Consider the following 139,622-nt stretch of genomic DNA (forward strand, 5'->3'; position numbering starts at 1 on the left):
CAGCAGGTGGTGGTTAATGTGGTGGAGTGTGGCAGCAGGTGGTGGTTATTGTGGTGGAGTATGGCAGCAGGTGGTGGAGTGGGGTAGCAGGTGGTGGTGGTGGTGGAGTGTGGCAGCAGGTTGTGGTTATGGTAGTGGAGTGTGGGAGCAGGTGGTGGTGGTGGTGGAGTGTGGCAGCAGGTGGTGGTTATGGTGGTGGAGTGTGGCAGCAGGTGGTGGTTATGGTGGTGGAGTTTGGCAGCAGGTGGTGGTTATGGTGGTGGAGTGTGGCAGCAGGTGGTGGTTATGGTGGTGGAGTGTGGCAGCAGGTGGTGGTTATGGTGGTGGAGTGTGGCAGCAGGTGGTGGTTATGGTGGTGGAGTGTGGCACCAGGTGGTGGTTATCGTGGTGGAGTGTGGCAGCAGGTGGTGGTTATGGTGGTGGAGTGTGGAAGCAGGTGGTCGTTATGGTGGTGGAGTGTGGCAGAAGGTGGTGGTTATGGTGATGGAGTGTGGCAGCAGGTGGTGTTTATGGTGGTGGAGAGTGGCAGCAGGTGGTGGTTATGGTGGTGGAGTGTGGCAGCAGGTGGTGGTTATGGTGGTGGAGTGTGGCAGCAGGTGGTGGTGGTGGTGGAGTGTGTCAGCAGATGGTGGTTATGGTTGTGGAGTGCGGCAGCAGGTGGTGGTTTTGGTGGTGGAGTGTTGCAGCAGGTGGTGGTTATGGTGGTGGAGTGAGGCAGCAGGTGGTGGTTATGGTGGTGGAGTGTGGCAGCAGGTGGTGGTTATGGTGGTGGAGTGAGGCAGCAGGTGGTGGTTATGGTGGTGGAGTGTGGCAGCAGGTGGTGGTTATGGTGGTGGAGTGTGGCAGAAGGTGTTGGTTATGGTGATGGAGTGTGGCAGCAGGTGGAGGTTATGGTGGTTGAGTGTGGCAGCAGGTGGTGGATATGGTGGTTGAGTGTGGCAGCAGATGGTGGTTATTGTTGTGGAGTGCGGCAGCAGGTGGTGGTTATGGTGGTGGAGTGAGGCAGCAGGTGGTGGTTTTGGTGGTGGAGTGTGGCAGCAGGTGGTGGTTATGGTGGTGGAGTGTGGCAGCAGGTGGTGGTTATGGTGGTGGAGTGTGGCAGCAGGTGGTGGTTATGGTGGTGGAGTGTGGCACCAGGTGGTGGTTATCGTGGTGGAGTGTGGCAGCAGGTGGTGGTTATGGTGGTGGAGTGTGGAAGCAGGTGGTCGTTATGGTGGTGGAGTGTGGCAGAAGGTGGTGGTTATGGTGATGGAGTGTGGCAGCAGGTGGTGTTTATGGTGGTGGAGAGTGGCAGCAGGTGGTGGTTATGGTGGTGGAGTGTGGCAGCAGGTGGTGGTTATGGTGGTGGAGTGTGGCAGCAGGTGGTGGTGGTGGTGGAGTGTGTCAGCAGATGGTGGTTATGGTTGTGGAGTGCGGCAGCAGGTGGTGGTTTTGGTGGTGGAGTGTTGCAGCAGGTGGTGGTTATGGTGGTGGAGTGAGGCAGCAGGTGGTGGTTATGGTGGTGGAGTGTGGCAGCAGGTGGTGGTTATGGTGGTGGAGTGAGGCAGCAGGTGGTGGTTATGGTGGTGGAGTGTGGCAGCAGGTGGTGGTTATGGTGGTGGAGTGTGGCAGAAGGTGTTGGTTATGGTGATGGAGTGTGGCAGCAGGTGGAGGTTATGGTGGTTGAGTGTGGCAGCAGGTGGTGGATATGGTGGTTGAGTGTGGCAGCAGATGGTGGTTATTGTTGTGGAGTGCGGCAGCAGGTGGTGGTTATGGTGGTGGAGTGAGGCAGCAGGTGGTGGTTTTGGTGGTGGAGTGTGGCAGCAGGTGGTGGTTATGGTGGTGGATTGTGGCAGCAGGTGGTGGTTATGGTGGTGGAGTGAGGCAGCAGGTGGTGGTTTTGGTGGTGGAGTGTGGCAGCAGGTGATAGTTTCGGTGGTGGAGTGTGGCAGCAGGTAGTGGTTATGGTGATGGAGTGTGGCAGCAGGTGGTGGAGATGGAGTGTGTCAGCAGGTGGTGGTTATGGTGGTTGAGTGTGGCAGCAGATGCTGGTTATGGTTGTGGAGTGCGGCAGCAGGTGGTGGTTATGGTGGTGGAGTGAGGAAGCAGATGGTGGTTATGGTGGTGGAGTGTGGCAGCAGGTGGTGGATATGGTGGAGTGTAGCAGCAGGTGGTGGTTACAGTGGTGGAGTGTGGCAGCAGGTGGTGATTATGGTGGTGGAGTGTGGCAGCAGGTGGTGGTTACAGTGGTGGAGTGTGGCAGCAGGTGGTGATTATGGTGGTGGAGTATGGCAGCAGGTGGTGGTTAATGTGGTGGAGTGTGGCAGCAGGTGGTGGTTATTGTGGTGGAGTATGGCAGCAGGTGGTGGAGTGGGGTAGCAGGTGGTGGTGGTGGTGGAGTGTGGCAGCAGGTGGTGGTTAAGGAAATGGAGTGTGGCAGCAGGTGGTGGTTATGGTGGTGGAGTGTGGCAGCAGGTGGTGGTTAAGGAAATGGAGTGTGGCAGCAGGTGGTGGTTATGGTAGTGGAGTGTGGGAGCAGGTGGTGGTGGTGGTGGTGGAGTGTGGCAGCAGGTGATGGTTATGGTGGTGGAGTTTGGCAGCCGGTGGTTGTTATGGTGGTGGAGTGTGGCAGCAGGTGGTGGTTATGGTGGTGGAGTGTGGCAGCAGGTGGTGGTTAATGTGGTGGAGTGTGGCAGCAGGTGGTGGTTATTGTGGTGGAGTATGGCAGCAGGTGGTGGAGTGGGGTAGCAGGTGGTGGTGGTGGTGGAGTGTGGCAGCAGGTGGTGGTTAAGGAAATGGAGTGTGGCAGCAGGTGGTGGTTATGGTGGTGGAGTGTGGCAGCAGGTGGTGGTTAAGGAAATGGAGTGTGGCAGCAGGTGGTGGTTATGGTAGTGGAGTGTGGGAGCAGGTGGTGGTGGTGGTGGAGTGTGGCAGCAGGTGATGGTTATGGTGGTGGAGTTTGGCAGCAGGTGGTGGTTATGGTGATGGAGTGTGTCAGCAGGTGGTGGTTATGGTGGTGGAGTGTGGCAGCAGGTCGTGGAGGTGGTGGTGGTGGAGTGTGGCAGCAGGTGGTGGTTATGGTGGTGGAGTGTAGCGGCAGGTGGTGGTTATGGTGGTGAAGTGTGGCAGCAGGTCGTGGAGGTGGTGGTGGTGGAGTGTGGCAGCAGGTGGTGGTTATGGTGGTGAAGTGTGGCAGCAGGTGGTGGTTATGGTGGTGGAGTGTGGCACCAGGTGGTGGTTATCGTGGTGGAGTGTGGCAGCATGTGGTGGTTATGGTGGTGGACTGTGGCAGCAGGTGGTGGTTATGGTGATGGAGTGTGGCAGCAGGTGGTGGTTATGGTGGTGGAGTGTGGCGGCAGGTGGTGGTTATGGTGGTGGAGTGTGGCAGCAGGTCGTGGAGGTGGTGGTGGTGGAGTGTGGCAGCAGGTGGTGGTTATGGTGGTGGAGTTTAGCGGCAGGTAGTGGTTATGGTGGTGAAGTGTGGCAGCAGGTGGTGGTTAAGGAAATGGAGTGTGGCAGCAGGTGGTGGTTATTGTGGTGGAGTGTGGCAGAAGGTGGTGGTTATGGTAATGGAGTGTGGCAGCAGATGGAGGTTATGGTGGTTGAGTGTGGCAGCAGATGGTGGTTATGGTGGTGGAGTGTGGCAGCAGGTGGTGCCGGAAGTTGAGTCGAGGTCGAGGGAGGGGGTAGACGTACCGTGCGCGCTCCGTTAAAATCGTGACATTAACAGGGATTCGTAGGACTACTGCCGTGGATTACTGATTACAGACATAACAAAGTGCATAATGACCGCTGGAAAATTGAAAATAGTCATTAACAATAGAACTTTGTGTTAAATAGAGAATAAACGGGAGACCACGTGTGAGCCAGTGAACGAGGCTTTGTGTACATGCGTGTATTAGGAAAAAAAAAAACGAAACAAAAAAAATAGTGAACGGTGATTCGTGGAACAGTGATGTGGAACGGGTATCACAACAACATATAAGTTGGAAGTGAATATTATAAATATAGAACACTAGAAATATAGAATAGTGGCAAGAGGCGGCATCAGTGGTTATAAATCGGGTAACTGGAAACTGGTGACATCAACCTGGGCCACAAGAGGTCACCTGTACTGACCGGGGGACCAGCCTCGCTACCTACGCTAAGTACCTGCCATAAAGTTTGAACAAAATAACATACATAATATTACAAATATACGATATACATATAATATTATAATATTAAACATATAAATATATATACATATATATTGTTACAAATATACAATATACATATAATATTATAAATATATAGATATATACAACAAAACAAGGCAATATGGGAGTAAATAAACAAATTTGTGGCCACTGTAACAACTTCTTAAAGACGAAGGTAACGGGAATTGAATGTTATATCTGTAAGACTAGATTCCATTCGGCTTGTACAGGAGTGAGTAACACTACGGCACTGAGAGATGGCCACTTGCTCTGGGTGTGTAAAAATGACCTGCCAGCTTGGAATATCCTAAAAAACCTTCTAGATAACATGACGCATGAACGGAAAACATCATTCATTGGAAGCCTACCAGCCATCCAGAAGGAGTGGGAAAGGAACAACAATTCTAATATACAAGGGGCGGAGGCTATAGTCAGGGATGAAACTGAGGCTGAAACTCAGGAAGTTGCAAACTCTGACTCAGTAGGCCTGGATGTAGATGACATTAAACTAGAAAGTGTACCTGACAGCTCGATAGGTACAGACACCACGACGGTTCTCGATAGAGCAATTCAGAACAGAAGGACAGACTTATGCAAATTTTATGCAAAGGGCATATGCAGACATAGATATGCTGGTAATAAGAAAGGATTAGAATGCAGTTACCAACATCCCAAAAAATGTTTAAATATGCTTAGGAAAGGTGGGTGTCGATTTGGATCAATATGTAGGTTTTTCCATCCTGACATGTGCCAAACCTCACTGGAGGACAGAAAATGCTATGACCTTAGCTGCCCACACTTTCACGTGAAAGGCACGGAACGCTACATAAAGAGTGGCAAGCAGGATAATGAATTTGGAGGAAACTCTATAAATTTTTTATACCAGACCGGCAGAGAATTCAAAAGGAGCAACATGGAGAGTGTATGGAACTGGATGACAGATCCACTGGCATTCCAGAATTACAGATACAATTACCCACCGAAAGGGAACTACAACTACGACAGAAAACTGCCCTACAACAATCAGTACTGGTCAGAACAAACTCATTATGTCCACGATTAATGGACGTGCCGAAAAAGTCTCCCATTCAAACTATCACTAATAGAGTAACCTCATTCATCTTTGCCAACATACAAGGACTGAAAACAAGAACAAACAACAAAGTACAGTTCATAAATGGCCTCCTCACGGAGTCAAATGCAGTATTTGGAGCTTTCACAGAAACCCATGCAGGGGAATTGTTGGACAGTGAGATCTGGATTCCAGGATATAACCTATACAGGTGTGATAGGAAAATTAGGTCACATGGAGGAGTGGGTCTGTATATTAGGGAAGACCTTGTATGCTCGGAGCTCCTAAACGTTACAAATGAGGTGGTAGAGGTACTGGGATTAAAAATAGAGAAAATAAATTTAGTAATTATACTAATATACAAACCGCCAGATGCAACGGCTGAGGAATTCACAGAACAGATAAGCAAAATAGAGAATAGCCTTGATAATTTGGAGAACCCGATACCTGATATTATTTTCCTAGGTGACTTCAACTTGCCTAGTCTCAGGTGGAAAATAGCAAACAATAATATTATACCAGGAAATCTATCAGGACCTAACCAACCACAGATTAGAGAACTACTTAGATTCTGTGACAAATTTTCACTCAATCAGCAGATATCGGAGCCAACGAGAAATGAAAATATTCTAGATCTGGTCTTTACGAACAATGAAGACATTATCAGAGACATTACGATATCAGATACCACATACTCAGATCACAAACTCATTGAAGTGCAAACGACCATCAATACTCAGAATAGACCTAAAACGTTGATAAAGCGAGAGGGGCTATTCAGTAAATTCAATTTTAATAATAAAAGGATAGACTGGGAGATAATAAACAGGGAACTTACAAACATTCCATGGGGAACTGTTCTAAATAATACAAGTCCTACAGAAGGAATAGAAAAACTTACTTCAGAAGCGTATCAAGTCTGTCTGAAACATGTTCCTTTGAGGAAAGCCAGAAAGAGATCTAACGTAGAAAGAGAACGCAGACGACACTATAAACGCAGGAAAAAAATAACGGAACTGCTTATGCAGACACGAATTTCCCGTCAAAGAAGGAATAATTTAAATAGGGAGATTGAAGAAATCGAGCGGAAATTGAAACACTCATATGAAACTGAAGAAAGGCAGTTAAAACAGAAAGCAATTCAGGAAATAAAGAAAAATCCAAAATATTTCTTCTCATATGCGAAATCAAAAGCAAAAACCACTGCCAGTATTGGACCTATTCGTACAAGTGAAGGTTCATACACGGAGGATGACAAAGAAATTAGTGAAATCCTAAAAAAGCAGTATGAGGACATGTTTAGCACTCCAATAAACAACATGAAGGTGGAAGATCCAGACATTTTCTTTATGCGGGATATTCAAACCCCGGTAAATATAACTGATATAAACACGAGCGCACTAAATTTTGAAAAAGAAATTGAAAACATGCCCATGCACTCGGCCCCAGGTCCAGACTCATGGAATTCAATATTTATAAAGAAATGCAAAGTGCCGGTAGCACAGGCACTCAGTATAGTGTGGAGGAAGAGCTTGGACACGGGGGAGATACCAGATGCACTTAAAGTAGCAGACATAGCCCCTCTACACAAGGGAGGGAGCAAAGCATTGGCAAAAAATTATAGACCAGTTGCACTAACATCGCACATCATAAAAGTATTTGAGAGAGTGATTAGGAGTCAGGTCACCAATTTCATGGAGACCAATGACCTTCATAACCCAGGCCAACATGGATTTCGAGCGGGAAGATTGTGCCTCTCACAGCTACTTGAGCACTACGACAAAGTCACTGAGGCATTAGAAGAGAAACAGAATGCTGATGTGATATACACGGACTTCGCAAAGGCCTTCGATAAATGTGACCATGGCGTGATAGCACACAAAATGAAGTCAATGGGAATAACCGGTAAAGTAGGACGCTGGATACTCAGTTTTCTGTCAAACAGGACTCAGCGAGTAACTGTCAACCATATAAAATCTAGTCCAAGTGCAGTGAAAAGCTCTGTACCTCAGGGTACAGTCCTTGCACCACTGCTTTTCCTTATTCTCATATCAGATATAGACAAAAATACAAGTCACAGCTTCGTATCATCCTTTGCAGATGACACAAAAATCAGTATGAAAATTACCTCGGCTGAGGACATTGAAAAACTTCAAGCTGATATTAATAAAGTTTTCGACTGGGCATCAGAAAATAACATGATGTTTAACAGTGATAAATTCCAGGTACTCAGGTACGGTAAAAATGAGGACCTTAAACATAATACAGAGTACAAAACACAATCAAATGTACCCATAGTAGGAAAACAGCATGTAAAGGATTTGGGAATAATAATGTCGGACGACCTAACGTTTAAGGAGCATAACCAAGCAAATATTGCGACAGCCAGAAAAATGATAGGATGGATTACGAGAACTTTCAAATCCAGGGATCCCATCACAATGGTTGTACTCTTCAAGGCACTTGTGTTGTCCCGTCTTGAGTACTGCTCAGTACTCACTTCCCCCTTCAAAGCAGGAGAGATTGCTGAAATAGAGGGAATACAGAGAACATATACGGCACGCATAGACGCAATAAAGCACCTAAATTATTGGGATCGTCTCAAAGCCCTCCAAATGTACTCACTAGAAAGAAGACGAGAGAGATATCAAATAATATACACCTGGAAGATACTGGAGGGCCAAGTACCAAATCTACACAGTAAAATAACAACGTACTGGAGTGAACGACATGGAAGAAAATGTAGAATAGAACCAATGAAGAGCAGAGGTGCCATAGGCACAATCAGAGAACACTGTATAAACATCAGAGGTCCGCGGTTGTTCAACGTCCTCCCAGCAAGCATAAGAAATATTGCCGGAACAACCGTGGACATTTTCAAGAGGAAACTAGATTTATTCCTCCAAGGAGTGCCGGACCAACCGGGCTGTGGTGGGTATGTGGGCCTGCGGGCCGCTCCAAGCAACAGCCTGGTGGACCAAACTCTCACAAGTCGAGCCTGGCCTCGGGCCGGGCTTGGGGAGTAGAAGAACTCCCAGAACCCCATCAACCAGGTATCAACCAGGTGGTTATGGTGGTGGAGTGTGGCAGCAGGTGGTGGTTATGGTGGTGGAGTGTGGCAGCAGGTGGTGGTTATCATGGTGGAGTGCGGCAGCAGGTGGTGGTTATGATGGTGGAGTGGGGCAGCAGGTGGTGGTGGTGGAGTGTGGAAGCAGGTGGTGGTTATGGTGGTGGAGTGTGGCCGCAGGTGGTGGTTATGTTGCTGGAGTGTGGAAGCAGGTGTTAGTTTTGGTGGTGGTGGTTATGGTGGTGGAGTGTGGCAGCAGGTGGTGGTTATGGTGGTAGAGTGTGGCCGCAGGTGGTGGTTATGGTGGTGGAGTGTGGCAGCAGGTGGTGGTTATGGTGGTGGAGTGTGGCAGCAGGTGGTGGTTATGGTGGTTGAGTGAGGCAGCAGGTGGTGGTTATGGTGGTGGAGTGGCAGCAGGTGGTGGTGGTGGAGTGTGGCCGCAGGTGGTGGTTATGGTGGTGGAGTGTGGCAGCAGGTGGTGGTTATGGTGATGGAGTGTGTCAGCTGGTGGTGGTTATGGTGGTGGAGTGAGGCAGCAGGTGGTAGTTTTGGTGGTGGAGTGTGGCAGCAGGTGGTGGTTATGGTGGTAGAGTGTGGCCGCAGGTGGTGTTTATGGTGGTGGAGTGTGGCAGCAGGTGGTGGTAGTGGTGGTGGTAGAGTGTGGCAGCAGGTGGTGGTTATGGTAGTGGAGTGTGGCAGCAGGTTTAGGTTTTTGTGGTTGAGTGTGGCAGCAGATGGTGGTTATGGTTGTAGAGTGCAGCAGCAGGTGGTGGTTATGGTGGTGGAGTGTGGCAGCAGGTGGTGGTTTTGGTGGTGGAGTGTGGCAGCAGGTGGTGGTTATGGTGATGGAGTGTGGCTGCAGGTGGAGGTTATTGTGGTTGAGTGTGGCAGCAGATGGTGGTTATGGTTGTAGAGTGCAGCAGCAGGTGGTGGTTATGGTGGTGGAGTGTGGCAGCAGGTGGTGGTTTTGGTGGTGGAGTGTGGCAGCAGGTGGTGGTTATGGTGGTGGAGTGTGGCAGCTGGTGGTGGTTTTGGTGGTGGAGTGTGGCAGCAGGTGTTGGTTATGGTGGTGGAGTGTGGCAGCAGGTGGTGGTTATGGTGGTGGAGTGTGGCTGCAAGTGGTGGCTATGGTGGTGGAGTGTGGCAGCAGGTGGTGGTTATGGTGGTGGAGTGTGGCAGCTGGTGGTGGTTTTGGTGGTGGAATGTGGCAGCAGGTGGTGATTATCATGGTGGAGTGTGGCAGCAGGTGGTGGTTATGGTGGTGGAGTGCGGCAGCAGATGGTGGTTATGGTGGTGGAGTGTGGCTGCAGGTCGTGGTTATGGTGATGGAGTGTGGCAGCAGGTGGTGATTATGGTGGTGGAATGTGGCAGCAGGTGGTGATTATCATGGTGGAGTGTGGCAGCAGGTGGTGGTTATGGTGATGGAGTGTGGCAGCAGGTGGTGGAGATGGAGTGTCAGCAGGTGGTGGTTATGGTGGTGGAGTGTGGCAGCAGGTGGTAGTTTTGTTGGTGGAGTGTGGCAGCAGGTGGTGGTTATGGTGGTTGAGTGTGGCAGCAGATAGTGGTTATGGTGGAGGAGTGTCGCAGCAGGTGGTGTTTATAGTGGTGGAGTGTGGCAGCAGGTGGTGGTTATGGTGGTGGAGTGTGGCAGCAGGTGGTGGTTATGGTGGTGGAGTGTGGCAGCAGTTGGTGGTTATGGTGGTTGAGTGAGGCAGCAGGTGGTGGTTATGGTGGTGGAGTGCGGCAGCAGGTGGTGGTTATGGTGGTGGTGTGAGGCAGCAGGTGGTGGTTACAGTGGTGGAGTGTGGCAGCAGGTGGTGATTATGGTGGTGGAGTGTGGCAGCAGGTGGTGGTTAATGTGGTGGAGTGTTACAGCAGGTGGTGGCTATTGTGGTGGAGTATGGCAGCAGGTGGTGGTGTGGGGTAGCAGGTGGTGGTGGTGGTGGAGTGTGGCAGCAGGTTGTGGTTATGGTAGTGGAGTGTGGGAGCAGGTGGTGGTGATGGTGGTGGTGGAGTGTGGCAGCAGGTGGTGGTGGTAGAGTGTGGCAGCAGGTGGTGGTTATGGTGGTGGAGTTTGGCAGCATGTGGTGGTGGTGGAGTGTGGCAGCAGGTGGTGGTGTTGGAGTGTGGCAGCAGGTGGTGTTGGTGGTGGTGGAGTGTGGCAGCAGGTGGTGGTTATGGTGGTGGAGTGTGGCAGCAGGTGGTGGTTATGGTGGTGGAGTGTGGCAGCAGATGGTGGTTATGGTGGTGGAGTGCGGCAGCAGGTGGTGGTTATGGTGGTGGTGTGAGGCAGCAGGTGGTGGTTTTGGTGGTGGAGTGTGGCAGCAGATGGTGGTTATGGTGGTGGAGTGCGGCAGCAGGTGGTGGTTATGGTGGTGGTGTGAGGCAGCAGGTGGTGGTTACAGTGGTGGAGTGTGGCAGCAGGTGGTGATTATGGTGGTGGAGTGTGGCAGCAGGTGGTGGTTAATGTGGTGGAGTGTGGCAGCAGGTGGTGGTTATTGTGGTGGAGTATGGCAGCAGGTGGTGGAGTGGGGTAGCAGGTGGTGGTGGTGGTGGAGTGTGGCAGCAGGTTGTGGTTATGGTAGTGGAGTGCGGGAGCAGGTGGTGGTGGTGGTGGTGGTGGAGTGTGGCAGCAGGTGGTGGTGGTAGAGTGTGGCAGCAGGTGGTGGTTATGGTGGTGGAGTTTGGCAGCATGTGGTGGTGGTGTTGGAGTGTGGCAGCAGGTGGTGTTGGTGGTGGTGGAGTGTGGCAGCAGGTGGTGGTTATGGTGGTGGAGTGTGGCAGCAGGTGGTGGTTATGGTGGTGGAGTGTGGCAGCAGGTGGTGGTTATGGTGGTGGAGTGTGGCAGCAGGTGGTGGTTATGGTGGTGGAGTGTGGCAACAGGTGGTGGTTATCGTGGTGGAGTGTGGAAGCATGTGGTGGTTATGGTGGTGGAGTGTGGCAGCAGGTGGTGGTTATGGTGGTGGAGTGTGGCTGCAAGTGGTGGCTATGGTGGTGGAGTGTGGCAGCAGGTGGTGGTTATGGTGGTGGAGTGGCAGCAGGTGGTGGTGGTGGAGTGTGGCCGCAGGTGGTGGTTATGGTGGTGGAGTGTGGCAGCAGGTGGTGGTTATGGTGATGGAGTGTGGCAGCAGGTGGTGGTTATGGTTGTGGTGGTGGAATGTGGCAGCAGGTGGTGGTTATGGTGTTGGAGTGTGGCAGCAGGTGGTGGTTATGGTTGTGGTGGAGGAATGTGGCAGCAGGTGGTGGTTATGGTGATGGAGTGTGGCAGCAGGTGGTGGAGGTGGTGTTGGAGTGTGGCAGCAGGTGGTGGGTATGGTGGTGGAGTGTGGTAGTAGGTGGTGGAGTGTGGCCGCAGATGGTGGTTATGGTGGTGGAGTGTGGCAGCAGGTGGTGGTTATGGTTGTGGTGGTGGAATGTGGCAGCAGGTGGTGGTTACGGTGGAGTGTGGCAGCAGGTGGTGGTTATGGTGGTGGAGTGTGGCAGCAGGTGGTGGTTATGGTGGAGTGTGGCAGCAGGTGGTGGTTATGGTGGTGGAGTGTGGCAGCAGGTGGTGGTTATGGTGGTGGACCACCTCCACCACATAGAAATAAACCACATAGAAATAAACTGGGAAGAACAGCTAGGAAATGCAAACCTGAACCAGTGCCTGGAAAAAATAAGCTCAGTAGCACTAGAAATATGTTCAAACCGCATACCCCTAAGAAAAAAGAGAAAGAGATGCAGATTGGAACGGGAACGTCGTTCCTTATATAGGCGAAGAAAACGAATCGCGGAACAACTTGAGAGTCGCACCCTATCTCAAGAACGGCGAAGAAGGTTAGGTAGAGAAATAGAAACAATTGAACTCAAGCTACAAGAATTATACAATACCCAGGAGAGGCAAAGAGAGCAAAAGGCCATCAGTGAAATAGAGAGAAATCCGAAATATTTTTTCTCCTATGCAAAATCAAGATCAAAAACCACATCTAGTATCGGGCCCCTGCGAAAGGGAGATGGAACTTTCACAGATGACAACAAAGAAATGAGCGAGTTACTGAGGAAGCAGTACGACTCTGTTTTCAGTGAGCCATTAAATGCACTAAAGATTGATAACCCAAATGAATTTTTCATGGATATGATACCAACATCAAATCACATATCAGACGTCGCCCTATCCCCACTAGATTTTGAAGAAGCCATAAACAGTATGCCTATGCACTCTGCACCAGGCCCGGATTCTTGGAACTCCATATTCATCAAGAACTGTAAAAAACCACTATCGCAGGCCCTTCACATTCTGTGGAGACAAAGCCTAGATACTGGCGTTATCCCTGACATACTAAAAACAGCAGAGATAGCACCACTCCATAAAGGAGGAAATAAGGCAGAGGCAAAAAATTACAGACCGATAGCACTAACATCGCACATCATAAAAATTTTTGAGAGAGTGCTAAGAAGTAAGATCACAAAATACATGGAATCACAGCATCTCCATAACCCCGGACATCATGGTTTCAGAACAGGGCGCTCTTGCCTGTCGCAGTTGCTGGACCACTATGATATGGCATTAGATGCTATGGAAGACAAACAAAATGCTGATGTAATTTACACAGATTTCGCAAAAGCTTTTGATAAATGTGACCATGGTGTTATTGCACATAAAATGCGTTCAAAAGGAATTACCGGGAAAATAGGCAGATGGATCTACAATTTCCTGACTGACAGAACCCAATGTGTAATAGTCAACAAAATAAAATCCAGCCCATCAACCGTGAAGAGCTCAGTCCCCCAGGGTACTGTGCTTGCTCCAGTACTTTTTCTCATCCTCATATCGGACATAGACCAGAACACAACCTATAGCACTGTATCATCCTTTGCAGATGACACTAGGATTTTCATGAGAGTTGGCAACATAGAGGACACGGCAAACCTCCAATCAGATGTTGATCAGGTCTTTCTATGGGCTACAGAAAATAATATGGTATTCAACGAGGATAAGTTTCAGCTCATGCGCTACGGAAAAATTGAAAACATAAAAACAGGAACCACGTACAAAACGCAGGCAAATCATAACATAGAACGAAAAGGCAATGTAAAGGACCTGGGTGTACTCATGTCGGAAGACCTTACCTTTAAAGAACACAATAAAGTAGCCGTCACAACTGCAAGAAAAATGACAGGTTGGATAACAAGAACTTTTCACACTAGAGATGCTATACCGATGATGATACTTTTCAAAACGCTTGTGCTATCTAGAGTGGAGTACTGCTGCACAATGACAGCCCCTTTCAAAGCTGGAGAAATTGCTGACCTAGAGAGCGTGCAGAGATCCTTTACTGCTAGAATCCACTCAGTAAAACATCTAAATTACTGGGACCGACTAAAGAGCCTAAATCTGTACTCCCTTGAGCGCAGGCGGGAGAGATACATAATAATTTACACGTGGAAAATAATTGAGGGGCTGGTCCCAAACCTGCACACAGAAATAACACCACATGAGACCAGAAGACATGGCAGGATGTGCAGAATACCCCCGTTGAAAAGCAGAGGTGCAACAGGTACTCTGAGAGAGAACTCTATCAGCATCAGAGGCCCGAGACTGTTCAACACGCTTCCACTACACATAAGGGGCATAACTGGCAAACCCCTCACAGTGTTCAAGAGAGAACTGGATAAGCACCTCCAAAGGATACCTGATCAACCAGGCTGTGACTCATACGTCAGGCTGCAAGCAGCCGCGTCTAACAGCCTGGTTGATCAGTCCAGCAACCAGGAGGCCTGGTCGACGACCGGGCCGCGGGGACACTAAGCCCCGGAAGCACCTCAAGGTAGCCTCAAGGTAGGTAGGTGGAGTGTGGCAGCAGGTGGTAGTGTTGGTGTTGGTGGAATGTGGCAGCAGGGTGTGGTTATGGTGGTGGAGTGTGGCAGCAGGTGGTGGTTATGGTGGTGGAGTTTGGCAGCATGTGGTGGTGGTGTTGGAGTGTGGCAGCAGGTGGTGTTGGTGGTGGTGGAGTGTCGCAGCAGGTGGTGGTTATGGTGGTGGAGTGTGGCAGCAGGTGGTGGTTATGGTGGTGGAGTGTGGCAGCAGGTGGTGGTTATGGTGGTGGAGTGTGGCAGCAGGTGGTGGTTATGGTGGTGGAGTGTGGCAGCAGGTGGTGGTTATGGTGGTGGAGTGTGGCAACAGGTGGTGGTTATCGTGGTGGAGTGTGGAAGCATGTGGTGGTTATGGTGGTGGAGTGTGGCAGCAGATGGTGGTTATGGTGGTGGAGTGTGGCTGCAAGTGGTGGCTATGGTGGTGGAGTGTGGCAGCAGGTGGTGGTTATGGTGGTGGAGTGGCAGCAGGTGGTGGTGGTGGAGTGTGGCCGCAGGTGGTGGTTATGGTGGTGGAGTGTGGCAGCAGGTGGTGGTTATGGTGATGGAGTGTGGCAGCAGGTGGTGGTTATGGTTGTGGTGGTGGAATGTGGCAGCAGGTGGTGGTTATGGTGATGGAGTGTGGCAGCAGGTGGTGGTTATGGTTGTGGTGGAGGAATGTGGCAGCAGGTGGTGGTTATGGTGATGGAGTGTGGCAGCAGGTGGTGGAGGTGGTGTTGGAGTGTGGCAGCAGGTGGTGAGTATGGTGGTGGAGTGTGGTAGTAGGTGGTGGAGTGTGGCCGCAGATGGTGGTTATGGTGGTGGAGTGTGGCAGCAGGTGGTGGTTATGGTTGTGGTGGTGGAATGTGGCAGCAGGTGGTGGTTACGGTGGAGTGTGGCAGCAGGTGGTGGTTATGGTGGTGGAGTGTGGCAGCAGGTGGTGGTTATGGTGGAGTGTGGCAGCAGGTGGTGGTTATGGTGGTGGAGTGTGGCAGCAGGTGGTGGTTATGGTGGTGGAGTGTGGCAGCAGGTGGTAGTGTTGGTGTTGGTGGAATGTGGCAGCAGGGTGTGGTTATGGTGGTGGAGTGTGGCAGCAGGTGGTGGTTATGGTGGTGGAGTGTGGCAGCAGGTGGTGGTTATGGTGGTGGAGTGTGGCAGCAGGTGGTGGTTATGGTGGTGGAGTGTGGCAACAGGTGGTGGTTATGGTGGTGGAGTGTGGCAGTAGGTGGTGGTTATGGTGGTGGAGTGTGGCAGCAGGTGGTGGTTATGGTGGTGGAGTGTGGCAGCAGGTGGTGGTTATGGTGGTGGAGTGTGGCAGCAGGTGGTGGAGGTGGTGGTGATGGAGTGTGGCAGCAGGTGGTGATTATGGTGGTGGAGTGTGGCAGCAGGTGATGGAGGTGGTGGTGGTGGAGTGTGGCAGCAGGTGGTGGTTATGGTGGTGGAGTGTGGCAGCAGGTGGTGGAGGTGGTGGTGGTGGAGTGTGGCAGCAGGTGGTGATTATGGTGGTGGAGTGTGGCAGCAGGTGGTGGTTATGGTGGTGGAGTGTGGCAACAGGTGGTGGTTATCGTGGTGGAGTGTGGAAGCATGTGGTGGTTATGGTGGTGGAGTGTGGCAGCAGGTGGTGGTTATGGTGGTGGAGTGTGGCTGCAAGTGGTGGCTATGGTGGTGGAGTGTGGCAGCAGGTGGTGGTTATGGTGGTGGAGTGGCAGCAGGTGGTGGTGGTGGAGTGTGGCCGCAGGTGGTGGTTATGGTGGTGGAGTGTGGCAGCAGGTGGTGGTTATGGTGGTGGAGTGTGGCAGCAGGTGGTGGTTATGGTGGTGGAGTGTGGCAGCAGGTGGTGGTTATGGTGGTGGAGTGTGGCAGCAGGTGGTGGTTATGGTGGTGGAGTGTGGCAACAGGTGGTGGTTATCGTGGTGGAGTGTGGAAGCATGTGGTGGTTATGGTGGTGGAGTGTGGCAGCAGGTGGTGGTTATGGTGGTGGAGTGTGGCTGCAAGTGGTGGCTATGGTGGTGGAGTGTGGCAGCAGGTGGTGGTTATGGTGGTGGAGTGGCAGCAGGTGGTGGTGGTGGAGTGTGGCCGCAGGTGGTGGTTATGGTGGTGGAGTGTGGCAGCAGGTGGTGGTTATGGTGATGGAGTGTGGCAGCAGGTGGTGGTTATGGTTGTGGTGGTGGAATGTGGCAGCAGGTGGTGGTTATGGTGTTGGAGTGTGGCAGCAGGTGGTGGTTATGGTTGTGGTGGAGGAATGTGGCAGCAGGTGGTGGTTATGGTGATGGAGTGTGGCAGCAGGTGGTGGAGGTGGTGTTGGAGTGTGGCAGCAGGTGGTGGGTATGGTGGTGGAGTGTGGTAGTAGGTGGTGGAGTGTGGCCGCAGATGGTGGTTATGGTGGTGGAGTGTGGCAGCAGGTGGTGGTTATGGTTGTGGTGGTGGAATGTGGCAGCAGGTGGTGGTTACGGTGGAGTGTGGCAGCAGGTGGTGGTTATGGTGGTGGAGTGTGGCAGCAGGTGGTGGTTATGGTGGAGTGTGGCAGCAGGTGGTGGTTATGGTGGTGGAGTGTGGCAGCAGGTGGTGGTTATGGTGGTGGACCACCTCCACCACATAGAAATAAACCACATAGAAATAAACTGGGAAGAACAGCTAGGAAATGCAAACCTGAACCAGTGCCTGGAAAAAATAAGCTCAGTAGCACTAGAAATATGTTCAAACCGCATACCCCTAAGAAAAAAGAGAAAGAGATGCAGATTGGAACGGGAACGTCGTTCCTTATATAGGCGAAGAAAACGAATCGCGGAACAACTTGAGAGTCGCACCCTATCTCAAGAACGGCGAAGAAGGTTAGGTAGAGAAATAGAAACAATTGAACTCAAGCTACAAGAATTATACAAAACCCAGGAGAGGCAAAGAGAGCAAAAGGCCATCAGTGAAATAGAGAGAAATCCGAAATATTTTTTCTCCTATGCAAAATCAAGATCAAAAACCACATCTAGTATCGGGCCCCTGCGAAAGGGAGATGGAACTTTCACAGATGACAACAAAGAAATGAGCGAGTTACTGAGGAAGCAGTACGACTCTGTTTTCAGTGAGCCATTAAATGCACTAAAGATTGATAACCCAAATGAATTTTTCATGGATATGATACCAACATCAAATCACATATCAGACGTCGCCCTATCCCCACTAGATTTTGAAGAAGCCATAAACAGTATGCCTATGCACTCTGCACCAGGCCCGGATTCTTGGAACTCCATATTCATCAAGAACTGTAAAAAACCACTATCGCAGGCCCTTCACATTCTGTGGAGACAAAGCCTAGATACTGGCGTTATCCCTGACATACTAAAAACAGCAGAGATAGCACCACTCCATAAAGGAGGAAATAAGGCAGAGGCAAAAAATTACAGACCGATAGCACTAACATCGCACATCATAAAAATTTTTGAGAGAGTGCTAAGAAGTAAGATCACAAAATACATGGAATCACAGCATCTCCATAACCCCGGACATCATGGTTTCAGAACAGGGCGCTCTTGCCTGTCGCAGTTGCTGGACCACTATGATATGGCATTAGATGCTATGGAAGACAAACAAAATGCTGATGTAATTTACACAGATTTCGCAAAAGCTTTTGATAAATGTGACCATGGTGTTATTGCACATAAAATGCGTTCAAAAGGAATTACCGGGAAAATAGGCAGATGGATCTACAATTTCCTGACTGACAGAACCCAATGTGTAATAGTCAACAAAATAAAATCCAGCCCATCAACCGTGAAGAGCTCAGTCCCCCAGGGTACTGTGCTTGCTCCAGTACTTTTTCTCATCCTCATATCGGACATAGACCAGAACACAACCTATAGCACTGTATCATCCTTTGCAGATGACACTAGGATTTTCATGAGAGTTGGCAACATAGAGGACACGGCAAACCTCCAATCAGATGTTGATCAGGTCTTTCTATGGGCTACAGAAAATAATATGGTATTCAACGAGGATAAGTTTCAGCTCATGCGCTACGGAAAAATTGAAAACATAAAAACAGGAACCACGTACAAAACGCAGGCAAATCATAACATAGAACGAAAAGGCAATGTAAAGGACCTGGGTGTACTCATGTCGGAAGACCTTACCTTTAAAGAACACAATAAAGTAGCCGTCACAACTGCAAGAAAAATGACAGGTTGGATAACAAGAACTTTTCACACTAGAGATGCTATACCGATGATGATACTTTTCAAAACGCTTGTGCTATCTAGAGTGGAGTACTGCTGCACAATGACAGCCCCTTTCAAAGCTGGAGAAATTGCTGACCTAGAGAGCGTGCAGAGATCCTTTACTGCTAGAATCCACTCAGTAAAACATCTAAATTACTGGGACCGACTAAAGAGCCTAAATCTGTACTCCCTTGAGCGCAGGCGGGAGAGATACATAATAATTTACACGTGGAAAATAATTGAGGGGCTGGTCCCAAACCTGCACACAGAAATAACACCACATGAGACCAGAAGACATGGCAGGATGTGCAGAATACCCCCGTTGAAAAGCAGAGGTGCAACAGGTACTCTGAGAGAGAACTCTATCAGCATCAGAGGCCCGAGACTGTTCAACACGCTTCCACTACACATAAGGGGCATAACTGGCAAACCCCTCACAGTGTTCAAGAGAGAACTGGATAAGCACCTCCAAAGGATACCTGATCAACCAGGCTGTGACTCATACGTCAGGCTGCAAGCAGCCGCGTCTAACAGCCTGGTTGATCAGTCCAGCAACCAGGAGGCCTGGTCGACGACCGGGCCGCGGGGACACTAAGCCCCGGAAGCACCTCAAGGTAGCCTCAAGGTAGGTAGGTGGAGTGTGGCAGCAGGTGGTAGTGTTGGTGTTGGTGGAATGTGGCAGCAGGGTGTGGTTATGGTGGTGGAGTGTGGCAGCAGGTGGTGGTTATGGTGGTGGAGTTTGGCAGCATGTGGTGGTGGTGTTGGAGTGTGGCAGCAGGTGGTGTTGGTGGTGGTGGAGTGTCGCAGCAGGTGGTGGTTATGGTGGTGGAGTGTGGCAGCAGGTGGTGGTTATGGTGGTGGAGTGTGGCAGCAGGTGGTGGTTATGGTGGTGGAGTGTGGCAGCAGGTGGTGGTTATGGTGGTGGAGTGTGGCAGCAGGTGGTGGTTATGGTGGTGGAGTGTGGCAACAGGTGGTGGTTATCGTGGTGGAGTGTGGAAGCATGTGGTGGTTATGGTGGTGGAGTGTGGCAGCAGATGGTGGTTATGGTGGTGGAGTGTGGCTGCAAGTGGTGGCTATGGTGGTGGAGTGTGGCAGCAGGTGGTGGTTATGGTGGTGGAGTGGCAGCAGGTGGTGGTGGTGGAGTGTGGCCGCAGGTGGTGGTTATGGTGGTGGAGTGTGGCAGCAGGTGGTGGTTATGGTGATGGAGTGTGGCAGCAGGTGGTGGTTATGGTTGTGGTGGTGGAATGTGGCAGCAGGTGGTGGTTATGGTGATGGAGTGTGGCAGCAGGTGGTGGTTATGGTTGTGGTGGAGGAATGTGGCAGCAGGTGGTGGTTATGGTGATGGAGTGTGGCAGCAGGTGGTGGAGGTGGTGTTGGAGTGTGGCAGCAGGTGGTGGGTATGGTGGTGGAGTGTGGTAGTAGGTGGTGGAGTGTGGCCGCAGATGGTGGTTATGGTGGTGGAGTGTGGCAGCAGGTGGTGGTTATGGTTGTGGTGGTGGAATGTGGCAGCAGGTGGTGGTTACGGTGGAGTGTGGCAGCAGGTGGTGGTTATGGTGGTGGAGTGTGGCAGCAGGTGGTGGTTATGGTGGAGTGTGGCAGCAGGTGGTGGTTATGGTGGTGGAGTGTGGCAGCAGGTGGTGGTTATGGTGGTGGAGTGTGGCAGCAGGTGGTAGTGTTGGTGTTGGTGGAATGTGGCAGCAGGGTGTGGTTATGGTGGTGGAGTGTGGCAGCAGGTGGTGGTTATGGTGGTGGAGTGTGGCAGCAGGTGGTGGTTATGGTGGTGGAGTGTAGCAGCAGGTGGTGGTTATGGTGGTGGAGTGTGGCAACAGGTGGTGGTTATGGTGGTGGAGTGTGGCAGTAGGTGGTGGTTATGGTGGTGGAGTGTGGCAGCAGGTGGTGGTTATGGTGGTGGAGTGTGGCAGCAGGTGGTGGTTATGGTGGTGGAGTGTGGCAGCAGGTGGTGGAGGTGGTGGTGATGGAGTGTGGCAGCAGGTGGTGATTATGGTGGTGGAGTGTGGCAGCAGGTGGTGGAGGTGGTGGTGGTGGAGTGTGGCAGCAGGTGGTGGTTATGGTGTTGGAGTGTGGCAGCAGGTGGTGATTATGGTGGTGGAGTGTGGCAGCAGGTGGTGGTTATGGTGGTGGAGTGTGGCATCAGGTGGTGGTTATGGTGGTGGAGTGTGGCAGCAGGTGGTAGTGTTGGTGTTGGTGGAATGTGGCAGCAGGTGGTGGTTATGGTGGTGGAGTGTGGCAGCAGGTGGTGGTTATGGTGGTGGAGTGTGGCAGCAGGTGGTGGAGGTGGTGTTGGAGTGTGGCAGCAGGTGGTGGTTATGGTGGTGGAGTGTGGCAGCAGGTTGTGGTTATGGTGGTGGAATGTGGCAGCAGGTGGTGGTTATGGTTGTGGTGGTGGAATGTGGCAGCAGGTGGTGGTTACGGTGGAGTGTGGCAGCAGGTGGTGGTTATGGTGGTGGAGTGTGGCAGCAGGTGGTGGTTATGGTGATGGAGTGTGGCAGCAGGTGGTGGTGGTGGTGGAGTGTGGCAGCAGGTGGTGATTATGGTGGTGGAGTGTGGCAGCAGGTGGTGGTTATGGTGGTGGAGTGTGGCATCAGGTGGTGGTTATGGTGGTGGAGTGTGGCAGCAGGTGGTAGTGTTGGTGTTGGTGGAATGTGGCAGCAGGTGGTGGTTATGGTGGTGGAGTGTGGCAGCAGGTGGTGGTTATGGTGGTGGAGTGTGGCAGCAGGTGGTGGAGGTGGTGTTGGAGTGTGGCAGCAGGTGGTGGTTATGGTGGTGGAGTGTGGCAGCAGGTTGTGGTTATGGTGGTGGAATGTGGCAGCAGGTGGTGGTTATGGTTGTGGTGGTGGAATGTGGCAGCAGGTGGTGGTTACGGTGGAGTGTGGCAGCAGGTGGTGGTTATGGTGGTGGAGTGTGGCAGCAGGTGGTGGTTATGGTGATGGAGTGTGGCAGCAGGTGGTGGTGGTGGTGGAGTGTGGCAGCAGGTGGTGATTATGGTGGTGGAGTGTGGCAGCAGGTGGTGGTTATGGTTGTGGTGGTGGAATGTGGCAGCAGGTGGTGATTATGGTGGTGGAGTGTGGCAGCAGGTGGTGGTTATGGTGGTGGAGTGTGGCAGCAGGTGGTGGTTATAGTGATGGAGTGTGGCAGCAGGTGGTGGTGGTGGTGGAGTGTGGCAGCAGGTGGTGGTTATGGTGGTGGAGTGTGGCAGCAGGTGGTGGTTATGGTGGTGGAGTGTGTCAGCAGGTGGTGGTTATGGTGGTGGAGTGTGGCAGCAGGTGGTGATTATGGTGGTGGAGTGTGGCAGCAGTTGGTGGTTATGGTGGTGGAGTGTGGCAGCAGGTGGTGGTTATGGTGGTGGAGTGTGGCAGCAGGTGGTGGTTATGGTGGTGGAGTGTGGCAGCAGGTGGTGGTTATGGTTGTGGTGGTGGAATGTGGCAGCAGGTGGTGATTATGGTGGTGGAGTGTGGCAGCAGGTGGTATTTTTGGTGTTGGAGTGTGGCAGCAGGTGGTGGTTATGGTGGTGAAGTGTGGCAGCAGGTGGTGGTTATGGTGGTGGAGTGTGGCAGCAGGTGGTGGTTATGGTGGTGGAGTGTGGCAGCAGGTGGTATTTTTGGTGTTTGAGTGTGGCAGCAGGTGGTGGTTATGGTGATGGAGTGTGGCAGCAGGTGGTGGTGGTGATGGAGTGTGGCAGCAGGTGGTGGTTATGGTGGTGGAGTGTGGCAGCAGGTGGTGGTTATGGTGGTGGAGTTTGGCAGCAGGTGGTGGTGGAGGTGGAGTGTGGCAGCAGGTGGTGGTTATGGTGGTGGAGTGTGGCAGCAGGTGGTGATTATGGTGGTGGAGTGTGGCAGCAGGTGGTGGTTATGGTGGTGGAGTGTGGCAGCAGGTGGTGGTTATGGTGGTGGAGTGTGGCAGCAGGTGGTGGAGGTGGTGGTGGTGGAGTGTGGCAGCAGGTGGTGGTTATGGTGGTGGAGTGTGGCAGCAGGAGGTGGTAATGGTGGTGGAGTGTGGCAGCAGGTGGTGATTATGGTGGTGGAGTGTGGCAGCAGGTGGTGGAGGTGGTGGAGTGTGGCAGCAGGTGGTGGTTATGGTGGTGGAGTGTGGCAGCAGGTGGTGGTTATGGTGGTGGAGTGTGGCAGCAGGTGGTGGTTATGGTGATGGAGTGTGGCAGCAGGTGGTGGTGGTGGTGGAGTGTGGCAGCAGGTGGTGATTATGGTGGTGGAGTGTGGCAGCAGGTGGTGGTTATGGTTGTGGTGGTGGAATGTGGCAGCAGGTGGTGATTATGGTGGTGGAGTGTGGCAGCAGGTGGTGGTTATGGTGGTGGAGTGTGGCAGCAGGTGGTGGTTATAGTGATGGAGTGTGGCAGCAGGTGGTGGTGGTGGTGGAGTGTGGCAGCAGGTGGTGGTTATGGTGGTGGAGTGTGGCAGCAGGTGGTGGTTATGGTGGTGGAGTGTGTCAGCAGGTGGTGGTTATGGTGGTGGAGTGTGGCAGCAGTTGGTGGTTATGGTGGTGGAGTGTGGCAGCAGGTGGTGGTTATGGTGGTGGAGTGTGGCAGCAGGTGGTGGTTATGGTGGTGGAGTGTGGCAGCAGGTGGTGGTTATGGTTGTGGTGGTGGAATGTGGCAGCAGGTGGTGATTATGGTGGTGGAGTGTGGCAGCAGGTGGTATTTTTGGTGTTGGAGTGTGGCAGCAGGTGGTGGTTATGGTGGTGAAGTGTGGCAGCAGGTGGTGGTTATGGTGGTGGAGTGTGGCAGCAGGTGGTGGTTATGGTGGTGGAGTGTGGCAGCAGGTGGTATTTTTGGTGTTTGAGTGTGGCAGCAGGTGGTGGTTATGGTGATGGAGTGTGGCAGCAGGTGGTGGTGGTGATGGAGTGTGGCAGCAGGTGGTGGTTATGGTGGTGGAGTGTGGCAGCAGGTGGTGGTTATGGTGGTGGAGTTTGGCAGCAGGTGGTGGTGGAGGTGGAGTGTGGCAGCAGGTGGTGGTTATGGTGGTGGAGTGTGACAGCAGGTGGTGATTATGGTGGTGGAGTGTGGCAGCAGGTGGTGGTTATGGTGGTGGAGTGTGGCAGCAGGTGGTGGTTATGGTGGTGGAGTGTGGCAGCAGGTGGTGGAGGTGGTGGTGGTGGAGTGTGGCAGCAGGTGGTGGTTATGGTGGTGGAGTGTGGCAGCAGGAGGTGGTTATGGTGGTGGAGTGTGGCAGCAGGTGGTGATTATGGTGGTGGAGTGTGGCAGCAGGTGGTGGAGGTGGTGGAGTGTGGCAGCAGGTGGTGGTTATGGTGGTGGAGTGTGGCAGCAGGTGGTGGTTATGGTGGTGGAGTTTGGCAGCAGGTGGTAGTGGAGGTGGAGTGTGGCAGCAGGTGGTGGTTATGGTGGTGGAGTGTGGCAGCAGGTGGTGATTATGGTGGTGGAGTGTGGCAGCAGGTGGTGGTTATGGTTGTGGTGGTGGAATGTGGCAGCAGGTGGTGGTTATGGTGGTGGAGTGCGGCAGCAGGTGGTAGTGTTGGTGTTGGTGGAATGTTGCAGCAGGGTGTGGTTATGGTGGTGGAGTGTGGCAGCAGGTGGTGGTTATGGTGGTGGAGTGTGGCAGCAGGTGGTGATTATGGTGGTGGAGTGTGGCAGCAGGTGGTGGTTATCATGGTGGAGTGCTGGGACGTCTGCTCTGGTGGCCACGCTCACACCGTGCTGGGAGGTCTGCTCTGGTGGCCACGCTCACACCGTGCTGGGAGGTCTGCTCTGGTGGCCACGCTCACACCGTGCTGGGAGGTCTGCTCTTGGCCACGCTCACACCGTGCTGGGAGGTCTGCTCTTTATTATAAGTATATTATCTGCTTTTTTGCTAATTACAAGAAATTGACTTGCTTTACTAGCGGTTACAAATAAAGTAATGCCATTCATGGTGATATGTAAATAACGTTCTTTCCAAGTGATTACGAGTAAAATCCAAGCTCTCTAGTTGATTGCAAGTAAATTGCTTGTGGTTCAGTTGGTTACACGCAAATTGCATGCTTTACTGGAGATAACGATGAATAAGCATATTTGGTACTATGTAGTGAAAAAAATAACTACATTGAAATGAGAATAATAGGTAAAGTGTGGTGAGAATAATGACCACACTGTATTGACTGTGTGGTGAGAATAATTACAATGTGGTGAGAAATATTACTACAGGGTGGTGAGAATAATAACTCTAGTATCGTGAAAAAATAAGCACAGTGTATTGAAAATAATACCTACAGTGTGTGTTGTTGGGATCTAACGTTTTGCTGAGGAGCAGACCCAACATCTTTAAACAAGTAGTTAAACCAATAGTAATTCCAATTATTTTTAACGAGGTCTCATTTCAAATGGCTTTGTCAGGCGTCATTCTCCCCCAGCCTGGCCCATCTCCAGGTGTCATTCGCCTCCAGCCTGGCCCATCATCAGGTGTCATTCTCCCCAGCCTGGCCCATCATCAGGTGTCATTCTCCCCCAGCCTGGCCCATCATCAGGTGTCATTCTCCCCCAGCCTGGCCCATCATCAGGTGTCATTCGCCTCCAGCCTGGCCCATCATCAGGTGTCATTCTCCCCCAGCCTGGCCCATCACCAGGTGTCATTCTCCCCCAGCCTGGCCCATCATCAGGTGTCATTCTCCCCCAGCCTGGCCCATCACCAGGTGTCATTCTCCCCCAGCCTGGCCCATCATCAGGTGTCATTCTCCCCCAGCCTGGCCCATCACCAGGTGTCATTCTCTCCCAGCCTGGCCCATCATCAGGCATCATTCTCCCCCAGCCTGGCCCATCATCAGGTGTCATTCTCCCCCAGCCTGGCCCATCACCAGGTGTCATTCTCCCCCAGCCTGGCCCATCATCAGGCATCATTCTCCCCCAGCCTGGCCCATCATCAGGTGTCATTCTCCCCCAGCCTGGCCCATCACCAGGTGTCATTCTCCCCCAGCCTGGCCCATCACCAGGTGTCATTCTCCCCCAGCCTGGCCCATCATCAGGTGTCATTCTCCCCCAGCCTGGCCCATCACCAGGCATCATTCTCCCCCAGCCTGGCCCATCACCAGGTGTCATTCTACCCCAGCCTGGCCCATCACCAGGTGTCATTCTCCCCCAGCCTGGCCCATCATCGGGTGTCATTCTCCCCCAGCCTGGCCCATCATCACGCATCATTCTCCCCCAGCCTGGCCCATCATCAGGCATCATTCTCCCTCAGCCTGGCCCATCATCAGGTGTCATTCTCCCCCAGCCTGGCCCATCATCAGGTGTCATTCTTCCCCAGCCTGGCCCATCATCAGGTGTCATTCTTCCCCAACCTGGCCCATCATCAGGTGTCATTCTCCCCCAGCCTGGCCCATCATCAGGTGTCATTCTCCCCCAGCCTGGCCCATCATCAGGTGTCATTCTTCCCCAGCCTGGCCCATCATCAGGCATCATTCTCCCTTAGCCTGGCCCATCATCAGGCATCATTCTCCCCCAGCCTGGCCCATCACCAGGTGTCATTCTCCCCCAGCCTGGCCCATCATCAGGTGTCATTCTCCCCCAGCCTGGCCCATCACCAGGTGTCATTCTCCCCCAGCCTGGCCCATCACCAGGTGTCATTCTCCCCCAGCCTGGCCCATCATCAGGTGTCATTCTCCCCCAGCCTGGCCCATCATCAGGTGTCATTCTTCCCCAGCCTGGCCCATCATCAGGTGTCATTCTTCCCCAGCCTGGCCCATCATCAGGTGTCATTCTTCCCCAGCCTGGCCCATCACCAGGTGTCATTCTCCCCCAGCCTGGCCCATCATCAGATGTCATTCTTCCCCAGCCTGGCCCATCATCAGGCATCATTCTCCCCCAGCCTGGCCCATCATCAGACATCATTCTCCCCCAGCCTGGCCCATCACCAGGTGTCATTCTCCCCCAGCCTGGCCCATCATCAGGTGTCATTCTCCCCCAGCCTGGCCCATCATCAGGGGTCATTCTCCCCCAGCCTGGCCCATCATCAGGTGTCATTCTCCCCCAGCCTGGCCTATCATCAGGCATCATTCTCTCCCAGCCTGGCCCATCAACAGGCATCATTCTCCCCCAGCCTGGCCCATCATCAGGTGTCATTCTCCCCCAGCCTGGCCCATCACCAGGTGTCATTCTTCCCCAGCCTGGCCCATCATCAGGCATCATTCTCCCCCAGCCTGGCCCATCATCAGGCATCATTCTCCCCCAGCCTGGCCCATCATCAGGTGTCATTCTTCCCCAGTCTGGCCCATCAACAGGCATCATTCTCCCCCAGCCTGGCCCATCATTAAGCATCATTCTTCCCCAGCTTGGCCCATCATCAGGCGTCATTCTCCCCCAGCCTAGCCCATCAACAGCTGTCATTCTCCCCCAGCCTGGCCCATCAATAGGTGTCATTCTCCCCCAGCCTGGCCCATCACGAGGTGTCATTCTCCCCCAGCCTGGCCCATCAACAGGTGTCATTCTCCCCCAGCCTGGCCCATCAATAGGTGTCATTCTCCCCCAGCCTGGCCCATCAACAGGTGTCATTCTCCCCCAGCCTGGCCCATCAACAGGTGTCATTCTCCCCCAGCCTGGCCCATCAATAGGTGTCATTCTCCCCCAGCCTGGCCCATCAACAGGTGTCATTCTCCCCCAGCCTGGCCCATCAACAGGTGTCATTCTCCCCCAGCCTGGCCCATCAACAGGTGTCATTCTCCCCCAGCCTGGCCCATCAACAGGTGTACACATCTTTCGCGGGAGGCATTCTGAAACACGTAATACAACGAGCCATCACACTGTATAACGGAGTGGAGCACTGTATAGGTGGATTATATCGTCCACTGTCAGCCTAGAATTGACGATGGAGAGAAGAGAATTGTCTGGGGCGTGTGCGTGGGACCACCCACTGCATTGGTTCGAATCCTCATCAGTGCTCCGACAGATTTTTTTATTGATACATCACATCTGAGTGAACAGCTAGTGTTGTGAGAATTATAGTTACAGTATTGTGGGAATAATAACTACAGAGTGGCGAGAATAATAACTACATTGTAGTGAGAGAGAAAGAGACTGACAGACAGATAGGTACAGACAAAGAAAGAGACATTGACAGAGACAGAGGGAGGGGGAAGACAGAGACAGGCAGTAGACGGGATAGAGGGAACGATTTGGGGTGGGACGGGGGGAAGGAATGGTGCCCAACCACTTTGACGGTCGGGGAATGAACATCGACCTGCATGAAGCAAGACCTTCGCTCTACCGTCAAACCGCAGTTGTAGAGCTGTTACAGCCACTATGAGACGCAACCGGGTTCTTTGCTGGAAGAACCAAAGTACTAGTATCCGACCCCAAATCGGTAGTGGCTTTCAAGGAGTTGGCTTGGTAATGCAAGTAAAATAACATGGGGGATTTAAAAGGAATACGACACTTCGTCTTTTATCAATATATTCACACATCACTTTCCCATCCCCTTAATAGAATCATAAACGAAGTATTACTACACTGATATATACACATGTGTCGCTCTCAAAGGACACTAAGAGCTCCTCTATGCTTATGCAATGTAGCCTTGTCAACTTCCGTGTTTCCTCAACACACAGTACCGTCCTCAACCAGTACTGGGAAACACCAACACCTAAAATATCACTAGGTGCTCCTGGTGAACGCCTACAATCACTCTCCAGCCTGGTGCTGGCAGAGAACATCAGCCTCGCGCTGCTGGGCCTCTACACGAACAAATACAAGGGTAGCGAACCTCTGGCAGGAGCTTCTTGCAACTAGCTAGTTACACTCCTCCGTAGCACCTCACTGTCAGTCGTCTCTTCCTCTAGCCAGTCCCGGGGCTAGAGGAAGATGGATTGATAGATAAAAGGATATATCGAAGGATGCATATATGAATACATAAATGGATGTATAGAAAGCTAGGTAGACAAATAGATTGATGGTTATATGGATAGATGGTCAGATGGTCAGAGACATGGATGTATGGATGGATAGATAACAGGATTTATAGATTGATAGCTGGATGTATGTACATATGGATGAATAGATGAATAGTTAGATAAATAGCTAGATTGACAGAGTGATAGTTTTACTCACCTAATAGTGCTTGCGAGTTTTGAGCCTAGGCTCTTTGTTCTCGGCTGTCAATTGTACCTAGTAGCCAGAACGCACTACTCGGCCTCCTATGCAAGGCACGATTTGCCTAGTAAGCCAAGTTTTCCAGAATTTATATATTTTTCGATTTTTTGTCTTATGAAATGATAAAGCTATTAATTTTACTATATATGAGTAAATTGTTTTTTGTTTGAGTTAAAACTAACGTAGATATATGACCGAACCTAACCAACCCTACCTAACCTAACCTATCTAAACCTAACCTAAACAAACACAACTACGTCAGTAATTTATATTGTTAATATAATATAATAATAATAATTCAAATAAACTAACTGGAAACAATATATTGAAAATAACGAAAATCATTCAGCCTATTAGGCAAATCGTTCCTTGCATAGTAGGCCAAGAAGTGCATTCTGGCTACTAGGTAAGACATATACTGTATATTAGTATATTTTGGTAGCAGTCTTTCTTGTAAACATATGTTGGTGAACATGACCGAAAAAGTAAGATTAATAATTCTAACACGAATTTGTTCAATATTTCTTATGTTTTTCTTTACTGTCTGTGGTAATGAAAATAACAATTCTCGAAAATTAATTTCTTATTATTGGTCTGACGCCTGAACGCGTTTCGTAAATCGTATTACATTTTCAAAGACTTAATTTACACACAAATTCATCGTACTTATACTCTATTGGGTGAGGTGATATGGTACAAAAGTTTTGGGTGAGGTGACAAATACAAAACAAAACACGAAACAATGGGTATAACGTGGATATCTGGATATAAGAATGGAAGTAACAACAGAAGGCCAATTGGCCCATACTTCCTCTAGCAGCTTCCTTATTGGTTCGGGGTCTTGAAATGGGTAGAATATAGTTGTGCATTAATTGGCTGTTGATTGCTGGTGTTGACTTTTTGATGTGTAGTGCCTCGCTGATGTCAAGCCCCCTGCTATCGCTGTACCTATCGATGATTTCTGTGTTGTTTGTTAAGATTTGTCTGGTGATGGTCTGGTTGTGAGAAGAGATTATATGTTGTCATGCCTATATACTGAATTCTTGGGGCTTACAGTCCCCAAGTGGGCATTTAAGAGCATAGACGACGTTGCTCTCCTTCAAAGCGTTCTGCTTGATGGAAGGCCCAACCACTTCTGTATGTGGGTGTGTCTGTATGTGGGTGTGGGTATCTGGCTGATTGGCGAAAGTGGGTTTCCAGGCTTGTGGGTCTTGACATTCCCATACACTTAACCAGGTTTGCATTACCCAACAATCTTCAGCAGGTGGAGTCTGTCATAGCTTTGTCACCTCACCCAAAACTTTTGTGCCACATCACCTCACCCAAAACGAGTATAAGTAGGAATGTATTTTATGTGTAAACTAACTCTTTGAAAATGTCGAGAGTTAATTTATCAATTTCCCTCGACAGTAAAGAAGATTGTAAGAATTATTGAGAATTATTTAATAATATATATATATATATATATATATATATATATATATATATATATATATATATATATATATATATATATATATATATTATTAAATATGACCGAAAAAGACCAAACCATCGCCAGAGAAATCCTAGTAAACAACACAGAAATCATCGATAGATACAGCGATAGCAGGCGGCTTGACGTTTGCGAGGCACTACACATCAAGAAGTCAACACCAGCAATCAACAGCTAATTAATGCACAACTATATTCTACCCACCTCAAGACTCCGCTCCAATATAGAAGCATCAAGAAATATGGACCAATAGGCTTTCTACAAACACTTCTATTCAATACCCATTGTTTCGTGTTCTGTCTTGTGTTGATGAAATTAATACCCTATTAATGCCACCTCTTGCTCTGTCTTGTGTTGATGAAATTAATACCCTATTAATGCCACCTCACCCCATCCACCTCACTCAAATGTAGATATAAAATCGGAGATGCGTAAGTTCTATTCAGTTGTGTATTTGTAAACTAAAAAGTCTTTGAAAATGTAATAAGTTTTACGAAACGCGCTCGTGTCGCGTCAGACTAGAAATAAAAATGAATTTTGGAGAATTGATTTTTGATTTACATCCAACAGTGAAAAGAAATGTAAGAAAGATTGAGAAAATTCGTGTTAGAATTATTAATCTTACTTTTTCGGTCATATTTAATAATATATGTCTACAGGAAAGACCTATATATATATATATATATATATATATATATATATATATATATATATATATATATATATATATATATATATATATATATATATATATATATATATATATATATATATATATATAGGGGTAACTGCAGAAGGCTTATTGGCCCATACGAGGCAGCTCCTATCTAAACACAAAGATTAATCCAGTGTAATTGGCCTGTTATGTTGGACATTGTCTTCTGTGTTGGCATCGTTATGTTCTGGTCTTGTCCTTACTCTCATGGTGGGTAGAGTAAATAGTTCCGTGATTTGGGTGTTCATGGTAGGTTGTTCTATTCTTATGTGAATTGCCTCAAGAATTTGTAATCTTCTTGCATCTTGGGTTTTGTCTATTATGCTGGTATTCTTGTTCAACATTTCTCTTGTTAGAGTAATGTCATGGGCTTGTCTCATGTGGTTCCTAGGGGCACCGGATTGAAGATGGCATGTCAAACGCCTCGTCAGCTTGGTCGACGTCATACCTATGTACTTAGATTGAAGGTTACATCCTTCGTGGGGGCAAATGTATATGTATACAACGCTTGACTGCTGTAGAGGGTTCTCGGTCGGCTTTGGGCTGTTTTTGATAAGTAGTTCGGAAGTCTTCTTGGTTTTGTAGAATATTATCAGGTTTATGTTTTGGTTAGGAGTAGTGCTTTTTACTCCTTTACGGATTATTTCTTTCATTATTCTTTCCTCATTTATATGTTCACTGTGCATGGTTGATTTGAAATATAAATTTATTGGAGGTGTTGTGGTTTCTGTTCTAGGTTCTGGATTATACCAACGGTCCAAGTTTCTTCTTATAGCAACGTTTATTTCCGCGTTGCTATATCCGTTGTTCACCAATACCTGAGTTACTCTTTCAAACTCTCTACTCACGTTGCTCCATTCAGAGCAGTGGGTAAGCGCTCGACAAATATAAGCATTGAGAACACTGGCTTTGTATCTTTGGGGGCACTCACTTCTACCGTTCAGGCATAATCCTATGTTGGTGGGCTTGGTATATACGTTGGTGCTTAAAGAGGTTCCTATTTTTGTTATTAGTACATCCAGGAATAGCATACTGTTATTTTCACTATTTTCATGTGTAAATTCTGGTGTACTGACTCCCTCTCTAGATGTCTTTTTAGGTCAATTAGTTTATCTGAGTCTTTTACTATTACGAATATGTCATCTACATAACGGCAGTATACAGTTGGTTTTTGTCTGCTACTGAAGACCCTGTCTTCGATGGTTCCCATATAAAAATTAGCAAATAAAACTCCTAAGGGGGAGCCCATTGCTACTCCGTCTATTTGTAAATACATGTCTCCTTGTGGACTGATGAAAGGGGCTTCCTTTGTACATGCTTCGAGAAGACTCTTCAAGTGTGGCTCAGGTATGTCTAATTTGGGAGTGCTCTCGTCTCTGTATACTCTGTCCAGTATCATTCCTATGGTTGTGTCGACTGGGACGTTGGTAAATAGGGATTCAACGTCCAGGGATACGATGATTCCATCGGGCTGGGTAGATTTGATCAATTCTAGGAAATCTGCTGATGATTGTAGACTAAACTTACTTGGAGAGTATGGAGTTAGGAGTTCATTGAGTTTCTTTGCCAGGTGATAAGTTGGGGTTGGTATTTGGCTGATTATAGAGCGTAGTGGGTTACCTGGTTTATGAGTCTTAACATTGCCAGAAGCTAGAAGACAACAAAAAAGTCATCACCACTGACACACTTCAAGCTGAACTACTAACAGAAGCAGGGAAAAAACGAGGAACATGTTCATCTACAATCTTAACCCCACGACTCAAAGAAGCAGCGAAACAACTAAAAAATCTGAAAGACGTAACAATAAGAAAAGCCGACAAGACAGCAGCATATGTATTGGTGAAGATGGGGGCGGCAAGGTGAAGGGCAATTCCAATGTGGAGAGCGGCATGAGTGTGGCGAGTATACAGCACCCCGGCATGGGGTGCTGTATATATCCAATGATATACATATATATATATACATACGTATATATATATATATATATATATATATATATATATATATATATATATATATATATATATATATATATATATATATATATATATATATATATATATATATATATATATATATATATATATATATATATATATATATATATTATTAAATATGACCGAAAAAGTAAGATTAATAATTCTAACACGCATTTCTCGATCTTTCTTACGTTTCTTTTCACTCTTGATGGTAATTCAAAAATCAATTTTATGATTTTTGATTTTGATTAATTCAATGATTTTTGAATTACCATCAACAGTGAAAAGAAACGTAAGAAAGATCGAGAAAATTCGTGTTAGAATTATTAATCTTACTTTTTCGGTCTTATTTAATAATATATGTCTACAGGAAAGACTGCTACCAAAATATACTTATATATATATATATATATATATATATATATATATATATATATATATATATATATATATATATATATATATATATATATATATATATATATATATATATATATATATATATATATATATATATGCGAACAAGCCTGAATGGTCCCCAGGACTATATGCGAATGAAAACTCACACCCCAGAAGTGACTCGAACCCATACTCCCAGAAGCAACGCAACTGGTAACTACAGGGCGCCTTAATCCACTTGACCATCAGGGCCGTCAAAAGGAAGTGATAGCCGAGGCTATTTGAGCCACTTCCCCGACGGCAACTCGGATGGTAATCTTGGGCATAGCATTTCACCAAATCACCTCATTCTTTGGGGCACACGTGAGGAACACAAATGCGAACAAGCCTGAATGGTCTCCAGGACTATATGCGAATGAAAACTCACACCCCAGAAGTGACTCGAACCCATACTCCCAGGAGCAACGCAACTGGTAACTACAGGGCGCGTTAATCCACTTGACCATCACGGCCGTCAAAAGGAAGTGATAGCCGAGGCTATTTGAGCCACTTCCCCGACGGCAACTCGGATGGTAATCTTGGGCATAGCATTTCACCAAATCACCTCATTCTTTGGGGCACACGTGAGGAACACAAATGCGAACAAGCCTGAATGGTCTCCAGGACTATATGCAAATGAAAACTCACACCCCAGAAGTGACTCGAACCCATACTCCCAGAAGCAACGCAACTGGTAACTACAGGGCGCGTTAATCCACTTGACCATCACGGCCGTCAAAAGGAAGTGATAGCCGAGGCTATTTGAGCCACTTCCCCGACGGCAACTCGGATGGTAATCTTGGGCATAGCATTTCACCAAATCACCTCATTCTTTGGGGCACACGTGAGGAACACAAATGCGAACAAGCCTGAATGGTCCCCAGGACTATATGCGAATGAAAACTCACACCCCAGAAGCGACTCGAACCCATACTCCCAGAAGCAACGCAACTGGTAACTACAGGGCGCCTTAATCCACTTGACCACCACCAAGATTACCATCCGAGTTGCCGTCGGGGAAGTGGCTCAAATAGCCTCGGCTATCACTTCCTTTTGACGGCTGTGATGGTCAAGTGGATTAAGGCGCCCTGTAGTTACCAGTTGCGTTGCTTCTGGGAGTATGGGTTCGAGTCACTTCTGGGGTGTGAGTTTTCATTAATATATATATATATATATATATATATATATATATATATATATATATATATATATATATATATATATATATATATATTTATATATATATATATATATATATATATATATAGACGAATAGATTGATAGATATATGGATAGATGGTCAGATAGATAGATGTATAGATGAAAGAAATGTAGATTGATAGCTGAATGGATATATAGATGGATGTATAGATAGATAAATAGATACATAGGAAGATGGATAGATAGATGGAGAGATCGATGAACGGATAGATGTACTCACCTAGTTGTAGTTTCCTAGTTGTGCTTGCATGGGTTGAGCTCTGGCTCTTTGATCCCGCCTCTCAATTCTCAATCAACAGGTGTACAGATTCTAGGGCTTACTGGGCTCTATCATATCGACATTTGAAACTGTGTATGGAGTCTGCCTCCGCCACATCACTGCCTAATGCATTCCAAATTAATGCTGCCGAATGCATTAGGCAGATGTATAGAGGGATGGTTGGATAGATGGACAGGTAAGCTAACAGATAGATGGATGGATAGATAATTGGACAAATGGGAAACAGAGAGACTCGGGTTATGCCACATACCCCGTAGTTGATAAATAAATATAACAAAATTTTTCTATGGTATTTAGATCAATTGTTATTAGTTACATTTGTACTGTCTTCATTCTCGTTATCATTAATCTGGTGAGAATGAGTAATCATTCTCACCAGAGCGTGCTAAATACGTAAAAAAAATTCAACTAAGCTGTACAAGCAAAAATAGTTCCTTACGCATTAAACAATTTGTAAATAATGATTTAGTTAATTAATTAGGAATTTTATATTATTCAGGGGGTGAAGGCGAGGCCTGCGACGACATGAGACTGCTGGACCTTAGCTACCAGGAGGCCCTTGTCCTCCTCACGTTGTTGACTGTCTGCTGGACAACACCCGCAGGTGAGTCACTTAGCTGCCAGGAGGCCCTTGTCCTCCTCACGTTGTTGACTGTCTGCTGGACAACACCTGCAGGTGAGTCACTTAGCTACCAGGAGGCTCTTGTCCTCCTCACGTTGTTGACTGTCTGCTGGACAGCACCTGCAGGTGAGTCACTTAGCTGCCAGGAGGCCCTTGTCCTCCTCACGTTGTTGATTGTCTGCTGGACAACACCTGCAGGTGAGTCACTTAGCTACCAGGAGGCCCTTGTCCTCCTCACGTTGTTGACTGTCTGCTGGACAACACCTGCAGGTGAGTCACTTAGCTGCCAGGAGGCCCTTGTCCTCCTCACGTTGTTGACTATCTGCTCGACAACACCTGCAGGTGAGTCACTTAGCTGCCAGGAGGCCCTTGTCCTCCTCACGTTGTTGACTGTCTGCTGGACAACACCTGCAGGGAGTCACTTAGCTACCAGGAGGCCCTTGTCCTCCTCACGTTGTTGACTGTCTGCTGGACACCTGCAAGTGATCCCCGGTGGCTCCCTGACACCATCCCTGCCCAAGAAAGTCGGGTTTCTTGCAGCACTCGTCTGAACGTTCTGAAAGTTTTATGAGTTTCGATAGTTTGTGGTAGCATGTCACCACTTCCTCGGTGGTGGCATAAATTAATAAATGACACGGCTCCTTGCACTACTGTGAGGGATCCAGGTTCTAGTTCTGGGTCGAAGGTAGGCCAGAGAACTCCGCGATTGGAGGAACCTATTAGATGGCACCTAAATCGGAGAGAGTAGCTTCAGAGATCCTTTAGGGATCACCCAGAAACTGGCGTTTCATTACATTCAAAGATGTTACATTCATTTCACAGCTAGACAATTTCATGAGAATTCATTCGCTGATGGTGTTCACTTCTCACAGGAATCTCCAGGTTATTTTCCTATTATAATAATAAATACTATAAACGTCTAATGCGAGGCTACTAAAGATTATTTTAATTTCTATTCTTTTATATTATTGAGTTTAGTGAGTAGGTTAACATTAAAATTATATAATCTAAATAAAAAACTGTTACACGTATCCTAGTTTGCATACACGTATGGGTACACGTAGGATACACGTACATACACATAGGATACACGTATCCTAGTATATTATATAATTATAGTTGTTTAGTGCCAACCTACAAAGGTAGGATTTATACAATAACAATTTACAAATAAAGCTAGGCATTGAACTAAATACTGTCCTACCTAGTGAAGTCAACATTATATTTCGATGTTCAGACCCTTAGAGGTGGGACAATAATTAGCACGAGTTGTGCTGAATATTATGCAGTGTTTATTATATGTATATTAACATTACTTAAATTTAATTAATATATTTATTTCTGTTATGTCACACCTGTGAGTGGTGAGAAATGCAACTGTAACACACCAAGGACGATAGGGAAGGACTAACCTGAGCTGAATCCAAACTGTTGCAAAGACCATCACTCAAATTAACACACAGCAGTGATTTTGACTTTATTACTTCTGACACGAAGGCAGCCTTGTACTGCAGGTCACTAGTGAGTCACACGGGTCATGTAACGATGGCAGCCTTGTACTACAGGTCACTAGTGAGTCACACGGGTCATGTAACGAAGGCAGCCTTGTACTGCAGGTCACTAGTGAGTCACACGGGTCATGTAACGATGGCAGCCTTGTACTACAGGTCACTAGTGAGTCACACGGGCCATGTAACGAAGGCAGCCTTGTACTGCAGGTCACTAGTGAGTCACACGGGTCATGTAACGAAGGCAGCCTTGTACTGCAGGTCAATAGTGAGTCACACGGGCCATGTAACGATGGCAGCCTTGTACTGCAGGTCACTAGTGAGTCACACGGGTCATGTAACGAAGGCAGCCTTGTACTGCAGGTCACTAGTGAGTCACACGGGTCATGTAACGATGGCAGCCTTGTACTGCAGGTCACTAGTGAGTCACACGGGCCATGTAACGAAGGCAGCCTTGTACTGCAGGTCACTAGTGAGTCACACGGGCCATGTAACGATGGCAGCCTTGTACTGCAGGTCACTAGTGAGTCACACGGGCCATGTAACCCAACAACTCCTAAAGTGTGAGCCACTTGCTCACAGTTCATCTGTAACTCCCAGACTGTTTGAAAGCCACACGTAAGAGGAACAACAAAAACAATGTTACTGAAACAACAAGTAAACATATACAAACTGTTTTTCAAAGTTTCAAAGCAAATAGGGGGACCTTCGACAAGCTGCCGGCTTCCTGTCCTCGTCGAGGCTACTAGTGTCAGTGGCCTTCAGGTAAATTGGAAGCCCCTCCCAATCGTCTTGGCCTCCGGCGTGGCGTATGATGGGAAGCAAAACCCTTTGTCGTTTCACTTTGTTGACCGTGTGCAGCCTGTTCCGTGGTGCCCCTCCTCCGTCTGGGCGGACGGGGGGCACTAGTAGTGGGGGGAAGACACAAGTTGTATCCGTTTTGCTTTTTTCGGCGGACACGACTTGTGTCGTGTGTTTTTCGTTACCTCGGTGAACTAGTCAAGTCTTTTTTTTCAGCGGATACGACTTGTGTCGCGTGTTTTTCGTTACCCCGGTGAACTAGTCAAGTCTTTTTTTTCAGCGGATACGACATGTGTGGCTTATGTTTCTGTTTCTTGGCTTGTTGTATATTTATATATTTTTATATTTTTTTTTTGTTATTTGTTATCCTTATGCTTTCCCTATGTGTTATGATGTATGTTTGTTTTGTTTTATGTGTTATTATGTTTTGTGTATTGCTCGCCTAAATTTAAATTTTGCCCCGAGGGGCGAGTTTATTGGGCAGCGCCACTCATCTTGTGAGTGAACATACCGCCATAGCAGAATGTACAACACTCCCCAATAGGAAGAAAACCCGCTAGGTTGTTCATCCTGTCACTTGTACCCAGACACAGCTGGGACTTGCTTAAATGTCTCAAGTGAACAGCTCCTCAAACAAGAAGATTTTACACTATTTTCTCTTGTGTTCTGTTGATGTTTGTTGTTTTGTACTGTGCTGTCGGTCCTTCTGGCCGGTGTTTTTTTGTTTTGATTATTTTGTTTCTTCTGTTCTTTTTATTGTATTTATTGCCTTATACTTGCATGCTTGCATGTAAAAAAAAAAATGAAGTGGAAACCAGGACGCGTGGGAAGGTACACTCTTTCCCCAGTAAAACCTGTTGTTACTGTAGCTCTTACTAAGGAAGGTGCTGCATACAGTACAAGTTAATTTAAATATTGTTTGTTCTGCAGCGAAGAATATTCAGAATATCGATGTGTGAATTATCCAGACCATGCCAGCATAATTAATCGTTTTTAACAGTTGCAAAGATATACGAAGTGCTTGTGGGCTTACAAACCTTGCAAGTACGAGTCTCAACCAAACACATAGTAAACTCAAAATAACAATACCATACAGCTTAGTGTGGCAGAGAGAAATAAACTCCTCAGTGACCCAAAGCTTAAACATCACGCTAGTCTGAGGTCACATCCCTTGCAGTAACTCTTTGCTCTCTGTTGTTTAGGTACTCCCGTATTCATTGGAGAACCCTCTCACGTAATCAAGCTTGTTTCTCCCACTTGTGCAAGTCTCTTATGGGGTACTGTGTCAAATGCTTTCTGACCGTCCAAGAAAATGCAGACTGCCAATCCTTCTCTTTCTTGCTTACGGCTTATGGTTTAATACATAAATTAAGCATTAATGAAATTAATGCTTAATTCCTCTCTTAATGCTTGTGTATGTGTGTGTGTGTGAATGTAAAACTTCCAAACTGTTCTGACTTTCCTCCAGCTTGGAAGTGAACACCAGGAACACAGATGAACTTCACGAGGCAGATAGTCTTAAAGCTGTCTTAGTCTTGAAGCTGGCAGAGATATCCCTCGGCAACCTGGAGTGACCAGGGGGGGGGGGGTCGGCACCTCTTGGCCAGACCACTAGGACCTGGCTGGTGCTTCACACACCTGCAGTAGTTAGGGAGATTGGCTTCATCGTATTGGTGCGTGTGTGTATGTGTGTATGGTACGGCCTCACTTAGCCAGTAAACGGGTTCCTTTAATTTCAAACTTTATATTGGGCTTTAATGCCTCTTCTTACTCGATACAACCGCGAGTCATAGATAAGTTATTAAGAACTCGCAGTAATAGTCCAAAAGGATTAGGGGGGTAAACATTACTAAACAAAAACCATCACCTTGCGTTCTTCTTAACTATATACACTTATAACATATGTACATAACATAACACGTCAGGTGTAACTTTCACACAGGAAGCTACTAACGAACGTCTGCGATCTTCTAACCCAGCGAGTCCACTCCTATCTTCTATCATACAACTCTCAAGGTACCCTCCGAGAGAATGTCTTCTCTGGTTCTCACGCCAGCGAGTTCACCTTTCTCACTAAATTATTGGCAAGTTTTCAAGAGTGTCTTCACGGTGCAAAACACCACTTCTACTCTCCAGCAACACGCTGGCAGGTTTCCAGCAACACACTGGCAGGGGTCTCCAGCAACATACGGGCAGGTCTGCTGCAACACACTGGCAGGTCTCCAGCAACACGCGGGCAGGTCTCCAGCAACACTCTTGCAGGTCTCCAGCAACACTCTTGCAGGTCTCCAGCAACACGCTGAATTTTCTCCAGCAACATGCTGGCTGCGGTCTCCAGCAACACGCTGGCAGGTCGCCAGCAACACGCTGAATTTTCTCCAGCAACATGCTGGCTGCAGTCACCAGCAATACGCTGGCAGGTCTCCAGCAACACGCTGTCTGGGGTCTCCAGCAACACGCTGGCAGGGGCCACCAGCAACACGCTGTCTGGGGTCTCAAGCAATATGCTGGCAGGGGTCTCCAGCAACACGCTGGCAGGGGTCACCAGCAACACGCTGTCTGGGGTCTCCAGCAATACGCTGGCAGGGGTCTCCAGCAACACGCTGGCAGGGGCCACCAGCAACACACTGGAAGGGGCCACCAGTAACACGCTGGCAGAGGTCACCAGCAACAAACTGGCAGAGGACTCCAGCAAAACACTAGCTGGCTTCCGCACATGCTTCAACTATAAGAAGCCTTAACAGACGGAAGTTAATTTTGTCTCGTAACTTAATTGGATTATCACGGGATGCATCGGTTCAATCACGAATACTAACCTGGGTATCACAGACATATCACAGTATACACTGACTCGACCCACTATTTCCACAGCAACACGTCTTGAGCTCAGGACTGTCCTGGGTGAACTGATTTTTGTCGACCAAGGGACATATCACTGAGGCATAAAAGATGAATAGAAAGAAGGAAACTATGCCGGTGTCAATATGACTACAGCTTTCCACCAGGGAACAAAAAATGGGGTCGGGTGCGCTCAACAAATGGTGATGTCTCACCTCCCCTCCTAAAAAAAATGAGGTCGGGTACCCTCAACAGATGGCGTCGTCATCATCACAGTGTGTACTCATCTTGTATGTGTGTGTGTGTGTGTGTTCACCTAGTTGTTCTTGCAGGTGGTTGGGGGGGGGGGTTGAGCTCTGCTATTTTGGCCCACCTCTCAACTGTCAATCAATCAATTGTTACTAAGATGTGGATAATTTGCTGGATCCTCACGCCTCCAGCAAATTATCCACATCTCATAACCAGTCATTTATCTATTTTCTTATTCACTGCCCATATTCTTAAACTCTGTGGGAACCGACCTGTGAGATTTATATTTATTTAATTTATATGAATGTATATAGAATTTATATTTACGTTAATTTGTATACTTCAATAGCAATTTGTATGATGTTAAGTGGACTGTATTTATGCAATAATCTCACAAATCGATCCTCTACACATTAGGGGGGGGGGGGTTTATATTGAATTTATATATATGCAGCCAATCAAACTACAGTATTAAACTACATATAATGTTAAACATTGAAGAGGTTCCTTATCTTATTGCACAGCAGGCCTTAGTCCACCAGATATAACTAGGATGTAGACACCGAATTATCCTCTTTGAGGTAGCTTCCATCACCCAGTAACTGGTACACAAAGCATGCTTCCTCGTCTTGACCTGTCAAAAGGGCGCTAGCTATAAAGCCAGAATCCTAATATATGACAGCTATATCAGAGAAAACACTGTACATTGAACCGTAAAGACCTAGGCTTAATTACCTTTTATTAAGAGGCAGTTTGTATTCTAACCGGCACGCCCCTATCTAATGACATTAATGGCCATAAATGATAGATAAATGGGTTTCGGCAGAACACTTAACTTGTATTTGTTGACAGCGTGTTGATGATGGTACACCTTTGGTTTCCATAACACTTCGTCCAAGTAAAATTAACAAGAGCCGTATTTGCTCCCATGAGCCTCTGTGGTCTAAGTCCAATAACAATGGCTGACCACTCCCTCCTCACTGACACTACTGGCCTACATTGTCCAGATGACAGTAAGTGATAGAAGGGTCACATTTACTCTATTTTAATTCTGATAATTAAGTTAATTTATATGAAATGTTTTTATGATGGTAAAGTCAAAAGACTAATGTATTTAAGAATAATTCCCACCATAATAGGTGGTGAATTTATAATAGTATGTGGTAATGATATCCTGTTTTCTATAGACGGAAATTCCACTACAAGTTACATTTTCTATGGGTAACTTGTTTATACAATGTAGCAATATTATCTGCCTGTATGATATTAGTAATTAAATGGTGTCGGATTTTCCGACAAACTCTTTGTAAAATTTACCCAATTTTACCAAGGATCCCCTGTTGGATATACCTTCAAGAGAAAGGAAGTGTGCAGACGTTCCAGCTGTGGAATCGAGCTGGGAACGTTTGGTCTCAAGTCTTGGATAGCAAGGAGAGTTTGTTAAGCCAACCAGAGACATTATCGTGGGCCGTGGGAGCGCCCTGATCAGACTCCGTCAGAGGGAGAGCGCCCTTGACTAGACAATCTGTGGTAAGCGTGATTTTAAGCCAGTTTATAGTGATTACTTGTAGTTGGTCGTGTGCCCAGCGACAGTAGCGAATGTTTATTGATACATTAGACATGTTTTGGTAAGGCAGAAGGCCTAAAATAAGAGAGTGGAGATGGAGGAACGGCCTGGAGGACGGAGCGACATCCATCTCCTCTGAGCGCTGGCAGGTGACTGAGGGAGCCCAGCTCCTAGCGGGGTAGCTGCCTCCAGAGCCGCCTGGCCGGGCGGAGCATGGACCAGCCCAAACGGGGAAGTCCACTCTCACAGTATGAAAAGATCAGAGATATGATAGGTGCAAACATATTGTGTGGATTATTTCGTCTATATGTTTAAGGGGAAACATTTTTATTTTGCGTGTCAATGGGTTGCAGGTTTGTCTTTGGAAGAAGTTGCTGAGAACTTCGAAGTCAGCACAGAGGGAGTATTTAATGAGACTCCAAAGTAATGGAAAGTACTGAGCTCTGTGGGAGAGCAGCCATACAATGAGGAAGAGAACCTCAAGCTGTGAGAAGAGGAGTAATGGAATTTAGTTTCACAAGTCTTTGTGACACCAGTGGTGAGGCACCATTGTTGATCAAGGAAGACTTCATGGTGTAGCAGCCAGGAGAGCTGTGGAGGACCCTGGTAGAAGTGAGAAGCACCATAGTTGCTCACAGAAGACTTCATGGTGTAGCAGCCTGTAAGAGCTGCGGAGGATCCTGGTAGCTAAACCCAGAAGAACCTGAAGATGTCAGGGTAGTGAACATCCAGATGTGGGAGGGAAGTTCTAGTTGATTACTTGTGGGGAGTTGGTAGAGTGTTTGGTTGTCATTAACGTGCAAGACGCAGTGAAAGATGAGAGATTGTTTGCTATTTTTGTGCCAAGAAGTACTTATACTGAAGTATAGAGTTACAGTCGTAGGCTGGATTACCTGCAGGGACATACATATGTGTTCTAGGACTGATAGGGTGATCGATTGATCAATGCTGTATATCAAGGAATATTTAGACTAATATTTATGTTATTGCATTCATACACTGGTTTTCCTTGCACATCTTTATATACAGTATATATATTCTCTTGCTGATAGTGCAACATTGTGTTATAAGATTTGACCTACTTGAGGAGGTTGGTAGTATTAGGTGGTAAATCATGAGATAGGATATCACTTGATCAGCAGATAATAGAGTTCTGATGGTGTTGGAGTGCAACCTGACTGAAATAGTATAGCATGTGGGATTCATTATTATTATTATATGTGCGTGTATTGTGTATGTGCTTTGGTCCAGTAAATGTATTCAAATTTGCTGGTTTTTGCCCTTGTCCTAGTGAGGCTTCCCTGGAAGTAGGAAAGAAGGAGAGAGAGAGAGAAAGAACCAAGAACCACAGCTGTGGACAGGGTAGAACGGAATAATCAATAAAACAAAGGGGGTTTGAGATCATATCACATAGGGAGAGAGTGGGGAGTCACAGCGGCTCGAGTGGGTGTGTGTGCACGTCACAACGAGGCTAAGTATTGGAGCCGCATCCCCTAACATGTGACGTTGAGCCCCTCTCCAAGAGCCAGAAGATCCCAGGGTGATCTCCTGGTAAAGTATGAGCACTCTACTGAGTTTTGGGGTTGGGTTGTCCATAAAGAAGGATCAACGACAACACCCAACCCCGATAATAAATTGGGGGCCTGTGTCTGGAAGAGTGAACTGACACACCCACACTCTGTCCAAGAGTTGATTTGTACACCCCTTCTTGAAATAGATACACTGTGTGACCGCTTGTGTATATTCTCTCTCTTGGGAAGACTCACAGGACAAGATGGACAAGGTGCTAGCGTTTGTGGAGTGAGGCAAGCCTGAGGACTTGGAAGGTTGCACGAGGGATCAATTAAAACAAATAGGAGAAAAATGTGGCATTAGGTTGAAAGCATCTAAAGTAGATGGGATGAAAGATGAGATCCTGAGGCAGTTAAGATCCAGTTAAGTTAAGCTGAAAGTGGAAAGGAGGATGACGGGCAGGATGAAGTGAGATCCCAGGGATCGAGTAGGAGCAGCAAGAGTAGCCGCAGTAGCAGGAATAGCCAGAATATGAGCTTGGAGAGATTTCAGCAAGAACTCCAGATGCAGTGTGAGGACAAGGAGAGACAGTTCCAGCTGGAAAAAATTAAATTGGAACTCCAGATGAAAAATGAAGCCGAGATGGGAAAAGAAAAAACCAGACTGGAGGTAGAAAAAGAGAAAGCAAGACTAGAGGTGAAGAAAGAAAAAGCCCAGGTCGAAAAAGAAAAAGAGAGAACAAAACAAATGCGTATAGAAGCGAATAGAACCTTGACTGAGCAAAGGATTGAACATGGGTTGCCAGAGAGCACCACCCAGGTATCACACTCACCAGATGTTAGGGTTAGGGAGAAGAAAATTCCCTTGTTTGTTCCCGAAGAGGCGGAGAGCTTTTTTGAGCACTTTGAAAAGGTAGCCAGCATCAAGGAGTGGCCACAGGAGGAATGGGCCCAGCTGGTCCAGTTAAGATTGACTGGTGCACCCAGGAAGGCATACACCCAATTGTCACTGGAAGAATGCCAGGATTATGCCACAGTAAAGAGCAGCATACTGCGCTCGTTTCAGTTAACCCCAGAAGCTTATAGGAAGCGCTTCAGAGAGATGGTGAAGGTTGGAGCGTGTACTTTTGCTGAGACAGCAAGGGATCTGGAAAGACGATTCCAAAAATGGATTGAGGCTGCCGGAGTTGGTTCTTACGCTGACCTGCAGCAATTGATGGTCATGGAAAACTTTTTAGAAATGATGCATCCCGAAACAAAGTTCAAGATCCAAGAAGCGGGGGGTAAAGGAGGTAAAAGACGCCGCAGATAGGGCAGATATGATTACTGAAGCATGCAAGAGCTTGAGAGAGAACAGAGTGAGAAGCGAGGTGAGACGCAGCAATAGCAGACCCGGTGGAGTCTGGGGAGGAAGAAGTTTTGGGGGGCAGAAAAGCAGACCAGTTAGTTTTAAGCCCCAGGAAGGAAAGTTGCCGAGTCTGCTTGCTGGAGGTAAGCAGGAAAATAAAAATGTACAGAGGAGACAAGAGTCCAATGAAGCTCCACAGAGTACGAGTAGTACGTCTGGCCCGAGGAACTCCAATACGAGTGGGCAGAGTCACAGCCACTCGGGGGCGTATAGGAGAGATTTCTCCCAAATGAGGTGCTACAAGTGCAACAGATCGGGTCACATGATGCGCGATTGTCGGCAGGGCAAGAGAGTCGTGACCCTGACCACGTGTGATCCCCCGGAAGAAGTACGTTGATGAACAACAAGACAAACCAAGGAAGGTACATTTGATGAACTAGCGGTATAGGCCGTTTATCAGTAAAGGTTGGGTCGGCATAGAGGGTCAACCCGAGATGGAGGTTAGTATCCTCAGGGATACTGGAGCCAATCAGAGTTTGATTCTGAGAGGCCTAATCGGAGACGATCGACTGTTAGCTATCAGTAGGAGGATAAAGGTACATGGGTTGTTGTCTAAGAGTGACATGCCCGTGTGTGCTGTCCAGTTGAAGTCAGATTATTTGACGGCCGAGGTGATGTTGGGAATGTGCCCCAACATACCTGTTCCAGGAGTCCAAGTGATCCTGGGGAATGACTTGTGCGGGACAAAGGTGTTGCCAAGAGTAATGGTAGAGACTGTGCCAGAGGAGTGCCTAGAAGGCCACGGCACGTGTGGGACACCTGAGAGTGTGAACCTGACTGACATCCGAGAAGATGAGTCAGGAGACCGACAAGCAATTGAGTACCCTGTCTCGGTAGTGATGGAGGCAGAGGTGGCAGACGATATTAAGGTTGGGTGTGTTATCGGTGATCCTTCTTTATGGACAATCCAACCTCAAAACTCGGTAGAGTGCTTATATTTTACCAGGAGATCACCCTGGGCGCTTCTGGCTCTTGGAGAGGGGCTCAACGTCACACATTTAGGGGATGCGACTCCAATACTTAGCCTCGTTGTCACGTGCACACACACCCACTTGAGCCGCTGTGACTCCCCACTCTCTCCTTATGTGATATGATCTCCTCAATCCCCTTTGTTCTATTAGTATACTGTTCTACCCTGTCCACAGATGTGGTTCCTGGTTCATGCTCTTTTTCTCTCCTTCTTTCCTACTTCCTGGGAAGCCTCACTAGGACAAGGGCAAACACCAGCAAATATGAATACATTTACTGGACAAAGCACATACACAATACATACACACATATAATACTAATTATAATGAATCCTACACTCATTACTATTTCAGTCAGGTTGCACTCCAAGACCATCAGAACTCTATTATCTGCTTATCAAGTGGTATCCTATCTCCTGATTCACCACCTAATACTACCAACCTCCTCAGGTACGTCAAGTCTTATAACACAATGTTGCACTATCAGCAAGAGAATAAATATATGTATATATATATATATATATATATATATATATATTTATTTATACTAATAAATATTTATACTAATATTTATGTTATTGCATTCATACGCTGGTTTTCCTTTTATGTGTTTATGTATATATATATATATATATATATATATATATATATATATATATATATATATATATATATATATATATATATATATATATTTATATATATATATATATATATATATATATATATATATATATATATTTATATATAAACACATAAAAGGAAAACCAGCGTATGAATGCAATAACATAAATATTAGTATAAATGTTCCTTGATATTCAACAATAATCAATCGATCACCCTATCAGTCTTAGAACACATATGTTATCTTGAGATTATGTTGAGATGATTTCGGGGCTTTAGTGTCCCCGCGGCCCGGTCCTCGACCAGACCTCCACCCCCAGGAAGCAGCCCGTGACAGCTGACTAACTCCCGGGTATCTATTTACTGCTAGGCAACAGGGGCATTCAGGGTGAAGAAACTTTGCCCTTTGTTTCTGCCTCGTGCGGGAATCGAACCCGTGCCACAGAATTACGAGTCCTGCGCGCTATCCACCAGGCTACGAGGCCCCCCCTGTATGTCTCCGCAGTTAATCCAGCCTACGACTGTAACTCTATGCTTCAATATACGTTTTCCTTGGCACAAAAATGGCAAACAATCGCTCACCTTTCACTGCGTCTTGCACGTTAATGACAACCAAACACTCTACCAACTCCCCACAAGTAATCAACTAGAACTTCCCTCCCACATCTGGAAGCTCACTACCCTGACATCTTCAGGTTCTTCCGGGTTTAACTACCAGGATCCTCCGCAGCTCTTCCAGGCTGCTACACCATGAAGTCTTCCTTGATCAACAATGGTGCCTCACCACTGGTGTCACAAAGACTTGTGAAACTTCATTCCATTACTCCTCTTCTCACAGCGTGAGGTTCTCTTCCTCACAGTATGGCTGCTCTCCCACAGAGTTCAGTACTTTCCATTACTTTGGAGTCTCATTAACTACTCCCTCTGTGCTGACTTCGAAGTTCTCAGCAACTTCTTCCAAAGACAAACCTGCAACCCCCATTGACCCAGAGGGCCTCGTAGCCTGGTGGATAGCGCGCAGGACTCGTAATTCTGTGGCGCGGGTTCGATTCCCGCACGAGGCAGAAACAAATGGGCAAAGTTTCTATCACCCTAAGTGCCCCTGTTACCTAGCAGTAAATAGGTACCTGGGAGTTAGTCAGCTCTCACGGGCTGCTTCCTGGGGTGTGTGTGTGTGTGGTGTGGAAAAAAAAAAAAAAAGTAGTTAGTAAACAGTTGATTGACAGTTGAGAGGCGGGCCGAAAGAGCAAAGCTCAACCCCCGCAAAAACACAACTAGTAAATACAACTAGTAAACACACACCAATAAAAATGTTTCCCCTTAAACACATAAACCAAATATTCCACACAATATGTTTGCATCCAGCATCTATCTGCTCTCTACATACTGTGAGAGTGGACTCCCCCGTTTGGGCAGGTCCATGCTCCGTCTTGCCAGGTGGTCGGCTCCTCACTCTGGGAGGGTCCTCCCTACCTGTCAGTTGGCTTCAGGCGGTCGACAGGAGAGGTCATGCTGCTCGTCCCTCCAGCTGTCTCTCTCATATCCGTCCTCTTATTTAGGCTTTCTGCCTTACCAAAACATGTCTAACTTATCAACAAACATTCATTACTGTCGCCGGGCACACGGCCAACTACAAATAATCACTATAAACTGGCTTAAAATCGTGCTTACCACAGATTGTCAAGTCGAGGGCGTTCTCCCTCTGACGGAGTCTGATCAGAGCGCTCCCACGGCCCATGATAATGTCTCTGGGCGGCTTAACAAACTCTCCTTGCCGTCCAGGACTTGAGACTAAACGTTCCCAGCTAGATTCCACAGCTGGAACGTCTACACACTTATTTTCTCTTGAAGGTATATCCAACAGAGGATCCTCTCCAACGGGAGCTCAAATGGAGCGCAGCCTCCCCTCACGATGTCTGGTGCTCAAGAGGGGCTCAAAGCCCTCCAGAAGCGAGCCTCACGCCTCCAGCAAATTATCCACATCTCATAACCAGTCATTTATCTATTTTCTTATTCACTGCCCATATTATTAAACTCTCTGTAAAATTTACCCAATTATTTTTACATATGAATCTTCATGTCTGTATATCTCCGACCTCCTAGTCAGGTCAGGCTTGATAGAATAATTCTCAAAGGTGAGACTAGTTTTTCGGCTACCTGGGATCATAACACTACTAACTTCTTTTTTTCACACACACACACACACATGCAAGGTGATGAAGAAGATTGTGAGAAAAAACCTAGTAACACATCTGGAGAGAAGAGACTTCGTGACAACCCATCAACATGGGTTCAGGGAGGGTAAATCTTGCCTTACAGGATTGATAGAATTCTACGATCAGGTGACAAAGATTAAACAAGAAAGAGAAGGGTGGGCGGACTGCATATTTTTGGACTGTCGGAAAGCCTTTGACACAGTACCCCACAAAAGGTTGATGCATAAGCTAAATAAACAGGCAGGAGTAACTGGTAGGGCGCTCCAGTGGATAAGGGAGTACCTAAACAATAGGAAGCAGAGAGTTACAGTGAGGGGTGAGACCTCAGACTGGCGTGAAGTCACCAGTGGAGTCCCACAGGGCTCTGTGCCTGGACCTATCCTGTTTCTGATATATGTAAATGATCTCCCAGAGGGTATAGACTCATTCCTCTCAATGTTTGCTGACGACGCCAAAATTATGAGAAGGATTAAGACAGAGGAGGACAGCTTGAGGCTTCAAGAAGACCTGGACAAGCTGCAGGAATGGTCGAACAGATGGCTGTTAGAGTTTAATCCAAGCAAATGTAATGTAATGAAGATAGGGGTAGGAAGCAGGAGACCAGATACAAGGTATCACTTGGGAGATGAAATACTTCAAGAGTCCGAGAGAGAGAAAGACCTGGGGGTTGATATCACGCCAGACCTGTCCCCTGATGCTCATATCAAGAGGATAACAGCAGCAGCATATGCCAGGTTGGCTAACATAAGAACGGCCTTTAGAAACTTGTGTAAGGAATCTTTCAGAACATTATATACCACATATGTCAGACCAATCCTGGAGTATGCGGCACCAGCATGGAGTCCATATCTAGTCAAGCATAAGACTAAAATGGAAAAGGTTCAAAGGTTTGCCACCAGACTAGTACCCGAGCTGAGAGGTATGAGCTACGAGGAGAGACTACGGGAATTAAACCTCACTTCGTTGGAAGACAGAAGAGTTAGGGGGGACATGATCACAGTTAGGGGGGACATGATCACCACATTCAAGATCCTCAAGGGATGGTTGGTTGGTTGGTAAAGATTAAGCCACCCAAAAGGTGGCACGGGCATGAATAGCCCGTAAGTGGTGGCCCTTTTGAGCCATTACCAGTATCAAGAGCTGATACTGGAGATCTGTGGAGGTGCGACTGCACCCTGCGTGACGGGAGATGTCTCCTCGTGCCTCAAGGGAATTGACAGGGTTGATAAAGACAGGCTGTTTAACACAAGGGGCACACGCACTAGGGGACACAGGTGGAAACTGAGTGCCCAAATGAGCCACAGAGATATTAGAAAGAACTTTTTTAGTGTCAGAGTGGTTGACAAATGGAATGCATTAGGAAGTGATGTGGTGGAGGCTGACTCCATACACAGTTTCAAGTGTAGATATGATAGAGCCCAATAGGCTCAGGAACCTGTACACCTGTTGATTGACGGTTGAGAGGCGGGACCAAAGAGCCAGAGCTCAACCCCCGCAAGCACAACTAGGTGAGTACAACTAGGTGAGTACACACACACACACACACACACACTAAGATAATAGGAAGGATAAGAGACTTAGATGATTGTCATGCCCTTCAAGATGACCTGGACAAAATAAGTATATGTAGCACCACTTGGCAAATGGAATTTAATGTTAATAAATGCCATGTTATGGAATGTGGAATAGGAGAACATAGACCCCACACAACCTATATATTATGTGAGAAATCTTTAAAGAATTCTGATAAAGAAAGAGATCTACGGGTGGTTCTAGATAGAAAACTATCGTGCGAGGAGCCTATGCCACGCTTTCTAACTTCAGAATTGCTTTTAAATACATGGATGGCGATATACTAAAGAAATTGTTCACGACTTTTGTTAGGCCAAAGATAGAATATGCAGCAGTTGTGTGGTGCCCATATCTTAAGAAGCACATCAACAAACTGGAAAAGGTGCAAAGACACGCTACTAAGTGGCTCCCAGTACTGAAGGGCAAGAGCTACGAGGAGTATCTCTTGCCAGAGAGATAATGCCTCTATGATAATGATAATGAGATAATGCCAGAGAGATTTAATGCCTCTATAGAGGCTTTAAATATGCCAAAACTAGAAAACAGAAGAAAAAGAGGTGATATGATCACTACATACAAAATAGTAACAGGAATTGATAAAATCGATAGGGAAGATTTCCTGAGACCTGGAACTTTAAGAACAAGAGCTCATAGATTTAAACTAGCTAAACAAAGACGCCGAAGAAATATAAGAAAATTCACTTTCGCAAACAGAGTGGTAGACGGTTGGAACAAGTTAGGTGAGAAGATGGTGGAGGCCAAGACCGTCAGTAGTTTCAAAGCGTTATATGATAAAGAGTGTTGGGATGACGGGACACCACGAGCGCAGCTCTCATCCTGTATCTACACTTAGGTAATTACACAGGAAAGTAGCCCATAATAGCTGTCTAACTCCCAGGTATCTATTTACTGCTTGGGAACAGGGGGCATCAGGGTGAAAGAAATTCTGCCCAATCCGGCACTGGGAATCGAACCCCGGACCACAGGATTACGTGACCAGCGTGCTGTCCACTCAGCCTCCGGCCCCCCTTGAGTGCAAGGTGAGAGGTTGATGTCTGTTTTACAGCAGGAGATATATGAGTATTTTTGTACCCTGTATTTCAGCCCAAAGCAGTGATGGGTGCAGTAGGTTGTGAGCCGAGTAGTGAGCAGCAACCTAGTACGGTTATAAGATAAAGACAACGACTTAGGGGAATATTGAAGTGTTATCAGTTGGTACCAGCCTAAGGAGTTGCATAGTAATATCGCTATTCTTGTGTATATATATATATATATATATATATATATATATATATATATATATATATATATATATATATATATATATATATATATATATATATATATATATATATATATATATATATGGCACAACTCTCCTAAACACGAGAGTGAAGTATACAACTTTAGAACACTTTCCCACCAGGAGACTCGAACCCTCGCCAGCACAGAAGCCTTCCAGCAACTGGCATAACAGGTACGCCTTAACCCGCTCCACCACCTGCTCAGACCCTTAAAAGAGATGGTAATTTCGGAGTATTTATATATTCCAAAGATCACCACCTCCCAAGAGCACTAGAGCAAGTGAGGGGTCATTTATACGTTTATTTCATCAAGTCCCTGTTAATATGGGAGAACACTGTGTCTATGAACTTAAGGCACAACTCTCCTAAACACGAGAGTGAAGTATACAACTTTAGAACACTTTCCCACCAGGAGACTCGAACCCTCGCCAGCACAGAAGCCTTCCAGCAACTGGCATAACAGGTACGCCTTAACCCGCTCCACCACCTGCTCAGACCCTTAAAAGAGATGGTAATTTCGGAGTATTTATATATTCCAAAGATCACCACCTCCCAAGAGCACTAGAGCAAGTGAGGGGTCATTTATACGTTTATTTCATCAAGTCCCTGTTAATATGGGAGAACACTGTGTCTATGAACTTGGCACAAATGAAATAAACGTATAAATGACCCCTCACTTGCTCTAGTGCTCTTGGGAGGTGGTGATCTTTGGAATATATAAATACTCCGAAATTACCATCTCTTTTAAGGGTCTGAGCAGGTGGTGGAGCGGGTTAAGGCGTACCTGTTATGCCAGTTGCTGGAAGGCTTCTGTGCTGGCGAGGGTTCGAGTCTCCTGGTGGGAAAGTGTTCTAAAGTTGTATACTTCACTCTCGTGTTTAGTAGAGTTGTGCCTTAAGTTCATAGACACAGTGTTCTCCCATATTAACAGGGACTTGATGAAATAAACGTATAAATGACCCCTCACTTGCTCTAGTGCTCTTGGGAGGTGGTGATCTTTGGAATATATAAATACTCCGAAATTACCATCTCTTTTAAGGGTCTGAGCAGGTGGTGGAGCGGGTTAAGGCGTACCTGTTATGCCAGTTGCTGGAAGGCTTCTGTGCTGGCGAGGGTTCGAGTCTCCTGGTGGGAAAGTGTTCTAAAGTTGTATTTATATATATATATATATATATATATATATATATATATATATATATATATATATATATATATATATATATATATATATATATATATATATATATATATATATATATATATATATATATATATATATATATATATATTGTATGTGTTTATGTATTAAATATCTCACATGTTAGCTGGTTTTTGCCCTAATCCTTGCGAGGCTTCCTGGCTAGTGAGAGAGAGAGAGAGACACGGCTGTGGCTTGGGTGTTAGTGGACTATAACTAACTAAGGGGGATTGAGAGATCACCCCACAGTAAGGAGAGTGCAGGGAGTCACGGCAGCTTGAGAGCGGGTGTGTACTTATCACAACTAGGCAGTGTGAGCCATACCCCTGAATATAGGTGATGCTGAACCCCTCTCCCAGAACCAGACGCTTACCAGGCTGATCTCCCAAGTAGTTGCATGCACTCCAGTGTCCATTACTGGTCGACTGACGACAGCAGAAGTGTGGCTGTCATCGTCGGTCTTTTTCTGTTGGAGTCTCTGCTCAACGGTAAGCTAGTATTGTTGGTTCAAATAACCAAGTTTCATTGTAAAACCCCCAACGCCCTGATAAATATTGGGGGCCCGTCCAGAATATTGGATTGACACACTCATAGTTCGTGTCCGGGAGGAGGGACTGACACTCCCATTGCAGAAGTAGGTAGCCCGTGTGACCACAGGTATATTCTCTCTTTCTCAGCAAGAATTACAGGAAAAGATGGAGAAGGGGCAAACATTTGTAGAGCCAGGCAAGCCTGAAGATTTGGAAGGTTGCACAAAAGAGCAGTTAAAGCAGATAGCATAGAAATGTGGCATCAAGGTGAAGCCATATTAAGTGGCCAGAATGAAAGATGAGATCCTCAGACAGTTGAGAGATAGGAACAAAGCGGCAGAACAAGGAGCCCAGAAAGGAGCTGATGGCAGGAAGGAAGATGATGGACAAGACGATGTGAGATCCCAAGGATCAAGTAGGAGTAGTAGTAGCCGGAGTAGCAGGAACAGGAGTTTGGAAAGGTTTGAGCTAGAGCTCCAGATGCAACGAGAACGTGAACATGAGGAGAGGCATATCCAACTGGAGAAGTTGAGGTTAGAACTACAGCTGAAAAATGAAGCATAAAAAGAAAAGGAGAAAACCACAATACGAGAATTGGAGTTGGAACAACAACAAAAAAGAAGAAACCAGAATATGGGAGTGGGAGTTGGAACAAGAAAAAGAAAAAGAAAAAGAGAAAACAAAACAAATGGAAATGTAAGCGAATAGAGCTTTGGCAGAGAAAAGGATTGAATGTGGGTTGCCAGAGAGCACCACACATGTATCACATCCACCAGATAATAGAGATAGGCAAAAACATATTCCACTGTTCGTGCCTGAGGAGTCAGAGAGCTCGTTCGAGCACTTTGAGAAGATAGCCAACATCAGACAGTGGCCGCAAGAGGAGTGGGCTCAATTGGTACCCTTATGATTAACTGGTGCTGTTAGAGAGGCATATACCCAGTTGTCTCTGGAGAAGTGCCAAGATTACTGGACTGTGAAGAGCAAGGTATTGCGTTGTTTCCTGTTGACTCCTGAAGCTTACAGAAAGCGTTTCAGAGAGATGATGAAGGCTCCTGCAAGTACGTTTGCTGAGACAGCGAGAGACCTGGAAAGGCGTTTTCAGAGTTGGACAGAAGCTTTCAGTGTAGAATCCTATGAAGATTTAAAACAGTTCGTAATTATGGAGAAATTTCTGGAAATGATGCACCCTGTAACGAAATTCAAGATCCATGAGGCAGGAGTGAAGAATGTGAGAGATGCAGCTGATAGGGCTGAAATGATTACAGAGGCTTATTGGAGCTTGAGGGAAAGCAGAGTGAAAAGTGATGTGAGACACAATTATGGCAGACCCAGGGGAGCCTGGGGTGAGAACAATTTTGATAGATGGGCGAATAAACGAAAGTATCCTAAAATTCAGAAAAGGAGACCGTATAAATCGTCTGAAAGTGAGGATGAAGGAGTTAAGTGAAAAACAAGTTATGTACTAAGGAGTCAGGAGTCCAGCCAGACCCAGCACAGTGCAGGTGGTGCGCCTGTGCCGAGAACCTCAAATGTGAGTGGACAGAATCAAATCCACTCAGGGGGATAGAGAAGAGACTTCTCCCAAGTGAGATCCTATAAATGTAACGGACGTGGTCACATGACCACGGCCTACCGGGATCCGGTCGGCCGAACGGACAGCCCGCTGGACTTGTGGTCCCGGGTTCGATCCCGGGCGCCGGCTAGAAACAATGGGCAGAGTTTCTTTCACCCTATGCCCCTGTTACCTAGCAGTAAAATAGGTACGTGGGTGTTAGTCAGCTGTCACGGGCTGCTTCCTAGGGGTGGAGGCCTGGTCGAGGACCGGGCCGCGGGGACACTAAAGCCCCGAAATCATCTCAAGATAACTTCAAGATATAATGAAAGATTCTCAGCAGGGCGAGAGAGTTGTGACCCCCGAAACATATGTTAATTTGATACAGGACAAACCGCAGAAAGTGAACTTGACGAACGAGAGTAATAGCCCGTTCATTAGTAAAGGTTGGGTTAGTATAAAAAGGAAATCTGAAGTGGGAGTAAGTATCCTAAGAGATATAGGAGCGAATCAGAGCTTGATTCTGAGAAGCCTGATCGCGGATGATCGACTTTTAGCTGGCAGTGGGAAAATAAAGATGCGCAGGTAAAGGTGTCTGAGGGTGACATGCCCATTTGTGCTGGCAGATTATTAAATGTCAGAATGCTGTCTGACATGTGCTGTCAGAATAAAGCTGTCAGGTTAAATGATGTGCTGTCAGATTAAAGTCAGATTATTTGTCTGCGGAGGTAATGTTGGGAGTGTGTCCTGACATAAATGTTCCAGGGAGACAAGTGATCCTAGGTAATGATTTGTGCGGGTCGAAGGTGTTACTGGAGCTAATAGTGGATGATGTGCCAGAAGGGCCACGGTACTGATGGGACACCAGATAGAGTTAACCTGGCTAGCATCTTAAAGGATGAGTCAGAGGACAGCGAAGTCATTGAATAACATGCCTGTGTAGTGGCATGGTGAATGCCGACAAGGAAGACACTAGAGGAGATGTCTCCACTGAAAGAAGAGACTGATGTGGAGATAGTATGGCTGTTTGGTGAAGGTCCAGCTCAAGAAGATGAGGGCACGGAGAGGTCAGGTGTAAAAATAGCCTTACCGGAGAAAACTAATATGAACAGAGTGGCCGTGGGTGAAGCCCGGCCTACTAAATTCGAGTCAGAAAGTGGGAATAACTGAGCTAAACAGAAGTGGAGGAGAATGAGGACAGAGAGAGGACGAGAGAGAGAAAGTAGAGTGACAAGTTGTCTACAGGAACAGAAGTGTGGGGATGATGAAGTTGAGTTCTGTGAGATGTCAGAAGTTGAAACATTTCATGGGCAGTGTGAAGAAAAGAGAGTGAAGAGGAGTGATACCCAAGAAGAGGAAGTGAGAAGAGATAGTATGTGCGGAGAGATGCTTATTAGCACTCAAGAAGATGTAAAGCGACAAGTGCTGTCGAGTCGGTTGAAAATAATACAGTACTGGAAGAAACTTTGAGGGAACGAGTAAGAGTTGAAGGAGAAGAATTGGGGTTGGATCGGAACGGGAAAATAAGATGATGATAATGTAAGCATGGAGGAGTAGAAGAAAGTCGAAGGTTCGGTGAAGGTCGAAGAAGATGAAGTTGCAGATTAATGTGGAGACGAAAGGATGGATAATCGATGAAGATGACAGAGTGAAGTATGATGACGGGAAATAGTAGTATGATGGCAACAGACTGATGCATGAGGATGATTAACCGAAGTATGAGGACGACAGAGGAGGTTCAGACAATAAATGTCTAACTCTTGACGTGTGGAATGCAAGAAGAAGAAACGGTGGTGGACAGCATTAAGTTATGAGAGGGCTAATGGAGCAAAGGTGTCCAACATGGACAGCCTAGCCAAGGTGTGGGAGAAGTTGGGTCACTTCGAGGAAGACCATGTTTCCAACGAGTTATGAACCAGGTGATGCAAGGTGCAACGGGTTATGCAGTATACATCGACAATATAGTGGTATTCGCGGACTTCTGGAGAGAGCATGTAGGCTGAACTACTGGATTGGTTCGGCTGATTAGAAAGGGCCAATATAACAATTAATTTGGCGAAGAAAAAGTTTATTAGAACCGGACTGGAATACCTAGGTTATGTGGTAGAGCAAGGTGAAGTTGCTCCAGTGAGGACGATGGTTAAAGCCATCGATAATTTCCCAGTACCTAAAGGAAAGAAAGAGTTGTGCAGGTACTTAGGAATGATCGGATATTATAGGAAGTTCTGAAAGAATATTTCCACAGTTGCCACTCCTATAACAAGTTTGTTGTCTAAAAATAAGAAGTGGGAATGGAACAGAGCAGCTCAGGAGGAATTTGAGAAAACCAAGAGATTATTGACTGAGGCGCCTGTGTTAGTATCGCCGGAATTTGGAGCACCGTTTGCGTTGTTTGTGGATGCCAGTGATGTAGGGACCGGAGCTGTATTGACACAGCAGAAGGATGGAATTTATCGCCCCTTGTTTTTCTTTTCGAAGAAGTTTGTCAAGCATCAGAGAACGTACAGTACAGTCAAGAAGGAGACTTTGGCATTGGTCCTTTCATTAAAAGATTTTGAGGAATAGGTAAGCGGGGGAAGTCACCCAGTTGCTGTGTATATGGATCATAATCCCCTGCTGTTCCTGAGCAACATGAAGCACGTGAATCAGAAGTTTACCAGGTTGTTCCTGTTCCTTCAAGAATATAATCGGAATATAAGACAAATAAGAGGACGAGATAATGTGGTGGCTGATGTTTTGTCACGAGCCACTGAGAATAACTCTCAAAACTAAGGGGAGGGGAGTGTTATGACCCCATGTAGCCAGGGTGGAACGAATCTACCCAGGGATAGTTATTCTGCTTTCTTGACCTGATATTGAGAGGTCAGAGGAAAGATTTATTATCTTTAATAGTAATAAAGATTTTTTACTATTAAATAATTAAATAAACGTTAGTGAGTAGTTATATAATATAGGCAGAGAATGAGCATCTTTCAATGTTACTGGAGATAGGATGTCAATATATTGGTGACGTGACGTGACACTAGCAGGAAGTTGTGACCTCACTTGGGTCAAAGCGGTCGCCAGAGGAGGCTGTACTTCGCTGATCTCCTGGAAGGAGGAAGAATATAGTTCCCTGTGTCAGTGCTGGAGCGAAGGCTACTTGTTTGCAAGTGTGAGGAAGCTGTTGGGGACATATTACACCATTTCTCTGTGATTTGGATAAATTAGAGGCGGCCTGGCAGTAAGTGTTTGGTCGCGCCTTTGTGGAACTCTGCTTGTGTGTGCTCCTTCAAGAGGAAGGAAGTAAGCCGGCGTTTCTGTGTGGAGCCTGCCTGGCAACTCCGTGTATTCAAGTCAGGGCTATAAGAAGCCTTGTAAAGCAATCCTACAGGGATTTTTGTGGGCGGCCTGTGTGAGCGCCATGTTGAGGGCCAGGGAGTGAGCTTGACTTCTTGATGTGTAGTAGAAGTAGAACACCAGCAATCAACAGCCAATTAATGCACAACTAAATACTACCCACTTCAAGACTCCGCTTCAATATAGAAGCATCAAGAAATATGGGCCAAAAGGCCTTATGCAGTTACTTCCATCTTTACCTTCAATTTACCCAATTAATACCCATTGTTTCGTGTTCTGTCCTGTGTTGAAAGATTTGTTCACCTCATCCAAAACTGTTGTAACATATCACCTCACCCAAAATGCGGGTATAAAATGAAAGCTGTTTAAATCATAGCATAGAAAGAATTCTGTTTAGTGTTTGCAGGTTATAGTTGAGTGTGTGTGTAAACTAAAAGTCTTTGAAAATGTAAGAAGTTATTACGAAACGCGTTCAAGTGTCGCGTCAGACTAGAAATAAAAATGAATTTTGTACAATTGATTTTTCAATTATCATCAACAGTGAAAAAAAAAATATTGAGAAAATTCGTGTTAGAATTATTAATCTTACTTTTTCGGTCATATTTAATAATATATATATATATATATATATATATATATATATATATATATATATATATATATATATATATATATATATATATATATATATATATATATAGTTATATATATATAGTTATATATATATAGTTATATAGTTATATATATATATATATATATATATATATATATATATATATATATATATATATATATATATATAGTTATATATATATATATATATATATATATATATATATATATATATATATATATATATATATATATTATTAAATATGACCGAAAAAGTAAGATTAATAATTCTAACACGAATTTTCTCAATATTTTTTTTTTCACTGTTGATGATAATTGAAAAATCAATTGTACAAAATTCATTTTTCAAGCACCTTTTTTTTCAACCTTTAAGCACCTTTTTGCATTATTATTTTTGTATCAACCCATGTATATCTTGTAACCATCAAATGCATAATAAAGCACAAAAAATATTTAGGGAAGGGGGTGGTAGGAGAAAAGCACACAGAAACTGTATTGGAGGGGATCTAAACATTCCCTCTAATGCGTTATGCGTGGTTTCCTCCGAGGCTATGGGTCCCCCTTCTTCCAGCTAGAGGTGGTACTCCCTTCTATTGTTATATATATATATATATATATATATATATATATATATATATATATATATATATATATATATATATATATATATATATATATATATATATATATATATATATATAGTTATATATATATATATATATATATCTATATATATATATATATATATATATATATATATATATATATATATATATGTATGTATATATATGTATGTATATATATATATATATATATATATATATATATATATATATATATATATATATATATATATATATATATATATATATATATATATATATATATATTGTGACGGGAAAGTGCTGGAGTGTAGATGTTCGGCAGTCCTCCAATGGCAGGTGTCAATGCCTGGTCACACATAAAACAAAAAGATAGACTGCTTGCCTGTTGTCTGTGGAAAGTGAGAGGGAGGAACACGTAAAACACAAAGTATGAACAATGAAACTTTAATATATTTACTTTAAACATAAATGAAAATAAAGACAAATCTCTGGGGAATTAAAAGTACAAACAAATAACAAAGATAAATGCAAAGACAATGTGAGACACAATATTATAAAGGTGAAATAGTAAAATGGTGCTGAGAATATCGGCTATGGCTGAGACCTCCCTTCGTATACAAGCCAGTGAGCTTAGTATGCCAGAGAGAGATGTCAACTCTAAGAGCACAAAGAATATTCTGAAGTTGATAGCTGGTCAGGACTCCGACGTCGATTCAGGTAGATGGCACGGAGGTGCAGTGTGCAGGTGTGCCGTCAGCGAGTCACCAATCAGGAGCAGGCAGGCTAGAATGGGAGGTTTGCTGGTTGACGACAAGCCGGCGTGGAGGGTGTGTGGAGTAGGGGGGATCTTGGGTACGTTTTGCCTCCTGGTCAAAACGTTTTGTGCTACCGGTGGATGTATCTTGAATGTAGCATCTTATACTTGTTAACTGGACGTAACTTGAGGTAGGGAAGAGCAGGCTCAATCACTCTAGAAAGAGATTATCGTCACAATATATATATATATATATATATATATATATATATATATATATATATATATATATATATATATATATATATATATATATATATATATATATATATATATATATATATATATATATATATATATATATAAGATCTTAAGCTTACTTTTTATTACTTACTTTTTTAGTTACTTCTTTACTTACTTCTTCTTTACATACTTCTTACTTTACTTACTTTTAAGCTTACTTTTGGATCTTAAGCTACTTTTTGGCGAACATGAAATTGACTCGCGAGAAGGCGTCCAACAGGGTGACCCCCCTTGCTCCTCTCCTTTTCTGCTTAGTCATCAAACAAGTCACAGAGGTCCTGTCCAGCGAGCTTCACATCTGGTTCTTGGATGATGGTACCCTAGCTGGTTCCCAAGACTCAATCCTGGAGGACATCAGAAAAATCCAAGAGCAAGGTGCAGTTTTAGGCCTCACCCTGAACCCTTCTAAATCTGAAATAATATGTTCCAACCAGGGCATCGTAGAGAGAATAGAGGGTCTTCTGCCAAATATCCATAAAATTAAACCTGAAGACAGCACACTCCTAGGAGCTCCCCTGGGGTTGAAAGCCATCGATGAGGTATGAGGTCCTTGATAAGAAAATCGCCGACCTTAAGAGGATGGATGGGAGGATTGAGGATATTGATGCTCATGATGCACTCTACCTCATCACCAGATGTCTGTCCCTCCCCAGGTTAAACTGCTTTCTGAGGTGTTCACCATCTTACAGTAGCCAAAAACTAAGTGAGTATGACCGGTTACTGAAATCAATGCTAGAAAAAGCCCTTAACCTCTCTCTCGATGACCTACAGTGGAAACAAGCCTCTCTTCCCGTAAGACTTGGGGGCCTCGGAGTTCGAACAGCAACGCAAATCGCTGTTCCAGCCTTCCTGTCCTCCTTATCAGCATCCGACGACCTTGTGAAGGAAATTCTACCTGCCCACTTACATCAGCTGGCAGGTGTGCATCATCCCAATTTTACACACTGTGCCACAGAGTGGGCCTCTCGTGCAGGCCAATCACCTCAACCACCATCCCCAAAAGCCCACAAGCAATCCAGCTGGGATGGCCCCATTGTAGACCAAGTTGCTGCAGAGTGCCTGGGTGCTGCAACAACACAACACAACATTGCTCGCCTCACAGCAGTAGCAGCACCACATGCAGGGGATTTCCTGTTAGCAACCCCAATGTCGGCAACTGGCACGCGTCTCACACCACACGCCCTCCGAATTGCTGTGGCCCTCCGAATTGCTGTGGCCCTCCGCCTTGCTGCCCCAATCCACACCAGATATAGGTGTATTTGCGGCGAGGTGGTGGCTGACAGGTACGGCCACCATGGCCTACTCTGCCAAAGCACAGGGGGATGGCACTCGAGGCACAGTGAAGTTAACGACATCATCAAGAGGAGCCTCACCACAGCTGGATGCCCAGCTGAAAGAGAGCCCCGTTACCTAATGCCCTGTAACTCTGATGCTCTTATTGGTCGCCCGGATGGTATCACAGTGAACCCCTGGAAGAATGGCAAGCAGTTGGTATGGGACTACACGTGCGTATCAACCCTGGCTAACACCTACATTAACCTCAGTGTTGCACAACCAGGTGGCGCTGCCACCCACAGGGAAGCAGTCAAATCCCGTAAGTATAGAGAACTGGATCACCACTACAATTTTGTCCCCATTGCTTCTGAGACACTCGGCGCCTGGGGTAAAAGTGCTACCAGTTTTTTGAAGGAACTGGGTTCTAGGCTCATTGAAACAACAAGGGACCCAAGAGTTGCAAGCTTTCTTTTCCAGCGCCTCAGTGTGGCGATACAGAGGGGAAATGCGCACTGCATCCAGGGTTCCTGCCCGCCATCTGAGGAGCTGGAGGAACTCGACAACCTATGATAACCATCTTTGTAACCCATATGTAACTCCTTTTTTGTAACAAAGTTCAAATAAAGTAAATATATATGTGTACATACAAAAGAATGGGGGTGGTAGGAAAAGATAATATTAGTGTTCAGTGAGAAACCACAAGGTCTCCTCTGAATACTTTTTATTTTCTTCTCCGAGGCAATGGGTCCCCACATTGGCACCAGAGGTGGTACCCTCTATATATATATATATATATATATATATATATATATATATATATATATATATATATATATATATATATATATATATATGTGTGTGTGTGTGTGTGTGTGTGTGTGTGTGTGTGTGTGTGTGTGTGTGTGTGTGTGTGTGTGTGTGTGTAAATCTCGAAAATTAACACGTGATGAAAAATGTGACAGTGTCAGACCACGGAGAAAGAATTCCTTTCTGAAGATGTATTATTAAATACGAAAGTACTTAAGGTATATATATATATATATATGTATATATATATATATATATATGTATATATATATATATATATATATATATATATATATATATATATATATATATATATATATATATATATATATAAATATATATATATATATATATATATATATATATATATATATATATATATATATAAATATATATATATATATATATATATATATATATATATATATATATATATATATATATATATATATATATATATATATATATATATATATATACATTTGAGTGAGGTGGATGGGGTGAGGTGGCATTAATAGGGTATTAATTTCATCAACACAAGACAGAACACGAAACAATGGGTATTGAATAGAAGTGTTTGTAGAAAGCCTATTGGTCCATATTTCTTGATGCTTCTATATTGGAGCGGAGCCTTGAGGTGGGTAGAATATAGTTGTGCATTAATTGGCTGTTGATTGCTGGTGTTGACTTCTTGATGTGTAGTTCCTCGCAAACGTCAAGCCGCCTGCTATCGCTGTATCTATCGATGATTTCTGTGTTGTTTACTAGGATTTCTCTGGCGATGGTTTGGTTGTGGGAAGAGATTATATGTTCCTTAATGGAGCCCTGTTGCTTATGCATCGTTAAACGCCTAGAAAGAGATGTTGTTGTCTTGCCTATATACTGGGTTTTTTGGAGCTTACAGTCCCCAAGAGGGCATTTGAAGGCATAGACGACGTTAGTATCTTTTAAAGCGTTCTGTTTTGTGTCTGGAGAGTTTCTCATGAGTAGGCTGACCGTTTTTCTGGTTTTATAGTAGATCGTCAGTTGTATCCTCTAATTTTTGTCTGTAGGGATAACGTTTCTATTAACAATATCTTTCAGGACCCTTTCCTCTGTTTTATGAGCTGTGGAAAAGAAGTTCCTGTAAAATAGTCTAATAGGGGGTATAGGTGTTGTGTTATTTGTCTCTTCAGAGGTTGCATAGCATTTCACTTTCCTTCTTATGATGTCTTCCACGAAACCATTGGAGAAGCCGTTGTTGACTAGGACCTGCCTTACCCTACAGAGTTCTTCGTCGACTTGCTTCCATTCTGAGCTGTGGCTGAGAGCACGGTCGACATATGCGTTAACAACACTCCTCTTGTACCTGTCTGGGCAGTCGCTGTTGGCATTTAGGCACATTCCTATGTTCGTTTCCTTAGTGTAGACTGCAGTGTGGAAACCTCCGCTCTTTTCCATGACTGTTACATCTAGAAAGGGCAGCTTCCCATCCTTTTCCATCTCGTAAGTGAAACGCAGCACGGAACTCTGCTCAAATGCCTCCTTCAGCTCCTGCAGATGTCTGACATCAGGTACCTGTGTAAAAATGTCGTCAACATACCTGCAGTATATGGCCGGTTTCAAGTTCATGTCGACTAAGACTTTTTGCTCGATGGTACCCATGTAGAAGTTTGCAAACAGGACACCTAGGGGAGAACCCATGGCGACCCCATCTACTTGCTTATACATGTGCCCATCCGGGCTCAAGAAGGGTGCCTCTTTAGTACAAGCTTGGAGTAGTTTCCTCAGAATATTTTCTGGTATGTCAAGAGGAGTACAGGCTGGATCACGATACACTCTGTCGGCTATCATCCCGATTGTCTCGTCCACAGGTACGTTGGTAAACAGCGATCCTACGTCCAACGAGGCTCTTATCCCTGTGGCCCGTGTGCCCCGCAGTAAGTCAACAAATTCCTTTGGAGACTTCAGGCTGAAAGCGCAGGGAACATAAGGAGTCAGCAGGCTGTTGAGTCGCTTCACCAGTCTGTACGTGGGTGTGGGTATCTGGCTAATGATTGGCCGAAGTGGGTTTCCAGGCTTGTGTGTCTTGACATTTCCATACTCATATCCAGGTTTATATTCCTCAATGATCTTTGGCAGGTGGAGTCCGGATTTCTTGGCGTTCACAGTTTCGATCAGTTTGTTGACCTTTGCTTTTAATTCGGCTGTAGTGTCCTTCGTTACCCTTTGGAACTTAGTTTGGTCAGAGAGTATGATGTTCATTTTCGCCAGATATTCGTTTTTTTTTAAGAATGACATATATTGGCGACTTGTCACCTCTCCTGACAACTATCTCCTTGTTCTCACGAAGGCTTTTAGCTGCCGCTTTGAGCTCGGGGGACAGTATGGTGCTTCTGTAATTGCCTCCATTCTTTCCTCCTTCTGCAATAAGTTCTGCTTGTAAGGTATCTTTGGTAGTGACCTTCTTTTGTGTCTCGAGGTCGAATATGTCGTCCAACAGAATTTCCAACTCTACTTTCCGGGCCATCTCACTCGGTCTGGACATAACATGACAGTTTATGCCCAGATTTAGGAGAGTGACTTGGTCCTCAGTGAGGTTAATTCCTGCAAGGTTCAGGAAGCCATCTCTTGGTCGTAGAAGTTTAAAACCATGTAGAAGTTTGCAAACTTCTACATGGGTACCATCGAGCAAAAAGTCTTAGTCGACATGAACTTGAAACCGGCCATATACTGCAGGTATGTTGACGACATTTTTACACAGGTACCTGATGTCAGACATCTGCAGGAGCTGAAGGAGGCATTTGAGCAGAGTTCCGTGCTGCGTTTCACTTACGAGACGGAAAAGGATGGGAAGCTGCCTTTTCTAGATGTAACAGTCATGGAAAAGGGCGGAGGTTTCCACACTGCAGTCTACACTAAGGAAACAAACATAGGAATGTGCCTAAATGCCAACAGCGACTGCCCCGACAGGTACAAGAGGAGTGTTGTTAACGCATACGTCGACCGTGCTCTCAGCCACAGCTCAGAATGGAAGCAAGTCGACGAAGAACTCTGTAGGGTAAGGCAGGTCCTAGTCAATAACGGCTTCTCCAATGGTTTCATCGAAGACATCATAAGAAGGAAAGTGAAAAGCCATGCAACCTCTGAAGAGACAACTAACACAACACCTATACCCCCTATTAGACTATTTTACAGGAACTTCTTTTCCACAGCTCATAAAACGGAGGAAAGGGTCCTGAAAGATATTGTTAATAGAAACGTTATCCCTACAGACAAAAATCAGAGGATACAACTGACGATTTACTATAAAACCAGAAAAACGGTCAGCCTACTCATGAGAAACTCTCCAGACACAAAACAGAACGCTTTAAAAGAGACTAACGTCGTCTATGCCTTCAAATGCCCACTTGGGGACTGTAAGCTCCAAAAAACCCAGTATATAGGCAAGACAACAACATCTCTTTCTAGGCGTTTAACGATGCATAAGCAACAGGGCTCCATTAAGGAACATATAATCTCTTCCCATAACCAAACCATCGCCAGAGAAATCCTAGTAAACAACACAGAAATCATCGATAGATACAGCGATAGCAGGCGGCTTGACGTTTGCGAGGCACTACACATCAAGAAGTCAACACCAGCAATCAACAGCCAATTATTGCACAACTATATTCTGCCCACCTCAAGACTCCGCTCTAATATAGAAGCATCAAGAAATATGGACCAATAGGCTTTCTACAAACACTTCTATTCAATACCCATTGTTTCTGTTCTGTCTTGTGTTGATACTTTTAATACCCTATTAATATCCCCTCCTGTTCTGTCTTGTGTTAATGCCACATCACCCTTCCCACCTCACTCAAATGTAGATATAATATCAGAGAGACGTAAGTTCTAATCAGTTGTGTATTTGTGAAGTCTTTGAAAATGTAATAAGTTTTACGAAACGCGCCCGTGTCGCGTCAGACTAGAAATAAAAATGAATTTTGGAGAAGTGATTTTTGATTTACCTCCAACAGTGAAGCGTAATGTACGAAAGATTGAGAAAATTCGTGTTAGAATTATTAATCTTACTTTTTCGGTCATATTTAATAATATATATATATATATATATATATATATATATATATATATATATATATATATATATATATATATATATATGTTTCATTGAATATGACCGCATATTCTGTATTTATTATTTTCTGGTTTAGGGCTTCTATCCCTCTAACTATTTTCTTAGCATCAGGGCTTAATTGAAATAGGAGTTCTCCAAAACTCAGGACAAGACAAGAACATATCGATGCCAACACAGAAGACAATGTCCAACATAACAGGCCAATTACACTGGATTAATCTTTGTGTTTAGATAGGAGATGCCTCGTATGGGCCAATAAGCCTTCTGCAGCCCCTATGTTTATCCCTTATGTATCCCCCCATGTTTTCACCTTCATTGTATTATCACCTGACCTAATGCGGGTATAAAATCAACTAGTATTGTAAGATCTGTTCACTTGAGAATGAACCATGGAGGTTCGAAACGTCGTGCAAATTATACAAATAAGTGTAATACACTCTATAGTAAATCACTTCTTTTCTTCACCTTAAAAGTACGAAAATGAGTTTTGGAGAACTCCTATTTCAATTAAGCCCTGATGCTAAGAAAATAGTTAGAGGGATAGAAGCCCTAAACCAGAAAATAATAAATACAGAATATGCGGTCATATTCAATGAAACATGTTTGAAAGAAAACCTGCTGCCAGTATACACCAATATATATATATATATATATATATATATATATATATATATATATATATATATATATATATATATATATATAGTGACGGTGTTCCCCCCCTTATATTTCTCCCACGCCAGCAGTAAGAGTCATATCTACGTTACCTGAACGCTCTCTGCCTTCCAGAGAACAATTTGTCATATGTGGAAGTATGAGGTGTTCTCGCGATGGCGAGAAATTAACGAAAAAAAGAGTGTTTTGGCCAGTGGCTTAGGCCCTTTTGGACGCCAAGATGGCGCCGACTCCTACGTTCTCGCGCCAAAATGTTATGACGTCAGTGGCACCAGATTGGTCAAGAATGGTGACGTGGTTCAGGGAGCCAATGAGAAACGCCCCTGGCAAGTATGACGTCATGAGTGAAGGGGGGTATCCAGGCGGCGCGCCCCATGGCGCCAGGAGTTAGATACGACACGTCATCAAGGGCGGACGTGCGATAGGTGGTCCTGTCAGTCTGACAGTTTTCGCCCCTCTCGGGTGAATATACGCATCACCAGTGGTCTGTGCGCATCCTGTGAGGTCTTCCTGAACTCCGTGTGGCGGACAGAAGAAGGAATTAATGGGAAACGAGCAACAAGTGTTCCAGTGACAGGTGCTTAGCAAGAGTGAAGTCTGGGAAGTGACGTCAGGGACGACTGTACAGTTACACCAGGGGGCCTCGTAGCCTGGTGGATAGCGCGCAGGACTCGTAATTCTGTGGCGCGGGTTCGATTCCCGCACGAGGCAAAAACAAATGGGCAAAGTTTCTTTCACCCTAAGTGCCCCTGTTACCTAGCAGTAAATAGGTACCTGGGAGTTAGTCAGCTGTTACCGGCTGCTTCCTGGGGTGTGTGTGTGTGTGTGGTGTGGAAAAAAAAAAAAAAGTAGTTAGTAAGTTAGTAGTTAGTTAGTAAACAGTTGATTGACAGTTGAGAGGCGGGCCGAAAGAGCAAAGCTCAACCCCCGCAAAACACAACTAGTAAACAACTAGTAAACACCAGTTGGGTGATGACGTAGTGGCTGGGCCAGTTCACCATGAGGAAGGATAAGAACAAACTTGCTGGGAATATGAACGACTGCAACCGGGAGTAAGGACTGCAGACGTAGTTGTGAGGAGGAGGCGACGGCCAGGAGACTGACTCCAACCCTTCAAGAGGTTGTGGAGGAGCACGGAGCCTGCAGAGGGAAGCAGCAGGAGAAGAGGCGTTTTTGGGCATTGGTTGAAGTCCTGGCAAGAGCATCAGTGTGTGTGGGGGTGTTCCCTACAACAAGTCGTGAGCTGGGCCCAGGAGCTTCAATTCAACCCTCAACAGAGGACGAGTCCACATCATTGATGGTGGATGTAGGTAATTCAGTTTTCCCTCCCATTCCCCTTTAGTTAGCGATTAGCCAGAGTATCTTCTATGTCGTGAGCAGGGCTCACCAATGTCTATGTTTCTAGTAAGACACAGTTCTGAAGGGAGATGCTATAGAGCTCTCACGACATATATATATGGTGTGTGATTGCACCTGTGGTTTGATGAAGAGATTACTGTGACGAGGACATTTATATTTTCGTGTCATTTATATTATAATTTTGTGCGAGAGGATATATATATAAATGTACAATTTAGTAGTTTAAGGCTGTGTGCCTAGAGTTACCTTATTATTATGTATATTGATGAAGTGATCTATATACTGGAGTTATTAAATAACATATTCATATGTCTAGTGGTTAACTGTGATTATGCCAGTGTAGTGATATACTGTGAATATGAAGGAATAATAGGCGCCTCACGCCAATAGTGTGAGTATAGTGAGACAGTGAGGAGAGTGAGTAGGCGTGGCATCTTGCGAATTGCCAAACATTTGATAATACTGCATGTGGAGCGTGGGAACGCGCGACAACTGGGAGTGTTGCCATCTCCCTGAGTGTTCAAGATAACCTCAAGAACGTTCCGGAATTGTGGAGAGGTAGAGGGAAGACTGCCCATTTATTCCTTTAACATTTTGTTGATGCAGAGTTGTGATTCTTTAATCTTTTAAGTAAACTAAAAAACCACCTCTGTGTTTGTGTTAACCCTCCATTACCTTGATGCTACTGAGAGTGAGTGATTTAAACATATACTTACCTGTTACCAAATTGATTAGTGTTCATTTCTACTGGCCGGGTATGGACGCCGATGTGAGGCGTCACTGTATGACTTGCTTACCTTGCCAGAGAGCAGGAAAGAGTGTACCAGCGATACCAAAGGCCCTGTTAGTCCCTGTTCCCCCATTTGGGCCAGCGTTTGAACGTCTGTTGGTCGACGGGGTAGGACCGTTGCCACGGACGAGAAAGGGAAACACCTACCTAATGACCATCATGTGTGTGGCGACGAGGTTCCCGAAAGTAGTCCCGATGCGATGCATGACGTCAAATGGTGTAGCCGGGCAGTTGCAGCGTTTTTTCTCTTGGTTGGGAATGCCCAGGGAAATCCAGACGGACTGTGGGAGCGTATTCCAGTCCAAGTGGTTTAGACAGACCGTGTTGAATTGGGGGGAGTAACTCAGATTCGGTCGTCGCCCTACCAACCGCAGTCGCAAGGGGCGATCGAAAGGTTTCACTCCACACTGAAAACCAATATGAGAGTGTTCTGTGCGGAACACGGAGCCGAGTGGGATGAGGCAGTGTACCCTGCATTGTTTGCTATACGGAACGCTGTAGTGGAGTCACTGGGCTTCTCACCATTCCAACTGTTATATGGACATGAGGTACGGAGTCCTCTATCCATGCTGAGAGAGCAATGGGCGCCAGGAGTGACCGTGGGAACGGTCAGCGAGTATGTGCAGAAATTTAAGGAGCGTCTCGCGTTGGCGAAAGAGCTAGCAGAAAAGTATTTGAAGGAGGCGCAGCAAAAGATGTCAGAGTTGTACGGCAAGAAGGCTACGCCAAGAGAGTTCCAGGTTGGGTCCCAGGTTATGGCGTTACTGCCAGGGAAGAGCCGTGTGACGGAGTTAGGATTTGGGGGACCGTATAAGGTGCTAAGACGATTGGGTCCAATAAGCTATGAAGTCAGCAAGCCGGACAGACCCCGCAAGACACAGGTAAGTCATATTGACCGTCTGAAGCCTTTCTTCCCTGAAGAAGGAGGAGCCGCCGTGCAGGACGAAACAATGCCACGAGAACTACAGCAGAAAGTGGTCTTATGCGTGCAGGTAAATCAAGAGATTCCAGCAGAGGAAGAAAAATGGTCCAGGGCGGACGGCACCCATCTCTCCAATGCAGAGAGTTTGGAAAATATCGAAGTCAAGCTTCAACACCTGGAAGGAAGACAGAGAGCGGATCTGACGGACCTGTTGAGAGAGAATGCATCTCTTTTTACCGACGTGCCCCGACGCCACAAGAGTGTGACGCACGAGGTAGAGGTGAGGGACGCCAGGCCCATTAAACAGAGTGCTTATAGGGTCAGCCCTGAGAAGCGAGAATTGATGAGAAAGAAGGTAGACTATCTTCTCGAGAATGACCTTGCCAAGCCTAGCAACAGCGAGTGGAGTTCCCCGTGTTTGCTGGTTAAGAAAAGCGACGGTACATACCGCTTTTGCACGGACTACAGGAAGGTGAACGCCATCACTGTGGCAGATTCCCACCCCATGCTCAGGGTGAGTGATTGCATCGATCAGGTGGGTATTGCCAGATATGTGTCCAAGGTCGACCTGCTCAAGGGGTATTACCAAATCTCGTTAACTCCCGAGGCTAGAAAGATATCAGCTTTTGTGACACCGGACGAACTGTATCAGTATAAAGTGTTGCCCTTTGGGATGAAGAACAACGGGAGTTGTTTTCAACGTATGATGAACGAGTTGCTGAGGGGAGCCGAAGGCTGCACTGTGTGAGAGTTTTTTGTATAACTTGTGAGAAGTTTGGAATAAAATGAAATTGGTATAAGGAATTGAGCTCGAAAAATTTCTAAGAATTTTCTTTATTCTTTAACCTTTATTCCTGTCGTGATATTCAATTAGGTCGCCTGAGGAAGGACTTGCTTAGCTAACACACCAGTGTAGTAAGCAGCTCATCCCTCACTTTGGGACCATGTATGAACAATTGACTAGGCGTGAGCAAACGCCGAGACCCCAATGAAAATTGAAATCCCCTCCACTAGGCCGACGACCTTCGCCATTCGCCGAAGCGAATCTAACGAGTAGGTCAAGGGCTCTCACAACAATAATTTTTTGTTGTGTGGTGCCGTATATTTGGTCCAAAGTTCAGAATCAGTCTCAATTTTATTAGTCGAGTGTGAAGAACATTTGCATAACAATAATAATGTGTGGGGTGTAACGAAAAGACAGTGTTAAACATATCAACTTAGTTTATTCAATAAAGTACTAACTACTACAACAAAACAAAAAGAAATGTCAATGACGTTACTCGAAATCCCATCTAATCATCACTGGTATGGGATCTATGAGTCTGTTACTGCTCGTATGCACATTCCCCACGATCCCAGATCACTGTACCTCTACCCACTGTACACAATGTCTTTCTCCCCTCCAAACGACGACTTCGGCCGGATTCTGTGACGACCGCTGTCGTTGGTGAAGCAGGAAGTGAAGCAGTTGGGTAGTCCAGCCACCACGGCGCCCTATACTTCAATTTGGCCGAATTGAGTACAGGAAGCGTCTTGACAAGGTGGCAGCTGGGTTCAGAATGATACTTACACCGGCTATTCCCGCGTCCTCCTCGAAATAACCAATGAGAGGAAGGCAAACAGCGGCCTACCCCTCTCATCCAATCAGCGACGGTGTAGCATAGCCCCTAGGGCAGCTCCAAGATGGCCGACCAACATGGCACCTCAATATGTTTACTAAGATGGCGGCTGTTTCCATGACGACGACTCGAGCGCGGGAGGCCCACAGCTCACCCACGCCTGCGGCCTAGCTGTTCCCACGCAAAGTTGAGTCTCGCTCCAAGCTATACAAGGAGATGATGCTATCAACTCTAGCACTGTCCACAGACGTGTTACTCCGGCCAGGGTAACATTTCTGGACTGCTGATGACTGGGGCTCTCACATGAGCCCAAACACTAGATGTTTCGGTTGCTGGTTACCAAACTTAAGTCCGCCAACTTAACAAGTGCACTTAACAAGTGTACTGGCTCCCACGGGCATAAGAGCACTATTGTAAGTGAGCTGGTGAACCATCCCCTCACACACTGTATATATTGATGATTTAGTAGTGTACTCCGACGATTGGGAGGCACACCTCGAGCGACTCGGGGAGCTGTTCAGGAGGCTGGAAGATGCTAACCTGACGGTGAACCTAGCCAAGAGTGAGTTTGGGAAGGCCCATCTAGAATACCTAGGCTTCGTCATCGGTGAAGGTGAGCTTACCCCTGTGGACCACAAGGTATCAGCTATTAGAGAGTACCCAATACCCAGGACACGGAAGGAATTGCTGAGGTATCTTGGGATGATTGGATATTATCGTGGTTTCTGTAAGAACTTTTCCACGATAGCGCATCCTCTGCCAGAATTACTCTCTAAGAATACACGATGGAAGTGGGGAGAGGCCTGCCAGGAGTCTTTCGAGAAGACGAACAACCTGTTGACAGAGGCCCCAGTGTTGATATCCCCAGATTTTACAGCCAGTTTCATTCTGTACATAGATGCCAGTGATGTAGGGATAGGAGTCATGTTGGCCCAGGAAAGGAGCGAGGTACATAGACCTGTCGCATTTTATTCCAAGAAATTCGTGAAGTACCAGCGTGCCTATAGTACCGTCGAAAAGGAGGCTTTTGCTTTAATAATAGCCCTAAAGCACTTTGAAGTGTACGTGGGAGGAGGGGCGAGGCCTGTTCTCGTTTTTAATGAACACAACCCTCTGACTTTCTTGTACAAGATGAGAAACTCCAACCAGAGGCTGACAAGGTGGACATTACTACTACAAGAATACTGGTTAGAAATTAAGCAGATCAGAGGGAAGGACAACGTGGTAGCGGATGCCCTTTCCCGAGTACACTAAACCGATATGACTTATTTTAAGGGGAGGGGGTATGTGACGGTGTCCCCCCCCCTTATATTTCTCCCACGCTAGCTGTAAGAGTCATATCTACGTTACCCGAACATTCTCTGCCTTCCAGAGAACAATTTGACATATGTGGGAGCATGAGGTGTTCTCGCGTTAACGAGAAATTAACGAAAGACGAGTGTTTTGGCCAGTGGCTTAGGCCCTTTTGGACGCCAAGATGGCGCCGACTCCTACGTTCTCGCGCCAAAATGTTATGACATCAGTGGCACCAGATTGGTCAAGAACGGTGACGTGGTTCAGGGAGCCAATGAGAAACGCCCCTGGCAAGTATGACGTCACGATTGAAGGGGGGGATCCAGGCGGCGCGCCCCATGGTGCCAGGAGTTAGATACGACACGTCATCAAGGGCGGACATGCGATAGGTGGTCCTGTCAGTCTGACAGTTTTCGCCCCTCTCCGGTGAATATACGCATCACCAGTGGTCTGTGAGCATCCTGTGAGGTCTTCCTGAACTCCGTGTGGCGGACAGAAGAAGGAATTGACGGCAAACGAGCAACAAATGCTCCAATGACAGGTGCTTAGCAAGAGTGAAGTCTGGGCAGTGATGTCAGGGACGAATGTAGAGTTTCACCAGTTGGGTGATGACGTAGCGGCTGGGCCAGTTCACTGTGAGGAAGGATAAGAACAAACTAGCTGGGAATATGAACGACTGCAGCCGGGAGTAAGGACTGCAGACATAGTTGTGAGGAGGAGGCGACGGCCAGGAGACCGACTCCTACCCTTCAAGAGGTTGTGGAGGAGCACGGAGCCTGCAGAGGGAAGCAGCAGGAGAAGAGGCGTTTTTGGGCATTGGTTGAAGTCCTGGCAAGAGCATCAGTGTGTGTGGGGGTGTTCCCTACAACAAGTCGTGAGCTGGGCCCAGGAGCTTCAATTCATCCCTCAACAGAGGACGAGTCCACATCATTGATGGTGGAAGTAGGTAATTCAGTTTTCCCTTCCATTCCCCTTTAGTTAGCGATTAGCCAGAGTATCTTCTATGTCGTGAGCAGGGCTCACCAATGTCTATGTTTCTAGTAAGACAATTGTGAAGGGAGATGCTATAGAGCTCTCACGAGATATATATATGGTTTGTGATTGCACCTGTGGTTTGATGAAGAGATTACTGTGACGAGGACATTTATATTTTCGTGTCATTTATATTATAATTTTGTGCGAGAGGATATATATATAAATGTACAATTTAGTAGTTTAAGGCTGTGTGCCTAGAGTTACCTTATTATTATGTACATTGATGAAGTGATCTATATACTGGAGTTATTAAATAACATATTCATATGTCTAGTGGTTAACTGTGATTATGCCAGTGTAGTGATATACTGTGAATATGAAGGAATAATAGGCGCCTCACGCCAATAGTGTGAGTATAGTGAGACAGTGAGGAGAGTGAGTAGGCGTGGCATCTTGCGAATTGCCAAACATTTGATAATACTGCATGTGGAGCGTGGGAACGCGCGACAACTGGGAGTGTTGCCATCTCCCTGAGTGTTCAAGATAACCTCAAGAACGTTCCGGAATTGTGGAGAGGTAGAGGGAAGACTGCCCATTTATTCCTTTAACATTTTGTTGATGCAGAGTTGTGATTCTTTAATCTTTTAAGTAAACTAAAAAACCACCTCTGTGTTTGTGTTAACCCTCCATTACCTTGATGCTACTGAGAGTGAGTGATTTAAACATATACTTACCTGTTACCAAATTGATTAGTGTTCTCTTGGGCTATTACCAATATATTACTACTATTCCACTGAGGTGTTACTGGACACGGTAAACACCAGTTGGCGACCTTTAGTGAGCGGTAGAGCCCTCTGTCAGGGCGGGCACATGATCAAGTGAAGTGATCGTGTTTTCACTCGTCTTTAAGCTACGAGGCCAGCCGGAGACAGACTGAGAGACTCTCTTGGTGAACAGTAGCACCGTGAGGATTGAGTGAAGACCCGTGGGACTACAGTAAGTAACGTTATCACTACTAATACTTGGTGGTGACTAGCTAGAAACCATCTCGACCGGACATAAGGAGGTGATATCCGAAACTATTTGAACCACCCCCGCCGGCACCCGGATGGTAATCTTGGGCATAGCAATTTATCATATCACCTCATTTTTTGGGGCACACGTGAGGAACACAAATGCAACAAGCCTGAATGGTCCCCAGGACTATATACAACTGAAAACTCACACCCCAGAAGTGACTCGAACCCATACTGCCAGGAGCAACACAACTGGTATGTACAGGACGCCTTAATCCACTTGCCCATCTCGACCGGATGTCACCTCCTTATGTCCGGTCGAGATGGTCAAGTGGATTAAGGCGTCCTGTACATACCAGTTGCAATGCTCCTGGCAGTATGGGTTCGAGTCACTTCTGGGGTGTGAGTTTTCAGTTGTATATAGTCCTGGGGACCATTCAGGCTTGTTGCATTTGTGTTCCTCACGTGTGCCCCAAAAAATGAGGTGATATGATAAATTGCTATGCCCAAGATTACCATCCGGGTGCCTGCGAGGTGATGGTTCAAATAGCTTCGGCTATCACCTTCTTATGTCCGGTCGAGATGGTCAAGTGGATTAAGGCCTCCTGTTCATTCCAGTTGCATTGCTCCTGGCAGTATGGTTTCGAGTCACTTCTGGGGTGTGAATTTTTAGTTGCATATAGTCCTGGGGACCATTCAGGCTTGTTCGCATATATATATATATATATATATATATATATATATATATATATATATATATATATATATATATATATATATATATAACTGAAAACTCACACCCCAGAAGTGACTCGAACCCATACTCCCAGAAGCAACGCAACTGGTATGTACAAGACGCCTTAATCCACTTGACCATCACGACCGGACAAAATGAGGTGATAGCCGAGGCTATTTGAACCACCCCACCGCCGGCACTCGGATAGTAATCTTGGGCATAGCATTTTACCAAATCACCTCATTCTTTGGGGCACACGTGAGGAACACAAATGCGAACAAGCCTGAATGGTCCCCAGGACAATATGCAACTGAAAACTCACACCCCAGAAGTGACTCGAACCCATACTCCCAGAAGCAACGCAACTGGTATGTACAGGACGCCTTAATCCACTTGACCATCACGACCGGACAAAATGAGGTGATAGCCGAGGCTATTTGAACCACCCCACCGCCGGCACTCGGATAGTAATCTTGGGCATAGCATTTTACCAAATCACCTCATTCTTTGGGGCACACGTGAGGAACACAAATGCGAACAAGCCTGAATGGTCCCCAGGACAATATGCAACTGAAAACTCACACCCCAGAAGTGACTCGAACCCATACTCCCAGAAGCAACGCAACTGGTATGTACATGACGCCTTAATCCACTTGACCATCACGACCGGACAAAATGAGGTGATAGCCGAGGCTATTTGAACCACCCCACCGCCGGCACTCGGATAGTAATCTTGGGCATAGCATTTTACCAAATCACCTCATTCTTTGGGGCACACGTGAGGAACACAAATGCGAACAAGCCTGAATGGTCCCCAGGACAATATGCAACTGAAAACTCACACCCCAGAAGTGACTCGAACCCATACTCCCAGAAGCAACGCAACTGGTATGTACAAGATGCCTTAATCCACTTGACCATCACGACCGGACAAAATGAGGTGATAGCCGAGGCTATTTGAACCACCCCACCGCCGGCACTCAGATAGTAATCTTGGGCATAGCATTTTACCAAATCACCTCATTCTTTGGGGCACACGTGAGGAACACAAATGCGAACAAGCCTGAATGGTCCCCAGGACAATATGCAACTGAAAACTCACACCCCAGAAGTGACTCGAACCCATACTCCCAGAAGCAACGCAACTGGTATGTACAAGACGCCTTAATCCACTTGACCATCATGACCGGACAAAATGAGGTGATAGCCGAGGCTATTTGAACCACCCCACCGCCGGCACTCGGATAGTAATCTTGGGCATAGCATTTTACCAAATCACCTCATTCTTTGGGGCACACGTGAGGAACACAAATGCGAACAAGCCTGAATGGTCCCCAGGACAATATGCAACTGAAAACTCACACCCCAGAAGTGACTCGAACCCATACTCCCAGAAGCAACGCAACTGGTATGTACAAGACGCCTTAATCCCCTTGACCATCACGTGTGCCCCAAAGAATGAGGTGATTTGGTAAAATGCTATGCCCAAGATTACTATCCGAGTGCCGGCGGTGGGGTGGTTCAAATAGCCTCGGCTATCACCTCATTTTTTCCGGTCGTGATGGTCAAGTGGATTAAGGCGTCTTGTACATACCAGTTGCGTTGCTTCTGGGAGTATGGGTTCGAGTCACTTCTGGGGTGTGAGTTTTCAGTTGCATATTGTCCTGGGGACCATTCAGGCTTGTTCGCATTTGTGTTCCTCACGTGTGCCCCAAAGAATGAGGTGATTTGGTAAAATGCTATGCCCAAGATTACTATCCGAGTGCCGGCGGTGGGGTGGTTCAAATAGCCTCGGCTATCACCTCATTTTGTCCGGTCGTGATGGTCAAGTGGATTAAGGCGTCTTGTACATACCAGTTGCGTTGCTTCTGGGAGTATGGGTTCGAGTCACTTCTGGGGTGTGAGTTTTCAGTTGCATATTGTCCTGGGGACCATTCAGGCTTGTTCGCATTTGTGTTCCTCACGTGTGCCCCAAAGAATGAGGTGATTTGGTAAAATGCTATGCCCAAGATTACTATCCGAGTGCCGGCGGTGGGGTGGTTCAAATAGCCTCGGCTATCACCTCATTTTGTCCGGTCGTGATGGTCAAGTGGATTAAGGCGTCTTGTACATACCAGTTGCGTTGCTTCTGGGAGTATGGGTTCGAGTCACTTCTGGGGTGTGAGTTTTCAGTTGCATATTGTCCTGGGGACCATTCAGGCTTGTTCGCATTTGTGTTCCTCACGTGTGCCCCAAAGAATGAGGTGATTTGGTAAAATGCTATGCCCAAGATTACTATCCGAGTGCCGGCGGTGGGGTGGTTCAAATAGCCTCGGCTATCACCTCATTTTGTCCGGTCGTGATGGTCAAGTGGATTAAGGCGTCTTGTACATACCAGTTGCGTTGCTTCTGGGAGTATGGGTTCGAGTCACTTCTGGGGTGTGAGTTTTCAGTTGCATATTGTCCTGGGGACCATTCAGGCTTGTTCGCATTTGTGTTCCTCACGTGTGCCCCAAAGAATGAGGTGATTTGGTAAAATGCTATGCCTAAGATTACTATCCGAGTGCCGGCGGTGGGGTGGTTCAAATAGCCTCGGCTATCACCTCATTTTGTCCGGTCGTGATGGTCAAGTGGATTAAGGCGTCTTGTACATACCAGTTGCGTTGCTTCTGGGAGTATGGGTTCGAGTCACTTCTGGGGTGTGAGTTTTCAGTTGCATATTGTCCTGGGGACCATTCAGGCTTGTTCGCATTTGTGTTCCTCACGTGTGCCCCAAAGAATGAGGTGATTTGGTAAAATGCTATGCCCAAGATTACTATCCGAGTGCTGGCGGTGGGGTGGTTCAAATAGCCTCGGCTATCACCTCATTTTGTCCGGTCGTGATGGTCAAGTTGATTAAGGCGTCTTGTACATACCAGTTGCGTTGCTTCTGGGAGTATGGGTTCGAGTCACTACTGGGGTGTGAGTTTTCAGTTGCATATTGTCCTGGGGACCATTCAGGCTTGTCCGCATTTGTGTTCCTCACGTGTGCCCCAAAGAATGAGGTGATTTGGTAAAATGCTATGCCCAAGATTACTATCCGAGTGCCGGCGGTGGGGTGGTTCAAATAGCCTCGGCTATCACCTCATTTTGTCTGGTCGTGATGGTCAAGTGGATTAAGGCGTCTTGTACATACCAGTTGCGTTGCTTCTGGGAGTATGGGTTCGAGTCACTTCTGGGGTGTGAGTTTTCAGTTGCATATTGTCCTGGGGACCATTCAGGCTTGTTCGCATATATATATATATATATATATATATATATATATATATATATATATATATATATATATATTATTGAGTCTTCTTCCGTGTTTATATCCCTACCGATTTTTGTATCATCGGCCAATTTGCAAATGTTGCTACTCAAACCTGAATCTAAATCATTTATAAATGTTTTAAACAACAGAGTTCCCAGGACATAGCATTGAGGCACTCCTCCTTCCCTTGCCTCTTCTCCTTCCCTTAGCACAAGCTACTTGAGAATGGTCCAGGACGGACCGAAACGTCGTCAATTTACTCAATTCAATTTGCATTCTTTAAGCACCCTGGCAAACACTTCATCCGGCCCTGGGGATTTGTTTGGTTTGAGTTTTACTATTTGTTTAATGACATTCTCCATGGTAACTGCTAGACTAGTCAACCTGTCCTCGTCCCCTCCCACATTAGGGGGAGGGGAGTTGTTCAGCTGAAGGTATATTAAGTTCAGCTGATTAAGTATATATTAAGTTCCTTAAGGCATATATGTTTACTGGTTTTTACTCTAATAAAAAGAGTAAGAGAGAGAGAGAGGGAGAGGGAGAGAGAGAGAGACGGCTGTAACTTGGGTGATAGTGGACTATAACTAAGAAGGATTGAGAGATCACCCCACAGTAAGGAGAGTGCAGGGAGTCACGGCGGCTCAAGAGTGGGTGTGTTCTCATGACAACTAGGCAGTGTGAGCCGTACCCCTGAATAAAGGTAACGCTGAACCCCTCTAACAGAAACAGATGCTTACCAGGCTGATCTCCCAAGTAATTGCAAGCACTCCAGGGTACATTGCTGGTCGACTGAAGGCAGCAAAAGTGTAGCTGTCGCGGTCGGTCTTTTTCTGTCAAGGAGAGGTTGGGGGTCTCTGTTCGACGGTAAGCTTGTATCACGTTGGTTCAAATAACCAAGTTTCATTGTAAAACCCCAAACCTCTAGACATTGTTTGTGCGTGTGTGTGTGTATACTCACCTAGTTGTACTCACCTAGTTGTGTTTGCGGGGGTTGAGCTCTGGCTCTTTGGTCCCTCCTCTCAACCGGCAATCAACAGGTGTACAGATTCCTGAGCCTATCGGGCTCTATCATATCTACACTTGAAACTGTGTATGGAGTCAGCCTCCACTACATCTCTTCCTAATGCATTCCATTTGTCCACCACTCTGACACTAAAAAAGTTGTTTCTAATATCTATGTGGCTCATTTGGGCACTCAGTTTCCACCTGTGTCCCCTTGTGCGTGTTCCCCTTGTGTTAAATAGACTGTCTTTATCTACCCTATCAATTCCCTTCAGAATCTTGAATGTGGTGATCATGTCCCCCCAAACTCTTCTGTCTTCCAGCGAAGTGAGGTTTAATTCCCGTAGTCTCTCCTCGTAGCTCATACCTCTCAGCTCGGGTACTAGTCTGGTTGCAAACCTTTGAACCTTTTCCAGTTTAGTCTTATCCTTGACTAGATATGGACTCCATGCTGGGGCTGCATACTCCAGGATTGGCCAGACCTATGTGGTATACAAAGTTCTGAATGATTCTTTACACAAGTTTCTGAATGCCGTTCGTATGTTGGCCAGCCTGGCTTATGCCGCTGATGTTATCCGCTTGATATGTGCTGCAGGAGACAGGTCTGGCGTGATATCAACCCCCAAATCTTTTTCCTTCTCTGACTCCTGAAGAATTTCCTCTCCCAGATGACACCTTGTATCTGGCCTCCTGCTCCCTACACCTATCTTCATTACATTACATTTGGTTGGGTTAAACTCTAACAACCATTTGTTCGACCATTCCTTCAGCTTGTCTAGGTCTTCTTGAAGCCTCAAACAGTCCTCTTCTGTTTTAATCCTTCTCATAATTTTAGCATCGTCTGCAAACATTGAGAGAAATGAATCGATACCCTCTGGGAGATCATTTACATATAACAGAAACTAGATAGGACCGAGTACAGAGCCCTGTGGGACTCCACTGGTGACTTCACGCCAATCGGAGGTCTTACCCCTCACCGTAACTCTCTGCTTCCTATTGCTTAGATACTCCCTTATCCACTGGAGCACCTTACCAGCTACACCTGCCTGTCTCTCCAGCTTATGTACCAGCCTCTTATGCGGAACTGTGTCAAAGGCTTTCCGACAATCCAAGAAAATGCAGTCCGCCCAGCCCTCTCTTTCTTGCTTAATCTTTGTCACCTGATCGTAGAATTCTATCAAGCCTGTAAGGCAAGATTTACCCTCCCTGAACCCATGTTGGCGATTTGTCACGAAGTCCCTTCTCTCCAGATGTGTTACCAGGTTTTTTCTCACGATCTTCTCAATCACCTTGCATGGAATACAAGTCAAGGACACTGGCCTGTAGTTCAGTGCCTCTTGCCTGTCGTCCTTTTTGTATATTGGGACCACATTCGCCGTCTTCCATATTTCTGGTAGGTCTCCCGTCTCCAGTGACTTACTATACACTATGGAGAGTGGCAAGCAAAGTGCCTCTGCACACTCTTTCAGTATCCATGGTGAGATCCCATCTGGACCAACAGCCTTTCTAACATCCAGATCCAGCAGGTGTCTCTTGACCTCCTCTCTCGTAATTTCGAACTCTTTCAAGGCCGCCTGGTTTACCTCCCTTTCTCCTAGCACAGTGACCTCACCTTGTTCTATTGTGAAGACCTCCTGGAACCTCTTGTTGAGTTCTTCACACACCTCTCTGTCATTCTCTGTATACCTGTCCTCGCCTGTTCGAAGTTTCAATACCTGTTCTTTCACTTTTGTTTTCCTTCTGATGTGACTGTGGAGTAGCTTTGGTTCGGTCTTGGCTTTGTTTGCTATATCATTTTCAAAACTTTTCTCTGCTTCTCTTCTCACCCTGACGTACTCATTCCTGGTTCTCAGGTATCTCTCTCTGCTTTCTGGTGTTCTGTTATTCCAGAAGTTCCTCCACGCCCTTTTGTTCAGTTTCTTCGCTTCCATACATGCCCTATTATACCATGGATTCTTCTGTTGCTTCTTGGATTTTTCCCTTTGGGCCGGGAGGAACCTGTTTACTGCCTCCTGACACTTTTGGGTAACATAGTCCATCATACCCTGTACAGACTTATCTCTGAGGTCTGTGTCCCAAGGTGTTTTACTTAGGAAACTTCTCATCTGTTCATAATTTCCCTTTCGGTATGCCAGCCTTTTGATTCCTAGTTCTTTTTTGGGGGAGATAAGTCCTAGCTCTACCAGATACTCAAAGTTCAATACACTGTGGTCACTCATTCCCAAGGGCACTTCCATCTTAACTTCTCTTATATCCCACTCATTTAGAGTAAATATCAAATCAAGCATTGCTGGTTCATCTTCTCCTCTCATTCTTGTGGGTTCTTTGATGTGCTGGCTTAGAAAGTTTCTTGTTGCCACGTCCAGCAGCTTAGCCCTCCATGTTTCTGGTCTTCCAGGCGGGTCTCTGTTCTTCCAATCTATCTTCCCATGGTTGAACTTTCCCATAATTAGTAGTCCAGTGTGTGTGTGTGTGTGTGTGTGTGTGTGTGTGTGTGTGTGTGTGTGTGTGTGTGTGTGTGTGTGTGTGTGTGTGTGTGTGTATGTGTGTGTGTGTGTACTCACCTAGTTGTACTCACCTAGTTGTGCTTGCGGAGGTTGAGCTCTGCCTCTTTGGTCTCGCCTCTCAACCGTCAATCAACAGGTGTACAGGTCCCTGAGCCTATTGGGCTTTATCATATCTACACTTGAAACTGTGTATGGAGTCAGCCTCCACCACGTCACTTCCTAATGCATTACATTTGTTAACCACTCTGACACTAAAAAAGTTCTTTCTAATAACTCTGTGGCTCATTTGGGCACTTAGTTTCCACCTGTGTCCCCTAGTGCGTGTGCCCCTTGTGTTAAATACCCAGTCTTTATCTACCCCTGTCGATTCCCTTGAGAATCTTGAATGTGGTGATCATGTCCCCACTAACTCTTCTGTCTTCCAACGAAGTGAGGTTTAATTCCCGTAGTCTCTCCTCATAGCTCATACCTCTCAGCTCGGGTACTAGTCTGGTTGCCAACCTTTGAACCTTTTCCAGTTTAATCTTACGCTTGACTAGATATGGACTCCATGCTGGTGCCGCATACTCCAGGATTGGTCTGACATAAGTGGAATATAATGTTCTGAAAGATTCCTCACACAAGTTTCTAAAGGCCGTTCTTATGTTAGCCAACCTGGCATATGCTGCTGATGTTATCCTCTTGTTATGAGCTTCAGGGGACAGGTCTGGCGTGATATCAACCCCCAGGTCTTTCTCTCTCTCTGACTCTTGAAATATTTCATTTCCCAAATGATACCTAGTATCTGGTCTCCTGCTTCCTATCCCCTATCTTCATTATATTATATTTGCTTGGGTTAAACTCTAACAACCATTTGTTCGGCCATTCCTGCAGCTTGTCCAGGTCTTCTTGAAGCCTCAAGCTGTCCTCCTCTTTCTTAATCCGTCCCATAATTTTGACGTCGTCAGCAAACATTGAGAGGAATGAGTCTATACCCTATGGGAGATCATTTACGTATATCAGAAACAGGATAGGTCCGAGTACAGAGCCCTGTGGGACTCCACTGGTGACTTCACGCTAATCTGAGGTCTCACACATCACTGTAACTCTCTGCTTCCTATTGCTTAGGTACTCCCGAATCCACTGGAGCGCCCTACCAGTTACTCCTGCCTGTTTCTCCAGCTTATGCATCAACCTTTTATGGGGTACTGTGTCAAAGGCTTTCCGACAGTCCAAAAAAATGCAGTCCACCCATCCTTCTCTTTCTTGCTTAATCTTTGTCACCTGATCGTAGAATTCTATTATGCCAGTAAGGCAAGATTTACCCTCCCTGAACCCATGTTCATGGGTTGTCACGAAGTCGCTTTTCTCCATATGTGTTAGTAGGTTTTTTCTCACAATCTTCTCCATCACCTTGCATGGTATACAAGTTAAGAACTCTGGCCTGTAGTTCAGTGCCTCTTGTCTGTCACCCTTTTTGTATATTGGGAATACATTAGCAGTCTTCCAAATTTCTGGTAGGTCTCCCGTTTCCAGTGACCAACTATACACTATGGAGAGTGGCAAGCAAAGTGCTCCTGCACATTCTTTCAATACCCATGGTGAGATTCCATCCGGCCCAACAGCTTTTCTCACGTCCAGCTCCAATAGGTGCTTCTAGACCTCATCTCTTGTAATTTCGAACCTTTCCAAGGTCGCCTTTCCTAGCGCCGTGACTTCTCCCTGTTCTATTGTAAAGACCTCCTGGAACCTTTTGTTGAGTTCTTCACACACCTCTCTGTCATTCTCAGTGTTCCTGTCCTCGCCCGTCCAAAGTTTCATCACCTGTTCCTTCACTGTTGTCTTCCTCCTGATGTGACAATGTAGTAGCTTTGGTTCAGTCTTGGCTTTATTAGCTATATAATTTTTATACCTTTTCTCAGCTGCTCTTCTCACACTAACATACTCGTTCCTGGTTCTCTGGTATCTCTCTCTACTTTCTGGTGTTCTGTTATTACGGAAGTTCCTCCATGCCCTTTTGTTCAGCTCCTTTGCTTTCATACATTCCCTATTAAACCACAGATTCTTTTTTTTCCTTCTCTGTTTTTTCCTGTCAGGCTGGGACAAACCTGCTTACAGCCTCCTGACACTTTTGGGTGACATAGTCCATCATGTCTTGTACGGACTTGGTTCTCAGTTCTGTGTCCCATTGTATATCCCTTAGGAATTTATTCATCTCCTCATAGTTTCCCTTTCGGTACGCCAGCCCATTGTTTCCCAGTTCTTCTTTTGGTGGTGATAATTCCTAGCTCAACCAAGTACTCAAAGCTCAATACATTATGATTACTCATTCCCAGGGGTGCTTCCAACTTAACTTCCCTTATATCCAACTCATTTAGGATAAATATCAGATCAAGCAAGGCTGGTTCATCCTCTCCTCTTATTCTTGTCAGTCCCTTGATGTATTGACTTAGAAAGTTTCTTGTTGCCACATCCAGCAGCTTAGCTCTCCATGTGCCTGGTCCTCCATGTGGGTCTCAGTTCTCCCAATCTATCTTCCCATGGTTGAAGTCTCTCATGATTAGTAGTCTGGATCTGTGCCTGCTAGCCACAGAAGCTGCTCTCTCCATTATATTGATGGTGGCCAAGTTGTTTCTGTCATATTCCTGTCTGGGTCTTCTGTCATTCGGTGGGGGGTTATATATGACTACTAATATAATTTTCTGTCCTCCGGTTGCTGTGGTGCCTGATATGTAGTCACTGAAACCTTCACAGTTCTGAATTACAATCTCTTCGAAACTCCAACCTTCTCTTAGTAGCAAAGCTACACCACCTCCTCCTCTCCCTTCTCTCCCTTTCCTCACTACATAGTAGTCCTGTGTGAACACTGCATTTGTTATGGATTTCGTTAGCTTTGTTTCTGTGAGTGCTATCATGTCTGGGTTTTCTTTTAGTGCTCATTCTCTGAGTTCACTTGTTTATTTGTAATCCCATCTATGTTAGTGTACATTGCCTTGAAGCTCACTTTCTTCTGTTCATTTCTTGTCCCCTTCTTGACGAGCATTCTGCTGGTGTGGAAAGCTGTTCCCTGCGTGAGAAGATCCGTGAGGTGGTTTTCAGGTTCTCAGAGGATTTTTGGGTTGGGGTGGGGGTTCAAGCAAAGGGGGGGGGGACAGATAGGATGTGGGTTAAGGAGATAGGGGGGACATGGAGGATGCGGGTGAGGGGGGAAGAGGGATAGGGAGAGTATGGGATGAAGGGGGAGGGGGACAGAGGGGGGGGGAAAAGGCGGGAGGGGGGACAGGGTCAGAATGGGATGGGGGGAAGGGAGGGTTGGGTGAGCATTTGAGTGGGGGCAGGTAGGGTGAGGGGAAGGGAGGGTTTGTATGCTGAGGGGGGTGGTGGTGTTGCGCTCTCCTCTGGAGTTGCTAGTATGCTGGTTGTGGGTTCCCCTCTTGTCTCTGGGACTGTTGTGTTGGGGGCTGTGATTTCCTGGTTTACTCCAGGAAATGGCACACACACACACTTACGCACACTTACGCACACTAACGTGTGTGTGTGTGTGTGTGTGTACTCACCTAGTTGTGTTTGCGGGGGTTGAGCTCTGGCTCTTTGGTCCCGCCTCTCAACCGTCAATCAACAGGTGTACAGATTCCTGAGCCTATTGGGCTCTATCATATCTACACTTGAAACTGTGTATGGAGTCAGCCTCCACCACATCACTTCCTAATGCATTCCATTTGTCAACCACTCTGACACTAAAAAAGTTCTTTCTAATATCTCTGTGGCTCATTTGGGCGCTCAGTTTCCACCTGTGTCCCCTTGTGCGTGTGCCCCTTGTGTTAAATAGCCTGTCTTTATCTACCCTATCAATTCCCTTGAGAATCTTGAATGTAGTGATCATGTCCCCCCTAACTCTTCTGTCTTCCAGCGAAGTGAGGTTTAATTCCCGTAGTCTCTCCTCATAGCTCATACCTCTCAGCTCGGGTACTAGTCTGGTGGCCAACCTTTGAACCTTTTCCAGTTTAATCTTATGCTTGACTAGATATGGACTCCATGCTGGAGCTGCATACTCCAGGATTAGTCTGGCATATGTGGTATATAATGTTCTGAAAGATTCCTTACACAAGTTTCTAAAGGCCGTTCTTATGTTAGCCAACCTGGCATATGCCGCTGATGTTATCCTCTTGATATGTGCTGCAGGAGACAGGTCTGGCGTGATATCAACCCCCAGGTCTTTCTCTCTCTCTGACTCTTGAAGTATTTCCTCTCCCAGATGATACCTTGTATTTGGCCTCTTGCTCCCTACACCTTCATTACATTACATTTGGTTGGGTTGAACTCTAATAACCACTTGTTCGACCATTCCTTCAGTTTGTCTAGGTCTTCTTGAAGCCTCAAACAGTCCTCTTCTGTCTTAATTTTGTCCCATAATTTTGGCGTCGTCAGCAAACATTGAGAGGAATGAGTCTATACCCTATGGGAGATCATTCACGTATATCAGAAACAGGATAGGACCGAGTACAGAGCCTTGTGGGACTCTACTGGTGACTTCACGCCAATCAGAGGTCTCACCCATCACCGTAACTCTCTGCTTCCTATTGCTTAGTATTATAGTCTGTGGGTTGGTTGGTGTTGTCGTTGATCCTTCCCTATGGACAACCCAACCCACAACTCGGTAGAGTGCTTATACTAGGAGATCACCCTTGGCACTTCTGGCTCTTGGAGAGGGGCTCAACGTCACACGTTTAGGGGATGCGGCTCCAACACTTAGCCTCGTTGTCACGTGCACACACCCACTCGAGCCGCTGTGACTCCCCACTCTCTCCTTATCAGATGTGATCTCCTCAATCCCCTATGACTTACTAGTATTACCTTCTACCCTGTCCACAGTAGTGGTTCCTGGTTCTTTCTCTCTCTCTCTCTTCTTCTGTACTATTTCATGGGAAGCCTCACTAGGACAAGGGCAAACACCAGCAAATTGGGATACATTTACTGGACGAAGCACATACACAATACATACACACATATAATAATAATGAATCCTATACTCTATAATATTACAATCAGGTTGCACTCCAACACCATCAGAACGCTATTATCAGCTTATCAAGTGGTATCCTATCTCCTGGTTCACCACCTGATACTATCAACCTCCTTAAGTTGATCAAGTCTACATACACTGTTGCACCATCAGCATGAGAATATATATATGTATCTATAAATGTGTACAAAGAAAATCAGCATTTGAATGCAATAACATATATCAGCATGAATGTTCCTTGCTACACTGCAATGATCAATCGATCACCCTATCAGTCCTAGAACGCATACATCTGTAGGTAATCCAGCCTACGACTGTAACTCTAAACTTCAGTATAAAACACTCCTTGACATACGAATGCAAACAGTCACTCACCTCTCACTGCGTCTTGCACGCTAATGACAACCAAACACTATCAACTCCCTATAAGTAATCCACCAGAACTTCCCTTCCACCTCTGGAAGTTCACTACCCTGATATCTTCAGGTTCTTCCGGGCTTCACTACCAGGATCCTCTGCAGCTCCTCCAGGCTGCTATCATGAAGTTTTCTTGAGCAACTAAGGTGCTTCACCCTTCTGCTAGGTTCCTCCACAGCTCTCTTGGCTGCTACACCATGAAGTTTCCTCGAGCAACTATGGTGCTTCTCCACCTCTACAGAAGCACGTGACACTCCTCTACACTGCTTCTCCTCACAGCTCGAGGTCCTCTGCTTCACTACCTTGGAGTCTCATCAATTACTTCATCTATGCTGGCTTCGAAGTTCTCAGCAACTTCTTCCCCAAAGACAAACCTGCAACCCATCGACACTCCAATAAAATGTTCCCCTTTAACACATAAACAAAAATAACCACACAATATGCTTGCCTCAAACCTCTATCTGTCCTCTACATACAGTGAGAGTGGACTCCCCCGTTTTGGGCGGGTCCATACTCCACCTCGCCTGGGAGGGTCTTCCTCCGTCAGGAGCCGGGCTCCCTCAGTCGTCTGTCAGAGCTCAGAGGGGACTGACGTCGCTCCGTGTTCCTCCCTCTTCACTCTCCTATTTCAGGCTTTCTGCCTTATTAAAACATGTCTAACTTATAAATAAACATCGCTACTGTCGCTGGGCACACGACCAACTACAAGCAATCACTATGAACTGGCGTATATCGTGCTTACCACAGATTAACTGGTCGAGGGCGCTTCTCCCTCTGACGGCGTCTGGTCACGGCGCTTCCACGGCCCACAATAATGCCTCTGGGCGATTTAATAAACACTTCGTCGACCAGGACTTGAGACCACAACGTTCCCAGCTCGGTTCCACAGCTGGCACGTCTACACACTTCTCTTCTCTTCGAGATATATCACTAGGGGTTCCCTTCTGACGGGAGCTCAACGGAGCGCGGCTTTTCCCTGCGATGTCTGGCACTCAAGTGAGGTCAAAGCCCCTCCAGAAGCGAGCCTCACGCCTCCAGCAAAATGTCCACATCTCCTAGCCAGTCATTTATATGTTTCCTTCTTCACTGCCCATAATCTTAAATTCTTATATATATCCAACCAGCCATTTTACATATGCGTTATCACCTCAATATTTGCTAGACCTTCTAATCAGGTCAGGCTTGATGAATAACTCTCAAGGAGGGAGACTCGTTTCTCCTGCAGGCTGAGATCATAACATTAGGTACTCCCTTATCCACTGGAGCACCTTACCAGCTACACCTGCCTGTCTCTCCAGCTTATGCATCAACCTTTTATGGGGTACTGTGTCAAAGGCTTTCCGACAGTCCAAAAAAATGCAGTCCACCCATCCTTCTCTTTCTTGCTTAATCTTTGTCACCTGATCGTAGAATTCTATTATGCCAGTAAGGCAAGATTTACCCTCCCTGAACCCATGTTGATGGGTTGTCACGATGTCGCTTTTCTCCATATGTGTAAGTAGGTTTTTTCTCACAATCTTCTCCATCACCTTGCATGGTATACAAGTTAAGAACTCTGGCCTGTAGTTCAGTGCCTCTTGTCTGTCACCCTTTTTGTATATTGGGAATACATTAGCAGTCTTCCAAATTTCTGGTAGGTCTCCTGTCTCCAGTGACCTACTATACACTATGGAGAGTGGCAAGCAAAGTGCCTCTGCACCCTCTTTCAGTACCCATGGCGAGATCCCGTCTGGACCAACAGCCTTTCTAACATCCAGATCCAGCAGGTGTCTCTTGACCTCCTCTCTCGTAATTTCAAACTCTTCCAAGGCCGCCTGGTTTACGTCCCTTTCTCCTAACACAGTGACCTCACCTTGTTCTGTTGTGAAGACCTCTTGGAACCTCTTGTTGAGTTCATCACACACCTCTTTGTCATTCTCTGTATACCTGTCCTCGCCTGTTCTAAGTTTCACTACCTGTTCTTTCACTGTTGTTTTCCTTCTGATGTGACTGTGGAGTAGCTTTGGTTCGGTCTTGGCTTAGTTTGCTATATCATTTTCATAACTTTTCTCTACTTCTCTTCTCACCCTGACATACTCATTCCTGGTTCTCTGGTATCTCTCTCTGCTTTCTGGTGTTCTGTTATTCCGGAAGTTCATCCATGCCCTTTTGTTCAGTTTCTTTGCTTCCATACATGCCCTATTATACCATGGATTCTTTTTTTGTTTCTCGGATTTTTCCTTTTGGGACGGGATGTATCTGCCTACTGCCTCTTGACACTTTTGGGTGACATAGTCCATCATATCTTGTACAGACTTAGCTCTGAGGACTGTGTCCCAAGGTATTTCCCTTAGAAAGCTTCTCATCTCCTCATAATTTCCATCAAAATGTGTGTGTGTGTGTGTGTGTGTGTGTGTGCGTGTGTGTGTGTGTACTTACCTAGGTGTACTTTCCTAGTTGTGTTTGCGGGGGTTGAGCTCTGGCTCTTTGTTCATGCCTCTCAATTATCAATCAACTAATGTACAGGTTCCTGAGCCTACTGGATTCTATCATATCTACACTTGAAGCTGTGTATGGAGTCAGCCTCCACCACATCACAGCCTAATGCATTCTATTTGTCTACTACTCTACTACTATTCGGGTACTAGTCTGAACAGTCTTTCAAACCTTTGAACCTTTTCCGGTTTAGTCTTATGCTTCACTAGATATGGACTCCATGCTGGAGTCTCTCTTTCACCTAGTACTCACCTAGTTGTGCTTGTGGGGGTTGAGCTTTGGCTCTTTGGTCCCGTCTTTCAACCGTCAATTAACTGATGTACAGATTCCTGAGCCTACTGGGCTCTAACATATCTCCATTTCAAACTGTGTATGGAGTCAGCCTCCACCACTTCATGTCCTAGTGCATTCCATTTACTAACTACAATGACACTGATAAAGTTCTTTCTAATGTCTCTGTGGCTCATTTGGGTACTCAGCTCCACCTGTATCCCATTGTGTGTGTATCACCCATGTTAAATAATCCATTCTTATCTACCTTGTCAATTCCCATGAGAATTTTGTATGTGTTCATCATGTCTCCCCGAGCTCTTATGTCTTCCAGCGACGTGAGGTGCAGTGCATGCAGCCTGTTCTCATAACTCATGCCTCTTAGAGGTATGCCTAGTGACATACCTCCGAACTTTTTCCAGATTCGTCTTGTGCTTGACTAGATACGGGCTCCATGCTGGAGCAGCATACTCTAGGATTGGCCTTACATATGTGGTATTCAAGGATCTGAAGAATTCCTTACACAGGTTTCTGAAAGCCGTTCTGATGTTAGCCAGCCTAGCATAAGCCGCTGATGTTATTCTTGTGATGTGGGCTTGAGGAGACAGGTTTAACGTGATATCAACTCCTAGATCTTTTTCTCTGTCCGTTTCGTGAAGGACTTCATCTCCCAAAATTCACAAGGGCCGTGCCGAGGATTTGAACCTACGTCTGTGAGCATCCCAGAAGCGTCTGGGATGCTCACAAACGTAGGTTCGAATCCTCGTCATGGCCCTTGTGGATTTTGTTCATTGATGCATCACGTTATTGTGATTTCTGTGTGTAATAATTTCTTCTCCCATTCAGTATCCAGTGTCTGTCCTCCTAGTTCTTCCTCCCACATTCATTATCTTACACTTACTTGGGTTGAACATTAGTAGCCATTTGTTGGACCATTCCTTCAGTTTGTCTAGGTCATATTGTAGCCACATACTATCTTCCTCTGTCTTGATCCTCCTCATAAATTTTGAATCATCAGCAAACATCGAGAGGAACGAGTCAATTCGTTCTGGGAGATAATTTACATATATCAGAAACAATATAGGTCCAAGGACTGATCCCAGTGGGACTCCACTGGTGACACCTCGCCACTCCTAGACCTCATCCCTCACAGTGACTCGCTGTGTTCTGTTACTTAGGTACTCCCTTATCCAGTGGAGTACCTTCCTTTTTTACTCCTACCTGCATCTTCAGTTGGTGCACTAGTCTCTTATGTGGTACTTTGTCAAAAGCTTTCTGGCAGTCCAGAAATATGCAGTCTGCCCAGCCTTCTTTCTCCTGCTTTATTTTTGTTGCCTGGTTATAGAACTCCATTAAACCTGTTAGGCATGATTTGCCATCTCTGAACCCTTACTGATGTTGAGTTACAAAGTTCTTTTGCTCCAGATGTCCTACTAGCTTTTTTCGCATAATTTTCTCCATCATCTTGCATGGAATGCAAGTTAGGGACATTGACGTGTAGTTCAGTGCCTCCTGCCTATCACCCTTCTTTTATATTGGGACTACATTGGCCGTCTTCCAAATTTTTGGCAGTTAACCTGTTATCAGTGATTTGTTGTACACCATGGAGAGTAGCAGGTACAGAGCTTCTGCTCCTTCCTTTAGAATTAATGGTGAGATTCCATCCGGGCCTATAGCCTTTGTCACATCAAAATCTAGCAGCTGCTTCCACATCTTCCCACTGGTAATCACAAACTCCTCTAGTGGTGTCTGGTTTAATATTCCCTCTATTATCTCTGGGAATTCTCCTTGCTCTGAGGTGAAGACCTCCTGGAATTTCTCATTGAGTTCCTTGCACACTTCCTTGTCGTTTTTAGTGAATCTATCTGCCCCTATCCCCAGTTTCATTACCTGTTCCTTCACTGCTGTTTTTCTCCTGATGTGGCTATGCAGCAGTTTGGGTTGAGTCTTTGCCTTGCTCGCTATGTCATTTTCATATTGTCTCTCTAACTCCCTTCTTACCCTGACGTATTCATTCCTGGCGCTCTGGTATCTTTCCACTGTTCTCTAGTATTCTGTTGTTTCTAAAGTTTCTCCACGCCCTTTTACTTAGTTACTTTGCCAGCTTACATCTTTGATTAAACCATGGATTTATCATCTGCATTTCTTTTTCTTTCCTTTTTGACTGGGACGAACTAGTCTGCTTCCTCCTTACACTTTTGTGTGATGTAGTCCATTATGTCTTGAACCGTCTTTCCTCTGAGTTCTGTTTCCAAAGCTATATCAGTTAGGAATTTTCTTATCGCCTCATGGTTTCCTTTCCAGAATGCGGGCTTGTTGCTTTCTGGTCCCTTCCTTGAGTACATTAACCCTTCTTCGACCAGATACTCAAACAACAGTACACTGTGATCACTCATACTCACGGGGGCTTATGATTTTCCTTATGTCTGAATCGTTCAAGATTAATACTAGGGCGAGTGTTGCTGGTTCATCATTTTCTCTTATTCTCCTGGGACCCCTTCACATGCTGACTTGAAAAGTTTCTAGTCGCCACCTCCAGCAGTTTCACTCTCCATGTTTCCTCACCTCCATGTGGTTCCTTGTTTTCTCTGTCTATCTTTCCGTGATTAAAGTCCCCCATTATAAGCAGATGGGATCGATTTCTACAGGCAGCAGTGGCTGCCCTCTCAGTTAAAGTGTTAACTGCCATGTTGTTTGTATCATACTCTTGCCTGGGTCTTCTTTCACTTGGTGGTGAGTTATATATCACTGCTACTACCACTCTTGGTCCTCCCATCGTCATGGCGCCTGTTATAAAGTTTCTGAACCCTTCGAAGCCCGGAATAACCATCTCCTCGAAACTCCATTCCTTTCTCATCAGTAGAGCCACTCTGCCTCCTCCCCTTCCTTCCCTTTTTTTCTTATTACAGAGTAGTCCTGGGGAAAAACCGCATTTGCTAGGATTCCTGAGAGTTTTGTTTCTGTGAATCTAATTACATCTGGGTTTACTTCTTGTGCTCTTTCCCTAAGTTTACTAGCCTTGCTTGTGATCCCATCTATGCTCGAGTACATGACCTTGAAGCTGACACTCTTCTGTCCATTCTCAGTTTCTGTTGGTTCCACTGGAGTTGGGGGGCAAGGGGTGTCTGGGGTGTGAGGGCCTATGAAGGAGGACCTAGGGGATCTGGGATATGAGGGGTGCTAGAAGGATCTGGTACAGGGGGGGGTTAGGGGGGTCTGAGGTGGTGTGGCTGAGGGGGTCTGGGGTTGAGGGTTAATTAGGGCATGTGGTGGGAGGTCACGGGTTGGGGTATGCAGGAGAGGCTGGGGTGGGTTGGCAGGGAGGCCAGGGTTTGGAGAGAGGAGGGGAGCCTGGGGTGGGGGGCTAGGAGGGAGAGGGGTGGTGTGGGGGTTTTCTATTTTGCTTTCCCGACTGCAATGCGTACGTCGCCAATGTACATGTGGCAGACGCTTCACGAAGCTGTCGGAACCAGCAGAGAAAATACGAGAGCAACCGTACAGGTCCTGGGAGCAAGGTCGCGTTAGAGTCCTTGATGGTCTCTTCTCAGACTAGCCTCACCTGGTCCTGCTCCACGGTGATTGTTGGAGTCTCCTCAATGATTTAACACTTTAAGGAACTCCGAGGGTCCTCATCACATTTATAGTTTAGTGAATTAGGCAACTCGGTGTTGAAGACACCTGGAGCTGAAGGCTTAAATAGTTGGCAGTATTCAGAAGTGGTTCAACGGAAACACAGCATAAAGCTTACCAATAGTTTATTTACTAACCTAACCACTAATACAAAGGGTGCTTGATTTACTTTAGATTGGGGTCAGAAAAGGCTATGGTTGCGTTAGCGAGACTCTTGACGTCTGGCTAATCGACTCAGATCCACTCGTGGAGTAACACCTAACTTAACACAATTGACTGCCAATCATTTACACGACAACCTAACTGCCGGTATGCAAAGGGATCACAAGAGTTCCAACCGGATACTCGGGTAATGATGATATGCAATAACTCACAAATACACTGTCAATGGGACAGGCAATAACATGCACAATAATAATATCACACAATACTAAATGTGTGGTGTATGTGAAGCTCACAATCACAGACGAGTGTAATGTCGTGATACCACACAAATAAACACGCATACACCGTCGGGTGTCTTCACCTATACCTGTGTCAGGTATGAGAAGGTGAGAACTGTGGTTGATCCCTCAGATCAACACAGACACAATAAAACAATGACAAGATCTTGTACTTACAGGTACTCTTATTCACTCACTCACTCAGGCACATTTATGCAGGAACTCGTAGGTGGCCTGACAGCTGGTTGTGCTCGTCACGACGTGAGACCATTGACGACAGGCTTTCCCACAAACCGTACTTGTCACGAGGGTACTCGCAGGAGGGCGCGCTATCTGTATGTCTAACCGACACACGCACACACTTGGTGGCACTGGCGATGAGTAAGGGTGGTGACGTCACGTAGTACAGTGAGAGCGGCAGCTGGTGGGCTACACGCTCGGGACAGGGTGGCGGCTGGCTGCGGCTGACTATATGGTACCATGCGGAACACTTGTGGTAAAGTCACACACAGGTTATTTAGGCGGTGGCGGCACTGCCTTAGTTCACTCTAGGTCACTCACAGACGATCTTTATTTAACACCAGGGGTTAATAGATACCAGTCTGTTTCACTCTGGTGATTTGTCACTACTAGGCTTTTGAACAATAAGGTCACAGTCACAGTTCTGGGCGAGTGTTGGTATATTGAAGAGACGCTGAGTTTAACTTGACGGTGAGGAATAAACAGTGTTGTTCTGTCTATTAGCCGATAGACAGAGTAGGACACGTCCTCTATTCAAGGGCTCTCTCACATGAATGCCTTTGCAAGAGAATGCAGGGCATCTCGTGGGACACAACACAAGGGGTTACAATTTGACCAATGACATTGCAGCAAAAGAGCGGGAACCAATCATATTGATCGTTCCATGATCAGTAGCAGAGGTTACGTCATGAACATGTCACAGTTGTTATTCTCCATCACGCCGGTTGAGGCTCACTCCAGAGGTCAGACTGTCCTGTCGCCTCGCTGGCATCTCTCTTACGCTGGCACCAGCTAATGTACTCTCTGACCCTATTTGGCAAGTGGGCATCCTGGAGATACCCAACATGGCAGTTTACTATCCAGGGTTAACAGAGATAGGGCTTGTGCATGAGGATCGGTGCACTGTGCACTGCAATGAGCCATTCAAGTCAGCTGTGAGAGAATCCTGAGAGACCATTCTCTCACAGGTGGGTTAGGAAGGGGGAGTGGAGCCTGGGGTGGGGGAGCTAGGAGGGAGGGGGGTGGGTTAGGAAGGAGAGCTTGGCATGGGGGAACTTGGAAGGGTATGGGCTGGAGAAACGGGGGAGGGGACAGGAGGCTAAAATATGGAGGACCTGGGGTAGGGGTATGGGGAAGACAAAGTACATAGGGGGAGTTATGTTCCAGGTAATGAGTATGATTACCTGACTCTCACAGTAATCATACTGTATACACTCATCTCAGATGGTAGTATTTGTATGAGAGAAATTGGCATATACATTTCCAATATGAATGATGTATTGAATGATAAAGCAGAATGTATGATAGTATTGAATGATGTATTATATTGTTCGATGTATTATACTGAATGCTGTATGATTGGTGTCATGGCTGACCTGTTAAGTGACCACGATATGTTCCTGTCTGATACCTGTGAGATTGTGGAAAGTGGGGTGAGTATGGATCAGCCGTTCGGTTGCCAGAAGTCGCCTCCTTTTAGAAGGCCTGTGTCCCGGGAGTTGTTCCCACTTTATAATTACTACCTTATTAATTTATTTGTGGTACTTTTAACTTGTATTATTTATAAATGCCTTCCTAGGTAAAGTGTAAACTTAAGTGTTGCCATGCCAAGTGGATGCTACTCTGTGCTACTGCTATGCCTGTGTTGACTACCATGCTTCACGATTGAGGTAAGTGATGCTGCTTGTGCAGGGCCAAGCAAGTGTTCAGTATTGTTGTAATTTTACTTTTTGTGACTAAAGTGTTAATAAATTTAAAATGATTAATTATGGAAAATCAAGTGGAATTGTTGCTGTCAGATCCAAACTTTGAAGGGATTAAAAACCTGACAAAGTCTGCCTTGATTTATATGGCAGGTAAATTAGATTTAACAGCTAATAACAGAATGGTTACAGCCCAATTAGTGAAAGTGGTAGTTACCCACTTAGTCGAAGATGATAAACTGGAAAAAGACATTCTAGACGAATTAGCTGAAGGGTCAGGTGATCAAGTAGCATTAAAACGTCTTGAGTTAAAATATCAGCTTGAACTAGCTAGACTAGAGGCTCAAAAGCATCAGAGAGAATTAGAGGCAGAGGCTCAAAAGCATCAGAGATAATTAGAGGCAGAGGCTCAACAGAGAGACATTGAGGCTCAACAGAGACAACAACAAATAGAACTTGAGGCACAGAATACCAGAATTGCAGTTCAGTTGATGTTAGAGGAAGCTAAGCAGAGACAATTAGAGGTTCAACAACAAACGGAGGCAGATAGAAACAGAGTTGAAGCACAGACAATTGCAGTTAGCCATGGTAACACTAGTAATATTCCAAACAGTACCAATCCTCAGTCTAGAATTAATAAATGCGTAGAATTGCCAAAATTTAATGAGGAAGAACCTGAGGTCTTCTCTCATTATTCTAAAATTGTAGTCAGCATGAATTGGATCAGTGGGGTGCAATCATGCAAAAGTCAGTTAAGATGCAAAAGTCAAGAGGTATTCGCATCACTTCCTGATGCTAATTGCTTTGACTATACTTTCGTTAAGAAGAGCATCTTAATTAAATACTTATCAATTAAATCCAGAGGCACTTAGACAGAAATTCTGCAACGTATTGAGGGCACATTGTGAGATTTATTTTCTCTGACAATTATCAAAAGAATTACTTCCAATTGATGTTACGTTAATCGCAACTACCTCGCAAGAGAGGTAGACCTTACAGCAAGAGCTGCCAGTGGCAGATATTTAATCTTAAAGCCTAAGATCATAGGACCGCGGGAGCAAACCGCCAGGCGAAACCACTCGGGTAACACCTGTCACTTAGGTCGCTGGCTCCTCCTAGTTGACAACTAATAAAGCGTAGCTGTTGGAGTCACACTTCGTTATTTATAGAAGTGTGGTGCTGTGCAATGGACTCGATCTATAGATACAGACTTGTTATGAACATAAGCAGGCAAAGCGTTGCAGAACATGGAATGTGGCGCAGTAATATTGGAAGGTTTGACGTAAACGACCATTTTCTAAAGCATAACAATTTATTCGCAAAGAACTAGAACTACTACAACAAAGAGTTTACATTACTTTACTGTCACTCCAGTGGCGCATTAAAGAACAGCTATTCAACAGCCTGATGGACCCACGGTATCCTTATCCCGTCGTCGCTGACTGAACAATGACACTAACTGAACACAGTGGTGCCCACTGGTGACGCAAGCTTGCAATCAATATTGTCACGGCTTCACTGTGAATAAATACTAAAATCACAAAAACTTGACTGGCGCTTGCTGCTCTCAACGAGGTACCAAGTAACAAGGTGGTTAATTCAAGAATGATAACCCCTTATAAAAATCTTACTTTAACACTTGTCTCTCAGGACAATCAACAGCAAAAGTTACACTAATTAAATTTAAACAATTACGTTAACACACACGTGTTGCAACGACACTTAAATGGCAGCAATAACTCGTAAATCAAATAATTACATTAACTTGAAAGTCAAACATTCGGTGAGTAATTCCCAATTAATTACTGAATACAACAGACTATTAATTCAGATAAGTATTGATAGAGCCTACTGTCTCTCAACTGACAGTTCATTTCCGGTCTTACGACAAGATTACCTTAACGAGGGTAGAGTACTGTACCACACAAGGTTACAAGACACTCCATGTAAACAACAACATTAACACCTTGAGGATTCCTGGCTGCACCGTCAGAGGGTGTAGACGTCGGGCTTAAGCTGTCAGTAGTCGTCTGCCGTTGCTGAGTGGTGGTTTGCTGTGACCCGTTCTCGCACTTTCTTACAGTCAATATTGACTTATTAAATATGTGCATATGTGACATACTACACATACTAGTTTACCTTGAAAAGCTTCATAGAAAACACCAACCATACCTAACCTTCCGGTTAGGTAAGGTAAGGTAAGGTAAGGTAAGTTAGGGTCTAACCTTACCGGTTAGGTAAGGTCGGTGTTTTCTATGAAGCTTTTCAAGGTAAACTAGTATGTGTAGTATGTCACATATGCACATATTTAATAAGTCAATACTGACTATACGAAGTGCGAGAACGGGTTGTTTGCTGTGAGAGGTGTGGAGCGCCCGCTAGTCGGGGCTCCGCCTGACGGTATGGAATTGGCTGGTTATAGTCGTATTTCATGGATAGACACTGTACGGCTGGATTTTTCTGCTGCTGTGGACTGGCCCATTGTGGAGATTGGAGGTCAAGGTCTCCAAGGATTCAAGGTCACACCCGCACGGGTTTCCGGTGTGGTTCTGAGGAACACGTAGCGGCCGGTTGTGACACTCCTCGTGCTGAGGGCCCTTCAGTTTTCCTGGAGGATGACTTACTCCGCTTGTCTGTGCGTGGGGATTCCAAGGTGGATCCTCGCTCTGTGCAGGTGCCTGGTGTGGTTCTTGCGGCGGTTCCAGCTGTCGCTCCGTCTGGAAATGATCTGCCTGCCCCACTGGTGAGCTCAGGGGATTTAGGGGCACCTGCTTTGGACCTTCGACGTTCGGTGGATGCGGAGTCTGTACATTTGTTTTAATTTTTGTGTATTTTTTCTTGTACAATTTTTGTTATTGTCCTTGTGTCATTGGTCTGTTATGTATTTTTTGCATTTTCTGTCCCGTGCTGTTTGTGGGTTTCTTTGCTTGTGTCCTGTGTGCTTTCCTGTGACCCTTTGTGTGTATTTTATGTCTTTTTCATGGTGTTTTGCTATGAGCACGATTGTTTGTATTTATATGTTTTGCACTTGTTCCCTGTTTTTGTACTTTGTGTTTTTTTTATATATCAATAAAAAAAATCAACACCTTGTGAATTCATAAGTGGCGGTACTAATTTTCCTTAATTAGCTACGAGTGCTTAATCCCTCTGGCCACAGACAGATCAGATATCAGTCCAACGAATTACAACAGCTTAATTACAGTGCAATTGACTCTGATTATGACAGACCGGTCAACCCCTTATGTTAATCACATCTTAATTAACGGCAGCTCCTTAATTCGTTAACACTACATTAGTCTTCACTTGACAATTCCTCCACTGCATGAACTTCCTGTGACTGTTGCCGTTACACGTCTCTACGTTAATCACAACGATGTTCAACAAAGCAACACTGACCTCGCTAAAGGGATTCCTGGCTAAGCCACTAGAGGGTGCAGACGTTGGGCTCTGGCTGTCAGTAGTCGTCTGCCATTGCTGAGTGGTGGTTTGCTGTGCGGGGTGTGGAGCGCCCGCTGGTTGGGGCCCCGCCTGACGGTATGGACGCGGCTGGTACTAGCTGCATTCGGAGGTTTGACACAGTGCGGGTGGACTTTTCTGCTGCTATGGACTGGCCCATTGTAGAGATTGCTATCCTGGACGTCCTTCGTGTTGACGTCCCCGCGCTCCTGGGCCTCGAGAAGTTATCGCCCACCCGTGTTGCGGTGTCGTTCGCCACGTCACATGTTTACCAGGAGTTTGTGGCTCGCTGGGATGGCCGCACTCTTCTTCTTCCGGCTTATCTTGAGATGATTTCGGGGCTTTTTTGTGTCCCCGCGGCCCGGTCCTTGACCAGGCCTCCACCCCCACCCCAGGAAGCAGCTCGTGACAGCTGACTAACACCCAGGTACCTATTATACTGCTAGGTAACAGGGGCATAGGGTGAAAGAAACTCTGCCCATCGTTTCTCGCCAGCGCCTGTGAACGAACCCATGACCACAGGATCAAGTCCAGCGTGCTGTCCGCTCGGCCGACCGGCTCCCTCGGCTGTGTCTGTGGAGATCTCGAATCCTTGGGGGCCCTTGTCATTTGTGAGTGTTCACAGTGTGACGGTGACCTTCCCGGAGGCGGCCCTCATGTCCTTGTTTGCGCGGTTTGGGACGGTGGTGAAGCACCGGTTCAATGTTATGAGTGCGAGCCGGCTGAAGGGGGTCCGGCTAAGTTCACGCACGCTTGTCATGTGGCTCACGAGCCCTATACCGTCCAGGGTCTCGTTTCGTGGGCTCTCTCTGAGGACCTTCTATCAGGGTCAAACCCGCACGTGCTTCCAGTGTGGTGCTGAGGGCCACATAGCGGCTGGTTGCGATGCTCCTCGTGATGAGGCCCCTTCAGTTTTCCTGGAGGATGACTTTCCTCGCTTATCTGTGCGTGTAGATTTCCCGGCGGATCCTCGCTCTGTGCAGATGCCTGGTGTGGTTCCTGCGGCGGTTCCAGATGTTGCTACGTTTGGACCTGATATCTCTGCCCCGCCGGTGAGCTCGGGGGACCTGGGGGCGCCTGTTTCGGACCTTCGTCATTCGATTACTGCTGAGATGCATCCGCATCCAGTGGCCTTGGGGAATGCTGTAGGGGTTGTGCCTGCTTCTCCTGCTGAAGGACGTGTGCTTCCCGGGGCTGGCGGGGCGGTGGTTTGTGTGTCTCCACCCACGGCCTCTGCCTCGTCGCCTCTGGCGGTTTCCTCATTGTCGAGTACCTCTTCTTCTCTGCCGGTTCTGTCACTCTCCCTGGATACCTCACGTGTGCAGGAGTCTTCTCTTCCGCCTGCTGTGTCTCTTCCTTCTCTGATTCCAGTTTCCGAGCCTGGTGGTGGCCTTTTATCCCGCGGTATTGAGAATGCTGTTCTGCGTGGCCGGGCTGCCCCGGCTTTGGGGCCGCCTGCCGATGGTTCTTCTGGGGCACCGCCTGCTAGGGGTGACAGCTCCGACGATCAGCGGCCTCTTTTAAAACGCCGTCGCTCGGCTCGGGGTGTGTCACCTCGCCAGTCGTAGGCAGAGGAGCGTGATGTGATGGATGATGATGATGTGGCCGATGCTGTGTTGCCTCCTGTGGTGCCTTCTGTGTTGGACGCTGTGCTTCCTGCTGGTGGCTCCCCTCAGTGGGCGGTTGCCCCTGGTGATCGCGATCTTGTAGTGGTGTTGTCGAGGGATGTGCGGCGGAAGGCCTCTGCTCCTGTTTCGGTTGGTGGGGGCATGGGCTGGGGCCCATGCAGAGCCTCCCTCCGCTGGACTCGGTGCTGTGCCTGACGTCGACCGGAGTGCACGCCCTAGTGGGCCGGTTCCGGTGTGCGGCCTGCCATGCAGTCCGGTGTGCTTCCTGATGTGCGGCCCTGTGACCAGCATCCTAGGGGGAAACCCATCCCTTTCGTCCTCCCGTCCGGCGAGGTGATCGACAATTCTATGACGCCTCGGGCTTTTGAGAATGATGATCTAGTGCGTCCTGTTCCCTGGTGCCCATCTACCATCTGGGTTCCGTGGGCTATTGTGGTTGGCGTTGTCGTTGATCCTTCTTCATGGACAACCCAACCCAAAACTTGGGAGAGTGCTTATACTTTACCAGGAGATCACCCTGGGCGCTTCTGGCTCTTGGAGAGGGGCTCAACGTCACACGTTTAGGGGATGCGGCTCCAATACTTAACCTCGTTGTCACGTGCACACACACCCACTCGAGCCACTGTGACTCCCCACTCTCTCCTTATGTGATATGATCTCCTCAATCCCCTTTGACTTATTAGTATTCCAATCTACCCTGTCCACAGTTGTGGTTCTTGGTTTTTTCTCTCTCTCTCCTTCTTTCCTACTTCCTGGGAAGCCTCACTAGGACAAGGGCAAACACCAGCAAATTTAAATACATTTACTAGACAAAGCACATACACAATACATACAAACATATAATAATAATATTATTAAATCCTACACTCTATACTATTTTAGTCAGGTTGTACTCCAACACCATCAGATCTCTATCATCTGCTTATCAAGTGATATCCTATCTCCTGACTAACCACCTAATGCTACCAACCTCCTCAAGTAGGTCAAGTCTTATAACACAATGTTGCACTCTCAGCAAGAGAATATATATCAATAAACATGTGCAAGGAAAACCAGCGTATGAATGCAATAACATAAATATTTGTATAAATGTTCCTTGATATACAACAGTGATCAATCGATCACCCTATCAGTCCTAGAACACATAGGTATGTCTCTGCAGGTAATCCAGCCTATGACTGTAACTCTATACTTCAGTATAAGTACTTCTTGGCACAAAAATGGCAAACAATCCCACGTCTTGCACGCTAATGACAACCAAACACTCTATCAACTCCCCACAAGTAATCAACCAGAACTTCCCTTCCACATCTGGAAGCTCACTACCCTGATATCTTCAGGTTCCTCCGGGTTTATCTACCAGGATCCTCCAGGCTGCTGCACCTTGAGCAACCGTGGTTCTTCACCACTTCTACCAGGGTCCTCCACAGCGCTCCTCGCTGCTACACCATGAAGTCTTCCTTGATCAACAATGGTGCCTCACCACTGGTATCACAAAAGCATGTAAACTCCTCTCCACTGCTTCTCCTCTCACAGGTCGAAGTCCAACTCTTCATTAAAGGGACTGCTCTTCTACAGAGCTCAGTACCTTCCACAACCTTGGAGTCTCATGAACTACTCCCTCTCTGCTTGCTTCGAAGTTCTCAGCAACTTCTTCCCCAGACAAACCTGCAACCCATTGACATGCCAATAAAAAAGTTTCCCCTTACACACATAAACGAAAATAACCACACAATATGTTTGCACCTAACATCTCTTTGCTCTCTACATACTGTGAGAGTGGACTCCCCCGTTTGGGCTGGTCCATACTCCGCCTTGCCCGGCGGGCGGCTCCTCCTCTGGCAGCGGTCCTCCGCCACCAATCAGTGGGCTCCAGGCGGTCGACGGGAGAGGACATGCTGCTCGTCCCTCCAGCTGTCTCTCTCTCATCCTGGTTCTCCTATTTAGGCTTTCTGCCTTACCAAAACATGTCTAATGTATCAATAAACATTCGCTATGATCGCTGGCACACGATCAACTACCGACAATCACTGTAAACTGGTTAAAATTATGCTTACCACAGAAAGATCCCCTTCAGGGCGCTCTCCCTCTGACGGAGTCTGACCAGGGTGCTCCTGCGGCCCACGATAATGTCTCTGGGCGGCTTAACAAACTCTCCTTGCCGTCCAGGACTTGAGACCACACATTCCCAGCTCGATTCCACAGCTGGAACGTCTGCACACTTCCTTTCTCTTGAAGGTATATCACCTAGGGGTTCCTCTCTGACAGGAGCTCACACAGAGCGCAGCTTCCCCTTATGATGTCTGGTACTCAAGTGACTTAAGCTCCTCTCAAGCGAACCTCATACCTCCACCAAACTCTCCACATCTTGTGTCAAGTCATTTACTTATCTTCTTATTCACTGACCATTATCTAAAAATGTCTATCAAATCCAATAAATTATTTTACATCTGTATCTTCACCTCTGTATTTCCTAGACCTTCTAGTCAGGTCAGGCCTGATAGAATAATTCTCAAAGGGAAGACTCGTTTTTTAGGCTGCCTGGGATCATAACAGAGCGCAGTGTTGTCGTGACGCTGAACCCCGGTTCATTCCGAACACAGCGATTACACAACACATAACACCTTGCCTCAGCAACCGTTACTACCACCTATACTCCTACACACACCAGACCCTTTAGGCGTACCACTAGGTTTGTACTAGAACACAATGAGTGAAAATATGAAAGGTATTTAAAGGCCGTCGGGTTTTGTCATTTAATTTCAAGAATAGACTCTGACAATTAATAACATATTGATATACTCTCTTAGGTAAATACACTTTCAATACCCATAGACCACTTGACCTCCGCGGTCACCACTTGCACTCGTAACTTCCGCCTAAGTCCCTAATACGGATTGATTACTACAACGCTCCACACCCAGTTAGTCTTTCATTCAATACTCACATACTGCAGACTTGGTCACTAAGATCACACCAGGTTCTTGCATAGCTGTCTGCTACACTTCGCTGCTGCCACAAACGGAGACCCGGAGGACTTGCCAGTTCCACTCCCACAACAAGACTGTCTCCAGTCAGCCATCTACCTCAACCATTTCACCCGGCCTCTCAAGGAAGGTATAATCCGATTAACCTTATCCCTAGAGCGGTAACCTTGTTCCTAGAAGCCTGAGTCCTCTTTCCAGGAATTATTAATTTGGCTAAGCAGCTGCAGTCTTAATCCAATGACCTTTCTTAGATATGTGATCCATAGTCTGTCTACTTAACATGTACTTCCAATCATCATTCGTTAAGTGTTGTAGTAATGATCCTCTAGCTAATAATCCCTACTAACTTGTGGGTTACAACACCACTCCCCTCCTTAAACACGCATATGTCCCCATATGCATCATTGCAATGGTTCCATTGGTGCAAGGACCTGGAGGATGCACCCACCATATATGTACAACTAAAAATTCCCCCGACATGACTCACAACACTTCTACAACATATACATTATATTCACATCATAGCATAGGTAAAATAGTCTGTAATATTTTTTCCCATCTCCAACAATGCACATATACCTAAACTGCTGACATATAATTACATACAAACATAACCATAAAATTACATGGATCAGAATGCTGGCACTTAAACAGAAATGACACTAGTCATTAATATATACACAACACATATATATCTAAGGTTCTTCATCCTTAGTAACAAGTTAATAACAATTTAACATCATGCCCTGTACTGTTGACATAAGGGCTTACAATGATCACAAAATGTTTCACTGGCCTCCTCCACAATTGACAGCATCACTTCTCTTGTCTTCGTGTCCCATGGTTGCTAGGTCATAGATCCTCCATGACCCAGACAAAACCCAGGCTGTCCAACCTGGTGAATGTTGTCAATGGCCCATCGTTGCTCTGAGCTAACGTGATCCTGGCCTCCAGAGCAACGGAGATTCCTATCCCAGGGTCATGTTCCCTCGGGTCTATGCTGCCGTCTCGTTCCAGGGCACCAACCCCAGAACGCTGTAGATACCTCACAGCTCTCTGGTCATCCTTCCTTGCTGTGCTCGCCACAGCCGTAGCACATTACTCTAGGCCCATCTGCCCAGAGTGTGTCCACCTGTATTCACACCTTCCCGACCGCTGTTCCTGCAAAATATTCCCTCGGAGCCCCCTGGCTCGATCCCATTATTACATGATACCCCCTCGGCTCCTTACTCTCTCCCCGTATATAGCTTGAGCGCAGCTGCAAAGCCATTGCAGCTGGCCCTTATCCCTGCTTTGATGTCAGGGGGCGAATTTCGCCTATAACATCACGTTGGCTTCACTTCCTCCCCCCTTTTTTGTAGAATTACTGAGTGTAGCCTCATAGCTTCCCTTCTACTCTACCTGAAGCTCTGTGACATGATCCCGGGGGACCTTCTCAAGCCTAACACTCAGTAATGGTGCCGATGAGGTAATATACAGTATATACATACACATACAGTATATACATACACATACATTATCACAATAAATACCTCATTAAAATCATTTCACAACTAATGTCACTAAAGCATCATACTGCCACTGGCTCGCCTCTAGCGAGATTCCTGTAACAACTTAATTAATGAGAAATTAGTTTATCTACTTGGCTCGCCCACTACAACCACCAACACCTGAAATTTTGAAATTCTATATTGTAATCTTATCCATAAGACTTACCCACTCCGACACACCATCACCTCTGGTCAACCCAACCACTTATGACCTCATTATAACACCAAGTCTCTCAACAGCCAGGCTCTGCGTCCTGACGCACCTGACCTCATTAAACCGATACCGACCGTACCCACCACCACCCGGCCTCCTGTACCGCTATGCACTCCACAACACCACACTCCATACCAGGCGTCCAAACGCCACTACACTACACCACCCACTACACACGCCACTCAACACCGCACTCTACACACTACCCCACACTCTACAAAACTACCATGCCCATGCACCACTCAACACCACACTCTACACACTACCCCACACTCTACAAAAACTACCATGGCCATGCACTACTCTACAGTACATACTATGCTCCTTCTGTGTTCATGACCCCACGAGAGCGGGTCGGATAGCGATGTGTCACCGTCGCCTGTGGACCTTGTCCCCGGTCCTGGGAAGGCTGTTCTGTGTTATCCACCCTTGATTGCCAACTCCTCGTGCCCCTACCTATGTCCTCAGCCGCTGGTGTGCTCTCCCCTGGCACACTCCCCGTAGGGTATGGCTCCTCACTTGCCTGACCGGTCAGTGTATAGACGCGGTCTGGGTGACAGGAGAACACATGCCCTGTGTTTAGCACCTTAACCTTCACTTCTGCATTCTTTTTGCTAATTACCCGACATGGCCCCACAAACTTGGGTGCCAACTTACCTTCTGCCTGAGCGTGCACCTGCTTCACGAATACCTTAACACCTTCATTGATCACCTTTGCTTGGACCTTGTTCCGCGCATTATAATATGCCTCTGCTACCTCTGTCGACTTTCTTAAATGTAGTTTCACCAAGTCAAATGCCTTGGTTGCTCGCCTACAGACAATACTTCTGAAGTCTAACGCATAGCATGGCGGTTGCTTGCTTGTGAACGTCGTGAACGGAAGTCGGGGATCGAACCCATGCAACAAAAAATGCGGGGTTTCTCCCACCGACCTATTGAACGCCGTGTTGAGCGCCGACTCCACCATCGACAAACTCTGACCCCATGCAAGCACATCATCTGCAGCCAAATGCTGCAGAATACTGATTACTTCAGCATTGTGTCTTTCAACCAAACCATTCGCCGATGGTCGATATGCCAGCACTGGAGTATGTTTGAATTGATACACACTCGCGATGCTTTGAAATACTTGATTGATAAACTCTGACCCTTGGTCTGACACAACTTGTTGAGGAGCCCCAAACCTGGTTAACACACTTTCCACCATGGCCTGGGTCACATCCTCTGCCGATTTAGAACGGAGTGCACTCACCACAGTGAACCGTGTGAGTGCATCCACTGCTACAAATATGTACCTCGCCCCTGAATGAGCTTGTGGTAGCGGCCCAATGAGATCTATGTGTACTCTCTCGAAGGGAGTACTCACCTCCGGCCACCTACGCAAAGGTTCCGCCTCCAACCTATGTGCCTTGTACCTCAGACAACTGTCACAAGAGGCTACATAGACCTTGATATCTTTACCCATGGATGGCCAATAGAACCTTTGACGTGCCCTCTGCAACGTCTTGGACTCCCCTCCATGGCCTGCTGCTGGGATGTTATGACACAGATACATTGCAGTCCTCTGGAACTCCGGTGTCAAGACTGCCTGGTATACTGGTTCAGACCGTATACCCGAAACCCTACCAAGATAATACAACACCTCATCTTCAACCACAAACTCATCCACTGGTGCTGGAAGTGACTTCCTCAACTCCGCACGCTGACCCCTCAAAAACTTCCTTACTTCCCCCACAGGGGGTGACCTTCCTGACTCCGTATAAACTCCCTCACATTCCACGACACATCTTCCTCCCCCCTTTCACTCACCACGGCTACATTGTGACACCTTGACAACGCGTCAGCGACCACATTGCTTTTCCCTGGTACATGTTCAAAGTTTGTAATGTTAAACTCTGAGAGCGAGGTAACCCACCGTGCCAGTCGCTGACAAGGCTCCTTGGACTCGAACACATACTTAAGGGGTTTGTGATCGCTTCTGAGCCAAATTTCATGTCCAAGCAAGATGTACCGATTCCGTTGTAATATGGATGTGATCGCTAGCGCTTTCCTCTCAATCGTACTATAGTTCCTCTCTGCAGGACATAGTACTCGTGAACAAAATGCAATGGGACGCTCCCGTCCTCGCTCATCCACCTGAGCTACCACACCACCTATCGCTGCGCTAGAAGCATCTGCATACACCAGAAACGGTTTGCTAAAATCTGGGTGCGCGAAGATACTGCGAGAGCTGACAGCAGCCCTCAGTACCTGGAACGCCTGCTGTTGTTCCTTCCCCCACACGAACTCTGCAAGTCCACTGATCTGATGTAATGGTCTTGCAATTTTTGAAAAATCTTTAAGAAATCGCCGATAATAGTTAACCAACCCCAGGAAAGATTTGCACTCTTTCTTGTTCTGTGGAACTGGGAACTCTTGAATATCCCTGGTTTTATCTGGCAATGGACTGATACCCATCCGGCCCACTGTATGACCAAGGAATGTTACCGATTCTCCAAAAAAAACTGCATTTTTCGAAATTCACTTTGAGGTTGTATGACCTCAGCCTTAGCAAGAGTTTCCTCAAATTATGCATGTGCTCCTCTAATGACTTTCCCAGCACGATTACGTCATCGAGGTACAGCAACGCTGTGGGACCTATCAACCCCGATAATACACTCATCATTAGCCTACTGAACACAGCAGGTGCTGACTTCAACCCGAAAGGAAGTGGTTTATATTGCCAGAGCTCGTTGGAAGTGGTTTATATTGCCAGAGGTCGTTGGAAGTGGTTTATATTGCCAGAGCTCGTTGGAAGTGGTTTATATTGCCAGAGCTCGTTGGAAGTGGTTTATATTGCCAGAGCTCGTTGGAAGTGGTTTATATTGCCAGAGCTCGTTGGAAGTGGTTTATATTGCCAGAGGTCGTTGGAAGTGGTTTATATTGCCAGAGCTCGTTGGAAGTGGTTTATATTGCCAGAGCTCGTTGGAAGTGGTTTATATTGCCAGAGCTCGTTGGAAGTGGTTTATATTGCCAGAGCTCGTTGGAAGTGGTTTATATTGCCAGAGCTCGTTGGAAGTGGTTTATATTGCCAGAGCTCGTTGGAAGTGGTTTATATTGCCAGAGCTCGTTGGAAGTGGTTTATATTGCCAGAGCTCGTTGTTGCACGCACTAAACGCTGTGATTTCCCTCGACTCTTCCTCCAGCGGTATCTGGTGATACCCACTGAGCAGGTCTAATGTGGTAAAATATTGTGTACCCTTCAAGTGTGTCAATGTGTCCTGTATGTTAGGTAATGGGTATGCTTCGTCTTTCGTCAGCTTGTTTATTCTGCGGAAATCTACGCATAACCTCACTCCCCCATTCTTTTTCCTGACTACTACGAGAGGGCTGTGCCACGGTGAACTGGATGGTTCAATGATATCATGCTCCCTTAGCTGGCTTATCTCCTCTTTCACCTCCCTCTGGTGTGCCACTGGTATGCTATATGCTCTCGTATATACTGGATGTGCGCCCTCTACGTCAATCCTATGTGCTCCTTGAGTAATGCACCCTGGGGGTTCCCCTCTCAACGCAAAAACATCCGGGAACTCCCTGACTAAGCCCCTTAAGGCTTCCTTAATCTCCCTTTCCATGGACATCCTATCCACTATTCCCATTAATTTATCCATTCTATCCTCGTCGCCCTCACTCTGACTTACTGATATGGCTGCAATAATCTCCTCCACAGGGTGCCCCCACGCTACCTGTGCATGCTTACTCAAGGTGACTGGCCAGCAAGAGGGATTAAAAACCCTCAACCGAATTACCCCTTCATTTATGTCTTCAATAGTCTCCATTATCACCAACCCTGCTGGATTATCCAATGGCTCAATTTGCACAACGTCTACTCCCTTGGCTTTACATGCCATTTTAATCACTAAGGATGCTTCTCCCGGAATAGTGACATCCTTGGGTACCGTGACTGCCCACTGTATATTCTGGTCCCCAGCCGAGTTACCACAGTTACCCCTCACTACTGCTACTCCTTCTCTACTCCTCACCTTGTTAACGTCTACCGCTTGACCCCCACATACCAATTTATTTCCCCTTGCGCTGAACGCTATGGTACATGAGTATTTTTCGAGGAAATCAATTCCCAAGATAATGTTGGTATGTTTCAGCCCTATATCCTGTATTACTACAAAACTATGTTTAAACCATCTATCTTCTAGCTGGAAATCCACAGTTGTCTCACCCAACACCCGCAACGCATTATCCCCCACCGCCGTTAATCTCCTGTTGTTAGGTATCAGCCTGACGTCTGATCTTAACATGCTACGACTCATGATGGACACGGAAGCACCGGTGTCCACCAAGGCTGTATAGATAGTGCCCTTTAACCGTAAATGCACCTTTATGGGATGACCCGACCCGACGGTACACAACCACTGTCCGCCACCCCGTACTGTACACACTGGGTAATTAGGCGGAACAAAAAGCTTACACTGCCAGGCCAAGTGACCACCGTCACCACACAGCTTGCACACTTTTGTCTGCTTAGGTCGTTCTGGCTCGTGTTTACCTGCAGTGTACCCCGTTCCCCGGGGATACCCTCTACCGGTACCCTGGTTCTGGTGGTACATTCCTGTTGCTCCCTGAGCAGGCTTGTATCGTGGTGGAGCAGGAGTGAACCTGCCTCCACGTGCCCCTTGATTATAGCCTCCTCGCTGCCTACGAGTACCCTGATGGGGTCCCCACGACACCCCACTCGTATTGTGTCTCTGGAACACCCTTGGCTCCCAGCCCTTATTATTGTTAGGTCGAGGAGCACCTCGCCCCTTACCCTTGGAATGTGTGACCCCCGCCTCGGGTCCATCCTCCACTGGCTGAGCTACTGGGGCCCAGAGTTGAGCCTGTCTCTCTTGCATGTCTGCAAGATTTGCCTGTTCCTTAGGGGACATTTCCTTGAAAATGTCATCCTCTGTCAGTTTATGTGTCGGGCTATTCTCCGCCCAAAACACTGCATGTTTCACCGCTTCCTTAAAAGACTTAGCTTCCCTGCAGTGTAACGCACTTTCCCGCGGTAATGCACCGAAAAAACACTCCGTTGCATAGAATCTCTTACTACCCCCGTGAACTGCGTTTCCGTCCGCTCAATCACATCACCCAAGAGTCTTATTCTATGACCAAACGCCCACTTTTTGCCCAATAAGAGTCTTATTCTATGACCAAACGCCCTTAATTGTTCCCCTGGTTCTCATTTAAGTGCAGCTAAATGAGCCTTTAGTTCTACTGCATCGTGCTGCACATCGTAATGACCTATCAGCTCCTGCTTAAACTCGCTATAACTATTTATTTCTCTAATTTCCGCCGAGTTGAGCAGGGTCTTTGCTTCCCCTGTCGCCTTCTCTAGAGCAAAGAAAAATGTTCTAATATCCGTCAGTAACTGACCTTTCGAATCCCGTTTGGCGCCCCAAAACGTGGGTATGTCTCCATATACCTTAGGTCCTGCATTAGTCGTCTCATGCGTGCTCAACACATTTTTCAACCACTGTGCAACCTGCCCAATTGTCTCTGACGCTGCCGCCTGCGCCGTACGCAACGCCGCCGTGTTATCACCACTCTCACCCTGACCGACATTACTCGTGGCCTGGCCACTGGCGCCCCTATTACTACCCGTACCCGTCATGGCTACTCGCCCCTTATGTGCTCGTGTATGAACCAGCTTGACGCTTTGCCGTACAGTAACCTTACTTGGCCTTATTCCCTTAATCTCACTAGAATCACTTATAATTTTAAGCCACCATTAACAACGTCACTTATCAGTTCCCCACACTACTGTTTCCACCCCTTAGGGGACCTTTCCCTGCCGCACAACGTGGCCACTCCACTTGGCCACACACCTTGGCCCCACAACCCACTATGGCCACTCACTGGCCCACACACCTTCCCTTCCTCACTCCAATATCCACCGTCCTGAACACAACCCGACGTCTACCAATTCCCGAATATTCCCTCACTAACTAAACCCGTAATACACTTCCTTCATCTCTTACAGTGTTCCAAAACCTGTTTGCGCTGCCACCAAATATGTCGTGTACCAATTCCCTAACATTCCCTCACCAACAAAACCAGTAACACACTTCCTTCATCTTTCAAAGCGTTCCAAACCTGTTTGCGCTGCCACCAAATATGTCGTGACGCTGAACCCCGGTTCATTCCGAACACAGCGATTACACAACACATAACGCCTTGCCTCAGCAACCGTTCCCACCACCGTGTACTCCTACACACACCAGACCCTTGAGGCGTACCACTAGGTTTGTACTGGAACACAATGAGTGAAAATATGAAAGGTATTTAAAGGCCGTCGGGATTTGTCATTTAATTTCATGAATAGACTCTGACAATTAATAACATATTGATGTACTCTCTTAGGTAAATACACTTTCAATACCCATAGACCACTTGACCTCCGCAGTCACCACTTGCACTCGTAACTTCCGCCTAAGTCCCTAATACGGATTGATTACTACAACGCTCCACACCCGGTTAGTCTTTCATTCAATACTCACATACTGCAGACTTAACTTGATCACTAAGATCACACCAGGTTCTTGCATAGCTGTCTGCTACACTTCGCTGCTGCCACAAACGGAGACCCGGAGGACTTGCCAGTTCCACTCCCACAACAAGACTGTCTCCAGTCAGCCATCTACCTCAATCATTTCACCCTGCCTCTCAAGGAAGGTATTGCCGCTCTGTTCCCTAGAGCGGTAACCTTGTTCCTAGAAGCCTGAGTCCTCTTTCCAGGAATTATTAATTTGGCTAAGCAGCTGCGGTCTTAATCCATTGACCTTTCTTAGATATGTGATCCATAGTCTGTCTACTTAACATGTACTTCCAATCATCATTCGTTAAGTGTTGTAGTAATGATCCTCTAGCTAATAATCCCTACTAACTTGTGGATTACAACACCGTTTTATCTTGGGCACGCCAGATTCTGTGCCTTGGCCTCTTGCGACTACTGGCCATCCGCTTTCTGAATGTGACCAACTTGTTTGGGAAGCTTATTGCTTACGTTTTCCAGCTCGGGAGTACCCGGGGAATTATGCGTGATTTGGGTGCTTGGTTTCTGTCTGTATTGTGCGTGTTGTTTCCCTTGGTGCCTGTGGGCATCACGTGTGTGGAGGTTTTGTTTCTGTTGCGGCTGCTTCTGTGCTTGTGTGTTAGGCTTGGTGCGTTTGTGGGTGGGTGTGTTTTTTCCTGGCTCCTGCATGGGCATTTTTGTTTGCCCTATAAGGGTTGTATTCTTTGTGCCTTTTTGTTATTTATGGTATATGTGCTTTAACTCTTATGTCTCGGAAGCGTGTCTTTGTGTAATTTGCGCTTCTCTGTGTGTGGGGTTTGGAGTGCCCGAGTTTATACTTTATCCGCCCCTTTCACTTATCGGAGTATTTGTATTCATGTTCCTGTTTTATGGATGTTCTTTTTGCCTTTTTGCCTTTTCTTGCTGTTATTTGTCTCTTTCATGTGCCATGTGTTTTTGACCATGTGCTAATTATGTATTATTTTTCTGTTATATCCTTTTTGTGCTTTGTATTCTGCCTATTAAATATAAAAAAGTGCTTTTTTTGTACTTACGGGTCCTTGTGTGATTCTGTTTTCTGTTATTAATGCCTTGTGTCCTGTACTGCTTTTAGTTTGTCTTATGTACCCGTGTTGGAGTTTGTTATGTGCTTGTATCATGTGTAGTTCTCTATTGATTATTCGTGTATTTCCCTTTTGATTATTCTTGTCTTTGGGTTCTTTGACTGATATATTACTGTATTCTGTGCATTTTGTATGAACTCTTTTTTTTTGTGTATGGTTTTCTGTTTGTACTGTGGTTTTCTTTTATAAATAAACAAAAATGACCTCGTTAAATAAATCGTGACTCCCGGTAACGTTAAATGACTTCAATTCTGAAGGAATCCTTCACAGTACAAAACGCATTCCATCAAAGACACAACTTCTCTACAGTTCACACATAGCACAACACAGTACATCACAGTACAACACGGTACATCCTTGCCATTCACGGCAAAACTTGTAAATGACTTCCCCAGTAAATTATCTTTCCCAATAGTTCACAACTTTTCCACAACACAACAGTAAAATAAGCACTGAACAATATAATAAAGAATTATCAATAACCAAGGGAAACATCCCTGTTACCACTTTACTGCTGAAACGGGAAACAATTACAATAAAATTACATACACAGCACATATAGAGACATGGAAACAATTAAAGATCACTTTGCTCCACCACTGAATGTGTCTCTGTGTCCTCACACGTCAACCTCACAGTTGCGCTCCACCTCAACTTGACGTCAAACAGGGGTAACTCACACGTCTTCAATTCCTATTTACTTCACCAGGTTGTTGACAAGGACAGAGGACAGACGGACCACTGGGTGCGAAACCAGCTCCAGAGATTAAACAGTTTACTTACATTAATTCACCGGCCGGTACATACATACACACACATCTACCATTTACTTTGTCTACCATTCCCCACTCTGCTGCTGCTATTGGTGAAATAGACGTCCTCACTACTTCATACACATGGTCGGCTTGGCCACGGGGTCGGCTGGACACGGGTAGGCTGAAGCACGGGTAGGTGGACCACACACACAGACCAGGGTGATGCAGGACGCTCGTCTCAACGTCGCCAAGGGTACACGCGGCACACAATTACACAAAGAGCTGATGGTGGTACCACGCCCTCCTTTCTGAAGCGGTACAACATGTACAACGGTACGCGGTGCTACACGCAACACGAGAATGACAGAGTCCTTCACTGTTCACTGCTAATTCCTCACAATTATTAATGTAAGGTTTCCATCATATCAATAAAACATTCCCTAGCTTGTCTCACTGCGATACCTTGAAGCTAAGGTGCGATAGACGGCGGATGTCACTAACACACGACGATAACAGCTTTCCTCAGGCCAGTTGCTCTGAGATGGCGTCTCACGATCACGCAGCTTAAATGACAAAGTTAACACTGTTAATATCGTTGAATACACCTTCGCGCGACGCCGGATTCTTTCGCACGGCACCCGGAAAGATAGTACGACGACGAGAGTGACTTTACTGACGTTGCAGGTGGTATTTCCTGGTGCTTGGCCTTAGCACGAGAAAGTACGTCCTTCGTTAGCAACATTCCTAGTAAGAATAGCTATTTTGGCGCCAACATGGCTCTAGGTGCCATGCGGTACCCCTCAGCCTCTTGGCCAATCACGGCATTCCTGAGGACCAAGCGCCTTGGCCAATGGCGTACCGGCCTCACGACGCTACCCCATCTCTCACGCTGTGGACACGTGATGGGGAGAAGCCGACAATCGTTAACCCCCCAAACCTCCCGCAACAATTGAACTAGTACAAAAATTTCCCTGAAATCAACTCCCTTATGTAATTTTATTTACAGACCTGATACAGCGATCAGAATGACATCAATGGCTAGCAAATGTCACGGGCTGTCTAACAACACCCAACACGACTGTGTAGAAGTTATATTCAGAAAGTTGAGTCGCGGTGCACATTACTGGTGCTCTATGCAATTTCGTACCTCATCCAGTCCACGAAAGAGCAGGAAAAATCTGCCTCCTGACACACATGATCAGACTATTGCTGATTTTACTAGGTTAAAAGTAAACTATTGTGAGATATGGCTTAAATCACTTTCAGTTACAGAGTTTGAGACTCGAAAAAGATTTTATTTACTGAAGAAGTATTATCTTGTCTTCCAGATAGACTATCCATCAATATGGTTGAAAAAAATACCATAACGGATATATATGAGCTCTCAAAGCTCGCTATTGAGCATGAGTTACTTACCAGGGTACAATTTAAAGCCCAGTCTAATAATTTTAATAGTAGAGTAAATCCTAATGCTGATAAAAATGTTCACCAGACCAAACCCAGTTATAATCCACCTGATACTCACATAAATTCTTCTCTTGTTAAGTCTAAGATTGAGAATACACAGTGAGGGATGCAAGACCCCAGTAATGTAATTAATAAATCTTCAGGGAGTGTGACAGGGTCAACCACTGACAGTGGATTTTGCAGTCATTGCAGGAGAAGAGGTCATGTCATAACTTCCTGCTTTCAGAAACACCCAGAGTTAAGACTTACAGGTCTCATTTTTTGTAGGGGTGTGCAGAGAAGAGTTAATAATAAACATGTTACTGTAGATCCCATATGGAAGTCCAATTAGCATCCATATATCCATTCTGGTGAGGTTTTATGTACTAATAGGAAATAGAAACTAGATGTTCTTCTCCGTGATAATGGTGCTTCACAAACACTAATTTCAGCTTGTGTACTCTCTATTGTTACAAAGAGAGAGTTATTGGGGAATTTGTAGTTCTTCAGAGTGTTGCAGGATGTCAAACTGTACCTCTGATAGATGTTACTATGTAGTCCAACCTTACCCCAGGCTTGTGCACTGTTGGTGTTAGTAAACAGTTGCTCATCCCAGGTGTGGATGTTATTTTGGGCATTGATGTGGCTATAAATCATGTTGGGAAGGTTGATCCTATTTTGTTACCAGAATCAGTTATTTTGAATCAACAGCCAGTTGCAGTGGAAAGTGTTGTATACCCTGCTTGTGCCGAGTCTAGTTCAGTGCCTGAACAGTTCAGGCACTCAGTATAGTGTGGAGGAAGAGCCTGGACACGGGGGAGATACCAGATGCACTTAAAGTAGCAGACATAGCCCCTCTACACAAGGGAGGGAGCAAAGCATTGGCAAAAAATTATAGACCAGTTGCACTAACATCGCACATCATAAAAGTATTTGGGAGAGTGATTAGGAGTCAGGTCACCAATTTCATGGAGACCAATGACCTTCACAACCCAGGCCAACATGGATTTCGAGCGGGAAGATCGTGCCTCTCACAGCTACTTGAGCACTACGACAAAGTCACTGAGGCATTAGAAGAGAAACAGAATGCTGATGTGATATACACGGACTTCGCAAAGGCTTTCGATAAATGTGACCATGGCGTGATAGCACACAAAATGAAGTCAATGGGAATAACCGGTAAAGTAGGTCGCTGGATACTCAGTTTTCTGTCAAACAGGACTCAGCGAGTAACTGTCAACCATATAAAATCAAGTCCAAGTGCAGTGAAAAGCTCTGTACCTCAGGGTACAGTCCTTGCACCGCTTCTTTTCCTTATTCTCATATCAGATATAGACAAAAATACAAGTCACAGCTTCGTATCATCCTTTGCAGATGACACAAAAATCAGTATGAAAATTACCTCGGCTGAGGACATTGAAAAACTTCAAGCTGATATTAACAAAGTTTTCGACTGGGCATCAAAAATAACATGATGTTTAACAGTGATAAATTCCAGGTACTCAGGTACGGTAAAAATGAGGACCTTAAACATAATACAGAGTACAAAACACAATCAAATGTACCCATAGTAGGAAAACAGCATGTAAAGGATTTGGGAATAATAATGTCGGACGACCTAACGTTTAAGGAGCATAACCTAGCAAATATTGCGACAGCCAGAAAAATGATAGGATGGATTACGAGAACTTTCAAATCCAGGGATCCCATCACAATGGTTGTACTCTTCAAGTCACTTGTGTTGTCCCGTCTTGAGTACTGCTCAGTACTCACTTCCCCCTTCAGAGCAGGAGAGATTGCTGAAATAGAGGGAATACAGAGATCATATACGGCACGCATAGATGCAATAAAGCACCTAAATTATTGGGATCGTCTCAAAGCCCTCCAAATGTACTCACTAGAAAGAAGACGAGAGAGATATCAAATAATATACACCTGGAAGATACTGGAGGGCCAAGTACCAAATCTACACAGTAAAATAACAACGTACTGGAGTGAACGACATGGAAGAAAATGTAGAATAGAACCAATGAAGAGCAGAGGTGCCATAGGCACAATCAGAGAACACTGTATAAACATCAGAGGTCCGCGGTTGTTCAACGTCCTCCCAGCAAGCATAAGAAATATTGCCGGAACAACCGTGGACATTTTCAAGAGGAAACTAGATTTATTCCTCCAAGGAGTGCCGGACCAACCGGGCTGTGGTGGGTATGTGGGCCTGCGGGCCGCTCCAAGCAACAGCCTGGTGGACCAAACTCTCACAAGTCGAGCCTGGCCTCGGGCCGGGCTTGGGGAGTAGAAGAACTCCCAGAACCCCATCAACCAGGTATCAACCAGTCTGTTGTAGTGGATAGTGTAGTGGCTACCCTACCTGTGATGATTCCAGTTCTATTATTGTTCCAGTTATCAGTTCTCCAAGACCAGTACCCTTTCAGAGGAGAAGTGGGATGTGGGTTTTCAGAATTCCTGTGTGGCCAACCTAGTTGTTGAGAGTAAGTCTGGTACTATGATCCCGTTTTATTCTAATCCGGTGAATGATTTGAAACAGGACGTCCATGTGCCATTGTCTTGCCTGCTCTTACGAACCTTGTGCCAGGAGTTGAGAGAAAATAAGTTGTTGCCTTGACTTCGCTTTATTCTAACCAGGTGAATGGTTTGGGAAAGGATGTCAGGTTGACAGGGGCTTTCCCGCTCACTCCAAAGTTAGAATCAGTTGACGAGAGTCAGTCCGTTGTAGAGGCCCCGCCTCACCCTAGACTAGAGGATGGTGAAGGGGAGGAGGCTAAATTACCTGATACTTGCCTGCTCGCTTCAGATTTTGAGTCCTTTAATTTGTGTATATTGAGTACAACTGACCCCAAGACATCAAAGAGGTGCAAGGAGACAGTCTGTACTTCAGTGGGAGATCAGTCTGGAGAGTGTGGGAGATCAGCCAGAGCCTCTGACGAGTAGATGGAGACTCATTGAGCCTCCCTCTTCAGTTGTCTGTGAGGATGTGACCGAGCCTGGTAGAGTTATTGAATGTAAACAGACAGTACTCCAAGCATCTTCATATTATGTCACGGGAGGAAAATTTGGTAAATCTTGTGTAATAGTAGAATAATTTCTTCTAGGCCTAAGTTGTTGAGAGTTGTGGCCAGTTATTCTTATTCCATGGGGAGTAATTGTTTATCATTGGGTAAATTGAGTCAGAGTGTTCTTAGGATGTTCTTGCAATCTATTGTTATTCCGCAGGAGCCATTCTCCCTTGTAGTAATGGACTGTGGGGAATCTTTGTCCAGCCTTGTTGTTGAACAGAGAGAGTTTACTCCAGTAAGTAGTATATCCAGTTGTCCTGAGAAAATTGTGTGTCATTCTAGAGCAGTGTCTCTACTTTTAGATCTAGTTTATTTTGCTGCAAGAATAATGAAAAAAATGTATGTTCCGCTCAAGTGTGGTACTGACTTTCAGAGTCAAAATGGTGTTGGAGGATTTCGTCAGAAGTTGGAGCAGATGTTCCATGTCCCAGGAGTGTGGTACAAGTTGGAGTGGGACAAGGTTATCCCACCTATTTGGTTTGATGAGTGTGAAGGGTTACAGGTTGTCCTTCGGTGGTTCCCAAGTAAGGTGCTTTTCATCTTCAAGATGATAAGACCCTTAAACCTATTGTTTGATTGTTCGATGTCACCAGAAGGAAGTCACTTACTGAGTGAAATCCATAGTAGGGGTTGTCAAGGTTTCTGCATGGTTTTGTTATTTTCTTGGGAGACCAGGATGGTTATGAAGGTGTGGTTTGTACTAAAGTTCACCATTAGAGGGTGTGAGCTTGTTTTTGGAGTAGTGATTTGGATATTGTGCATAGGAATAATCCTGTTTTCTTTCACTGATCGTTATGACAGAGTTATGAAACAATTGACTTATGTGTTCACTGATGATCATCTGAGTCAGTTCAATCAGGTAGTCCCTGCACTTGTCCTTGTGGTTTGTGTCTGTTGGGTTGGATGTCAAAGGTCTTCTGAGAACATGTGTTGTGTTTCTGAGGGTTCTATGAGTGAAGATATTTCAGATATATCTGTGTGGTTTAACCATGTTTCTTCTACTTTTAGAACCAATTGGTTGAGGATGTATGTTCCACAGAGGATCCAGTGTGATGGGATACAAATATCCTTGCCAGGGCATGCCCAGATCAACCTCATTACCCAAGAGAAGTCACTGAACCATCTTGCATCCAGTCAGTTTCATCAAAGTGGTTAAACTCCAGAAACAAGGAGTTATGAAAAATGGAACCTGTATTGGAAAATGTCACCATGTAGAAATTGGGTACTGCGGAAGTTTGGGACTGATATAAGTTTAACAGTGAAAACAGATGAAAAGATAACTCGTGGCATAGACCTTGATAGAGTGGGTCCATTAATTAATATTGCTATTCGTGTGCATCATTATAAAATTATTGACAGGAGAGTGAAGTATTACCTCATGAATATAAGTGAACAGAATGAGATAGTGCCCTGGAGAGATAAATTTGCATACACCAGTGGAACGGGTGCGAAACTCGTGATATATACAGACAGTGATGTAGGACATGATAAAAGGACTGAACTTTTTGATTTTCATGTGAGACCTAATTGGTTGAAATTTGAGTGTTGGAGAAATAAAGTATACCTGTGTTTTCATTTTTGGCAAACAGATATTTCATGTTTATTATTATTTGCATAGGATGTTCAGTGTCGTTGATTCTGTACATTTCAATGAGCATATGATTCATTTTACATATTCTTTTAAGTATGCATACTTTGCTATTAATGTACTATGTATTGTACTTACTTTAGTCAAAAATGTAATTAATCTTCAATTAATTCCATTTTTTTTTATCTGAGGTGAGGGATATGTTACGATCCAGGTAATGATTATGAATACCTGACTCACTGTAATCATATTGTAAACAATCATCTCAGATGGTAGTATTTGTATGAGAGAAATTGGCATATTTATTTGCAATATGAATGATAAAGCAGAATGTATGATGTGAAGTATTAAGTGATAAAGCAGAATGAATGATGTATTGAATGACAAAACAGAATGCATGATAGTATTGTATGATGTATTATATTGTATGATGTATTACACTGTATGCTGTATGATTGGTGTCGTGGCTGACCTGTTAAGTGACCACGATATGTTCTTGTCTGATACCTGTGAGATTCTGGAAAGGGGGGCGAGTATGGATCAGCTGTTGGGTTGCCAGATGTCGCTTTCTTTTAGAAGTAAATCTATTATTTTAAGCCAATTAAGAATATTTATTCTTTTAGTTATAATATTTGCAAGTATTAAACATTATTTTTGTATGATTGTGTATGTTTTGGAATGGTTACTTCCATTTGTATTGTGTATAATTGGAGAGTGTATCTACTTTGTGGTAGCCTTGAGGACTTGCCAGACAGCGCTTGAGTCATGCTAGAGGAGCTCAGTAGCTAGTGAACGGTTGAACTGATAACATATATTCTTTTTAAGTTAAGTCTTGTAATGGTTCTTTGTTCTAGTGTAGGTGATATTTTTTTATCTGATGAGACATTAATTGTCTAAGACATACTTCACATACTTCAATAAGGAATATAATTGTTTTATTATGTTTACTGAGGAATTTATATATTTTTTCTTTTATTTATATATGTGTTTTCCTTATCCATTAGTGTTTGTATCTACATGGTTGCATTCTGGTATATCAAATACCTGCATGGGACTGTCCCCCTAGATATATTTCCCCTGCTGACCGATATATGAGCTTTGCTGAACCAGATAGGTAACAGGGTGAACATTGCTGGGGTCAGGAAACATGGGAGGCATGGTCTGAAGAGGAACTTTACTATCTGGGGAGATGTAGGTGATTGGTGGTGAATGGTTGAGGGATTGGATGGTGGGAGGCTTCTGTTACAATACTCCCTGGGGGTGCTGGCCTGCTGGTGGGGTGATTACCACTTCCCTCTGAGGTTCCTGGAGGCACTGAGCAGAGCCCGGTGGCTCCCATATCCCCAGCCCTTTCTTTGCGTCTCCTTCTTGCTTCTGCAGCCTTCCTTCTCTCTTCCCTCGTCATGTCCCTTTGCAGAAAGACTCTCATATCCCCCTAACCTTACAAGTCTGCTCTTCCTGGAAAGTATATTCTCTTTTGTTTCCTCGTTCGTGAGCACTACCTTTATCAGTCGTTTCCTAGCCTAGCCTGAAAACCTTCTCTATGTTGCCATTAGTGTCTTCCATATCCAGTCCCTCCAAGATCTCTGTCAAAGTTGTTCGGTCCCTTCTTCTCCACTGCTCCCGATTGGATCCCTCTGGTTCCTGTACTCCTACAATTATAACTGCTCTTTTCCTTTCCAGCATTTGTTCAATGTATTTTGTGGCTTCCTGTGAGATAGCTGCTTTCATAACTGCTGCCTCTAAAGCGGCCTTGGCACTTGGGCTGTTCTGCAGTATTTCTGTAAAAGAGAGTCCCCCTGGAAGGAGCCTTCCATCAGCTTCATCCCCTGTTTCCAAAAGGTTGCATACCCCGTACTGGTTCGAATTCTGATTCTCCTTGAATCTCTTTATCTCCTCCCTGGCTTCCTCCAACTCACTTCTTTGGCTCTGAATTAGTGCTTGCATTTCCTGCATGTCTCTGCCGGATCCCACTTTCATTTCCTGCATGTCTCTGCTGAATCTCATTTTCATTTCCTGCAGGTCTCTGCTGAATCCCTATTGCATTTCCTGCAGGTCTTTGCCAAATCCCCCTAACGCATGGCTGATCCATTCACAGGTGGTATCCACCATTCTCCCCTGTCCCTGTGTGTGGTGATGTCCCTCAATCATTTTCTCTGGCTAAGGGGAAATGCTCTCTCTTTTCCTCGTGCATGTGTTTATATGTATGTGTGTTTGTTGAATATGTGTGTGTTTGTGCGTGTGCATGCGTGTGCGTGTGTGTGCGCTTGCGTGTGCGTGCATGAGGGTGCACTTGCATGTGCTTGCGTGTGTGCGCGCGCTTGCACATGTGTGTGTGTGTGTTTGTAGGGGGGGGGATGCGTGGAAACTGGGGGTGTCGCATGGGGTGGGGATGGTCACTTTACACCTAGTATCTGAGCCCTAGTCTGTGTGAATGGGGGGGGGGGTTCATAGGGGAAGGGATGATTTGGGGGGGTAGTGGTAGGGATAGGAGGGAAATAAACAAATTTGTGGCCACTGTAACAACTTCTTAAAGACGAAGGTAACGGGAATTGAATGTTATATCTGTAAGACTAGATTCCATTCAGCTTGTACAGGAGTGAGTAACACTACGGCACTTAGAGCTGGCCACTTGCTCTGGGTGTGTAAAAATGACCTGCCAGCTTGGAATATCCTAAAAAACCTTCTAGATAACATGACGCATGATCGGAAAACATCATTCATTGGAAGCCTACCAGCCATCCAGAAGAAGTGGGAAAGGAACAACAATTCTAATATACAAGGGGCGGGGGCTATAGTCAGGGATGAAACTGAGGCTGAAACTCAGGAAGTTGTAAACTCTGACTCAGTAGGCCAGGATGTAGATGACAGTAAACTAGAAAGTGTACCAGACAGCACTGACAGCTCGATAGGTACAGACACCACGACGGTTCTCGATAGAGCAATTCAGAACAGAAGGACAGACTTATGCAAATTTTATGCAAAGGGCATATACAGACATAGATATGCTGGTAATAAGAAAGGATTAGAATGCAGTTACGAACATCCCAAAAAATGTTTAAATATGCTTAGGAAAGGTGAGTGTCGATTTGGATCAATATGTAGGTTTTTCCATCCTGACATGTGCCAAACCTCACTGGAGGACAGAAAATGCTATGACCTTAGCTACCCACACTTTCACGTGAAAGGCACGGAACGCTACATAAAGAGTGGCAAGCAGGATAATGAATTTGGAGGAAACTCTATAATTTTTTTATACTAGACCGGCAGAGAATTCAAAAGGAGCAGCATGGAGAGTGTATGGAACTGGATGCCAGATCCACTTGCATTCCAGAATTACAGATACAATTACCCACCGAAAGGGAACTACAACTACGACAGAAAACTGCCCTACAACAATCAGTACTGGTCAGAACAAACTCATTATGTCCACGAATAATGGACTTGCCGAAAAAGTCTCCCATTCAAACTATCACTAATAGAGTAACCTCATTCATCTTTGCCAACATACAAGGACTGAAAACAAGAACAAACAACAAAGTACAGTTCATAAATGGCCTCCCCACGGAGTCAAATGCAGTATTTGGAGCTTTCACAGAAACCCATGCAGGGGAATTGTTGGACAGTGAGGTCTGGATTCCAGGATATAACCTATACAGGTGTGATAGGAAAATTAGGTCACATGGAGGAGTGGGTCTGTATATTAGGGAAGACCTTGTATGCTCGGAGCTCCTAAACGTTACAAATGAGGTGGTAGAGGTACTGGGATTAAAAATAGAGAAAATAAACTTAGTGATTATACTAATATACAAACCGCCAGATGCAACTGCTGAGGAATTCACAGAACAGATAAGCAAAATAGAGATTAGCCTTGATAATTTGGAGAACCCGATACCTGATATTATCTTCCTAGGTGACTTCAACTTGCCTAGTCTCAGGTGGAAAATAGCAAACAATAATATTATACCAGGAAATCTATCAGGACCTAACCAACCACAGATTAGAGAACAACTTAGATTCTGTGACAAATTTTCACTCAATCAGCAGATATCGGAGCCAACGAGAAATGAAAATATTCTAGATCTGGTCTTTACGAACAATGAAGACATTATCAGAGACATTACGATATCAGATACCACATACTCAAATCACAAACTCATTGAAGTGCAAACGACCATCAATACTCAGAATAGACCTAAAACGTTGATAAAGCGAGAGGGGCTATTCAGTAAATTCAATTTTAATAATAAAAGGATAGACTGGGAGATAATAAACAGGGAACTTACAAACATTCCATGGGGAACTGTTCTAAATAATACAAGTCCTACAGAAGGAATAGAAAAACTGACTTCAGAAGCGTATCAAGTCTGTCTGAAACATGTTCCTTTGAGGAAAGCCAGAAAGAGATCCAACGTAGAAAGAGAACGCAGACGACACTATAAACGCAGGAAAAAAAAACGGAACTGCTTATGCAGACACGAATTTCTCGTCAAAGAAGGAATAATTTAAATAGGGAGATTGAAGAAATCGAGCGGAAATTGAAACACTCATATGAAACTGAAGAAAGGCAGTTAGAACAGAAAGCAATTCAGGAAATAAAGAAAAATCCAAAATATTTCTTCTCATATGCGAAATCAAAAGCAAAAACCACTGCCAGTATTGGACCTATTCGTACAAGTGAAGGTTCATACACGGAGGATGACAAAGAAATTAGTGAAATCCTAAAAAAGCAGTATGAGGACATGTTTAGCACTCCAATAAACAACATAAAGGTGGAAGATCCAGACAATTTCTTTATGCGGGATATTCAAACCCCTGTAAATATAACTGATATAAACACGAGCGCACTAAATTTTGAAAAAGAAATTGAAAACATGCCCATGCACTCGGCCCCAGGTCCAGACTCATGGAATTCAATATTTATAAAGAAATGCAGAGTGCCGGTAGCACAGGCACTCAGTATAGTGTGGAGGAAGAGCTTGGACACGGGGGAGATACCAGATGCACTTAAAGTAGCAGACATAGCCCCTCTACACAAGGGAGGGAGCAAAGCATTGGCAAAAAATTATAGACCAGTTGCACTAACATCGCACATCATAAAAATATTTGAGAGAGTGATTAGGAGTCAGGTCACCAATTTCATGGAGACCAATGACCTTCACAACCCAGGCCAACATGGATTTCGAGCGGGAAGATCGGGCCTCTCACAGCTACTTGAGCACTACGACAAAGTCACTGAGGCATTAGAAGAGAAACAGAATGCTGATGTGATATACACGGACTTCGCAAAGGATTTCGATAAATGTGACCATGGCGTGATAGCACACAAAATGAAGTCAATGGGAATAACCGGTAAAGTAGGACGCTGGATACTCAGTTTTCTGTCAAACAGGACTCAGCGAGTAACTGTCAACCATATAAAATCTAGTCCAAGTGCAGTGAAAAGCTCTGTACCTCAGGGTACAGTCCTTGCACCGCTGCTTTTCCTTATTCTCATATCAGATATAGACAAAAATACAAGTCACAGCTTCGTATCATCCTTTGCAGATAACACAAAAATCAGTATGAAAATTACCTCGGCTGAGGACATTGAAAAACTTCAAGCTGATATTAATAAAGTTTTCGACTGGGCATCAGAAAAAAACATGATGTTTAACAGTGATAAATTCCAGGTACTCAGGTACGGTAAAAATGAGGACCTTAAACATAATACAGAGTACAAAACACAATCAAATGTACCCATAGTAGGAAAACAGCATGTAAAGGATTTGGGAATAATAATGTCTGACGACCTAACGTTTAAGGAGAATAACCAAGCAAATATTGCGACAGCCAGAAAAATGATAGGATGGATTACGAGAACTTTCAAATCCAGGGATCCCATAACAATGGTTGTACTCTTCAAGTCACTTGTGTTGTCCCGTCTTGAGTACTGCTCAGTACTCACTTCCCCCTTCAGAGCAGGAGAGATTGCTGAAATAGAGGGAATACAGAGAACATATACGGCACGCATAGACGCAATAAAGCACCTAAATTATTGGGATCGTCTCAAAGCCCTCCAAATGTACTCACTAGAAAGAAGACGAGAGAGATATCAAATAATATACACCTGGAAGATACTGGAGGGCCAAGTACCAAATCTACACAGTAAAATAACAACGTACTGGAGTGAACGACATGGAAGAAAATGCAGAATGGAACCAGTGAAGAGCAGAGGTGCCATAGGCACAATCAGAGAACACTGTATAAACATCAGAGGTCCGCGGTTGTTCAACGTCCTCCCAGCAAGCATAAGAAATATTGCCGGAACAACCGTGGACATCTTCAAGAGGAAACTAGATTTATTCCTCCAAGGAGTGCCGGGCCAACCGGGCTGTGGTGGGTATGTGGGCCTGCGGGCCGCTCCAAGCAGCAGCCTGGTGGACCAAACTCTCACAAGTCGAGCCTGGCCTCGGGCCGGGCTTGGGGAGTAGAAGAACTCCCAGAACCCCATCAACCAGGTATCAACCAGGAGGGCGGGAAGAGAGTGTATATGTGTGTGTGTGTGTGTGTGTGTGTGTATGTGTACTCACCTAGTTGTGCTTGCGGGGGTTGAGCTCTGGCTCTTTGGTCCCGCCTCTCAACCGTCAATCAACAGGTGTACAGGTTCCTGAGCCTATTGGGCTCTGTCATATCTACACTTGAAACTGTGTATGGAGTCAGCCTCCACCACATTGCTTCCTAATGCATTCCATTTGTCAACCACTCTGACACTAAAAAAGTTCTTTCTAATATCTCTGTGGTTCATTTGGCCGCTCAGTTTCCACTTGTGTCCCCTAGTGCGTGTGCCCCTTGTGTTAAACAGCCTGTCTTTATCAACCCTGTCGATTCCCTTGAGAATCTTGAATGTGGTGATCATGTCCCCTCATGTGTGTGTGTGTGTGTGTGTGTGTGTACTGACCTTATTGTGCTTGCGGGAGTTGAGCTTTGGCTCTTTGGTCCCGCCTCTCAACTGTCAATCAACTGTCAATGTGTGTGTGTACTTACCTAGTTGTACTCACCTAGTTGTGCTTGCGGGGGTTGAGCTCTGGCTTTTTGGTCCCGCCTCTCAACTGTCAATCAACAGGTGTACAGGTTCCTGTAAACAGCCTGTCTTTATCAACCCTGTCAATTCCTTGAGGATCTTGAATGTGGTGATCATGTGCCCCCTAACTCTTCTGTCTTCCAACGAAGTGAGGTTTAATTCCCGTAGTCTTTCCTAGTAGCTCATACCTCTCAGCTCGGGTACTAGTCTGGTGGCAAACCTTTGAACCTTTTCCATTTTAGTCTTATGCTTGACTAGATATGGACTCCATGCTGGTGCCGTATACTCCAGGATTGGTCTGACATATGTGGTATATAATGTGTGTGTGTGTGTGTGTGTGTGTGTGTGTGTGTGTGTGTGTGTGTGTGTGTGTGTGTGTGTGTGTGTGTGTGTGTGTGTGTGTGTGTGTGTGACCAAATTTAATCTTGTTCTGTGTCATGCATAATATTCAGTGTTATGATAGGCACACGCACTAAGATGGACATTTTCAGGCGGTGAGTCGGTGACTGTGGTGAGGTTCCAGACGGAGGAATTAGCCACCACAGAGGCCCTGCTGGACGCACTCCCCGGGGTCATGCCCAACACCTCCCAGGTACACTACACATCCCCCAACACTAGTAATCACCCACAGTAATGACTCTCACACAGTATTGTGTGTCTCACAGTATTGTGTGTCTCACAGTATTGTGTGTCTCACAGTAATGTGTGTCTCACAGTATTGTGTGTCTCACAGTATTGTGTGTCTCACAGTATTGTGTGTCTCACAGTATTGTGTGTCTCACAGTATTGTGTGTCTCACAGTAATGTGTGTCTCACAGTAATGTCTCACAGTAATGTCCCACAGTAATGTGTGTCTCCCAGTAATGTGTGTCTCACAGTAATGTGTCACAGTAATGTGTGTCTCACAGTAATGTCTCACAGTAATGTGTGTCTCACAGTAATGTGTGTCTCACAGTAATGTGTTTCTCACAGTAATGTCTCACAGTAATGTCCCACAGTAATGTGTGTCTCCCAGTAATGTGTGTCTCACAGTAATGTGTCACAGTAATGTGTCTCACAGTAATGTGTTTCTCACAGTAATATCTCACAATAATGTGAGTCACAGTAATGTGTGTCTCAAAGTAATGTGTGTCTCACAGTAATGTGTGTGTCACAGTAATGTGTGTCTCACAGTAATGTGTTTCTTATAGTAATGTCTCACAGTAATGTGTGTATCACAGTAATGTGTGTCTCACAGTAATTTGTTTCTCACAGTAATGTCTCACACTTATGTCTCACAGTAATGTGTCTCACACTTATGTCTCACAGTAATGTGTCTCACAGTAATGTGTGTCTCACAGTAATGCCTTACACGTATGTCTCGCAGTATTGTGTGTCTCACAGTATTGTGTGTCTCACAGTAATGTGTGTCTCACAGTAATGGTTCACACTTATGTTTCACAGTATTGTGTGTCTCACAGTAATGTGTGTCTCACAGTAATTTGTGTCTCACAGTAATGTGTGACTCACAGAAATGTGTCACAATAAATGTGTGTCTCACAGTAATGTGTGTCTCACAGTAATTTGTGTCTCACAGTAATGTGTGACTCACAGAAATGTGTCACAATAAATGTGTGTCTCACAGTAATTTGTGTCTCACAGAAATGTGTGTCTCACAGTAATGTGTGTCTCACAGTAATGTCTCACAATAAATGTGTGTCTCACAGTAATGTGTGTCTCACAGTAATGTGTGACTCACAGAAATGTGTGTCTCACAGTAATGTCTCACAATAAATGTGTGTCTCACAGTAATGTGTGTCTCACAGAAATGTGTGTCTCACAGTAATGTGTGTCTCACATTAATGTCTCACAGTAATGTGTGTCTCACATTAATGTCTCACAGTAATGTCTCACAATAAATGTGTGTCTCGCAGTAATTTGTGTCTCACAGAAATGTGTGTCTAACAGTAATGTGTGTCTCACATTAATGTCTCACAGTAATGTGTGTCTCACAGTAATGTCTCACAGTAAAATTTGTCACACAAAAATGTTTCACAGTAAAGTTTGTCACACAGTAATGTCTCACAGTAAAATATCCCAGTAATGTCTAAGAGTAAAGTATCACAGTAATGAGTCTCAAAACAATGTCTCACAGTAATGTGTATCCCAAAGTTAAGTCTCACAGTAATGTGTATCCCAAAGTTAAGTCTCACAGTAATGTGTATCCCACAGTTAAGTCTCACAGTAATGTGTATCCCACAGTTAAGTCTCACAGTAATGTGTATCCCACAGTATTGTGTGTCTCGCATTAATGTGTCTCACACAGTATTGTGTCTCACAGTATTGCTTGTCTCACAGTAATGTGTGTCACACAGTAATATGTATCTCACAGTAATATGACACTCATTAATGAAAGTCATCCAGTAATGGGTGTAACCTAATGATTATCACCAATTATCCCTGTGTGATACTTCTGGGTGATAGTAATAGGAGATACTACTGGGAGTTTTTACTGTGGGATACAACTGGGTGATAATACTAGTAGTATCACAGAGATAAATCACACATTAGTATCCTACATTAGTATCACACATTGGTATCACCCATTAGTATCACCCAGTTGTGTCACCCAGTAGTATCACCCAGTAGTATCACCCAGTTGTGTCACCCAGTAGTACCACCCACTAGTATCACCCAGTAGTATCACCCAGTAGTATCACCCAGTAGTATCACCCAGTAGTATCACCCGGTAGTAACACCCATAAGTATCTCCCAGTAGTATCACCCAGTAGTAACAGCCAGTAGTATCACCCAGTAGTATCACCCAGTAGTATCACCCAGTAGTATCACCCAGTAGTATCACCCAGTAGTGTCACTCAGTAGTATCACCCAGTAGTATCACCCAGTAGTAACACCCAGTAGTATCACCCAGTAGTAACACCCAGTAATATCACCCAGTAGTAACACACAGTAGTATCACCTAGTAGTATCACCCAGTAGTATCACCCAGTAGTATCACCCAGTAGTATCACCCGGTAGTAACACCCAGTAGTATCACCCAGTAGAATCACCCAGTAGTATCACCCAGTAGTATCACCCGGTAGTAACACCCATAAGTATCTCCCAGTAGTATCACCCAGTAGTAACAGCCAGTAGTATCACCCAGTAGTATCACCCAGTAGTATCACCCAGTAGTATCACCCAGTAGTATCACCCAGTAGTGTCACTCAGTAGTATCACCCAGTAGTATCACCCAGTAGTAACACCCAGTAGAATCACCCAGTAGTATCACCCAGTAGTATCACCCGGTAGTAACACCCAGTAGTATCACCCAGTAGTAACACCCAGTAGTATCTCCCAGTAGTATCACCCAGTAGTATCACCCAGTAGTATCACCCAGTAGAATCACCCATAAGTATCTCCCAGTAGTATCACCCAGTAGTAACAGCCAGTAGTATCACCCAGTAGTATCACCCAGTAGTATCACCCAGTAGTATCACCCAGTAGTGTCACTCAGTAGTATCACCCAGTAGTATCACCCAGTAGTAACACCCAGTAGAATCACCCAGTAGTATCACCCAGTAGTATCACCCGGTAGTAACACCCAGTAGTATCACCCAGTAGTAACACCCAGTAGTATCTCCCAGTAGTATCACCCAGTAGTATCACCCAGTAGTATCACCCGGTAGTAACACCCAGTAGTATCACCCAGTAGAATCACCCAGTAGTATCACCCAGTAGTATCACCCCGGTAGTATCACCCATTAGTATCACCCAGTTGTGTCACCCAGTAATATCACCCAGTAGTATCACCCCAGTAGTATCACCCAGTAGTATCCCCCAGTAATATCACCCAGTAGTAACACCCAGTAGTAACACCCAGTAGTAACACCCAGTAGTAACACCCAGTAGTAACACCCAGTAGTAAAACCCAGTTGTAACACCCAGTGGTATCACCCAGTAGTATCACCCAGTAGTGTCACCCAGTAGTATCACCCAGTAGTATCACCCCAGTAGTATCACCCAGTAGTAACACCCAGTAGTAACACCCAGTAATATCACCCAGTAGTATCACCCCAGTAGTATCACCCCAGTAGTATCACCCAGTAGTATCACCCAGTAGTAACACCCAGTAGTAACACCCAGTAGTAATACCCAGTAATATCACCCAGTAGTATCACCCAGTAGTATCACCCAGTAGTATCACCCAGTAGTAACACCCAGTAGTAACACCCAGTTGTAACACCCAGTAGTAACACCCAGTTGTAACACCCAGTAGTAACACCCAGTAGTATCACCCAGTAGTATCACCCGGTAGTATCACCCAGTAGTATCACCCAGTAGTATCACCCAGTAGTATCACCCAGTAGTAACACCCAGTAGTAACACCCAGTTGTAACACCCAGTAGTAACACCCAGTAGTATCACCCAGTAGTATCACCCGGTAGTATCACCCAGTAGTATCACCCAGTAGTAACACCCAGTAGTATCACCCAGTAGGATCACCCAGTAGTATCACCCAGTAGTAACACCCAGTAGTAACACCCAGTTGTATACCCAGTTGTAACACCCAGTTGTGTCACCCAGTAGTAACACCCAGTAGTATCACACAGTAGTATCACCCAGTAGTATCACCCAGTAGTGTCACCCAGTAGTGTCACCCAGTAGTGTCACCCAGTAGTGTCACCCAGTAGTATCACCCAGTAGTGTCACCCAGTAGTATCACCCAGTAGTATCACCCAGTAGTATCACCCAGTAGTAACACCCAGTAGTGTCACCCAGTTGTAACACCCAGTAGTAACACCCAGTTGTAACACCCAGTAGTGTCACCCAGTAGTATCACCTATAAGTATCACCCAGTAGTATCACCCAGTAGTAACACCCAGTAGTAACACCCAGTTGTAACACCCAGTAGTAACACCCAGTAGTAACACCCAGTAGTAACACCCAGTTGTAACACCCAGTTGTAACACCCAGTAGTATCACCTATAAGTATCACCCAGTAGTGTCACCCAGTAGTATCACCCAGTAGTATCACCCAGTAGTGTCACCCAGTAGTATCACCCAGTAGTGTCACCCAGTAGTGTCACCCAGTAGTGTCACCCAGTAGTATCACCTATAAGTATCACCCAGTAGTGTCACCCAGTAATATCACCCAGTAGTATCACCCAGTAGTGTCACCCAGTAGTATCACCCAGTAGTATCACCCAGTAGTGTCACCCAGTAGTATCACCCAGTAGTGTCACCCAGTAGTATTACCCAGTAGTAACACCCAGTAGTATCACCCAGTAGTATCACCTATAAGTATCACCCAGTAGCGTCACCCAGTAGTATCACCCAGTAGTATCACCCAGTAGTATCACCCAGTAGTATCACCCAGTAGTGTCACCCAGTAGAATCACCCAGTAGTGTCACCCAGTAGTATCACCCAGTAGTATCACCCAGTAGTATCACACAGTAGTATCACCCAGTAGTATCACCCAGTAGTATCACCCAGTAGTATCACCCAGTAGTATCACCCAGTAGTGTCACCCAGTAGTATCACCCAGTAGTAACACCCAGTAGTATCACCCAGTAGTATCACCCAGTAGTATCACCCAGTAGTGTCATCCAGTAGTATCACCCAGTAGTATCACCCAGTAGTATCACCCAGAAGTATCACCCAGTAGTATCACCTATAAGTATCACCCAGTAGTGTCACCCAGTAGTATCACCCAGTAGTATCACCCTGTAGTGTCACCCAGTAGTATCACCCAGTAGTATCACCCAGTAGTATCACCCAGTAGTATCACCCAGTAGTGTCACCCAGTAGTATCACCCAGTAGTGTCACCCAGTAGTATCACCCAGTAGTGTCACCTATAAATATCACCCAGTAGTATCACTCAGTAGTATCACCCAGTAGTATCACCCAGTAGTATCACCCAGTAGTATCACCCAGTAGTGTCACCCAATAGTATCACCCAGTAGTATCACCCAGTAGTATCACCCAGTAGTATCACCCAGTAGTGTCACCCAATAATTTCACCCAGTAGTGTCACCCAGTAGTATCACCCAGTAGTATCACCCAGTAGTGTCACCCAGTAGTATCACCCAGTAGTGTCACCCAGTAGTATCACCCAGTAGTGTCACCTATAAATATCACCCAGTAGTATCACTCAGTAGTATCACCCAGTAGTATCACCCAGTAGTATCACCCAGTAGTATCACCCAGTAGTGTCACCCAATAGTATCACCCAGTAGTATCACCCAGTAGTATCACCCAGTAGTATCACCCAGTAGTGTCACCCAATAATTTCACCCAGTAGTGTCACCCAGTAGTATCACCCAGTAGTGTCACCCAATAATTTCACCCAGTAGTGTCACCCAGTAGTGTCACCCAGTGGTGTCACCCAGTAGTATCACCCAGTAGTATCACCCTGTAGTGTCACCCAGTAGTATCACCCAGTAGTGTCACCAATAAGTATCACCCAGTAGTATCACCCAGTACTATCACCCAGTAGTATCACGTATATCACCCAGTAGTGTCACCCAGTAGTATCACCCAGTAGTATCACCCGGTAGTGTCACCTATAAGTATCACCCAGTAGTGTCACTCAGTAGTGTCACTCAGTAGTAACAGCCAGTAGTATCACCCAGTAGTATCACCCAGTAGTGTCACTCAGTAGTGCTACTCAGTAGTAACAGCCAGTAGTATCACCCAGTAGTATCACCCAGTAGTATCACCCAGTAGTATTACCCAGTAGTATCACCCAGTAGTGTCACTCAGTAGTATCACCCAGTAGTATCACCCAGTAGTGTCACTCAGTAGTAACACCAGTATTATCACCCAGTAGTATCACCCAGTAGTGTCACTCAGTAGTAACAGCCAGTACTATCACCCAGTAGTATCACCCAGTAGTATCACCCAGTAGTATCACCCAGTAGTATCACCCAGTAGTATCACCCAGTAGTATCACCCAGTAGTATCACCCAGTAGTATCACCCAGTAGTATCTCCCAGTAGTAACACCCAGTAGTAACAGCCAGTAGTATCATCCCAGTAGTATCACCCAGTAGTATCACACAGAAGTAACTGCCAGTAGTATCACACAGAAGTAACTGCCAGTAGTATCACACAGAAGTAACTGCCAGTAGTATCACACAGAAGTAACTGCCAGTAGTATCACCCAGTAGTATCACCCAGTAGTATCACCCAGTAGTGTCACCCAGTAGTATCACCCAGTAGTATCACCCAGTAGTATCACCCAGTAGTATCACACAGAAGTAACTGCCAGTAGTATCACACAGAAGTAACTGCCAGTAGTATCACACAGAAGTAACTGCCAGTAGTATCACACAGAAGTAACTGCCAGTAGTATCACACAGAAGTAACTGCCAGTAGTATCACACAGAAGTAACTGCCAGTAGTATCACACAGAAGTAACTGCCAGTAGTATCACACAGAAGTAACTGCCAGTAGTATCACACAGAAGTAACTGCCAGTAGTATCACACAGAAGTAACTGCCAGTAGTATCACACAGAAGTAACTGCCAGTAGTATCACACAGAAGTAACTGCCAGTAGTATCACACAGAAGTAACTGCCAGTAGTATCACACAGAAGTAACTGCCAGTAGTATCACATAGAAGTAACTGCCAGTAGTATCACACAGAAGTAACTGCCATTAGTATCACACAGAAGTAACTGCCAGTAGTATCACACAGAAGTAACTGCCAGTAGTATCAATCAGTAGTTTGACCCATTAGAATCACCCAGTTTTATTCGATAATAACAACCAGTGTTTTCACCCAATAATTAAAACAGTAGTATCACCCAGTAGTAACCCTCAGTTATATCACCAAGTGATATAACTGAGGGTTATATATGTGCTCTGGTTATCGGTCTGGTGTGGCCTATCCAGGCTGCAATGCCGGAGGGTAGGTTGAGACGGGTTGTGAGGGAGAAGCATGCAGCAGGTCCCCACTTTCCACTTTGCCAAATGTCTCCAATGGAAACACAAACGCCAATACCGAGTGTGGCAGAGTGCTTCTGTAGCCTCCCTCAGCAGTCATAGTGAGATTAGGTCTGACCCAATGATTTTGGTCCAGCACCATCGCAGACCCATTCTGCTGGGTCTGCGATGGAGAAGGTAGAGAAATAATGGTGGGTCTGCGATGGAGAAGGTAGAGTAATAATGCTGGGTCTGCGATGGAGATGGTTGAGTAATAATGGTGGGTCTGCGATGGAGAAGGTAGAGTAATAATGCTGGGTCTGCGATGGAGATGGTTGAGTAATAATGCTGGGTCTGCGATGGAGAAGGTATAGTAATAATGCTGGGTCTGCGATGGAGAAGGTAGAGTAATAATGCTGGGTCTGAAATAGGTGAAGGTAGAGTAATAATTAAAACAATTATTATTATAATAATAATATAATTAATAATTATTACTCTTCCTTCTGCTGGGTCATGAAGGAAGGTGGCATCGGGTGAAAGAGGGCTGTGACGATCAGTGTCTGGAACCCGTAGGTGCGGGGCTCGGACGTTCACCTCCTGGGGCTCGTGAGGCCCAAGCTCTCCTTCAGGAGGCTGGGGTCTTTCTTGCCCTTGATTGGGTGGTTCTTCTCCGACCATGACCACGGCGGGCTCCGGGTTTGGAGTCCTTGTGCCTTCTTTCACCTACTTTGAGGTAAACTCTGAAGCTGGATCCCCTAGGGAAGTTTGTTGTTGCCTTCAACTGTTGCAACGTTGGTCTTTGTTCTGGCAGTTCCTGCAACTTGTCTGGAACCAATCATATTAGAATTTGGCTTTTTATTGGAGACTTTCGGTGCCATTGAAAGGGGGGGGGTGCATGGGTGACAGCTACGTAATATAATCGCTCGGCCGCTCGGGTAGGTCGTGCTAGGTCAGGCACGATTTTCCATTTCTAAATCCATGCTGTCTTTTTGTTACAAAGTCGATCCTCTCAAGATGCTCCATAATTCACAACCTGATTATTTTTTCCAGCACTCTATATGGAATCGTGTCAATGATACTAGCCTGTTGTTTAATGCCTCCTGCCATCTAATTTTTTAAATAATGTGAATACATTTGATTTTTCCAGACAACACGGACACTTCCTGTCTCAAATGTTTTATTCCAAATTTTAGACAATGTGTGGCAGAGTGCTTTTGTAGCCTCCCTCAGCAGCCATGGTGAGATTAGGTCTGACCTAATGATTTTGTACCGTCTAGTTCCCCCAGGATTTTTTCACCTCTTCCACCATGACCATAATACCATCCAGTATATCTTCTGGCCTTTCATCTTGCAACCTTGGTCTCCAAGGTGGTTCTAATACTTAGCTTTTGCAGAAACGTCATTTTCAAATTGCCTCTAGGGCTTCGCTCCTAATTCAGCTGTATTTATTCCTAGTTCATTTTAGTGTCTCTATTTTTCTCTGTTCTCATTTCTCTGTATTTTTTCCAGGATTTTTTGTTCTTTCTTTAGCTTCCATGCATCGCCTATTGAACCATAGGTTTACTATTTTTTTTCAATCCACCTCTTTTATGAGTGGTATCAACTGTTCCGTTGCATTGACACAATTCACAACAATGAATTTCATCATCTCGTTTGCTGTCTTCATTTCCATTTCTCTTTCCAATTAAATTTTCCACAGAAAGTCCCTCATCCTGTTGTAGTCCCGCGTCTATAATCTCTCTTATTCATCAACGGGTTTCTTTGTGCAACCAATTCCTTCAGTTCCACTATGTATTAAAGCATGAAAATGCTTTAAGCTTAAGCTGGTCGCAAGCTCCTCGAGGCATCTCATACTATATTTTTTCAACATCTGCTTCATTTTGTGAAAACACTATGTCTAGTGATGCTTTTAGATCGTCTCCTCTTATGTCTACCAGTTTTCCTCTTCGCGTCTCATCACCCACACGGGGATCCTCATTTATCCAGTCTATTTTCCTCTGGGGTGAAGTCCTCCAGTATTAGAATTTTAGCTCTCGTTTCCGTTGCTACTGTGGCTGCTTTTGCCATCACTTTTAGGCAATTTGCATTGCATGAATCGTATTCTTCAAAGGGCCTTCTTTTGTTTGGTGGGGATTATAAACCACTGCTACCACTATTTTCACGCTTCCCACTGTTGCTACTCCTAGTATATACTCTTGCTGGTTAGCTTCCTTTGTGTTTTTAGCTCTTCAAAGCTCTAACAACAGAGTAAGCAACTCCCTATCTGTGTAAACTATTTCTTCTGATTACTTGATACCCTCGGGGGGAAGATTGCATTTTCTATTATGTCTGGTTTCATATCCATTATTACGATCAAGTGCAACTGTACTTCTGTCAATCTTTCCGGTAATTATATTCCTTAATTAGCAATTCTATCTGAATTTGTATACATTACTTTTAAATTATTCATGACAATTGGGCTGCTTTTATTTTCCCCTGAGGAGTATTTGTCCATTTGGCTGCATTTCCATATCTGATAGAGGGAGGAGGAAAAGGTTATTCTTGCCGATTCACTTGTGTAGGTGCCTCGTTAGGCTGTGCAGCCCTGCTATATAGCTCTGTAGTACTGTATGTTTTAATGTTAAGCTGAACTGCCCAACAATTTACCGGTGTTCTACTCTCTTTTTTGCTTTTCCTCTCTGATTCTCTTTGCTGCCTACCTTCCCTCCATGGACATGTCCTCTCTAATTAACACTGTATAATAGTATTCTTCATTTCTAAATGTAGCTTCTCTGCCGGTATATGCTGAACTGGGTTGATGTTCATGAAAATAACATGCACTGGTTGATTCTTCCTCTCTGAAATTGACCTAGCCTGCAGAAATGCTCCAATTTCCTTGTTGCATCTCTTTCCTGAATGAGAAAAGTGGAATTTCTGTTATTTCATTTCGTTCTATCTTTCTATTTATTTGTCATGTGTCCCCATCAGGATGTGGTAGGTTGCACAGTGTGAACCAGCATTCCACAGCACCCTATATTATGAACCAGCAGTGAG

General features: G+C 45.7%; 1 long non-coding RNA gene across 1 annotated transcript; it reads left to right on the forward strand.

Annotated features, from left to right (window-relative positions):
• Positions 1-24,018: 24,018 nt before the first annotated feature.
• Positions 24,019-121,644, forward strand: LOC138367731 (uncharacterized). Its single transcript, XR_011229422.1, has 3 exons — positions 24,019-24,156; positions 35,087-35,191; positions 121,038-121,644. It is a non-coding gene; the product is annotated as an uncharacterized lncRNA (long non-coding RNA).
• The last annotated feature ends 17,978 nt before the right edge of the window (positions 121,645-139,622 follow it).

This window comes from Procambarus clarkii, chromosome 23, assembly GCF_040958095.1.
Source record: "Procambarus clarkii isolate CNS0578487 chromosome 23, FALCON_Pclarkii_2.0, whole genome shotgun sequence".
Lineage (NCBI taxonomy): Eukaryota > Metazoa > Arthropoda > Malacostraca > Decapoda > Cambaridae > Procambarus > Procambarus clarkii.